Source organism: Toxorhynchites rutilus, chromosome 2, assembly GCF_029784135.1.
Source record: "Toxorhynchites rutilus septentrionalis strain SRP chromosome 2, ASM2978413v1, whole genome shotgun sequence".
Classification (NCBI taxonomy): Eukaryota; Metazoa; Arthropoda; class Insecta; order Diptera; family Culicidae; genus Toxorhynchites; species Toxorhynchites rutilus.
The window spans coordinates 105949540-106093718 of NC_073745.1; the positions used below are offsets into that span (position 1 = coordinate 105949540).

Genomic DNA, 144179 nt, shown 5'->3' on the forward strand with positions numbered 1-144179 from the left:
TTTGTCTGATTTCGAAATTAGGCTGGACACCCAATTTACTCTTTTATATCTTTTATACATCAAGGTACAATAAAAAGAAACAAGTATGGATTGGAAATGTAATAAAAGGTTTCGCAAATACCTTGACAAACTGCGCTCGTATGACGATTTCTCTGACCTAACTACTGAGCTCGAGTGTTTCGTAGTTCATCTCAATACTGGATACAATAGTTTCCGCGCCCTTACGACGCGACGTTTAAAAGAGTTTATGGATTTTATCTTGAAAAAAAAACGTTGATATTTCACCGGAATACGTTTCAGAGATGAAAAAATCGGTTTGGAGTTAGGCCGGCAACTGTTGTCATTTTCCCCCGCTAAATATGATACCCACAACGGCGAATCGAAGCTACCCTACTCCACGCAATCACAGAGGACCTCGATACCTGTAACTAGGTGCCACTGATTTCAGCTAGAATGATTTTTTGAAAATACTTTGAAAATACTGAATACAGAATGTTTAAGTATTTGATGCCCAAAATCCGCTGAATTCGATCCGAAAATCACAATCCAAAAGGTGCGGTTTTTCTACACATTAACACGCAGAGTCACAGATCGTATGTAATTTTTAGTTAGAAATCGAGTTTGTTTCCTCAACCATCATCCCCTTAAAGCCTGATAAACGCTTACAATTTCCCCGCCAAACCTAGTAATCATGACTCGGAGTAATCTACTATGGGCCTATCGTAGTCATCGAAGAGGGACGTTACTAACAACAACTGAGCAGTTGTCCCACGCATTGATGCTCAAACGTTCACAGTATCCCAAAAGACCTGCAAAGGTGATCTTTCTGCACGACAACCTTCGGTTGCCAAAGCCGTCGGGGAAAATTTCATAGGTCTTCAAAGGGATGTGCTACTCTGCCATTCACAAGACAATGCTCCATCTGCCTATCTCATGTTCCGGTCAATGATCTTGGCTCAGCAGCATTTCCCTTCCTACGAAGACACCAAAAAATGGGTTGATAGCATTGGATCGACTTATAAAAACTTCTGCCTTAAACATGAAAGACGCAACATCTGAGTTTCATTCAATGCACAAAAAACCAACAAAACATCTTTGTACCCTCAAAATCAGAAAAAAAAACCTAAAACATGGAACCGAAACCATTCATGCAATGAATGTATATTTTTTTTTTTCGAGAATATCATGTTTTATATCCCCCTTCATCATTCCTAGGAAATAACATTATCATTAAACATAAAGGTTATTCTAGCATCATGCGCCATCGGGATAAGATAGGTCCAGCACACCCTTTACGAGTATCAAATGTCGAGGCTGACATTGAAAATAGAACAAACGCGGAGAAAACAACACCACGATGACAATTTCGTAGAGTAGTGACACCATACAAACAATGCTGGAAAGTTTTACTCCAGTGTCCTTCCAAATTCGGATGCTTATACGTGCCAGTTTCGAAAAGCTTACCAAAACAGAGTCTCCAGTATTATTATTGTTATTATTATTACTGTGTGAGGTGGGAGAGAGCGGACTGAGAGCACAAGGAAATGCGAGAGCCTTGGGGTAATGGACGAAAAGGAAAATCCTGGCATCGCATTGATTGAGAGAAGCGACAGAGGAAAATTTTCAGAACATTCTGCGAAACGAGTTGAATGGTTTTACATCGCTATCCAAAAGATATTGTGCTGAGCGAATGGACCATTAGTTTTATAATTGAATTTGCTTATTCGACGACTAGTGAAACAGAAACAAAAAAGTGCAGTTTTCCTTGTCACAATATTTGATAAGTTTTTATGGAATAGTTTGCGGGTTCATAAAATAGGCGGATGGAAAAGTGCGCATGGAATGCGATTACGTGAAGTGAAATAACTGGGACGTCTATCGTGGGAAAGGATATTTCGACCCACGAAAAAAGATAAATCTGAAGTGACTCGCAGTTCCCTATACACGGGAAAGCCGCATCCGTATCCAGAATATGGTGTTTTATGGCATGTTCCCGATTCGAGCTGATATAGTTCTATTATTTGTATAATAAAGAGTAGCTCTCTCAGCATCGCACCGAGCAGAACGTGTGTATTCATAAATAGGCTTGATTAAATCGATGTTTGGGCAATTTATGAATATTAATTGGTCTCCCAATCAAAGAAGTGGTGTCGCTACACCTCTCACCCCAGAATTAGTCTACCGAAGTCTGTGTGAAGTAATATTTGTCATCGTAATAGCAGTAGTGAAAAACAGCATCCCTTTGATGTTGATTATCCAACAAAAACCGGTTTTGATAACAAAGCAGGCATAGATTGTGTGAAAACATGAAAAGTTTCGTGAAAATTGGATAGTTGGCAATTTTTCAACCTAAAAATGACAGTGAAAAAAGAATGAGAAGTGAGACCGTCTAATCCATAACCATTGGGTCTGCTTCCGCTCCCGGCTGTGCTTCCATCCAAAATAAATGCGATATCGCGTTGGATTGTTGCCAAATACGGAAAATATCGACGCGCAAACAAAGTGCTGCAGAGAAGCAGGAAATTGATGAACCATAAGTGCAAGCGGAAGCTTACGAAAAACAACGGAACTGCAGAGAAAATTTAATAGGTAATAATTCAGATGATAAGAAAAATGAATACAAGCACAATTAGCACAATTTTGCGACCTACACTGAGTGTTTTGGCATTATGTGTCTTATTGAGAATTCATTTATGGATTGAGATGCATCTTCATTATTGCTTGATTTTTGGAAGATCTGACAGGAGAATAGATCGCTGGATCGCATCTTCCTGTTTTAAACAATGAACCGTTTGCGGTCGTTTGTCTGCTCTCAGCCACCACAGCAAGGAAGTATTCTTATCTTTTATTAATGCAACAATATATCATTTAATACTTTTTATAAACGAATTTTGATGACTAGTGAACCTGTTCGCGAACCTAAGCCGGGCTGCTATGAATAATACATATCGGTACTCAGCATAAACAAAAGTTGTCACTCATGCTTTAAGGAAAACTCTATGTATTGCGACAAAGAGCATTTTTTTTATCCCATTTATTTATTTATTAGGCTCATTAGCAATTTAACTGTAACAGAGCCGAGTTTTTATCGTGTACATGTACATATGTTAATGTTTCTATAGATTGTGAATTACACAGTAGTAGTAGTAGTAGCCATTTAGGCGTTAGGTTTTCTGTTCCATTACATTATGGTAAATTACACTGCCATTTAGGCGTAAGGGTATTCTATCTGTTCTTCCATTGTTCCGGACAGCGGAGACAGTTGATATTGATCATTTTTGGGTTATTTATAGAACAGCAGCCCGATGTTTCTTGCAGAGCAGAGCAGTTGTATGGATGAATCGACCTTATTTCGACCGTGGATCGATCTCCATCGCTGATGATGTTTGCGTGGACGTAGTTATTCTATAACAACACAAAGATGGTCAATTGAGGGCCCTGAGTTTGAACTCACGATCGATCGCTTAGTAAGCGAACGCGTAACCAAGTGGCTACGAAGACCCCCTAGACAAAGAGCATTGTTCTGTATGTTTAACACTTTGACGGCCATTACTGCACTCAAAAATTATTCCGCTGAGGCCATGAGTACAGCACTGCACACGCGAAATCTTCCAAAGTTTCAAACGTGTGCACTACAGCACACGTTATACGTTAAAACTAATGTGTTTTCCGTTTTCTACTCGCCTCAATACATAGTAGGCAACTTCGAGCTCATAGTATGACATTACTGTTTGTATTATTCTATCAATTACAGTTTATCACTGCCCGAAATGCTCCGAAAAGTTTTTATGTCTGGATTGTTTTAATAGAAGACATTTTACGAGTTTGAAATAATGTTATAAAAAATGTAGTTTCGAAAAAATAAACTGTTTTATAATGATTTTTATCGATACTTTACTCGTTTACCTTGAGTTGGAGCCGCGTGTGCAGTACTATACACGGGTAGTTTTAACCATTATATGGCAGATGGGGATGAAATTTTATGCTAGATGACTTCCTGGCACCATTTAGTATAAGAATCAACCATTGGACCCTCCAGGTTTTTACGAACTTTTTGGCCAAAACACCATTTGACGGCCATAGTATATTGGCCAAAAAGTGTCAAAGAGAAAGATAAAAGGTGGCTGCTTTTCTAAGTAAAAATAATTCCGACCAGTAAGACACCCATGTCCAAATTCAATACGACCGCAAAGGGTTAAAGCATGTTCAATTTTTTTTCGTTATACTAGTTCGTTCAATTAGTCGCTCAATAATATCGTTTGATAAGAAAAACAACAACTTTTGGTTTGGAATATATTTTACTGTACATTACAAACTGCCTGAAGCTTCTGTATAATATTTTTTCCATTGAACTTTTCATTTTGGGAATTCTCGGTAATGCAAAGATCCGGATATTATCGCTTCCAACGACTGCTATCACCATCAATAGAAATCGTTTCCCACGCATGATTTTTTAGAACAGTCATAGGGCCTGATTACGAACGTCACTTCACGGTGAAAACGATATGAAGTGCATACAAATTGCATACAATTCATTCCGTTTTCACCGTGAAGTGACGTTCGTGATCAGGCCCATAGGCTTTTCGGGGCGAACAGCTTGGAAATTGTACGAATTCTAAAATTAATTCTTCACATTATATCACATGATATAATAATCTCATACAAAAATTTCATCTGAAGATAATTTGATATTATAATGATAAGTTTAGTGGGAAACTAATCTCGTATCCAGATATCGACACCGTGCCGTTGTCATCGCGGATACGTTTCATTCCGTTTCCACCGTGAAGTGTAGTCGAAATGTATTCGAGAATAAGGCCCGCTATCATGAGCATAGCCTACAAGCCTTTCCTATTGCCCGTCTGAAACGTTATGACATTACAGCGTGTTTGTTCAAACAAAAAAATGAAATCCGGTCGGATTCGCTCCCGCATGTTTCTGAATGGATTCGAAAAAAAATTCGATAGAATCGTGAATTTTAAACTAATCGGATTTCGGAATATGAATGACTATTCGATACTGTCACTACAAGATTAATTTATGACCCATGTGGTGATCTGAAATTTTAATCACGTTGCATACCAGTTGAAATATGCACAAATCGTTTCCAATAGATTTCACCAACGATACGATCACAAGCGTGGGCTGATATTCAATATATCAACAACAAAAAATTGAGAATGGTGCACAATCATACACAAAAATCAACAACGCAGACATTGACATTGAACATCGTTGGGTAATACCATATTCGCCTCAGCTAAGCAAAACATTCAATGCTCATATGTTATATGTTGAGTACTGCATATCGGTGAAGAGCAATTAATACATTTGCAAGTCCGTGAGTAAGGGAAACAACATGGCTGTGTTTTAAACATAGAGCACCGATGTAAATACTCCTGGGATGGATGACAACGACGAAATAATGTGGATCCAAAAAGGCCGGTACATCAGATGCATTGAAGTAGTCTGGCGTATAGTTGATTTCCCACTTCAAGAACGGGACCCAACAGTTAGAAATTTAGCCGCCCATCTTGGAAATGGCAAGCGCGATTTTTTCCACCAACGAGATAGAAATAAACGAAATGAAGATTGTTTTTTTTTATTTCATTTCTCTGTTTTACGACAAAAATGTATCACTTTTTTTATTACTTTTACATTCAACTTTTAAGAGTTATTTTTTTTAATAGACCGTTTTATTTTATAGACCGTTAAAACATTCAAACACGCTGATTTTACATTAGTGTTTTATACAACATCCAAAATATTTACTAGAAATAATTTATATGGTAGAGCAACAAGTATAAAAATAAATATAGGATGTATAGAAAAACATTTATATTTCGGATGATTCTACGAATCTTCTAATGATGTGGGATTATATTAGAATGTTTTTTAATTTCAGTTCCAACAAATACATCTTAAATTAAAAAATAAAATATTGCTAAGTCATAGCTCGTGCTCATTTAATCATTCATCCGCAAGTGAAATGCAGGCGCCTTCGGCTAGGCCAACATGCTTTCTTCCGTTGTTATCTCATTTAGATGTGGAGGGTCATCCATTTGGAGTTTTGTGTCTTCATGTGAACGAACCCTTAAAACATGTTGATAATCTGATGTGAATTCATCCAAAATGACTGAAATCAGTCAATTGCATGGCGGAAGAATTGGGTCTTCCCCAAAACTCAATGTGGCGTATTTTGCGAAAAAATCTTGGGCTACATCCTGACAAAGTCAAATTGACTGAAGAACTAAACCCACTTGACCATATGAAGCGCCGAAACTTCTCCGATTGGGCTCTGGCGAATCTTGATGAAAATGATGATTTTCATCACTGCTACTGTTGACGGCGCCAGTGGTTGTGTGGTTAGCGTAACAGCCTCACAATCCGATCGGCCTGGGTCCAATCCCAGCTGGCGTCGTTGGAATTTTCTGAGGCGAAAAATCTCTGGTTACGTCTTCCTTCGGAGGGGAAGTAAAAGAAGTTGGCCCGGCTCATGAGTTGTTGAGTCTGATAGGTAGGAACAGGTGGAGTCGCCTCCCTGATGTCGGTGATTGGCACTGAAGTGGCGGAAATAGGCCGACGAAAAAATAAGCGAAGATAAAAAAAAAATCACTGCTACTGTTGTTTTCAGCGATGACGCTCATAGATTTGTCAACAATTATACGTTACTGGTAAGATGCAAACCCAATTGTGCTTCAAGAAACAACATTGGATCCGCAAAAAATACTGTTTGGTGTGTTTTTCATGTCGGATGAGTGATTGGGCAGTATTTCTCGCTCGAAGAGAACGACAGTCATACTACCGTCAATGGAGAGCGCTATCACAACATGTTGGAAGACTATTTTTGGCCAGAATCGGATGTTTTCATATCAATGATATGTGTTTTCAACAAGACGGTGCCACTTGCCACACAATGCAAGTTACAATGGATTTATTGAAAAGTAGGTTTGGTGAACGTTTCGAGAAATGGGCTTGTCAATTGACCGCCTCGTTCATGCGATTTGACGTCATTGGATTCTATGGGGTTATGTCAAGTCACTGGTCTATGCCAACCAGCCAACAACTTTAGAAGAACTCAAAGACAAAATTCAACGCGAAATTCGCAACAAATTGGGTCCAATCGATCGATCGCTGTAAATGAGCTCATGGGGGTCATATGACCGAAATCGAATTTCACTCTTAAAATGTAAGACAACTAGAATAAAATTTTACTCAATATCTCAAAAGACTTGTGTTTGATAAAAAAAAATTGAAAGGTTTTCAATGAAATGAACCCGTTGTTCTGGTTATTCTTCTATTTCTATTCTGGTTTCTAGCATTTTCATAGCCTTAGCTGATTTTGATTCAGCACTACGAAGGGTTTTCTCTAAGGATACGCAATAGGCAAAAATCGAAGATGAACCAAAACACGTGTAAGAAAAGCAGTTGTCAAAAATTAACTGAACATTCAAAATAGCCGTGCTTGTCAGTATAAGTGAGAGACATAAGTACCGACATAATGCTAAAAAAAATCTGGAACCGTACGTAACTCGCGTAAATTTGAAAGTCGCGATACTTTTTGGACAGACCTCGTACATAATCCTTATGCCCCAATAAAATAATGATCGCCAAATCTGATTACAATGTTACAGTTTCGCAACAATGTCCATCGAATGTATGCATAATGAAGCTCAGTCCCCATCATATCAGCGTAAAGTTGTGATGCAGAATGGAATGGAAACTCGGCCATAATACGTAAACGTGTGGAGCATACGCCTCGCGACAATTCTGTCGATGAATGATACACCACATTGTTATTATTATAACAAAAAAACGCTGCAAATGGTCACCGTTCGTCGTGACCTTTGACATTATCCTTTGTGCAAGCACTTCGTTTTTCGCTGTTTATTAAACGGTATTGACTTTGTCACTATTTGTCCAGAAATAGCATCAAATCGATGCTCAGCGAACGGTTTGAGACGTGATGTTTCGATGATATATGTTTCCTCGCAAGATTGATAGCGTGTATGGTAAACCTATTGTGGAAATAGATAATTCCAACGAAGGAATGCATAAAGGTATTCTTCGTTTTAAAAATAATCCGGAAGACACATTTCTACATTGTAATTTATCATTGTTTTTTCTCCATCCTTTATAGTAATCGTTCGTTGCGCCAAATGACGTCACCGAAGAATTACACAACCATCGTTACTAGCTCGTCCGGTGGATGCACCAACCAGATCCCGTCCGCCCTCACGGTTTCGAACCGCATTCTACGGTCACCTTCGCACGAAAGTTTCTCCACGGATTTGTCCTTGATTTCAATTTCCGTCTCATCGATGGCATCGGAAGCGACCAGTGTGCTAAACCGATCCAGCTGCAGTCTCCTCACGAAAACTATGGAGGACAAACTGGGAAACCTGTTGCTGAAGGACTCTAAGAGAAATCGGTATGTGCAGTGCTGAAGCCTATTAACGAATTATTATCTAATTTTCAAAACAAAGCATCAAATTTTTTTTAATTTCCGGGATTCTAAAAATTAGTAACAAATCAACTCGAAAACATCTATTTTGGAATATGAATATATAATATCTGGCCATCTGGTATGTATCAGGGCTAAGGATAGAAATGTCTTAGTTTTAAAGACTTAACTTAAAACTGCATTTAATTGCAGTCTACCATATGTATGAATCTATGTTTCGTTAGATTATTTATTTGATTTAGGATATGTATCGGGTTGAAAGTGGGTTCTAAGTTTGAATATGTGTCTTAATTAAAGATTATGCAATATTATCAGGTCCAGTGACAGATCGACAGAGGAAGCGCTTCTGTAGACACTTTGTTGAAAGTCTCGGAACGGCGCATTCCGTTTGCCGCAAACATTGGATGTTTCTGCTTCCTTACTTCCTCCGGACTATGCCCTTTAACTATGAGAAAAACATAATAATTCCCCATACATTCGTGCAGACATCAAGATGTTCTTTTATCACGGGCTTTAAAAACAGACACCATTACGAACCGTCACTTACGATGCAACGCTGTACTCGAACGTGAGAATATACTTTCGCATACATTTGTGGTCTGAAGTGTCCATCTGCTACTGCGCGAGAAGTACAATTTGATGGATAAACCTTTCAATATTTTACTGTGTGGTCTCCTTAACATGGATGGCGAGATCAGCTTTCCCCACGCAGCTGAGTAGCTTTATGGGTCTATAGCCACTGACACAAGATGTTTTCTCTTTGGATTTAGGTAAAGGTATAACGATCCCAGTCTTCCACACACTAGGGATGGTGCCACTCATTCATCTGTCAATAAATACTTGCAACAGCAAGCATTCCGCCACGTTTGGGAGGTGCTTTGGCATGGGGTAGCTTATTTCGTCTTTCACTCTGCTGAGTGCCCAATCAAGTTCAGATAGGTTATAGACCTCGTTATACTTCGTTAAACCTCAAAGGAAGCCTTTCACTTTTTTCCTTTAGCTCTTTGAATTGCGTAGAATAAACATTTGAAGCAAAAATTTCACTAGTGCAGGCAGGTGCACTAGTCCTACCACTAAGAAAAATGATTTTATACCACAGCTTTTTAGCTGGTAGTTCTCAAATTATTTCGCTTATGAACTTCACTCAGCTATCCTTCTCATATTTAAATACACACTTTCTAGCAACTCACTGAGTTGTAAGGAAGGAGGTTAATCTATCGGATCATGATTTTGTCATGGATGCTAAACATAGACTTATTCCATCTATTATCGCAGGATTTAAAATAAAGCTAGGGCACTGGAGCTTGGGTGCTGAAACACTTCAATACAGTGGTCCAACGTACATTGCAGTTCGTTCAGGAAGGCATTGTTCTTCGAACGCATTTTCTCATGGACCCGAACGAAAAATGCACTGAAAAGTATTCGCTCCGTAAGCCACGTCCACTTTAGTTTTGTCGCGATGCACTTGCCCAAATGAGGGTATATAAGGCGATGCACTAACCGCGAACTTCATTCAGTTTTATCTCGACCGTGTGACAAGCAACAAGGAAAAGTGAACACCATCAACAGTAGCGGAATAAATAGCAGCAGCATTATGATGTCAGCAGCAGTGGCAGAGCAAGAAGAATAAGAAGCAGCATTGCGTCAGCAGCTATATTGTGTCGCAACAGCATTACATCAGATCCAGTGTTACGTCTGCAGCAGTGGCAGAAGAAGAAAAATACGAAGAAGCAGCATTGCATCAGCGGCTGTACTGCGTCAGCAGCAGCGAGTGAATTTTAACGTATTTAAACAATTCAGTGAGAATAATTACAATGAAAGCAGTGTAAATAAAGCATAACCCATGTCTCCATCTCGCACTACTCAAACCCAAAATCCATAAAGTAAAGAAGAGTTTTTCAAGCATTTCCGAAAGAGTAAAAATGCTCTTTTCAGAGCATGTAGAGAGTTTTCCATGCCAGGAGCGGAGCCATTGGGGCTCCCACCCGGCGATTAAGGCGTGAGGAACACGAGGGTTCCTTCCACGCACCCGTTGTGTCCAAGAGTGGATCAACGCATCCTACATACAGTCCACCCCTAGTTCCCAGCAGACGGAATACCTCTTTCCCGGAAAATAGCAGGTTCAATACTTCCTCATAATCGTGACGGATTCCACTTGGATGGAAACTATAAACAATGGAAACATTTTAAGTATGCAGGGGAATCGTTAGCTGAAATGTGGAACAATCTAACGATTCCGTCAAAACATAATACACTGCGAAAAATCATGGCATGGTTTAATGAATAGGGGCATCAGATTCTGGACTGGTCAGCTTGTTTAGCAGATCAAAACCCTACCAAGAACTTATGAGGAGTGAAAGTAAGAATAGTAGATGCAGCTTACAAGCAGTATGATTGATCTGAAGAGCTTAAACGAGCAGTATCTTCTGCGTAGAACGAGATACATACTACAACATGGCGTAGCTTGATCGAAACCACCCGAATGGGTTATTTGAACTGATTGAGAACTAAAGATGATCTTCGAATTAGAAACTTATTGTAATTCATGTGAAATTGACATTAATTTTGTGAAAGAGTGAGAGTTTTTACTTCTGGTTTTATAGTTATGAAACACTGGAATTTTAGTTTTTTGAATGTTTCGCGCCTGAATTCAACAATGATGTTCAAATGACCTGTTCTATAAATGAAGATAGTTATTATATCCTACACTATACACTTCAATTCAACTGACTTCTTACATATCTCTGGAAACACAGACAAGATGGGTGGATCTATAGTTATGAAACGCAATGTTGAGTCCGCAAACTCCCAAAATCAATGAAGCGAAATTAGTAGGATATTCAGCCGAGTGGTTTGCTCGTTACATAAGAACAGCCCAGTATCTTTTGCAGGTAGTGAAATGTAACTATAGGAACTACTGCATTGAACCAGAAGTAGTTACTTTTGTATAAATCAACATCAATTTAAACCAGCTCATGTTCCTCTCAGCTAAATTGGTTTGAAAACACCATGTGGGCATTAATTTTCCATATCTGTTTGTTCGAAATTCTATGAACTTGTCGAAAGTTCTTCCGAAATCACTTCCGTATGAACATTTGATTCCGACTTGGGCAAATGTCTGATTTTTACGTTGATGTTTTCATTACTTAATAGAAGCTAAAATATTATGAAATTCTTTCAAACGACTTTGTCTTTTTGCGTAAATTATGTTAGCGTTACGTAACTTAAGGGGAATTGAGGGTTTTAGTTTCTTATTGTTACATAGGGGGGGGGGAGGATAGTTGTTCCAAAAACCGCATTTTGGCGTTACGTAATTTGTGCACCACGCATTACTGGAAAAAATATCTGTATTAGAACTGTAGTTAACTGATTTTATATATCATCAACAACCATTTTTTCCCGTTCCCCTCAGGTCTTCCACATTGACCGAGAAATGGAGCGAAAGCAACGATCTCATCCGAAACTGTGCCACCCTTTCGGCCGCACTGGGCATTCACAAGAGCTTCAGTACGACCGACATTTATCAGTTGCCGTCCGATCAGCACAATCTAGGCGGAAGACTTTCAACATCCGAGCTGTCACTGACACCATTCCAGAAAGCTGGTTACCTGTTTGATCATCCCCGCTTGGATCACACGTCTCGCTCGTACTCAACCTGGGTAGCGGTCGGTGAGCTAGCGTCCACATCCCAGCTGCCTTCACCCCATGGGGGACAATCCTCCAACCAAGTTCCAACTATTTGCAACGTTACCCCAACGCCAAGCTTCACTGTATCCGATTTGATCAGTTCGGTGAATAAGAAAATTCGTCAGAATTACATCCGCCGGCGATTGTACACTACGTATCGTGCAATTGAGAGGCTCTCTCAGAGTGAGTTCAACCTGGATCGGCTAGAGGCGGCTGCTTTTGCTGCCAATAATTTCAACAACCCAGGGCCGACCGAGCTTGTGGTCCCGACAACCCACGCTTCCGCGTCGCCTATCGGGGGAAAATCTGCGAACAACGATTCCAGTCCCGTTGCAACAGGCTCGGTTAGCCCATCGGTCCCGGTCGCTACGGTTCACAGTAAGAAATCCATCAGTAAGTCAAACGCCAAAAAGAATCTAACGTTCCTGGATATTGAAAGTGAGCGAGGAAAACCCTTGTCCAAGTACGAACGGCATATGCTAATCTTCAACTGGCTACACACCATCGACGACTCGCCGATGCAAATCGACAATTGATTAGGCCAGAATGAGGATGGAGACAGTGAAGTCTGCGATGGTGCCACCAAGCATGCTGGGTATGTTCCGAAAGTAACACGAAATGTGAGCGGAATCTGTGAGATCGTACACTACGAGGCAGACGAGTTGATACATGAATGAGGATCTGGTGTTGAAGGGACGAAACTAAACTACTGAATGGTTATAAATTCTCAATGTTTACTCTCTGCTGTTACTGTGCTATTGAAACGAATAACCTATCCGGAACGCATTAAATAGGATTAAAGATCAGATGTAACAAGAGTAGATAACAAATAAACATAAACGTGAGTAAATTGAAAGCTTCCGACCTTTCGCAGCTTATTGAATCAACCGGAATGCAGACAATTTTTACTGATTTCGTAGGCTAGATATGAAACATAAAATATTAGAATAAAAATATGGTAATATGCCATTGTAGACCATACCCTGTGGATGTCCCAATCGATTTGTACATCAATACAGAATGTTTTTTGTTGTTTGTTTGTCCTTATCCAGATCCAAGACAAAACAGTTACCATTTATCTGGTGAAATTATAGTTCACTTGCGGATATTCTATCGTGTGATGTACAGAGTACATTTTAGTAGAATATGTTAATTCATGTTCTATGTTAACATATCCACCAATAAGTGTCCATGTTTCGAAAAATGTGGGATGTATCTTCAACGGCAATATCCTTCAATTTGTTACTAGAATTGAAATGGTGTCTTAGTACCCTCACGAATACCTCGCTTTGGATTCGATATTCGTACAAATTGATTCTTCATGTCAAACCGAAAGTCCATTCAGTTGTTCGGCACTGTGATGCGGTCCATGCTTCATTTGTTCATTTTTTTCCGTTTGTTGATTCATTGATCGGTCTATAAATTTGTTATATTTCCGCTTTATGTTTAACATATGTGTTTTGATTGCTCTAGTTTAGCTATACTCATGAAGAAAAGTTGAAAAATGAGTCCAAGAAGGTAAAACTATTTTTGACAAACTTTATGGAACATCGAATTTTTATAATTTTTATAAATCCTGATGTGATTTAAAACAAAAAAAAGGATTATTATCAATTGCCTTCCAATTGCCAGGCATTCTCGAGATATTAAAAAAATATTTAGGATTTATTGTCATTTTTATTGTAAATAGGCTCTTTTAATATGTTTGTCGTGTTATAACATCATTCTGTTTGCGATCATTTAATGATGTTTGTGAGGAGTTCGATTTTTCTTTGTCCAAAAATATGTTTAGTGTTAAAATAAGGAGTTTAAATTAATTTATTCTTAAGTAAACAATCTGTACGACGTTGTCGAAGATGGTGAACAAATAAGTAAATAAATAAATAAATAAATAAATGTTCATGAAATTCTATGGATTTGCTTATAATTTTCAACAACTTTTACAAATACATCATTATGGTACAAATATATGTTAAGGAGTTACATTGAAAAACATTTGAAGACATGTGGGTTAAAACTCCTAAACATAACTTGGAGTTTTAAAATTCAAAAATAGTTTTACCATCTTGGGCTAATTTTTCAAATTTTCTTCATGACTTCTATTTTATTTGAAAAAATTTAAAAATAATTAAAAAATATATATTTTAGATATTACAAATTAAAGATTTTTTTGTAAATAAAAAAAAAGTACTAATTTATTTTCCAGTGTATATTTTTTTCACGTTTTAACATCAATACATCATCAATATACTTTCGGTATGACTCATAGTTTTTGAGATATAAATTATCAAAGATTTCTCTTACTAAAATCGCCTAAAATACGCCCTTTCCAAAAATTACGCATGAGTCAAGAAATTCTCATTTGCTGTGGAAAACTCATGTTCCTCCAACCCAAACAGAATACATTTGAATAAAAATACATGTTTTTAAAATCTGGATGTTTTGTGCGATTTCATTTGGAATTACTCGTAAATGGTTTAAATTACAGAAAATTGGAAGTATTCCTATTTTCCTATACATTTATTCTGCGTATTTGTTTGCTTACCTATCCGTACTGTCGGTAACGAGCAGCCAAGGTATCAGCAAGGTACTTTATTTATATACGACTGCGAATCCGGCGTGCCGGAATCGCTCGCTCGGAATGAAAATGCAGCGTTCGTTCTACGGACGATGTGGATAGAAGAAGTATTGCAATTAAAGCTCCGCTCGTTTTTCATTCATTAAGTATAAACACTCAATTCGCGAATTCAGATAGCCTTTCCAAATGGTCATTCTGAAGACCGGAAGTTTAGGTTAGTTTTTTTAAGTTGACATTTAGGCTAGATGCGTTTGGACTGGGAAATTTTGAAACCTCCATAATTCAAAATATCATCATCATTCATGTCACACTCTCGCTCCAGCTAGTAGACTTCAGCCTTTTTCAATGCTGATGTCACACACAGCGGTTTTGGCTCGATGCAAAGGAGGAATGATTTAATGAAAGATAGATGTCAGATACAGTGGTAGAAATTTTGTTCGGTGTGGACACCGCATCGATTTTTATGCCGTCTAGCGGAAAGTGCCTTTGTTTTTTTTGCATCAAATCATTTTTGCATCTGTACTGAAGTGTAAGCTTTGAGGGACAAGGTTTGAGCGTTAATACCCCTTTATCTTCCGCCTCTAGGCTTGAAAAACACCAATTCGAAAAACTGAAGTTATAACTCGTCTTTGTGGACGGCCATTTGAAAAGCCTGGTTGCCACTGCTTGGATGACTGAAAACGTGAATCGTGAATGACTCGTTGGAGACTTTTATCCGATCGACAATTGAATTCGTGTATTCAACCAATGTTTCCAGATTAAAAGTAGCGTCATATTGTATTTCAAGCCGGATGTAAGGAAGGTGTTTTTCAGTGCTGAGGACTGTGTTCTTCGGTAGAAAACAAAAGGTGAAAATTTATTCTGTAGCGGTTTCTGTCGCCACTACCACCACAACACAACCAATTCGGTTCGGATTTTTTGTTACCGTTCAGCGCGTTTTTCGCGCTGTTTTTGTAAGCATTGAAGATGTAATTTTGCTAAGAGATACTGAGAAACTACTCGGATATTCAATAAGTTCAGTGTTTCAATGTCGCTCTAGACAGCGAGCAGTCAGCAGTACATGGTAATGCTGAGAGTATGAGAGTAGTATTATCTGCTTAAATTTGCGTTTTATTTCATCCGACTCTCCCTCAGTGAAAGCATTTTCATTCATCGGTCCTTGCCAATGCTACCAAATGTTAGTAATAAAGAATTTCAATCCAAAATAACTATAATCTCGGCGGCAATAAAATAGTAGTCTTACGTGAACAATACCATTTATTTTCTTATTGTTTTACGACTTCCGACACCATGATTAACGTGTGTATGTGACCCATATAAAAAAAAGGTTGAGTATCACTGCTCTAGATAATTTGTTTCATTGTGTAGTTCCTCAGTCTCCAGATATTCCAGACATTCCAATAATAGTTAAGTTCACTGTACTGTAGAAGAGACAGTCAATTATATTTGAGGGGCTTAGAATGAAAGGGGTGTAAGTGATTTGATCGATTTCTCTACATCGCCTCTCTCTTTTGGTCATAACTTAGCTACAAACTCATTCCCAGCTGTATTTGATAATGTGGAAGGTAGGTCAGAACCTCATCTATCAGATTCTATAGCAAACTCAAATTGGAACGTTTTTGCAGTTGAGTTATTAATCAAAGAAAAAGTTGACGAAGAGAAATCGATCAAGTCACTTACACCCCTTGCATTCTGAGCCCCTCATTTATATACCGCTAGTCTGAAATTACAAAAGTCCAGAATCGTTTCTCGCTGCCGAATTTATAAACGGAGTCCTAAGGGGCCCTAAAAAACCTGCAGGTTGATTACTAGTGTCTGTGAGACTTTAACTCTTTTGGTCGGCGAGTCGGTTCCAATTTCCGATTTCCCTTAGTTGACTTCCAAAATCCCCATCCATAAAATAAGTGAATTCGTCTACAGTTGTTTCTTTTTTATGTACACTCGCAAATATGAAAATTCCCCAGAAACGTGACCTTACATTTATCTTTTTCTCAATCAGAGGCGTTGAAGTAACCTCAACATCGCAACGGATCGCAATTTATAAGTATACAATAAAAAAAACATCGAATGCAAAAGAAAAATCATTCAATGTTTTGATATCTGAACTTTGCCTCATACAATGGTCAAAAAAAGACATATTTTTCACTTAAAACTGAAATCCGAGCACAAACAAGAAAAAAGGTTGCTCTATTAATTTTAAGCAAAGATGATGATAATTATGATTTATTGAATACTAGCACAAATGTGAAAGATGAAAAGTGCAGAATGATTGATTGAGTTACGGTTATGTCGTAATCGAAAGCGTGATATAATGGTATAATGAGAATCTTGACAATGTAAGGCAGTATTATAAGGTATTTGAAACCAAAGGACTCGAGTCGCTTCCTGGATCTGTTCAACTAAGCTGTTCAAACATTGTACCGTAGAGATTCTAGAACGAATACTATCTATCTCAGCTTTGAACTTCATAAATTTCGATTGTATGGTCAAATGGTAAAATGGTCTAATAAAATCTACGAAAACAATATAACATATAGCGTTTGAATTCATTATATTTTCAAAATTTTCTCTTTTAATTCTCCTCAGGGTTTCCTTCCCGTCTTTATGCGTAACTTGAAACAGGAACTAGTGGAATTATATTTGGTTGAAGTATACCATACAACAATTGAACTTGTGAAAGAGAAACAGTTCTCTTCAATCATTTTTTTTAACCCCTTCACGTATAACGTCGAACCATACTCGTGGCGATTAGACTGTGCCAGAACGTACAACATCGAACCTCACTCGTCGTATATCGATGTGAAATCGATACATGCTTCAGGCGTGTGATGATGTGGGACTGCTACGATCGTAGGTAAGATACACACACTCAGCAGAATATCGAAACGATTCACTGTGCTCGTGTTTGGGCCCTGTTGGTTAAATCGTACGGCAAGGGGTTAATGGAGATACACCAAATATCACACACAGATAATAGGTAACCGCCAACAAAATTAGCAAATTCCAGCAAAAGATCGAAAGTAGAACGAAGCCGAAATAGCAACAGGTCAAAAGTAAAAGAATGCGTATTATTATTAATTGGAATTTTAGAATAGCCGTGGGAAATTTTCCAACTGATTTTTCTTTCATACTTCATGTATCTGTCATCCCGAGTAACATTGGGAAATATCCAAACGTTTAGTCGTCGGCAATTAATACATTGATGAGTATATAACACAGCTATTATAATTTTATTTCCACTTTAATAATACATTATCCTATCTCATGAGTGTTACAATTAGCGTAATATTCCATATATGTAAAATATCGTTCTTATATAATACCGTAAAGTAAGTAGGAGTTAACTAATCTAAACATTTGTAAACATAACTATTTGTTAAAAGATAATTTATCTTCGCTGCCTTTCGTTACTGTGGTGGAAAAATGTAACCCATTTTTTTCTCCATCGCCCGTTAAATATTAGCTCGGTATGTCAGTCCATATCGTTACCATTCGAGTGTGTTCTCGGAGGGGATGTAAAACATTGTTAAAAAATGCAATCGATCGTCGTTGTATGTTCGCCGCGGAAGTCATTAAAGCGATTGGAAGTGAGTATATAGTACAGCTTTCTAAGGTTAACTAAGTATACTACAAGACAAAAACATTGAAACAAGTAGATGGCAAATAGGGGGTTTTTAGATTCTGACTACACGATACAGTGATATATTTTTTATCAAAATCTTCATTACTCACAGTCATTGACAACGTTGATACAGAGAAAATACTGCTGGAATGTTTCGTTTGATGTACGAGGAATGAGATTCCTCACCGGGTGCTACTATCCGTGAGTTACACATTTTAAAGCTATTTTTTGTCTAGTAAATACAACTGACATATCAACTAAAAATGCTTGGAAGTACTAAAATCGATTATGTTAACATGTTTCTTCACTATATATTGTATACACGGTTTATCTTAAATTAAGGTTGCTTTTAACAACAGATCACGTATAAAACAATTCGTTAACTTAATTTTCGTATCCTGATGCTGCTAAAATATGGATGCCTATAGATGCAACCATCCAAAAATGAAGGCGTGTCGAAATAGATGAGGTAAAGCCGCGAGATTATTTCGAGCACATGCTATGATATTTCCGTTACTAAAAGTATGTGTATATTATATACAAAACCTAAGGTCACTTAATTCCCCTTATGTAAAATACGTAGCTTCGAGCCGTTTTTTAAAAAAACTTTGTTTCATAATACGTACCGATATTCATCTATAAAAATAGTACAACAATTAACAATTACTATGTCTGGCCCCGCGCATCAGCGGCACAAGAAGAGAGGGTGGTCCTGCTTGTCGGAGGAACGGATGGGCCAATAATTCTGCTGCCGTAGCGCGTTGTACCGGGTCCCTCACAAGCATTCGATCGAGGAAGTTCTGTAACCGGCTGGACACTTTGTGAGAATTTTTCAATTTTGGCGGAGGCATGTCGCGAATTCTTCGCATTGCCTGCAGCGGGGGCTCGTTGAAGAAAGGTGGTTCACCGTCAATCATCTCGATGACCATTATACCCAACGACCAGATGTCAACTTCCGGCCCGTACGGCAGTCGAGAAATTACCTCCGGCGACATCCAGTAGGGTGTTCCCACTAATGATTTCCGCTTGGGAAGTTCCTGTGAAACCTGGGCACAAAATCCGAAATCGGATAGTTTCACGCGACCATCCGATGCCAACAGAATCGAGTCCGACTTGATGTCACGATGAATGACGCCCTTTGGAAAAAAAACATTTTAATGTGAGAAAAATATAAACGCCAATCACATTCTGGCGAACACATACCTGTGAGTGTAGATAGGACAGCGCCTTCAGACACTGCTTGCAAACCGTTGCAATCTGCTCTTCATCCATGCGCGAATGGGTAACGATGTCTGTCAGGGCACCACCCTCGAGATACTCCATGACAACCCACAGTTCATCGTTTACCAGAAAACTGCTGTATGTTTCCACGATGTTCGGATGATGGTAGTCTCTCATGATAACCACCTCATTGAATAGCAGCTCGCGCCGCTGCTGTTTTCGCAAATCCATTTTTTTGACAGCCACCTGGCGTCCTGCAGGAAGAAATGCGTGTACTTGAACCTTTTGTTTAACTTCATAATAATACATTAATGTTGATTCCAGTAAAGCGGTATGTTAGCGAATGCGTATAGACTTGCAAAATGTAACACTGTGATGATCGATGATGTAATTTCTCGAAACACAGCCGGTTGAGCCGACGGAGAACGTTGTAAATCAGAACATTAACGTTATCAACCGGAAAACTCAAAGGAGAACGAACATTTGAAAGTAGATACAAAAAAGGATGAGTTAAGGTGGAGGTGGAAGGAAGCAACAAATGGCTGCCACAATGGCGCTCATTTCGTCCATCTCCCTCCCTCACCCCTCGACCGAAATTCAATAGTTTTGCGAAACAGTGTGAAGAAAATAATCGTTTTCACACACTTCCCATGAAGTAATATCAACTAAAATCTAATCGATTATTCACAAGATATTCAATTTTCATCTGCCGTCGCAATGTCAGGGTGGCCACTCAATCTCAATTTTTGAATTCCCGCATTTTTCCCGACTTTTTCCTGCATGATTTCAGGAAATTCCCGACTCTCAAAAATTAAAATAATACTGTGTGATTAGTTGAAAATCTCGAATTACGAAAATATTTTTACTTTATTGTTTCCAAGTCCCGCATGTGACAAAAAATTGAACGGTGTGTTCTCAGCAACAGATTTTGGGTTGGATGTAGGGTTCAGGAGATACGGACGGGATTGTTTCAGGAATACTGTTTCTGAGACCATTTATTAGAATAACTGACTGGGGGGCTGCAAATCAACCCTTCCGTCCCGGGTACGAAAGCTTCACTCTACGCTCTTTCTTAATTGATTTATTTTAATGACTTGTTAAGACCCCTATTCTGGATCTACATCTCAACTATAAACTAATATTTTTTCAAAGATACGAATGATTCTATTGGATGCCATAAGAACACCATAACAGAAAAGAATGTGAATTATTCGTATTATATTTATTAAGCGTTATTGCAAATTCAGTTCAACTTTCAACACTTTTTGAGCATTTTCTCGTCCATCAAGGCTACATCTTCATTTTTTAGCCTCAAGTTCCTTCGCTTCTTTTTCTGCTTCCCGCTTTCGTTTTTATCGACGAATACTTCCAAGCATAATTCCATCTGTTTCTTCGCTACATCCGGACAGTTGGAAATCACATCCGGTTTCATACACGCTAGGTTATAAGTGATGGGATACGACAATTTGTTCAAAAAATTGCAGTAGAACTCACGACATGTGGTACTAAGTATGAGGATCTTTATTGTAAATTTTGGCGTAATCCTTTGCTGTTTCGTTGCAAATTCAATTTCAATACTTCCAGGAAGCAGTAGATTGGTTTTTATGAGTTAAAGTTATGATTGGGCGATCTTGGATCGATATTTAATAAATCCGTTTCGTTTTCCGATTGTTTGGATTGATTCTTTGTATTCGATATTTTTCTTCCGATATTTTTATCTTAGAAAATTTGTTTGTAGATTTGTTTTCCAGAGCACATCCATTTTAATTTCACCAAAGACCTAATGAATTCTATAAACATAATGTCCAAGTCAGTCTGATTCTACTAATATTGACTTCCGTACAAGTGATAGCGGCAGCACGTATGAGTTCTAAACAAATACCAGTTGTTTAATTTCTAATAATAATATTTATATTCCGTTCCGTATTCCATAACGCTACAAGACGAATGCTCTGGAAAATGCATTTTTTCTGGGTTTAAAAGTTTTTTTGTGGCCTTCATATTGAAAATCCAAATGAAATGCCTTTGATGTTTGAATAGAAATATGAAATTTGTATTGCCTGTTTAAAGAAAAGACGGTCCTCATATAAGATAAACAAATAAATTGTAAGAAAGACATTTGATTTTTCAAAGATCGATTCTTTGGTACGGATTTAATCAGTGGAACGATCCCTACGCCGTTTAGAAAATCGATTCGTCAAGATCGATCTTTTTTTCAAAGAGCGCCCAATCCTAGATCTCACTTTCAGGCGTTCGGACTTCATAAATTTCTCCATTACAGCTCTTTCAAGTCCCGCTAGGTCTTCGAAAAGGAAAAAAAAAACCATCGGTGCTTCCGTCTGATATTCATGCAAACACGATTTAATTGTCGATGTTACCGTAACATAAAAAGTCAATTTCTGTCCAAGCAACATTGGCGACAATCTCAAATACCTTTGACCGGAAAACTAATCCAAAACTCCGTTTAAAGTTTAAATGGCTTCCTTTAAGCTTATTCTCCTCTTGTTCCTAGGTGTGGTAGCATTTGAACCGCACGTCCCGCAACACGTTCGTTCTCCAACCAGCGAAGATTACAAAACTTCAACAGAAATACAGTTGAACCCGTTACTGCCGTGTAATCTGCCCTTCTCAGAGAAAGTCACCCAAATTCCATTCGGTTTTTCTCAGCCCCTCCTTGGAAGAATTATGAACCGTATTGAGTTTCCAATATTGAGAATTTCGTACGACCGGTTTGATGTAAGTTCTTGAACCGCTTGTAAAATCTTTAAACATTTTCCAGTTTATTGCTAGGCCATCCATGAAACATTAAATTACTTTCTTCAATAGAGGAGTTTTTGAAAAACACAGATTCACGCTGCTTAGAACGTCGTAGCGCGCTAAAACATATAGGGGAACTGGGGAGAATGTGGTCACCCTAAGGAACATGTCCATTTCCTGTGACCACATACTACTAAAATTCCCGTTCTTCGAAGAATATTGTAGCTCAACTTATTGTAGTTCAACTTTGCCCCCCAAACAACGAAATGCGAAATATGCGAAATAATCGCTGAAATTGAACAAAATATCTGTTCACCTCTTCTAGAATATGTGAACAGTCGTCCAAACTGTTGATTATTCGCAAATATCAGGTCAAATAAACTAAATTTCTAAATTTTAAAAGTCATGAAATTCTTCAAACAAGAGATGATTATCAATAGTGTCAATAGTCAATAGTTATACTACCAAACAAGCAGGTGACCACTTTACCCCACATTACCCCCACTGTGGGTGACCACTTTACCCCACAATCGATAACACAAAATTCTTGTTTTTGACGCCTTCGGCAATGAAATATATAGTATAACTCTTGCTATGCTTTATGAATCTACTCTCGATTGGCCGGAAATGTCATACACCACCAATTGGATGGGTAATGGGAGACAATAACAGAAGAGCAGAAAACGAACATAATAATAACATAATATCGACGGCGGTACATAAGCCAGAAGATGCCTTTTGCGACTACTCGATTGTTGTTCTGCATGATCCTGGCAACCGCTTTGCATGTACGCATCACCAGCACTTCCGTTTTGAGATGAGATATTTACATTTCAGTTTCCAATTACGTCGATTGCCTCAGGCGCACACATCTTACATCGAGCGTTTCCCCTACTAAAGACTAATGAAACTATTCAGTAATAAAACAAAGGTTTTTTTATCACATCGCTCCTAGTGGACGGTTTTTGAAGTTTTTTAGATCCTATGTGTTTTGAAAACAATTATCATGCAAGGGAAATGGAGAGAAAAAAATGTGCCTAGTCGCTTAGAAAATTTGTTGTGGTCCGTTGTGGTAGAAGGGCATTTGCTAATGTGTTAAATTTACCTTCTTTCTTTCTTTCTTTGTTTTTAAGAGGCTTTAAACTTTGCAGTTCATTCGCCTCTATTAAATTTACCTTGAAATACAATGCGGTACATACATGAAAAATTTAAAAACCATTGACGATGATTCGGTAGTCCCAAACCAAACATCCTAGAGGAACTGTCGATCAAAAACTGGGTAGAAATACCGTAAAGGCTATCATGAGCAAGGCAAACGTTTTGGTTCGCGATTTGGTGAAAAAATTAGATACAGTCCGCAGTACAGTGCAAAGAATTCATTTCCGGGGTTTCAATTCTTATCGAGCCAGTAAAACCCAAACCGATCACTTAAACAGAATACTTTGACCTGACTTCGTGCCTTGTACGTACAACTGATAACCAAACTTGGAGGTCATTTGCTCATAGATAATGAAATCCACGTGAAGGCCAACTTCGTTTAGATCTCAGGACATAAATTTTCTATGGCTAGAGAAGATGTTCCTGCAAAATACAAGTTTTTTTTTGCTGATTAATTGGAACGAAAATGCATGGTCCCAGCTGCTCCCAGAAAACTAGAACTTTCTTCACAGATAAGGCAATGAATTCGACAGTATACAAGAAAGAGTGTCTCCAGAAACGAATTTTGTCGTTCATCCGATTTCCCGTGATGTTTAAGCCAGATCTTGCGAGCTGTCATTACAGTAAGTAACGAGTGTTAAATAAAAAATGAGAATTTTTTCAATACCTTTCAGTAACTCAAAAAAAGAGCGTAAAATTTTCTTTCTTCAAGAAAATTGCTCTTTGGGCTCCCTAGAAACAGTAGGCGTGTTTGGTTTTGCTAATTTGAATTTAGTCAAAGCAAAGATGGCGTCGAAACAGCACGTGCTCCGCGAACGCATTGTACGGTTCTACGAAACGCATTTCCAGCAAGGAAAAAAGTTCACGGTGGCACATTTTAAGGAAGAAAATGTACCTGTTAGTACGGTATATCGTATCCTGGGTTCCCTGAACGTAGAGCGGAAGGTCGGAAGTGGTCGTCCGGTGACGATAATGACGAAGCAGAGGAAGACATCGTTAAAGAAGCTGTTTGACAACAAGGACGCAACCAGCCTGCGTGACGCCGGTCGGAAATATGGCTGCTCCCACGTATTGATCCATCGGACCTTCAAGATGGAAGGAATCGTCTGCAGGAAGAAGACGAGGTCGCCGGAGTACACGGAGGAGCAGATTGAGACGGTTAAATCACAGTGTCGGTGGATGACCAAAAAATACCGCGGGACGTCTTTCGTTCTGGACGACGAAAGCTATTTTCCACTGTCCAAAACGCATATTCTTCTTCTTCTTCTTGAATGGCGTTAACGTTCCCTGTGGAACTTTTGCCGTCTCAACGTATTCATTAACTAGCGTCGTTCATTAATACTTGGTTGAGATTTCTATGCCGAATAACACGCCTTGAATGTACTCTAAAGTGGCAAGCTCTAGAATACGCGTGACCACAGTGCAAGCCGGAAGAATTTTCTTTGACGAAAAATCCCCCAACCAGAACGGGAATCGAACCCGAACACCCGGCATGATAGTGTGGGACGCTAACCACTCGGCCACGGGTGCACATAAACGCATATGATAATTACTACTCCAGCGACAAGTCATCCACACCGCCTGAAGTGAAATACAAGTTCAAGCACAAGTTTGAAAAAAGGTTACGTTGTACATCGCCATTTCTGACCGGGGCATTTCAAAGCCTTGGTTTAAGCCGAGCGGTCTGGCAATCAACAAACAAATCTATCGAGAAGAGTGCCTCGATAAAATCCTGCTGCCGTTCCTGAACGAGCATAACGCGGATGGGAAGTACGTCTTCTGGTCGGACAAGGCGTCTTCCCATTACGCCAAGAAGACGCTGGCGTATCTTGAGGAGAAAAAGATACCGTTCGTGCCGAAAGATCGTAACCCAACAAACTTGCCCCAGTGCCGCCCAATAGAGGATTTCTTTGGCTCACTCAGTGCCCTAGTGTATAAAAACAATTGGAGGGCCAAGGACACGAAGCAACTGACTACAAGAATCCGGAATTGTATCCGGAAAATGGACGTAAGTGCCGTACAACATTCTTGTGAGAGCATCGCGACAAAGTTTCGTCGAACAGCAGACCACGGCCCTTACTCAAACATTCACTGACATTTTTTTGAAGAAAATACATTATATTATTAATAAAAAATACTGAAACCGATTAAAAAAAAAATTTTTTTTATATGTGATTGAAAAAATTCTCATTTTTTATTTAACACCCGTTATGTACTACAATGGTACGAGGTGAATGGGGTTCAATTTGTTCCGCTAATCCTCAACCCTCAGTTGCCTCAGTTCAGAAACTCAGTGAAAACTGAAGGTAAAGAATAACATGACCAAAAACGTCATTCAAATGAAGATTTGGTGAAATAAGATAGCCAAAACAATGGACGATTGAAGGGTGAAGTTTTTCCTGCGAAGCGGAACGTCACGGTCGTCCTGGACGACGAAACGTGTTTAACGCTGGATGGCAACGACTGGCAGGGAACCAGTTACTTTACATCCCTCACTAAGGAGATAAGTTCCGACGTGCAGTACATCTGCCACAAGTTCCCAAAGAAGGGCTAGCCATCAGCGAAAAGGGGGTGTCAAAGCCGCTCTTCCTCCGTTCGGAACTTTCGGTGAACGGGAAATTTACAGAACAAAGTGCTTGCCAGAAATTGCCTCCTTCATCCGGACGGGGGGGTGTTGTTTTGACCGGACTTGGCCTCCACCCATTACGCGAAGAAGTCGCTGGAGGAGATGAACCGCTTGAAGGTAAATATTATTCCGAAGTCCGCCAACCCTCCGAACGTCTGCCTGCTGCGTCTCATCGCATATTCTGGGCAAAACATGAAGCGGTGGATCTACTTCAATAATTTCGGGGTGAAAACTGAGGAGGAACTAATAATTAAATTCATATCATTCGTTCGACAACTCGCAAGTAGATCGGACAAGATTTCGAAACGATCCAACAAAGGTGTTTTTTTCCACATCGAATCAGACTGTGTATTTTTTCATCGGTTGCGCTTGCGAGTAGAGCGAAGCTCAAAGTGGTGCGCGACCGAAACGCAGAGGATACGCTTCAAGAACTCCACACTAAAAACTGTGAAGATTCTTGCATGCGATCGACTGAAATCTGTGTCACAAAAAAATGACAAAAGAGTTCTCAATCGGACAAACTCTTTTCGTGTGACTTTTGAGGGTTCCGCCCTTCTAAACTACGTTGCAATAGGGGCACTTCGTCTACCTGTGCGGTTGTTTGTACCCCGGGTAATGATATGCAACAAATGCAACTCGGTCATACGGCCGCCTATTGTTGCAATAAAAAACGTTGCGCAGATTGTGAAGGAAGCCATGATGAGAATCCTTGCGCGGAAGAGCACAAGTGTCTTCATTGCGGCGGGACTCCTCATGATATTATTCAATGCCCGGTGTACAAACAACGAGGGGAAAAAATCAAGCGTTCCTTAAAGGAACGTTCCAAGCGGACTTATGCAGAAATGTTTAAGAGTTCCGTTCCAACGACTCAGGACAATCCCTATTCCATTCTGCAGAACGACGAGCCTGTTGCTGACGCTCCCAATGCGGGAAGTTCCGGTACATCGCAGGGTGCCATCAGGAAAAGAAAAATTACTTCTTTTCCATCACTCCCCAGAAAGATGACCGAAATTTCCCAAGTTGGAATGAAACCTCAAATCGAACGTGCTGAGAATAAACCGAAGCAAGTACCACCTGGTTTACGTGGTTCTTCTACGCACCAGGGGACCTCAGCACTTCCCAGAGCAGCACCCAGCTCGTCTGTTTCATTTTCGCGGTCGAGGCAACAGCCACAATCTGGTTTGCTTGCGCTTTCTGACCTGGTGGACAACATTTTAAACGCTTTAAATATAAATGACCCTATTAAAAGCATAGTATTATGTTTGCTCCCGATTGTGAGAACATTTTTGAAAGAAAAATGTGGTTTTTTAGCAGCGTTCATTTCCCTCGATGCCTGATCCAGTGCAAGAGGTCAAGGATTTGACCACTGTAATACAGTGGAATTGCAGAAGCATCATCCCTAAACTAGATCCATTTAAATTTTTAGTTTATAGTTCTAACTGTGATGTATTTTCCCTCTGTGAAACATGGCTTTCTTCAGCCGACGAGCTGAATTTCCACGATTTTAACATTATTCGCCTCGATCGAAATGACTCGTTTGGTGGCGTACTATTGGGGGTCAAAAAATGTCACCCCTTCTATAGAGTCACTCTCCCATCGATGACAGGCATTGAAGTTGTCGCTTGACAGACACAAATCAATGGCAAAGACCTCTGCATTGCCTCGATATATATTCCTCCAAGAACCATGGTCGGCCGCCATCAGTTTTTTGATATCATCGAGGCATTCCCGGAGCCGCGGCAAATCTTAGGTGACCTCAACTCCCATGGAACAGCATGGGGGTCACACTACGATGACAGTTGTGCCACGCTGATTTATGATCTGTGTGACAACTTCAACATGACAGTTTTAAATACAGGGGAAGCAACTAGGATAGCCAACCCTCCTGCACGGGCAGGTATGCTAGACATATCACTTTGCTCTTCTTCGTTATCCCTGGATTGCACGTGGAAGGTAATCCAAGATCCCTACGATAGTGATCACCTGCCAATAATTGTATCGATCGCCAATGAATCAGGTTCTCGTGAGTCAGTCGATATTGCGTATGACCTCACGAAAAATATTGACTAGATATATTTGCAGAAATAATATCTGGAGCACTTGTTTCAATGCATGAACTTCCGAACTTCCGTTCCTGCACAAAGCGTCGTACGCGACATTCCGCTCCAAGGCGATTATGAGAATTTTTCGATGGTAGAATTTTCAATTGCCCTCCTCTCATGTAACAATTCAGCTCCGGGGTCGGACAAGATTCAATTCAACTTGTTGAACAATCTTCCCGAGTTGGCGAAACAGCGTTTGCTGAACTTGTTCAACAAATTTCTGGAGCTGAATACAGTCCCGCATGACTGGAGACAAGTGAGAGTGATAGCCATACGAAAACCCAACAAGCCGGCTTGCGATCACAATTCGTATAGGCCGTTGCAATGTTATCCTGTATTCGTAAATTGTTAGAGAAAATGATTCTACTGCGTTTGGACAAGTGGGTTGAAACGAACAATTTGCGGTCAAATACTCAGTTTGGCTTCCGCCGAGGTAAAGGGATGAACGATTGTCTCGCGCTGCTATCTTCTGAAATCCAAATCGCATTTGCTCGCAAAGAACAAATGGCTTCCGTTTTCCTCGATATCGAAAGGGCATTTGATTCAGTTTCCATGGAAATTCTCTCAGAGAAACTTCATAATCGTGGACTTTCGCCAATTCTGAATCATTTCCTGTACAATTTACTGTCAGAAAAGCACATGTTTTTCAATCATGGCAGCTTGAAATCTTCTCGATACAGTTTTATGGGCCTACCACAAGGTTCCTGCCTAAGCCCCCCCTTGTATAGTTTTTACGTCAATGATATGGATGATTGTCTAACTAGAAACTGCACGCTGAGACAACTTGCAGACGATGGAGTTATTTCCATCACGGGTACTAATCCCGCCGTTCTGCAAAAATCCATGCAAGATACCCTGAACAACCTGTTCACGTGGGCTCTCAAGCTGGGTATCGAATTCTCTACGGGGAAAACCGTAATGGTAGTTTTTTCAAGGAAGCACGAACCCGCCCAATTCCAGATTCACCTATCCGGCAAACCGATCAGGCACTCGATGTTTTTCAAATACCTTGGAGTATATTTTGATTCTAAATGTACCTGGGGAACACACATTGTGTATTTGAAACAGAAATGCCAGCAAAGACCCAATTTTCTCCAAACAATAACCGGTACATGGTGGGGCGCCCATCCAGGAGACCTCATTCCAGCTGTCAGGATTCATATTCTCAAGCTGGAGAGAATACAATATCGTTGCTTGCGTATAGCCATGGGGTGTTTGCATTCGACACATACGATGAGTCTCGAAGTCTTGGCAGGAGTAACCCCGATTACTCTTCGGTTCACAGAATTATCCTACAGATTTCTCATCCGTTGCAAGATCATAAATCCATTGATGATTGATAACTTCGAAAATCTACTCCAACTGACTCCTCAGTCAAGTTTTATGTCTTTACACCATGAATACCTTATCCATGAAATGCACCCTTAACCAGGCATCTCCAACCAAGTTTGCTTCCCATACTTTTTTGATCATTTTTGATCTGTCCATGCAACAAAAAATTCATGGAACCCCAGATCATCTACGCTCCAATGTTATTCCGTCGATATTTTCGGAAAAATATGGAAAAGTTAGATCTGATAAAATGTTCTTTACTGACGGTTCATTCATAAACGGGTCCACTGGCTTCGGCATCTTCAGTGAAAATTCCAGTGCCTCTTTCAAACTCAAAGATCCTTGTTCCGTGTATGTCGCTGAACTGGGCACTAGGGATCATTGAAACATTGCCCATCGACCATTATTTTATTTTTTCAGACAGTTTCAGCTCAATAGAGGCAATCCGCTCAATGAAAGTTGATAAACGCTCATCTTATTTTTTAACAAGAATAAGACATCTGTTGAGTGTTTGGGTCGAAAATTTATTCAAGATTACCTTAGCATGGGTTCCCTTTCATTGCTCGATTCCGGGGAATGAGAAAGCGGACTCGCTAGATAAGGTGGGCGCTTCAGAAGGCACGCTTTTTGAAAGGCAAATTGCTTATAACGATTTTTTTTACATTCCTCGTCAGCACACACTCGTTAGTTGGCAGCGCATGTGGAGTGAAGATGAGTTCGGTCGCTAGTTACACACGATTATCCCTAAGGTCTCGACGAGTGCTTGGTTTAAGAGATTGAATGTAGGTCGTGATTTCATTCGCTTGATGGCTTATGTCCAATCACTACAACCTAAACGCGCATCTCTATCGCATTGGGCTCGCAGCAAACAATCTTTGTGATTGTGGCGATGGCTACCACGACATCGAGCATATTGTCTGGTCGTGTATCCGGTTCCGTGCTGCTCGCTCTCAGCTCTCTAGAGCACTGAGAGCAATAGGCAGACAATCGGATATCCCCGTCCGGGATATCTGCTTCATCTATACCTGTTCCTCAGAAACGCCGATGTCAACGTTTAATGATGTTTCCTTCGTTGTGTCCCTGTTTCATATCCCTCCTATCCGATCTATAAATCTTTACTTAGTCGCGACAATACATACACACACTCTTTACAGATACACGGGCCAAAGGTTGTGCAGTCCACTGATCATTCAACAAGAGGCAAAGGTTGTACCGCTCATGACAACTCTACACGAGCTGATGTTTGTGCCGGCTAGTGACCATTCTATCCTGGATTCCTCGAGTCAAGAAGACGCACCACGCTAGATATGAGGTACAGACTAGGGGGGCGTTGCTGATTAATGGTCAACTGCATCCCAATAGGAAGTATCCCGTGTCGGGCACACGTACAGCGCATTGGAGATAGCAACATCACAATTACGAAAACACTTGTAATACTAACCTCGAGCCAACCGCGAGTAATTGGGTTACATATTACTGACATAGTTGTAAGACAAACATTGTCGAAATATTGAACTCCCGGCCCCGTCAGGCTGACGCCATATGAGCCTTAATAAAAATATATATTTCGGATAAAAAATAAAGCTAAAACAGAAATGAAAAACATGCCAACAAGAAAGTTTTCGGCAACACTAGTGAAAGTTCCGGCCAACTGACCGTCCGACAGAGCGTCAAAATATGTTTGTGACATGTAACATATTTAGGCTCATTAGCAATTTAGTAACAGACGATTCCCGTTTTTGTTGTAGAGGTGTTTCTCGGAGACCTATAATTTCTCATGGATCGTTCGTCGTTGTGTATAAAAATATTCCGAAAACTAGAAGGTAGCGACGTGAGTGTTCACGAAATATACTGTAAGTTAGCTTTATAGGTAGTGGTTTTCACGGTGATCTTCTCAAGTTTCTTAGGGTAGGTTTAGACTAGGGATATATTCATGTGAAGAAATATGATGAGATTTATAGAAATCGCATCAACCGTTTACACTAGCGTGAACTTCTATAATGAATATATTCATATCTTCGGCGAATTTATTCACCTGAAGTAGAACTGCATCCAACTTTAGTGATTTCTCACCAGTGAGAAATTCACAAGCGTTTACATATGCTGAATTTATTCAAGTTATATATACCTCGAATAAGTGTATCATATTTATTCTCACCCGTTTACACCTATTTTCACGTGAATAAATCCATCTATAGCTATAGATCTCCCTAATGTAAACCCGCCATTATGGATCCTTTGTCTTTGGAATAAAAATATTTCAAAACTCAGAAAGCATATGAATATTTAAAGTTTGATTAATGGTAGAGGTGTTCCCCGGTGACCTTCTTACGTTTCTCAAGGATAACCTCTGTCGTCGGGATGAATTGGAAATTTCGACACACAATGAATTGAAAAATATCGTCAGTCCGGTCGTTTCATCGAGAGGTTGAAACTCCGCGTTTACAGTGTTCTCATCGCTTACAGCAGTGAGTCCTGATTCTTAACCCTACCCACTAACAAATATCCCTTCCATGATAAACGCTAGGGAACCACGCGTATAGAGGCGACCCTTCTGGCCTTCGAGCGGCTTTTCATACTAACATTCCTTCCCTTCTCCTGGTGACTGTCTGGACGTGGCCGGCGTCGTTATTGACCATTTAAAGCGAAGAGCGAATCACCGAAAGTTGCACAACGAAAATGATTTGCTAGTCCCAAGCGTCATTCTGTGTGTTCATTGTGCAATTTGGTTGGTTCAGATCAATCACGGAGAGCAACTACGAATTGTACAGTCTACCCAAGCTCAAGCTCATTAGCGTTTTAGCTGTAACAGAGCCGGATTTTTAATCATGAATCGTGAATCACACTACAACTATGTAATCAATAAGGCAAACAGTGTGTTAGTTTTTGCCAATTGCTTCTCACATAACATCCAGGACCCATACACAAAAGCTTTTATATATCACAAATGTAAAGCCTATTCCGAATTATTGTAACATCGTTTGGAACCCGTATATGGTCGTACATGAAGAACGCTTTGCGTCAGTCCAGGAACAGTTTCTCTTTTTTGCACTCCATAAACTGAATTGGACCTCATTTCCACTTCCTTCATATGAAGCACGCTGCATGCTCATAAACATTCAAGCACTAGAAGAACGCCGGAAATTTGCAATGCTTTCCTTTGTCATAACCTAACGTCGCAACAAGTACAATCAGTTGAATGACTAGAAGAACTAAATTTCTACGTACCTAGATGTCAACTAAGAACACAATTTGTTTCTAATCAAAACATCAAGAACAAATTATGTAAATAACACCCCTATCAACCGCATGATGCGTATATACAATCAGCACTGCAAAATAATTGACACAACAATGAATAAAAAAGAGCTAAAAACAAACATGTGCCGTAGGAACATTAACATATAAGTATGTGGTCTACATTTGTTTGACGAAAATGAATAAATAAATCCTCTCGTAAATAAATAAAGGTAAATGAACTAGCAGATGAACTTGCAAGGCGCGACTCAAGGTTGTCCTTCACTTCGTTATTGACCATTTAAAGCGAAGAGCGAATCACCGAAAGTTGCACAACGAAAATGATTTGCTAGTCCCAAGCGTCATTCTGTGTGTTCATTGTGCAATTTGGTTGGTTCAGATCAATCACGGAGAGCAACTACGAATTGTACAGTCTACCCAAGCTCAAGCTCATTAGCGTTTTAGCTGTAACAGAGCCGGATTTTTAATCATGAATCGTGAATCACACTACAACTATGTAATCAATAAGGCAAACAGTGTGTTAGTTTTTGCCAATTGCTTCTCACATAACATCCAGGACCCATACACAAAAGCTTTTATATATCACAAATGTAAAGCCTATTCCGAATTATTGTAACATCGTTTGGAACCCGTATATGGTCGTACATGAAGAACGCTTTGCGTCAGTCCAGGAACAGTTTCTCTTTTTTGCACTCCATAAACTGAATTGGACCTCATTTCCACTTCCTTCATATGAAGCACGCTGCATGCTCATAAACATTCAAGCACTAGAAGAACGCCGGAAATTTGCAATGCTTTCCTTTGTCATAACCTAACGTCGCAACAAGTACAATCAGTTGAATGACTAGAAGAACTAAATGTCTACGTACCTAGATGTCAACTAAGAACACAATTTGTTTCTAATCAAAACATCAAGAACAAATTATGTAAATAACACCCCTATCAACCGCATGATGCGTATATACAATCAGCACTGCAAAATAATTGACACAACAATGAATAAAAAAGAGCTAAAAACAAACATGTGCCGTAGGAACATTAACATATAAGTATGTGGTCTACATTTGTTTGACGAAAATGAATAAATAAATCCTCTCGTAAATAAATAAAGGTAAATGAACTAGCAGATGAACTTGCAAGGCGCGACTCAAGGTTGTCCTTCACTTCGTTATTGACCATTTAAAGCGAAGAGCGAATCACCGAAAGTTGCACAACGAAAATGATTTGCTAGTCCCAAGCGTCATTCTGTGTGTTCATTGTGCAATTTGGTTGGTTCAGATCAATCACGGAGAGCAACTACGAATTGTACAGTCTACCCAAGCTCAAGCTCATTAGCGTTTTAGCTGTAACAGAGCCGGATTTTTAATCATGAATCGTGAATCACACTACAACTATGTAATCAATAAGGCAAACAGTGTGTTAGTTTTTGCCAATTGCTTCTCACATAACATCCAGGACCCATACACAAAAGCTTTTATATATCACAAATGTAAAGCCTATTCCGAATTATTGTAACATCGTTTGGAACCCGTATATGGTCGTACATGAAGAACGCTTTGCGTCAGTCCAGGAACAGTTTCTCTTTTTTGCACTCCATAAACTGAATTGGACCTCATTTCCACTTCCTTCATATGAAGCACGCTGCATGCTCATAAACATTCAAGCACTAGAAGAACGCCGGAAATTTGCAATGCTTTCCTTTGTCATAACCTAACGTCGCAACAAGTACAATCAGTTGAATGACTAGAAGAACTAAATGTCTACGTACCTAGATGTCAACTAAGAACACAATTTGTTTCTAATCAAAACATCAAGAACAAATTATGTAAATAACACCCCTATCAACCGCATGATGCGTATATACAATCAGCACTGCAAAATAATTGACACAACAATGAATAAAAAAGAGCTAAAAACAAACATGTGCCGTAGGAACATTAACATATAAGTATGTGGTCTACATTTGTTTGACGAAAATGAATAAATAAATCCTCTCGTAAATAAATAAAGGTAAATGAACTAGCAGATGAACTTGCAAGGCGCGACTCAAGGTTGTCCTTCACTAGCCCAAAAACAATCTGTGGAATTTCTTATTGTATTCAAAAGCTAAAGAAATGGGAAGTGAAGGCTGATCGGATGAATGTATAACTTAACCACTCAAAAAGATTTATCACGTCGAAGATAAAAGTTAGTTAACAAGTTATTAACAAATTTCTACTGATTCTCCAGTAGAAAGACTTACTGGTCTATAAGACACTGCCTGAGAAAATACCATCTCCGAAACATAAGTTTCATATAGGACGATGTTAGTCGCTTTTGTAATACCGAGAGAAAATCCTCGGAACATTTGCTTTGCAATTGTGGAGTTCTAACAAGACGCAGACTTCAACATCTTTTTTTTCTATATTATAGTGACTTTCAACACTTTTGGCTGGTTCGTCACTTCCAATTTTAGAAGAATGTTGGGAGTGAGAGTTGACTCGTGACCTTTAGCGTGAAAGGTATGAATGTTACCACTACGTTAGATCGCCTCCTCTCAAACCTCAACATTTTAATAAGGCCACTCTAGAGTCCAAGGAGGTTGGGTTTGCATCGCCGATCAGGACTATAAATTTCATTAGCCAAGTTATCCCTGATTGGCTCCTATCTCGTTATAGCTATCAACATACTGCTTCCTTAATAGCCTACCACAATAGCTCAAAACGATGGACGCAGTGGTTCATACTCAACAGGAAAATTTCAAGTACAGAGAGAATGCATTCTATTCTAGTGAAATGAAGCTGGTTAAACCGAAAGTATAAATGTTATGAACAATGATAGAAGCTAACGAAACTTATCACATCGGTTAAATATTGTTTCAACATTCCAACTTACCCGTCGATTTATCAGTCGCAATACAGACAGTTCCCGTGGAGCCTTCACCAATTTTTGTAAAATTTTCCAAATTCTCCCGTGGATCACCAGCCGAAACGACCATTTGCAATGCAGCACGAAACTACAATAAGCGATCGGAAATGTTAGAACTCCCTGATAGATGTCTATAATCGATCTTACCTGTTCATGTGTCAATCGCTGTTCTGCCTTCGTCGACCCGGAACCGCTTTGCTGACTAACGCCACCCGTCTGGACGGATGATGTTGTACTGTGTGCCACAGAAATGTTTCCTCCGCTCGAGCTGGAAGCACGCGAGTTGGCTTTTGTACTGGGATGGATATTGTTTAAACTATTTACATTCTGCTCGGTATTAGACCCAGCGATGGAAGTAGGTGATGGCATCTTGTGGTGCATGTTAGGCTGATGATGGTTCGGAAATTGTCCGGGTCCATTGATGGGACCAGTTCCTGTCTGTTGCTGCTGCTGATGAGAAGGAAGCTGTTGTGGCTGAAGTTGCAGACCAATCGTCGCAGTTTGCCCGCTTCCAAGATGGTTCGGATGATGATGCTGGTGATGAGCGGCCAGGTTCCCAAGTGATCCGTCGTACTGCTGCTGCTGCTGTGTTGCCGACAATCCTGCTTGAGGTGGCATCTGCGTATGCATGGTCTGATGAAGATGATTTGGATGCGGCGGCGTTACAGCTGATTGGCCTTGACCGAGAGGGGAATTGTTGAAGTTGGGTTTACTGTGTAACGGTGGCGCACCACTTCCATGTTGTTGATATCCTTGAATTGATCCTGGATACTGCCCGGGGTACGTTTGATGCGGGTAACGGTGGATACCATCCGAACCGGTAGGGGAAGACTTTTGTGATCTGGAAAGAGAAATAGAAAAAAACAGTTCATGATTTCACGCGTTTAATGCTAGGTTGAGATAAGCTACTGCAAAATAAGCGTGGCACACAAAGTTGTTTTCTCCAACGAATCCAATCCAACACTTCCTATGTTTTATAACGAAAAGTGGAATCAAATCACGTACACCCCGTATTCAATCCGAACATATTGATATTCATTGGACGGAAAAGTTTTTTTGTTTTCGTCCGATCACACCTATTGCATACTCAACCAAGCCAATGTTTGTCGTTTCAGTGTCATGCCATACCGAAGTTACGACTACCTCAACCATATCAAGTGGCCCCGATTCCCAAACGGCTCGGAGATTACGAGTCGCACGAAGAAACGTTTGCGTCTTTTGCCTTTCCTAGCCTAGTCAAGTCAAGTGATTTTCATACCTTCTCTGCCACCCTGAGCCAGCCATCATTATCGATAGTTGTCTTGTCGAGTCAGTAAAGAAGTCAAGCAAAATGAAACGGAAAAGGTTCAATTGTTTTTATTTTTCCACCGGTCAGCTCACATTCCAACACTTTCTCTGCTGTTGGGAGGGGTTGCCCACTTTTCTGCTGCTGCGTTAATGTTGGAACCATTCAACCGTATCCCGACCGAAAACAGCCGGTAGGTTTGGAGTGGGAGCGGAAAATGAATAACGCGGAAAAGAGACGACATAATGCGACTCGAGGCAAATATTCATCAACTCTATTTGACTGGCATGTCAGGTGTGCATTTGAGCAAAACTGAAAATTGGGAATAATGGGTAAACGGCAATTATTGGGCATTGTTGCGCGCTATCGAATTTGAATAGAACCCACAGCAACTGTGTGTTTTGGGTTTTATGAACGGACAGATTCGAGAACATTGACTGTCAACTCCGATTAGTTATTTGAGGAAGAAAGCATGAGATTGGTACTAATCGAATACCTCCACGTTTGGCACGGACAGGCTAGCAGAACAGAACTTAAAGAATTATCCATTGATTAGGTTTTCCCTTAATAAGGAAGCATAAGAATGTTCAATAATGCATTAGGTCAATTATAAATTCAATTCACAGTATACAAAATGACGCATTATACCAGGAATACATCAATTTACATGTATTCCAAAATAGTTCTTCGTGTTTTTGGGGCAGCCTTCATGGATAGATCGAGGACCTTCTTTTTGAAGAATGGTGAATAGAGGCCAATGGATGTATGTGACCCTCGAATTTTCAAAGCGAACCAGAGGCGACGCGTGACCAACTGAGCTATCTGTTCAATTTCATTTTCAACATTAAAACAACAGTATTGCGACAGATTTTAACATTTTTATTTCTCAACATTTATCTATACAGTAAAAACCAGTTTTTGTGCGGTTTTTTATGCGAATTTTTTGTGCGATTTTTTTGGTGCGACTTTTTTTGTGCGTTATTTGGAAGAAAATGAAGTAATCGGTCATTTTTTTTCTATCTTTGACTGTTTCAGTTAATTCCCATTCATGTTTTGTTTTGTTTGTTTTAAGATGTTAGTAGGAACTTATTGAAAGGAGCAAAGAGTTGATTTTATTATCTGCGCAAGTGAGTAGGCCGCTTATGGAAGTGAAAAAAGGAAATCGAATATTGATCACGAATGGAATCATTAGGATTTGGGTTATTTTCTTAAGGAATTTTTTTATGCGGTCCCTATCCACCACATAACAAAAAGTTTTTTTTTCAAATTGTTTAGCGAACACGATTTTTTGTGCGGTCGCCATCACCCGCACAAAACAGTTTTGCCTGTATAATAAAAGAATCCTACGGTCAACTATGAGAGCAAACTTATCAATGAATTCCTCATAAAATAAAGACATCTGCCTTATGTCATAAAGATAATCTTTTTCCACAGTCATCATCATAATTCCGAATAACCGTTTGTGGTCAGATATCGACCGCAAATAATTCTTGATCCGTCGAACAACAAAAAAATTTCTTTCAACGGATGCCGTTGTATTAGGCAATGTCAGTATCATTCTGGCCAATCGTTTCGGAGAAGGTTTGATGCAGGTTTTGTCCAACGATAATTGGAACAATGACTATAACTTAAAAAGAACCGTCAGCTTATTACAAAGCTTCATTACATCGCTTCATCGAATTTCGAGTAGTATGAAATAAGCATTTACAAATTCCCAGTAGGTAATGCGACATCGAAGTTTGTGAATTTTTCATGATTCAACAAAGCGACGAATTTGTATTCATCTAGTTCTTTAAACCGCTCCGTCATTTCGTCAATAATTTTGTCTATAATCGATTCATATAAACGATGACACTTGATGACGTTAGTGTCATGCATAGTTTCGCCAGATACATCAATTGCATCTTTGAGCGCACTATCGGAATGATGATCTGCTTTGAGCTCCTCTATAGAAGCAAGGCAAGCCTTGACGATACGCACTAATTCATTTTCTTTGCAAAATTTGATAAAGAACGTCCGTATGTGCAAAAATATTCGCAAAAAGTTTTAACAAGAATACACTGTTGAACTCAAGCATGAATGCGTGAGGACCTCTGGATGTAGTAAAAGTTTCAGCATCAAAGACACTGTCGTCAAGGTAAATCTCAATCTCTCAATCACATTCATTGATAGGTGCATAATTCAAATCATCTATTTTTGCAAACATTTAGTGTTTTGGTCTTCATAAATTGCTTCAATTCCGATGACGACTGCGAGAAAAATGCCGCAAGAGATGAGATCTTATTGAAAAACCTTGATGTTTCCTTGTTGTTTGTGCATAAGTGAAGCAAAACCAGGTTCAACACGTGTGCGCGACAATGAATATATCCAGTGAATAACCGTTGTTTCACCAATGTTTGCACACCAGATTTATCTCCGGACATTACAGTAGCACCATCATAGCTCTGGGCCACAATTTTGTCAGCATTAAGACCGAAGTACGCAGCTATTTCATCCACATGTCCGGCAATGCAGCGGAGGTTTTGAAACGTAAGCAGACATACGTGTACTATATGTACCGGGTTCAAGTTGTCGAATGAACAAACTCGATAAAAACGCTCGAATTAAAACCACACATCAACGAAGAATACCACCACATTCATAGGATCCTGAATGAATTAGTTCTTTTTTTGCATCATGCTCGTTTGGGGTGTTTGGTGCTGTGTAGTCTCGCGGTCTCGTGCCCTCTCTCAAATTTTAATGACGTCAGGAGTAGAAAGAGAAACAGAAAAGGAAACGATGACAACTACGAACAAACACTGAAGAATGATGGTGTATATTTTCCATCGTTTGCATCGGTTTTGTTCAGCAGAAATATTGAACGTCATTTTTACACAAGGCGGCGCATTAGTAGTAGTGATCGTTTCATACGTAATTGACTCTGTTTGCACTGTGTTTGGATGACGGCCGGTTCAGATGAATGGTTTGAACCCGGTAGTCATTATTGCTTATTTCGTAGCGTTAAGGCTGTGCTGCGCGCGGATTGGGGTGTATTCAAATGTAATTATCAGTTTATATTCTTCACGGTGGGTTTGAGTTCCACCAAAATATAAAATATAATAAGAATGTTCGGGATAACATGCAAACCACAAAAAAAAAAAAATCACTCGAAGGGGGAGTGAAGGAAATCTGGGTTCTGCGAAATGTTGATTTGCACGATAATATACCCTATGCAAAAAAATTAGCTCATTCGGACTTCATTTACTAGTTTTGCAGGCGTTAAAATTTGAGTTTTTTGAAAACCAAAAATTCGCCGAAAGTCGGAGTTTCCAAATTTTTTTCTGATGCCGAATGTCTTAAAATTGCATGACACGTCGAGATTTACAGTTATCTTAAAACTTTTTTTTTGTCAAAAATCGACTTTTCAGGCGGAAAAAAGAAGCAAGCGCAAAAAAACATTTTTAACAATTTTTGTTCGTGATAACAGTAAATCTCGACAAGTCATGCAATTTTAAGGGGTTTCCAAAAAATTTTTCTATGCCAAATGTCTTGAAATTGCATGACACGTCGAGATTTACAGTTATCTTAAAAAAAATCTTGTCAAAAATCGACTTTCCAGGCGGAAAAACGAGCAAGCGCAAAAAAAATTATTTTTTCGTGATAACATTAAATCTCGACAAGTCATGCAATTTAAAGACTTTTGGCATCAAACTTTTTTTTTTTAAACACCGATTTTCGGTGATTTTTCGGTTTCTAAAAAAACTTAAATTTTAACGTCTGCAAATAGTAAATGCACTAGTAAATGAAGTCCGAATGAGCTAATATTTTGCATAGGGTATAATATCGTACAAAAGAATATTTTGCAGCAAGCTCCGATTAAAAAAAAGACGGGTGGGTAATGTCGGGGACATAACCAGAGTGTCGTAGGACTATACAATGTGTTGTAATTTGAAGCCACTTTTAATTCGGAAACCATGCATGGGTTTGTAAAAACTGAATGATCAATTTAAAAGACCATAACCACCAATAAGTTCAAAAACAAGCATAAACAAAATAAATCAGTTTATATTGTATGTCATATTATGTCACTTTAGAATGAATTGGTATTGTGAAAAACTTTTCATAAATCTTCTTTGAAAGGTTCAATGGCTCTGAAAAGCGCCGTGTTTTACGGTGGCTGGTTTTGCCACCAAAGCAGTCTGTATAAACAAACTTTTTCCTTCTTCTACCTGCTGCTGTTTTGCGATTGCGACAAATTCACATACTCATCATATCCTGGTAAACAAATTATGAAAAAATCAATTTGTGTTTTATTATTATTTTGGATATTGTTTTAGAAAGCATTGAACTGTATTTCCTAAACTCTTTTTTGGAAGGTTTAATGGCCCTGAAAAGCGCCTTGTTTTATGGAATGGTTCCAATTTAGAAAACTTAGTACTCGTGGTTTTGAAAAAAAAAACATTTCGAACGCCCTCGATGCTGCCTTGTTCTGGATTTGCCACCAAAGCAGTTTGTATAAAGAACAAACTTTTTTCTTCTGCTACCTGATGCCGTTTTGCGATTGCGTTTGCCACTCGCTGCAACTGCCTGTTGTCTTGATGTCCACCGAACCGAATGTGTTCTGTTCCGAATGCGGGTTTTCTTATCGTCGCGAGCAGCTTTGCCAGCTAACTCGATCACTTCGGCGGCCGAAACTATATAACGCCGTCTAGGTGGACTGGTGCACTGGTACTAACGCGCTCGGCCTAGCTCCTATTGGGGAACTCCAGATTCGAGTTCGCGCGGGATTTTGCCTTTCCCTTCACTTTTCCTCCTTTACCATGTCCAGACATGGCTGCTTGGGTTGGTTTGTTGATGTGTTGTGATGCGAATCGATGTGGTGTACGGTTTGGATGAGAATGATCGTTACGGTAAGGTAAGGTATTGTATTATAGAGACTTTAAACTTTTGCAGTTCATTCGTCTCTAGCCTTGAGAAAGGCCCTTTGAAAACTCTACTCTACTCCAGCGCTACCACCTCCACCCTCTTGCCTTGAGAAAGGCACTCGATCCCTCGCCGTCCAGCTCGTCCAGCAACGATGTTGTCCAGTCGGTGTACACACAAAGAATGATCGTTACGGCAGCGGAGCGGGGATTTTTAAGCTGACTGGCTGGCTCGAGAATTACGCATGTGTGAGACTGCGACCAATGTTTCGTTCATTTTTTTTCTTTTTCCTTTCCAATCGTGCTTCATTCTATTTCGCTGCTGCTCTGGTTGCCCGTTTTGGTCGGTACGATTTGAGGAGCACAAAATGGACCAATCAAAAATGGGCACATAGTGCATTTGGATAATGCTTGATATTTCCCAATTATTCAATTATTTATCTCAAGAAAAATGAAATGTTATTCGTTATGATAGATGCGTAGATATATTTCCTATCAATTGATGCAAAAACCTTTGCGATCTATTGAGAAATGCTCGAGTTATAAGCGTTCCAAATCTTGCATTTTTTCCTACTTGTTCAGTGCCTAGATTTCCATTTCACCCCCTATATCTTCCGGTTAGACGTAGTCCTACGTCAAAATCAAGATAACTATTTTTATTGGCATCCAAAACCATACTATTCGTCTCGCATTCCGAAAAAAAACAGAGTCTCAGAGTGTCGATTTTTGACGAAAAATCAATCGGATATGATTTAAGGGTGCCTCAAAGCGCTCAAAGTTTTGATTTTTGGTTCCTCGAAAATCTTCCAAGGGGGCCCAAATTTTTTTTTCGGGATAACACCAGATCTCGACGTTTTATGCATTTTTAAGTCGTTTGGCATCGAAAAAAAATCGATTTGGGTCAATTAAAAAAATGTACATGGTCGGTTCTTTTAATTCGATGATTATTTATTTCATACCTTCATTGTCTCTCAAAGTCCCAAAAGGTCGATTTTCGGCCAAAATTTTTTTTTCGGGATGACATCAAACCTCGACGTTTCATGCATTTTTAAGTCATTTGACATCGAAAATTTTTTTTTCGATTTTCCTAATTTCCTTTACTCCCCCCTTGGATGATTTTCGAGGATAAAAAAAATAAAAACTTTGAGCGCTTTGAGGCACCTCTAAATTGTGTCCGATTGAACTGAATCTTTGCATAGGTAATTTTTTTGAACCAATAAACAAAATGTACATGGTTGGTTTTTGAAATTTGGCATGACCATTTTCGCTGCCACCCTAATGACCATTTTCATTGGCAACCTAATGTACACCGTACCATGATCAGCAAACTCATTCGATACAGACTCAAATTAATGTAATAATTTGCTTCATGTCAACATAACAAATATCATCAAATTACGCAAAAGGTAATTTAACATGTTTAAAACTATTTTATATGCGAAGTGTTTATGTGACTGAGTCATTTTTGAGCCGACCAACCTACTCTCAATCAATTACTTATGTAATTGCATAACGCAAACCATCGCTGTGTAATATTTGCATAGCTCCCATGTCGCCACCATATGTTGAGAGCGTCTATGGTTGCAGTGAACATTTTCCTATTACTGTTATTGTGCATCTCCATAACCAGATAGTTCTCTTTCATAACGCCGATAGGTTCATAAGTCCCCTATCCATAGCACCAGCATAGCCAAAAATCCCACACAGAACCGGCATCTCAAACGGTGTTGCTATGGGAGTGGTTGACATAGCAAAGAAAAAATCTGTACAAATCTTGTTCACACCAAGCCATACTACAATATTAGATCTACACCAGCTTTAAACAGTTCAAGGTGTAGTGAAAGTGCACTAACTGTCTAACTGAACCGAGTCGGACCGATTCGACCGAGGCGGCAAATCACCATGGCAGTGTATTATATGGGGTAGTGGTAACCGTCTGTGGGAAATAAGCCTCAAATGGAATTAAATGCGTAATGAAAAAAAAATCAATCAACCGGCTTTTCCAGCGTGACGTCGTCGTACGTTAAGTTCGTGTCGAAGTTCTATTTGTTCGTGCGGCACTGAAAATTTTCAACAAAGAGAAACCTATCGAAAGGAAATAAGGTAAACGCAAATAAACCACAGAAACAAATAATGTGTCGTCAATGGGGGGAGAAGGGTATCCGGCGCGAAGTGATTGCGTGTCGCGGTGCATTCTGGTTGACGGTTTATTTATTTATCGTCGCACATTTGTTTGAACATAGTCACGTTTAGGGGGAAAGTGGCCTTTTGTGAAGTGTGAAAAACGCCGATAGAAATTCAGTAGATTAAGAGTTCAATTCAATATGTCAATGTAAGTTTTATATTTTAAACGAAAGGTATAAGTCACCCTCGGTATTCAAGTTATTGTGAGATAAAACAAAGCAAAAATAAACTAGTTAAAATTACGTTGTTTATGAGAGGACCCCGAAAATTCCCTGGAAAATCTAGAAATTTGAATTTTTAATTTTTACATTTTCGGGGAGCTTACACAGTGACGTCTCGATTATATCACTGGGCGTTTATATCACGACTCGTTTATATCCCTCTCGAATTTATCACTGATTATATGACGTATTCCAAAATGTAAGAACTAATGGGGAATGTTCAATTATTCGTTAAATTATTTAACACTGGGTAATTTATAGCGTATACCACCTATTTCTTTTTAAAGCCTCTCATAAACTTTCATAAGTTCAAAATCAAGAAATATGGGCTATTTTGAGCGAGTTTCTCTTTGATTGTGTGAAATGAGATGCATCGCCTGGGCTGTTTCCCAAGTTGACTCTTGTAAAATGCAGTAGTGGAATATTTGACTTCGTCAATCTTTAAAGTTCCATTTCAAGATGATACATTTTTTTTGTGATCGCTTTTGCAAATTGAAGTATGTATTATTTATTCCTGTGTTAGAAGTTAGGGAAAGTCAAGCTAACTTTTAAGAAAAATGCTACAAAGTGTGTATCGAATTGTTGTGGATTCAAAATAATCGATAGTAAAAAAGTTCTATATTCTATTTCAAAGAAAATACATTAGATGTATACATGTGATTGCTCAAACATCGAGAACTGTACAAAATCATTTCTTCTAAAGAAATTCAAATTTAAGCCAAAAATGTTGCACCTAATTTTTGATTAACTGCGTCGTTTAGGTTCAGTGGTGCCATAATTTTGAAAAGAGCTTCGGTATTTTTAAAAATTAAAATATTGTGTGTGGTGAAAAATTTTCGGCTGATTCTCGGGCAATGGATACTTTCATGAACTGAAATTGAATGTTGATCTGGTTTATTTTTCAAAACATTAAAACGTTACATTAAATCATTTGCATGGAAAAATAGTTGCAGAAATCAAAACTGTCAAAACTGGGTAACTTTCATGTCATGTTCCTAAGTTTTGATAGTCAAGTCTGTCATTGATGATAGTGGGATCGAAAACTCGATGTTCCCAAGATAACTAGGATCTCGTGGTGCCTTGATGAAAACTATGTCGTAAATGGTTCCAAAATTATTCTAACCGAGAAAATTTGTTTTCTTGAACTGAATAATTACTCTGCACCACACCTATTTGCTTACAAGATTTGATGATTGTGGTCAACAAATTGTGCTGCCAGGACTCAAACAGCAAATACTATATATTTCAATGTTTTTTCTTCAGTGTCTTGTTTAGTGTTTCTGAGCATGATGATCATATCTAGTTTTTCTCGGTAGAACTGTTTTATATTTTCCCTGGTTTATAGGTAAAACAATAGATGTTCTATTCGGCAGTAGATTAAAGATTTTATCAATCTATTATCAGAGAAAAATTAATCTCCACAATTATATTAAGTTTTATTTTGGGCTATAAACTGACGCACTTCCGCGTCAACAAAAACATTGAATGATATAGTATTTGCTGTTTGAGTCCTGGCAGCACAATTTGTTGACCACAATCATCAAATCTTGTAAGCAAATAGGTGTGGTGCAGAGTAATTATTCAGTTCAAGAAAACAAATTTTCTCGGTTAATTTAGTTTATAGCTCCTGCTCTCTAAACTCAAATAGTGGTACCGAAGCTCGTTTTTTGTTTTTTTTTTTTGGAAAAATATGAGAAACTGAAAAATGCCACAATAGTTTTGTTATATATTTTTTAAATTGTGTTGTTTTACGTGTCCATGTGATAAATAATGTAATAAATGTTTTCCTATAAATTTTGCATGTTGCACAAAAATAATATTGAAATCATTGGAGGGAAAAAAGATATATATTTTTGAAAAAAAAACTCGGTTTCGAAAATATCACGTTTCCATTCTATCACGCGAAATTCTTATTCGAGCGCGATATAATCGAGACTCTACTGTACATCAAAAGTGTTTACGACCCCAAAACATAAAGTAACTTATTTACAAAGAAAAATTTTATTTTCCAGGGCATTTATTTTGTACCATTCTAGAATCATTCAATTAAATAAATTAATTGAAAACTATTATCAGTAATTCAACAACTGATAATCGTCCAGTACTCCGCTGACAAAAATCACATGAAATTCAACTGTTCCATACGTCTGACATTTCGTCAAAACCTTGGTTGTAACCCCAATTCTAACAAAAAAAAATTTGGGCTGGACCTGATGTCACCATCCAATTTCGTAACAATTTTCGCTGTCAATCTAGTGAATGTAATGGTGTAAATATAGCTTATGACCTATTTTGTAACGACCAAACTTACAAAACTGCTTTGATTTTCGTGATTTTTTGGAGCACAAAGAATCGATTCAAAAAATCGAAAATCGAAGACGAAAAGATAAATCTTCTAAATATTGGTCCAAGATCGTCCAATCCTAGACTAGTCTCAGTCATCAAATGTACCCAAACTGTCCAGTTTAATCTAGTGAACATATTTGAAACTCACCCACTACCACGACAGTTCTAATATCTCAAAATGGACAAAGGTCAAAAAGTGTCTAAAGCAGCCCCACCCGACGGTATCTATTATTCGAACAAGTTTTTCGTTCTAGGAACCAAAACAAAGTAAACCAAAGGTATGTTTCGATATTATTCTCGCTTTTGCATAAAAAGAAACCAAGCATACGGAGAATTTAGATAACAATTTGTCCGTCTAATGTCCGTATCTCCGTATTTTATCGAACGCGACAACCTCGCAGGAATGGAGGAAACAGAAAGCTGGTACTTAAATTGTGCTGTTTTTCTATTTTCTGTGTCACTCTCGCTTTGCCTCACCCATCTTGAAGCAGACGGTGTGTCTTGATATTTTTTACAGCTAAGTGGCATTTTTTCTTCGCTTTACTTTGCTTCAATTTCTATTGCCATTCACATCCCCCCAGTGTGATGCACTTTTACTGTATTTCCCTGTGTGCGCGCGCGTTTTACCTGTTCAGACATAAGTAGGCCGAAACGGAAGGCATTTTCTCATCCGTCACCTGTACACAACTGTGATACCTCCATGCACTTGCTGAACAAATAGATTGCGTCGCGAACCGTGAAAAATGTGTCCTCTGATAAGAGCGGATTTATGTAGCAAAAATGACCTCGTCGAATTGTTATCAAGCAAACAGTTCAGAGTTATTTAAATGCAGTGCGATTGCTCCATTCCGTCTTTGCATATTACTGTCTAATTTCTCGGTAGATAAGATATCGCTAGCGCTTGTTTCATATTCAAAAACCTGTTTTCTCGCTTATACCACATACAAACCGCGAATGGTTAAGGATTCGAGGAGAACCATTATTTGCCAAAAACGCTGCGACGCATTTTGTACCGTTGCTACAAATGTTTTGATAAAATCACACGACCTTGAGAGGGTGGAAATATAAACACCAGCAAAATCATGATCATCATCATCGGCATCACCTTCTCGATGACTAGTCAAACATGTTGGGGGTTAGCAAACGACTAGCTAGCTAGCTGACCGATGATAACAAAACCGAATCCGATTGGCTTCGATGCGGTGGTTTGAGTTGCCTTTGAGTTCGCTAGATGTGAGTTTATCCTTCGATCGGGGGGTTTGTTTCTCACGCCGCAAACAGTTACGTCAATTTATAAACAGAAAGTGTGAGTCCATCTTGACAAGGTGTGAACAACGGATTGGACAAAAAACATTCAACCATGATTTTTGTTATGGTTTATTGATAAGGTCGCTTGGGTAAATCAAAACGAAGTCACTTAGAGGGAAGTTTTGAGAAAGTTATTGCAATAGATTAGGTTCATATCATCGTAGACAGCACTTTTGACTGATTTCGTATGCGTGATAATGTTTGTACCATTGGGCAATCAATGAGCAATGGAAAATCGAAAGGAATATGTTTCTGAGAGTCTCAAACTATGTTAATCATCGATCGAGTTTCCACTTACAGCAATTACGGCCCCACACGCTTTTGAAACGCACGGCAGTTCCTAATAATGTATCCTGGAGCAATTTCTCTCCAAATATGGGTCAATGTTTGTCTGAGGTTTGCTGTACCCGGGTGGCGTTTAGAACAGGCCTTGGCCTTAATGATGCGTCATACTGAGTAATCCAGCAAATTAAGATCGAGACTAGCTGGCTGCCACATATCCTTCGCACAGGATGCAACCATTTCTGAGTGCAAAAAGTCGCTGATCCTATGTTTCCTTCGCCATTTTCCTCATTGAACGCATTGGATTCGCCCGAATCTTCCTTCTGGTGGCAGCGAAAACTCTCGGAATCCGAGCTGATCTCGGACGACCTGTGCTACCTTCGTGGATAGTTGTCCTTTTTTTCTCGGTTTAAGAACCATGGTCATGGTCCACCGGGACACTCTCACGGCGATTGAAATGCCATTTTGCGGTATTTGCACGTGGGACAAATCACCAATACGCTGCCACTTCGAAGACCAAAGCGTTGTATGCACAGGTGAAACGGGAACCTTATTCGTACGATGGTGCAAACATTATCACGCATACTGATAATGAGGATAATGGGGTAACGAACACTTATCAATCAATATTTTAATCAAGAGTGGCCCGCAACCCACTGAACCATCTCGAGTTACATTTGACCTCACAAGGAACATCGACTGCCATATATATACAATGGCGGTGACAATCGGTGTCGAATCAACAAATATACTTCCACCGATGGAAGAATATCGATTATTCGTCGATTTGATATACGAACGCTCACTGGAAGAACAAAAAAGATAAGCTCCAAGAGCTCCGCTTAAAAGAAATCCACCTATTCCTGGCTGAGACGATCTATACACAATACACAACTATGGGTAGGTTTTATCTATGATATAACCGCAAGGTGTACGTAGGACTACTGTGTACTTGGTTTGAGGTTGCATCTAAATTATTTGAATAAATGGATGAATCGATATTTTCTTTTTTCACATAAAGTTGGTTCGATGTTATTGTTTTCGCAATGGTATGGATATATTCAAATGATACTTTTTTTTTCGTTTGAGCAAAAACTAAATATAAATTAGGAAATTTATCAACTTCATTTACACTTGAGAAGTCTAGTGATTATTTCTCTTCTCATTGAGCAATGCTTTGTGCAAAACGGAGCAAAATAGAAACTGATGCATGATCCGTTTTTGTACTAAAAAGTCTTTAAGCTTTTTCTGTTCATTCGCCTTTAGCTCGGAAAAGAAGTCTTATGGAAAACATAACAAATCCATGAGCTCGAGCGCATTCACAAGCGAACAATTTTCTACGACCACTCCGCGCGGTGGCAAAATAGAAACTGATGCTTATGTAGAGACGTCGGTAAATCGTTCGATTAATTCAAATAATCGAATATCTGAAATTATAATCGAGTGAATTTGTCACTGTAATCGCGATTAATGAAAGAAGAAATCTTTTTCAAGATTCATGCATTTTCAGGTTAAGAATTAGGTTATATAATTTTTTTATCCAACATTTTTTTATCCAACCATCTAACATCGACAACCCGATAGACCACGCGACCAGAATGACAACGTGATACGTGATTATTACAAGAAATAAATATTCGCTCAATTAATCGAATATTGAAAGACAATTATTTGAATGAATCGAATATTGAAAAATGCCCCAACGATTAATCGATAATCGAATAAATGAAAAATTTAGACATCACTATGTTTATGGATCCGATTGCATCACTGGAACACCTAGTCCACTTCGCAAATGTATCGGAAAACAGATTCATTCGCTCGGGCCCAAGCTCGCAAGCGAACAATTTTCTATGACTACTCCTCCGATGCATCATGCATCATGCCTCAACTACAGGAGGAGTGCAGTGCTCTGGCTGACAGCGAGAATATGCTCCATCGAAAGCGCAATCATGACTAAGTGGATTTTCGAGCGGGCACGAGCTTATATACCTATTTTCATGATTTCAATAGCCTGTTTTCAGAGCAATTTTTAAGCTATTGAAACAAGTTTTTGGATCAATAAGTAACAATCATATAACTCTTGGATATTTTATTTTACAAATGAAGTGACTATCAGCTCCGGCTCCTCGCAATCGAGCTACTTCAGAACTTTTCTAGTTTCTAAACTGACGAGTAGCCCCGGCTAATAAAAATCAAACTTCGGACACTAAATCGAATTTCAGACAGATTGGATTCAAATTTCGGACACTTTATTTTGTAATTTTTTGAACGAAAATTACATTACACTTGATTATATTTTATAGCCAACTGCGAAACACTTACCAAGCAATCACAGCAAACTGTTAACGATGATGAGAACTGATGAAACACGGGAGAAATTTAAATAATTATGAACGGGTAAATTCTACGTGCTCACACTTAGCAAGTGAAATAGTGAAACCAAGGGATTATTCTAAAGAAGCAATTGTGATATTAATTTTATAGTTATATCATCAGTGCATTACGCTTTTCAAGATATTAGAACAGAGTGTCCGAAATATGATGTTGTCGCCACACGGACGGTTCCAAAGGGATGCAAGGAGTTGGTTTAGGGGTAAGCGGTCATAATAACTCTCTTATTTCATGCAAGAAGCTCGTCGACATTTGCCAGGTGTTTTCGGCCGAAGCTGCCGGAATCTTTGAAGCTGCCACTATGCCGTCAAGCAAACCGATCCTGATAGTTACCGACTCGGCTAGCGTCATCAATGCTGTTGGCGCGGCTATCACTAGGCACCCATGGATACAAGCTATCAGGAGGTATCTGCTGCCGGATACAGTCCTCATGAGGGTCCCCGAACATAGTGGCATAGCCTGCAATGAAGCGGCCGACCGTTTTGCCGGAATCGGTCACCTTGGACGACTTTTAACGCGCAAAGTACCGCTAGACGACATCAGACTATGGATCACTAACTAACACCTTCAAAAGTTTTTGGGCGGAAAAATGGTCCGTTGAAGCAACGCTGTTCCTTCGGAGAATCAAAGGATCCATCACCAGATTCGAAGACGTCAAAAAGATGAGAGAGCAACGATTCTTATCCAGGTTAAGAACGGGCCACTGCAACGTGTCTCATAACTTCAACAGAGGACCATTTCATCCCCTTTGTGACTTGTGCGAGGTTCGCAATTCAGTCGAACACATCGTCTGCATTTGCCCAAAGTACGAGAACCTTCGGAACTTACACGAGATCAGCGGGAGCATTCGTGATGTGCTTGGCGACGACCGTTCACGAACTGCTGCACTACTCTGTTTATTGAAAGATGCCAATCTGTTTTTTAAAATTTAAACAAAAAACTTGTGATCAAATCGAAGATCCTTGTTCCTTTCCCTTCGCGATAAGGGGAACAAGAACAGTCGGCATCTTCGAGTGGCGCGGATTCCCCACCTGTGGCCTGGGGCCATGGTAAACGGACATCCTCGTCAAACGACGAGGGAAAAAAAAGCTCAAATGCGTGGAACTTCTCGTGACGAAATCAGTTTTTTGTTTATTGTTTTATTTTTAATTGCCTTCGTTTGTGCATGTAAAAGGAAATAAAGTAAGCGCACATCGCGGCATGGTTTCGGCCGTTTTTGCTAAGATGAACCAGCCCAGGAGGCTGAAAGTCTCAAAAATAAAGAATAAAAAGTCACAGGAGGGTTGTGTCCGAGACACGACCGCATAGTTGACGTAGGATTCCGTTAGGCTATCTGTTGATTTTAGATATGTTTGAAGAATTACATCGTTAAACTCTTTGATAATGATTTGATAGCCCTGGACAGGGCCGTTTTGTTTGGTTTTTGGGTATTGTTTGTTCACTCCACCAGTGTTTACCGAGTGACGATGACAAAAGGATGGTGAACAGTCGTTGGATGGTGCGTATCAGATAATAGATACCGAAGTGGAACGAGATATGATGAAAATCGCGCTCTGTGATTCAGACGAGATGCATCCTGTGTCGTGTATGGATGAAATAAAGAAAAAAAAACTCACCAATGTAATATAAGATAGTTAACAATACCGAGCACAATTATCAGTTTTTCTCATCAGTAGAAACATGTTACTTTAATATAGAGAAAACATGTTTGAAATGGAAAAGGTAATTTTCTTTTATAATTTTTTTTTTACTTTCTGAGTGTTTATTCAATCCAATGCGAATTTTAATTGGATTAACAACACCTTATACTATATGTAGATCATATAGGAAATCACTTTTTCTAATATTTCTTCACTTTTCCAATTTTTCTCGCCGTATAAACTTTCCTTGGATGAAAATGAACACAACAAAACAGACAGCTTAAAACAAGCGACCCGTTCTCGAGCGGGAACACACCTTGATTTTCATTTATGAAAATTGAAATAAATCGTTTCATATATTAAGTCATTTTCAACACAACTGCTACCATATACAATTTTACACTTACACTTGTGCCAAATTTTTCACAAAACACGATCGGTAATTGATATGAAATTTCACGAAGCAACCAACATTAAAGTTCCAAATTTATATTTTATTTGCTAGAATTAATCGTATCACTCACCTTACTTGCAATATAAAAAAGCCCCGACTTACATATATTTGTCGATTTCCCCCGGGCAGCTTGGTTTTAATGTCTCTGTTAGGGAACACATTTCGATGGGAACAAAAGCTCCCCCTACTTTCATGTATTTGCAGTGCCTAATTCCCCAAGGCAGCTTGGTTTTGATGTCTCTGTTAGGGAACACATTTCGGTGAGAGCGAAAGTTCCCCCTACTTTCATGTATTTGCAATGCCGATTTCCCCAAGGCAGATTGGCTCTGATGTTTCTGTAAGGGAACACATTTCGGTGAGAGCAAAAGCTCCCCTACTTTTATGTATTTGCAATGTTGATTTCCACCAGGCAGCTTGGTTTTGAAATCTCTGTTAGGGACCCGCCGTATGTGTCGTCAATTTTGACCAATCAGAAGAGTGTATTTCCGTTAAGATAGGGGTTGAGATTTTTCAATTGTTCGGTAGTTAGTTTCATGACATATATTATTTTCTTCAACATAAAAAATTGTTATGGAGTGCCGAAATCGATTGACGCAAAAAATTCATAAATCCATCATGAAATGACTGAGCAATAAACGTTTGAAATTGGACAATTTTCACGATGTGCTCGATTTTCGATTTTCAATTTGTACCCCAATATGTTCCCGAAAGACGTAATCCTACATCAAAAAAAAAGATGTTGTCCGAAATATGATTCAGAACGGTAGATGGGAATACACTTTTCTGTCCAAATTTTGAAAACATCAGTTTCCACAGATACGAGCGAAGTTTTTCTGTTGCTGAATATTGTCCTGCACGACTAGAGACAAGGGTAAGTGTCATATGAAACCCCAAAAAACAGACTTACGATCATAATTCATATAGGCCGATTACAATGCTATTAGAGGGAATGATTCTACATCGTTCAAACAAGCAGAAAGGAACAACTTGCTGTTACATACGTAGTTTGGTAGAGAGAAAGAAAGAACATGTAGTGGGTTATATGTGTGATATAAACGCAAGATGGACGTAGGATTACCGCTAGAATCGTAATCATTTGTTTGATGTTCCGTCTGAATCAATTCTCAATGATGCTTTGTTCCTGTTTTGAAGGGACTTTAACCCGAATGCCATTCGTTCCTTGATTCCCAAAGAGTGAATATTTTGAAAACACGCTGAAAATTTTTCTTGTTAGTGTGTGAGTGGTTGAGTATAAATATGTTTTTTTTTATACAGGGATAAAAAATAACTGATGGTAAATGACGCAAATAATACTACTTTGAGACGGCGCCATCTGTCATCGAGCAACGCCAATAAATTCGTTGTGGTTCAAAAACAAACGACGGTTAAATTATTTGGGTATTGTTCAAATTAAAATACTAAAACCACGATTAAAAATAGGGGATGTGAGTAAAAAATTGAGGAACTTTTTTAAGCCAAATTTATGAAAAAAAAAATTATTTAAAAAGTTGTTTCAGATTTTTTTTTCAGCATCGGACCACCCTAATCTGTATTAAACATACGTTAATTGGTATCTAGCGGTATAATATATAGTTTACGAGCTATTCTCATGTCTACAAAGTTTTTTTGTGTATAACTTCATAAAAATCGGTTGAGCCGTTTCGGAGGAGTTAGACCACGAACATCGTGACACGAGATTTTTATATATGTAGATTTTTAAAGATTCAAATGTTTTAAAACTTCACAAAGTCCACCAGATATTTATTTTGTACGTTTTCAGACCTTTTCTGGATTATAACACTTGCAAATATGGTAACATAATGCTTGCACACCACTTGTATCAGATATATATCTCAATCATGTAATTAATCCATCTCGATGACTTCAATTCTGATCATGGTTTGTTCGATGCACTGATGTTGGTTTGTCAACATGATTACTATTGGCGCGCTGCAGTTTTTTATGGTGTCCTTCGCGCGTAGCAGAAGTAAAATTTCTCTGTGTTGAGTGCTGCTCGCCTTTGAAATGCTTAATAAAAGGCAATATTATGAAGAAAGCTTAAATTATGAATGGATCAACATGATGACAGTAAACTCAAACAATGAGAAATGCAACTTTTACTTGAAAATTCGAATTTCCTCATTCAAAAATAGTGATTTCTAGAACTGGACAAACCATGATAGTAATGTCTCTTTAAAGAAAATCGTTAACAAATATAAAAATTTGGATAATTTGAACACCTTATGTTATTATTAGCAATTAGAGACTTGGAGCTTTTCAACAAACCCAAATTCGTCTTGATTATGAAGAGAGCGATGATTAACTCCTGCTGTATACGCATTACATCCGAGCACTCCTTCTCTAGTGAGTAATCGTTGATTCAATTGACATACCCCTAGGCAAATAGCGTGTGTTCTCATTCGATAAACCACATATAGCAAGTACAGTTCGTTTTCCGTTTAACCTTAAATACAAGTTATCAAGTGTAAACTCGCGTGTTTATTTCACCGTGTTCAATCCGAAACTGGTTCCCTGGTCCGCTGCGTTACTCTGCCTAGCCGTATCGTCGTCAGATTATACATATGTGATTTTCATGAAGAAAAATTGATTTGCATTTATTAGTTGCGCGAAAACACCCTAAGGCGGACAAACCAACATCATTTACCCTATATAAATAAAAATGGATCGCCGAATGTGTTGATAAGCGCAAAACTAGTAGAGCGAATTTGGATTATTTTTTTTTGTTTAGTAATTGTGATCCGTAGAAACAATGATTAAGCAAATAATTTTGTTTTTTTTTTGAGTTTGCAAAATAATTACTCTTCTTCGGAGACTATTTGATTTACACTTTAAGGAAGCTTATTTGTGATGAAACGGAGCATACGCAGGCTTCTGATATATCTTATATGGTATGGCATATGATACATTCTATCAGGAATTCACCAAAAGGAATCTCTGAAAATGCATTTTTTTTTTCTAAAAAAATTATCCCCAGATTTTAATGAAGGTTAATATCGAATAGAACCCTGCGAAGGTAGGAGCACCGAAGCCGCATTGAAAAAAAATAACCGAAACGTTTTGAAACTTCCTATTCGATCAAATGAAGAGTCTAATGAATCTCAGCTTGTGGAAATCAATTCGTGTCAGTTTGATTAATAAAATAGCCAAATGAAAGCACCTACCTATTAGGATACAGCGTGCCGGCGTCCGTCACCACGTTGACTGGATTAGAGAGATGATTCCCATTGGTACCATTATTGTTGTTTGCGACATTCTGCTGCTGTTGCTGTCCTACGAGATTTCCATTCAGATGATGATGATGGGTCGCCGTTTGTGGCGGAGGCTGGTGTTGATGACTATAAGGCATCTGATGAGGATGCTGATGAGCTTGGGGATTGAACTGCGGGTCAAAGTTGTTATTTGCATTGTGTAAATTCGATTGATTTTCCGAGAAGGAAGGAGATTGCTGGTGTTGGTGCTGTTGATGCTGCTGTTGCTGGTGAGGATGAAGTGGGTTTCCTGGATAGTTCTGCTTGGCAGGAACCGGAGGAAAATTGCTTGCGGTGGGAAACGGTGACTGATTACCAACCAGCTGATGGGGCTCTTCCGGGACGGAAGGAGGAACGTTCGTGTTTGCACGCAGTTCTCCACGTCTCACACGCGGTGGGCTGGAGCTTCGGAGTGAGTTCGAACGTGCCACACTGGACGTTTTCGGTAGAATCAATTTACCCGGCTCTCCACCGGTGCTAGCCGAGGACACAATACTGGTGTTCGCAGTTTGATGAGGACGTACAATAGTTTTCAAATCAAGTATCTCTGTAGGCGTGATCTCCGATGGATCAATAAGCGGTAGTGGACGGTTGGTGGATTTCAGAATTTGATTGTTCCCAACGATGGATGCCCATTGAAGTGGAAGGCCAACATATCTCCCCTCTCGCTTGTCAAATCCGGTGTGAACGCGATGCTCAAAATTGCTGGGGGACGAAATTTGCGGCTTTTTCTTCTTCTTGGAAAACATTGTGATAATATGCTTTCTTCACAAATAATATGAACTATAGACTTCAAATACACGAGATTCAGTTGCTTCTGCACTGTTTTCTGGTTACGCATCCGTAAATTGCATATTCTTCACTCTACAACTGTGATTCTTGAGATATACTTTCGAGATTAAACTTAGCAATCGTTTCACACCACCAAACTTCACCAAATAGGCTCAGATCAAATCGATATTTCTTCCAAATACAGGAACTTCACTTGTAGGTACGAATCCGGCGAGGTATCCACAAGCGATGACAACAATCTCGAATCACTCTTTGTTATTTTTCTTCTTTCACATTCATTTTTCCGTTTGCTTGCCCGAAATTACACAACTACACTTTTGCATAGCTCCAGAAGTTGTCAAACACTTGTCAACACACGTATGCACACATTCATTGGACATAATGCAGAAAAAAGGGAGGAAAATCTTCACCTGAGGCAAGCAACTACTGGTTCGCTGTGAACATGAAAATCATAATAAAGCACCATAACTTTAGTTTTCACATTGAAAATCACCACATTCTAGCGTAGATATTCTTGATCTATGCTGCAAACGTTATTTAAACCGATTTCCGATATGCGATCCAGAGGAATTTTTACAAAACACGCAACGATCGCTCAGAAACAACCTTTCGCGACTGTGGCAGTTTTAGGTTTTTGCGATCTTCTTCTTTGCGTCGTTAGATTACCCAGTGTGGCCAGATGCTGTGCGGCCGATAAAATTAAATTCAAACAACACAGTATTTGTAACTGGTGTAATGACAGTATATTATTTAAAATTTCGGTGTAACACGAAATGATATACATAACGTTTAGTTATATGCCACAACTTATCGGTAGTTCCTCCAAAAGTTGTTTTCTCTTTGCGCTCAATTTTATGTTTTAAATGTGCGAGATGGCATCCCAGAAGTGAATACACTAGCTCTACTCGGCAAACGAGTGGCAGGTTCATGAACCAACAATGGCATTTGCAATCTATTTCACATATTTAAATCAAGATCTAGAAACAAAGGTATGCAGATATTTTTCAGCACGAGCATGAATTAGCAACGAGCTAGCTGCAGTATAGCATTTTCCTGTTTTTTTTTGTATGTCGGATAGTGATTAGGGAAAACCATTATAAATGTGTTTGAACGTAAAGAAACTAGTTTTTATTCGCTTTGCTTTTTTTTATCCCATCCGTGTATTTTATATTGGGCTTATACAACAATTCAGCTGTAACAGAGCCGAATTTATCGTGTACTTTTTTTTCTAATGTTGTATATTACACACTAGCCATTTAGGCGTGAGAGTATTCCTATCTTATCGATACACATTTTTATCTATTGCACGTTAGCCATTTAGGCGTAAGAGTATTTCTAATCTATTGATACACAACACATGTCGCCTTTTTCGGCGTAAGAATATTCCTATTTCCTATATTCCTTGAATTTTCACAGCTGGACTATATACACAGCGCGACTGTTGATATGAGGCTTCCATTGTTGTGTTATAAATAGCACAAACTACCGATGCAGTAGATCGTATGTGGAGTGAGAGGCTGGAATCACCAACAAATGATGATTGTTGCATGGACGTAGTAGCTAGAATAACACACAAATATGATCAGTTGAAGGCCCTAAGTTATGAGCTCATGATTGTTCGCTTGATAGCGGACACGCAACCAATTAGACTACGAAGACCCCCGTTTTGCTTTTTCACATACTGCATACTTTTGGAAGGGAAACCTAATAAATAGAAGAGAAGATCCATCAGCATGAAACTTTTCGGTACACTGAAATTGACAGGTTATTCGTAATTTACACTATGTAGAAAAGATGTACAAGGATAGGGTTTTGATTTGTTTATGCGTTTGCTAACGTTGATATGGTTGTGTTTGAATTCGTCGAAGAAGGAATTTGAATCTGAACAATAAATAAACAATTGACATTGTTACAAATCGTAACCCACAGCAAGAATATTGTATAATTTCTTCCTGTTTTAGGTACTAAATTTTGCTCTAACGAACCGGGTTAGATGAATCTATTGTGTTGCATGAACAGATATATGTATCTGCTCCAACCAGCAGGCTCGGCTAATGATATGATATGATATCATATTTTGCCGGTGCATGCTTTGTTCGTGGTCCCTTGTTGCTATGTTTTCTACCGGTTCTCAACAGGAATCAATCATGCCGTCGATACTGCAGTCCATGTTTAATATTACTGTGCTGCTCAGATACGATCAATGTTTATAAATAAATTTGATCCTACGCGAGTAACGGCTTCGTTCTCCGAGTTTGGGAAGCAACAATGACAATAATGGATTTTCAGGTGGAATGAACAAACTTTCAAAATAAGGAGTTCGAATGAAAATTAACTTTTCCCAATCAAATTAGTATCCTATCTAAATAAAACTTTCTTCTGCAAGTGGTGAAAAAATCTTATACGAAAATCTTTCTTGGGGATGTTTTTATATTGTAATTATAAATTTTAGTGGGAATAACAGAAAATTCAAAGAAAATAGATTAGGTTCAGGACTACGTGCTTCAAGTAATTAAATAACGCCAATAAGATATTTTCATTCAAATTAAAACAATTTAAAACTGTCTTCATGTTCCGTATCACAATATACTCGTTGTTCTAATAACCTGCATCCAGCTTATTCAACTTATTCATGATTCTTCATAACTTGATGAAAATTTCACAATTCGATCAACTTTTTCATTTACCATTTGCTTTTCATTCCCTTGATTGTGTTTTTATAAACTCTCGGTTGTATTTATTAACCTTCCGGATGTAGATTTCCTTCCATTGTCTCGTTACTTTTACTCACTTCCTTCTAGTATAACCCCCTGGTTGAATTCACTTCAACTTCCCAGTTTGATTGATTTCAATCTCACTCCAACCTCCAACCTTCTGGTTCAATTTAATCCAATCTGCCAGGTGAATTTATCTCAACCTCCCTGTTGGATTCACTTCTGCTCCCTTGTTGGATTCACTCCAGTCTCTCGATTGGAATCATTTAAACCTACAGAGTGGATTCATTTCATCTTTCCTGTTGGAATAGCTTCAATCTTTCAACGTCATTCACATCTACGATTAAGACCATCATGATGAATCACGATATGAAACGCAAGAGCTTCTTCTGCAACCCAAATTTTCTGAGCGGCTGGGTTCGTTTTTTGCACCATTGATTTTGGACGTGGATGCCAATTGAATACTCTTGCAATGCCCCAAATGGATCTCAAAATGAGGACATGTCCTGCTAAATAAGGTTGGATGGTATCTCTATTCCAACCTCTTGGTTGAATTCCTTTCAAACATCCAGTTTAATTCCCATTAACCTCCCGGTTGAATTCCTTGCAATCTCTCGGTTGAATTTCTCTCAACCTTCCAATTGGATTCCCGGTTGAATCTCCTCCAATCTCCCGGTTGAATTCATGCTTGTATTGACTGCAACATCACAATCATCCTACTCTCCAACATCTCAACTGTACTACAGAGAACACTTTTTTACCTCCATTCCTAATTCCTAATTCCAAGTTTCAACAAAAAAAAGGAAAAAACACGTCGTAGCACCGCAACGGAATTTGTTCTTTCATGCTCTATTTATATGTTTGGAATAATGGTGCCTATTCTGTATTCCGACGGATTTCTATTTCGTTCGAAAGTGATATTTCGATCGTTTTCGAATTTACCATTCCCTATTCCAATCGTTTTGCTCGTTTCGAACGAAAGTGTTAGAAAATTTCGAATATGCATCGATCTGTCAAAAACCGATAAACAAAAAGAAACACCGTATTCGCGTTGACAGTGCGACGGTAGTGCCTCCTGGTGTTGGCAGGGGTTGGCTTCTCATTAGGGGGCAAAACATAAACAAACCGCCATCGAAAATATACAAATTTGATACAGTGATTACTCATTGTAATTCTTTGATTGTGTTGTCTGCTGGTTTTAGGAATCTTTAAACAGCTTTCAAACAGCATATTACGGTGAATAACGAATATTCTGGCCTCATTCAGCGTTTGTAGGAGGCAGAAAAAATAGGCGCATCTGGAGGACTGAGATTTTAGGGTAATTTCTTTAATAAAATTATGAATGAAACTTGAAAAGAAATGAAGTGCTGTTATATTAAACAGTTCTGTCAATTCATTGTCTTTAATAATAAAGCGAAAAACATTACGATACAATTCATTTGCAGTGCAGTGCTTCGTGGAGAAAATGGCCGAGTGGAAGCAAAGTGAACCTTGCAACGAGCCTTGTGATGAAAATATCGGGATTCAATCTATAACACCGCATTCTAGTAAAGTGGTTTGTATAGTTCCTGGATGTCGTACACGGAATGGCCAAGGATATTCATTCTGCTACTCTACATTTTGTTATGAACATAGTTAGTTGCAACTGTGCGTAATATTGATGATTTTTTTTCAAAACATTTAATCTTGTAAAATAGGGAAGAAAATCAATTAAATCACTCAATGATTTTTCCCCTTCTTTTGGACACTTAATTTCTATTATTCTCCCTTCGTTTATAACAATTCCGTCAGGAGAACATCCTAGCCATGAAATATGTGGGGGTATTACGAAACCACAACTCCAAACGTTTTTTCTGTAGTCTCGCTCATATGCTGCTATGGCTTTTGATTCGCATCGGATCCCATGTACGATTGCTGGTGTTGAAAGATGTTTCGGTGTCACCATACTCAGGATTTTACTTTTCCAATTTTTGTTCTTGTCGGGTTGATTTGTGTAGTATGTATACACAGAGTATGCACTGGATGAAGTGATGCGCCGGCTTCGTTCTTTTTTCCATTGCGATGATACTCTTTGTTCTATAGTTCTTGTACATATTTTCAAAGACTCGTATTCCGATACTTTCACATTAATTTCGAAATGAAGTTGCAGATCCTTTTCTAACGGACCTATAAATTCCATTATTTCACGATCGATCATCGTGAAGTTATCAGGATGAAATGATCTTCTCAGGAAGGATTTAAGTAGACTGCAAGTCATATTTTCTTCAATAGAAATTAACGAATCAATGGATTCTGTAGAATGACTTTGCACATCTATATCGAGAAGTGTATTCAGAACATCAGATTCATCATTTTTGTCAATATTTTTCATTTCTCGTCCTTTCTTTTCGTATGCCAGACCGCTTTCAGGGAATCCTAATAATTAATAATTAAAATTTTATTTTAAAAAATCGATCAATAAATTGGAAGCAAACCTTTCACGAAAAGCTGAAGAATGTTGGTACCCTCATCGTGAGTCAAACCCGCCGGCGAGGCAGCTTCAGTCGTATCTTTTGTATTCGTCATTTTTTTGCAGAATGCGGTCAATGGTGTTGTCTTGTACATATCGTCAGCAACTTTTTCTGCAATTTTACCCCACTTTTGTTGCAAATCTGTTACTGTAAGCAATGGAACTGAAGGGAACCTAAAAATAGAAAAATTGATTTTTGCCATTTGTATTCAAGAAAATCACAAAAAACCCATTAGAAGATGTTTTAAAACGGCCATTATGTGTTTGCATTTTCCCATTCCAGCTTTGCACGAACACTGAAAAGACCACTTTTCAAAGGAAGGTCTGGTGCGGATGGAAATTTTGTGTGGATCAGCTCTAGGTGATGATGACTTCAAACAAGTCGCAAATATGGTAAAGCCGTCCTCGTGCACGGTTTGAACTCCGACAAGAAGCAAGTGGTTAGCTTGAAACACCCGTTCACCTTCGACTATCAACCTGCTTCCTCCTCCGACGTATTGAAAAAAATCGGCAAGCTGCAAATTTACCGTCATCATCGAAGAGTTTATCGCATTGGATGCCTGTTTAAGAAAGAAATATTAAAGGTTTTCATTAGCTTTTCATTGCATTAGAAATATTCCGGAACTATTTTTTGTTCAAATCGCACTAAAGTAACTAAAGATTTTTACCACAGATTCAGGAAGAAACCTCGAAACATCGATTTTCATTCATAATTTGAATTCGAAACGAGAGATGAAATTCTAATTCGCAAATCATACTAGTTTTTGAATATTAATTATGGACGAACAATACAAGTACGATTTGCACGAATGGTGAAAAAAGATTATGCATATGGTATATGATATTTTCTTACTCACCATTTTTGCAGAAAGCTATAGAATCTCAAGATAACTTTGAACAAAAATTATAGTTTTTCTCACTGCGTTTGTTTACGTTTCACCCCCTAATTTGAAATGTCAAACTCAATTCCGTCAACGCGGATTAAATAGCGGCGAGTGCGAGTTGAATTTCAGTTAATTTTTGATCCTAAGAGAAATTTGTGAGAAAATTTTCTCGTTCAATGGATTCCGTTTTGTTACCGATTTTGGCGGAGCAAGAAGAAATTGGAATGCCTTGCTACCATCGGCGAAACCACCGAAAATCAACCGACTTCATAAAACTTTCTGATGAAGCGTAAGTATCCGTCTCAAAAATCCCATGTTTGTTTCTCTTATTGATTAATTTTGCCCTTATTCAGATTCATCAAAAGTTTTCGTCTAAGTAAGGAAGCTTTTCGGTACGTTTTAGAGGAAATTGAGAACTGCCTTACCACAAGGAAAGGTGGTCTATCCACGGAGGTGAAACTCGCAGCATGTTTGCGATTCTTTGCTGAAGGAAATTATCAACATGGAGCAGGGCAAGATTATCACATTGCCATAGCACAGCCCACATTTTCCAAGGTGCTGACTGAAATGCTTAACATTCTGGAGCGGACACTGTGTAAGAAATGGATTTCCCTAAATATGACGGAAGACGAACAGCGGCGTGCTAAACTACACTTCTATCAGAAAACATCAATTCCGGGTGTTATTATGTGTTTGGATGGAACCCACGTAAAAATTATTCCACCTAAGCTGAATCGAAATTTGTTTTTTAATCGGAAGGGATTTTATAGTCTCAACGTTCTGATTGTAAGTATTATTAGTATTTGAATTAACAAATCAATGAACAAATACTCTTTTTTATCAACATAGGTTTGTGACGATCAGCAAAGGATTCGTTTCGTTGATCCTACCTTCCAGGGATCTAATCATGACTCTCATATATGGCGTGTAAGCCCTGCAAGAACTCACTTTGAGCAGCTTCACCAAAATGGTGAAGTTAATACTAAGATTCTAGGTAATGTTCAACTACAATATTTTAGTATACTTGTATGTACTGTGTGATAAAATATTTTCAGGTGATGCTGGTTATCCATCGGAACCTTGGTTAGTAACGCCATTCAGAGCAGCGGAGGAAGGGAGTTTGGAGAGCGATTTTAATCGCAGGCATGCCTTGGGTCGTGCTATCGTCGAGCGGACAATCGGTTTACTAAAAAATCGGTTTAGATGCATCCTTGGCGCGAGACAACTTCACTACAATCCTACTAAATGCGCTCAAATTATAAATGTATGCTGTGCACTTCACAATATATGCTTAGAATTTGGTCGTTCTCAGTAGTTATAATATGTTATGCAGCTGTTTACATAATAAACTTTTGTTTAAATTAATATTTATGACTGTTAAATTTCATCTAACTTGTTTGCAAATGCTCAAATAAATAACAACCACCGGAAAAGGAAGTGTCTTCCTTACTTAACTATGGTTTCGGCAGAATTATTTACTCTTATTCCTGCCAACACTTTGAGAACATGTCATTATCGATTTCTCGTAAGCAGGCCAAGTATTCAAATAACCATTGTTAATACTTTTTGCGTTGTTTTAACCCCTTGCTGTACGATTTAATTTCCAACAGCACGGCCCAAAACGAGCACTTCGAGTCGTTCCGCTACTCTGCTGAGTGTGGGTATCTAACATGGGTGCCCTATGATGAGCAAATACATGTTGTGTTTAAAATAAAAACGAAGGAGTTATTACTACGTACTAACTCGTTCGTTTTTATTTTAATTATAATATTCAAATTATATTTTATATTTTTAGCTCATTCAATTTTTTTTTTAAATAACGGAAATTTGATAATCTTCAGTTGTCGGTATCCTCATCATATGCCTGAAGCTATGTAATTATTTCACATCGAGAAACAACGAGTGAAGTTCAATGTTGTACGTGAAGGGGTTAAGGAAGTTCCATAAACTATAGGCGAAATTCGTGAATTTTAAAAAAGTTTATATAATTTTGATGCTATTCCAAACAAACTTCAAAGAAAAAATTAAGTAAGATTTTTCTTCCATGGAAAGATATAAAAATACGATTAGAACTTTTTTCATTTTTTTATACTTGAGTTACAATATAAAGATAAAAAATCAGATCACTGATATTTTGAAACATTATTCTAATGTTCTGAAATATACGCAATCTGCGTTTCAAGGATTTGTCGCTATTGATTTCTCCAGCGCGATCTTCTCCATCTCGTGGTTATGTCGTTTTTGTTCACTCAGATGTTCTTTGAGTGTGGCATCCACGGAAAGAATCGCTCGAGCTGATTGGCGCTGATAATGAACCAGATCACTCAAATTCTTGTTTGTGTTTTTTAACAGGGATTTCACATTGGTGTGAAATTTGTTTTGTTGCTCGACTTGCAGCTCTAATAGCCTCGTGGTAGAAGGTCTGGATTTTTTCGGCTGAGAGGGCTGGAAGTGAATGGTATTATTGATACCGTCACACTCGTCGGAAGTACCATAATATATAAAATTTTCCTGGTCTGCAGCTTGAGGTTCACCCGAAGGCGAACCCAACTGTGTTCCATGAGATGAGGTACCCGGGATTCCTTCCACGGTCGCAAGTAACCCAGTTAGTAGAACTGCCTGCTCCTCCAGCTCGGACAAATTGATAATTTTATTGGGTCCTCCACCTGTCGCCCTCTGCTCCCGTTTGTTGTGAGCGAGTTTTCGCTTTAATCCGGACTTATAGTCCGCCCAAACCTACACAGAAAACCAGGGCAAAAATAAGACTATAAACATATGTTTCGGATTCGTTTTAGTATATACCTTTTTCCATCCACTTCCATCGCGAATAGGCGGTCCCAAACTATTGACTTCTGCCGCCAGATCATCCCAGAAGGGTCCGGAATTTCCTCGGGAGAAACCCTTTGCTATGTCCGGCTCTTGCTCCAGAAGCAGCACAATCCGCTCGAACTGATTTTTAGTGGTTGTTTTGTTTTTGTTTTTTTCCCTGTTGAACGTTAAAATTAATTTAAAGAAAAAAATGATTAAAAATTAGCTTACATTTTTGCAGTTCACCGCTCATCCGCTGCGGAAATTATTCACTCCTTCATAAACAAAGTGGGTTTGACGTTTGGTTTGATTCGAATGAAAGATGTTCGAAAACAAAACAGTCCGAACGAAAGGTATTCGAATTTGAAAACACCTCGAACGAAACAGGGAATGGAATTTACCAAGTCGTTCGAAATATTTCGAATCGATTGAAATACAGAATAGACACCAATAAGTTAATCGTATTTTTCCTCTGAATTGAATTATTGAATCGAATTGAATTACCTTTGTTCATTTATCCTCGTCGCCAATTGTAGTAAAATAACCGCGAAGGGTGATCCAGCCAATATTGTTTTATTAAAATGTATCTTACACCAGTAGAGCCAACGTTTTCTATTGTATTCAAGTCTTTAGGGTGAGTTTAGACTAGTGATATATTCATGTAAAGAAATATGATGAGATTTATAGAAATCGCATCAACCGTTTACACTAGCGCGAGCTTATATAATGAGTATATTCATATTTTCGGTGAATTTATTCACCTGAAGTAGAATTGCATCCAACTTTAGTGATTTCTCGCCAGTAAGAAATTCACCAGCGTTTACATATGCCTGAATTTATTCCATATATTCTACACATATATACCTCGAAGAAGTGTATCATATATATTCTCACCCGTTTACATCTATTTTCGGCTGAATAAATCCATCTATAGCTATAGATCTCCCTAATGTAAACCCGCCATCAGATTGCTTTGTGCTGTTCGTCAGAAACGATTCTGCGGATGTGAGTCGTCTCAAATCACTACGAATAAAATTAATTGACAAATGGCTGAGAAGTGTTGCGTAGTTTTTTTTTCAATATAATTAAATATTGTTCTTATTGAATATTTCATCAAATAATTTTGCCATGTGAAAATAATGTCAATTTTTACGACATCTCAAATTACATTGGAATGCCCATCACAACATAAATTCAAATCCTCCTACGCTCGAAATGTCCGAAGTAACAAAACCATCAAGCAGCACGATTTTCGTAGTCGTATTTCGCTAGGTAGTGCGGACTGAATCAAAACGGCTGTCAAAAAAGATCCAATTGAAATGTCAAAAGAGATCCAACGATCAGGAGTGTTTTTTTTCTTATGACACTATAAAAAAGGTATTCTTATCAAAGGCAAAAATAATTAAACTTAAAAAAGAACGAACTTCATTTTTTCTTCAATTATTTAATTGGCCATTGCATCTATGAAAGAGAATCTCATATTGCAAGGTATCAGAACCTGACAACAAACTGATCAACAAACTACGAATAACTCTTAGTTCACTCCAAGATTTTAATGTGGGAGCGAAATTCGACATTAGCGAATTTTGATACGTACATACATAGCAAAAGTGAAATGTTTTGGGGACGTTTTTTCTAACGCTAGTGAAAATAGTTTTGCTGGCCGAATGAAATCCACGTAATTATGATCCGCTAGTGCTGGTTATGAATATAATGGTGAAGCAATCTGCGCTTCGAGTTGATGATGGACGTAATCTTCTGAGTCAACTACCGGCTTAATTGTGGAGAAGGCCTTACGGTTTCTCACGATGTTTCTTTTCCGGTTGAAATGTAACGATGTATTTCTATCAAAATTGTACAGTCCCAAGGGCACTTAAGAGAGAACAGATCCCTCGACGCCAGACCCTAAAGTGCAATCCACAGCTCTCCTGCAAAAAGGATCGAACATGCTCCGCCAACGGATTGGATGATAGTTTTTGCTGTATAAGGACAGCACCCCAGTTCGATTTAAGACAGCAGAGTGTACGTAACAGCAGCAAATTCGAAGCAGAATTTAAGTGTTTGTATAATTTATAACTCTGTATTATTTCATGTATATTTCTATAATATTAAGTAAAAACAATGTACGTAGTTATAGTTTAAACGTGTGTTGTGTTTCGTCTCCGATGAAACGAGTCCCTCAATCTGCCACAGTGATATGAAGTTCCATGCGAATGGAAAATCCCCGCAGCATCACTGCAATGAAGGTAGTCTGCATCGCGCCCACGGGAGGAATTTGATTTCTCACGCTGGGCAATCCGCATAAAGGCTGCTTTGGTATCGCGCAGCGGGATTAGGAAGCAGTCCACTGCATTAAGACGCTATAAAAATAATCCTGAAAATGTGTATGAAAGGTTTGCTACACTTTTGGTTTTCAATAATTCAAACATCGTACTTACTCCACAGATACGTGAATTCTTATTCGGAACTAGTTTACCGTCCCTGCAAAAATCGACCCAGCGCGTCTGTAAATACGTTTCCGAAGGAATACGATAAAAGCTAACGCGAATACTTTCACTCGTATTCGGGTAGCGTTTCACTGAGCAACGCATTTTTAATGTTCACTTTCCCTGATATAATATTTCTCCGAACGAAATAAAAACAAACGGAGTGACAGTCACGTAAATGTTTACTCCGGCGATTTCAAAACATTCGATGAAAAGTGGAACGAAGTGTTGCCAGATGATTTTGAAAAAAAGGTCTGTAAAAATATGTGAGTCTGTTAAAAATGTGGAAATGTCTGTAAAAGTGTGCGGATCTGTAGAAATATCTTTTAACGTTAATTTTTCCAGATTCATTGATACTTTGTACATCGCGATGCACGTGAGATTGTCTTTTGTATATTATTGTATATATTTTTATATGTACATCTTTTATATATACAGCCATTCCATGCCAAACCGATATAGTGGTTCTCAGATTTCGATGAAAAGTGGTAGTTTTGTTCTTTATCGCAAAACATTAGACCCTTTTTTTATTTTATCGTTAGGGTGACCATTTCCATTTAAGAGTGGTCCGAAAAATCATTTTTCCCCAGTTTTTCCCAAAACTGACTTTTTTCAAAAATTCATAACTTTTGACTCGCTGAACCGATTTAGATTATCGACATATCTAGTTGAAACCAATGATCTAGCTTTTCATTAATATATAATATATTGAAATTGCTAAGAAAAAAAGGATTTTGTTTTCGTAAATATCGATTGTAGTTTTTTTTTATTATTTACATGGCTTTGGACTAGAGGGCGCTATATATTTTTTATACTTTTCTTGGAAGCTGCGGATGTTATACATAACATATCTCGATTTCAGAGATGCTATTTTTTTGGTTTTTGAGATATGATTTTTTTAAGTTAACCGGTGGTCCGAAAAATCATTTTTCCCCTTGAGAACCACTTTATTGGCATGAAATGGCTGTATATACAGTAGTTTACAGTTGATGCGACATTTAGCAAATTGGACAGACCTGTAATTCGACACGTTTAATTGGACATTTTGACTTCTAATTGGACATTTTTGTAAACATCAAGTTCGGGGCCTAAATTATGGTCCCACATTGAAAGTCCCAACCAGGCGTCGACACTGTATCACTCTCATCGCCAATGTCTAATTACAAGTCAAAATCGCCTCCAATGCGACACTGAGTGGTGCTCGGCATGTCGCATTAAACGTGAATAACTGTGTAGCATGGTACACAAATTAAGATATGCCGGCCCCTTGATTCTGCAAAGCTTTGGAACTGCTTCTTTTGGGCAACTATCCACAAGAGGCATTTGTAGGGTTCCACTGAGTGCTCAGACGTCGATAGAACTGGGATGACAAAAATCATTCCATTCTAGCGACGCGGCACTCAGTATTTTCTTCTTTGTTTTGGAACATGTCTTTTGTGGGAACGTTGAGCTGCATCCTCACCCAAAGGGGGAGTGAAAGAGCTGTTCCTGTTTCGGGTTTGAAACTCTGCAAAAGAGCAGGTGCTTTGTGCCCAAATATGGGTTGGACGGAGGGTCCGACAAGATCAGGAACTTGGGATTAAAGGTGGATGGCCTTAATGATTGAGGCAATTGTTGCCCGCGATAATCGACTCTTAGAAATGTTATGTACTTGCGCACTTTTGTGGCAATTACATAGCGGAGACAAAACTTATTTCGCGCCTGGGTGATCTGAGGATTTTTGAAATTTTTCTCGGTCACTTTATCCTGGATCGTGGAAGAGGCTGGATCCGGCGGACATCGCCAAGAGCCTCGGTATAAAAGTTTAGGTTAGTTAAACGTGTTTTTTTTTTGTTACAAACCAGTTTTAGGATTTTTTTCCCGGGTAGATAGTTTTTTTATATAGTGGCTCAAAAACTAGAGACAGGAAGGAAATATCGTGCTTTGCGTGGTCAAATCGAAAGGTAAAACGTGCTTGATTGAATGCGTGATTAAACATGTCCTAATATTCCACGTGGGTGGAAATATATGCATTAATCCAACAGCAACAAATTCCCGAAACGCCGTTTTGAAGTTAGAGCCGCTCCAGACCCCACGGTGCAGCGAGAAGGAGCCAGCCAACCACAAGCTGAAGAGCGCGAAGCGCTGGCAGGGATTGAGCAGCTACGACGACCGGTTTAAGCGCTGGTCCCAGCAGCCTTAATATCAACGACCGACTCAAGCGGAGGAAGTCCCGCTGAACCAAGCATCAGGAGCATCGAAGATTGGCTTAAACGAGGGGAGACCCGCTAATCCAAGCGATCAAATAACCATCGACAAGCGGGAGGTGGCCCGCTGATCTAAGCAACATAAGCAGCATCGCAATCAAAATTAGGACATCGCACTCAAAAGGTCGTGAGTAACACAAAAACTATTATTCCATGCGCATGACGATATTTCAGCCGGTACGGTCGTGAAAGCATACAAGTAGCGATCGTAGCCGAGCGAGTTGGTCGACCGGTCCCCCATGTTAAGGGTACCCGGTTCGAATCCCAAGTTAACAACATATATGATCATATTCGAACAAACCAATTAAATTTCCACGTACGTAATGAATTTCACGAATCGAAACAAATATACAAAAATCCTAGGTCCCTGCGACGCTAATTTTTCCGCTGGTTGCGATTATTTGGTTTGAATGGCTAAATTAAGTTGAGCGAATAAGCACACCCCCACCGCTCCCTATGGGGGAACACATGAAGAAGTGACACGATGAATAAAATTTACTGTTGCCGAAAATAGGGATGGAAAGAGAGATGATAGGGGAAATAGATTCATTAAAACGTGTAAATAAAATGTAACGAAATTTATGGAACTGTAATGAAAATTGGAAATCAATAGAGACCTTTTCTTTGGAGTATTTGCAAATTTAGTTTATTTGTTTTGATGAGAATTCTAAAACTGGTTTTGTGAAGGGACCACGATTAGCAAGTCTTGCTCTCCTCGTTGATTTTTTCCGGTTGATGATTTTTGTTGGTTCTGGTTTCCCAAACGTGAAGGGAAAACGTGCATTGTTTGAGACTTTACCGGTGATGATAACACAGGCAAAAGTGGGATCTATTTTGTCGATCTGAGGTCGATTGTTGCTAGCAACAATTGCCACAGCAATCAGTTCGTTTCCCAAAGTGCTTGGGACGGTCGAACCTGAAACCTTTCTGTGTTTGGGGGTTCAAAGGAAAAAACCTGCCCTTTGGCAGAGTCTCAGCTGGGCACCGAAACAGTGGTGAACGGCCTCCTTCGGGAGTGGCGCTTAAGCCGTTCACTAGCAACTCCCCCATTCATTCATACCCGACCGTCACGGGTTACAACTGTATATACATATACTAGCTGACCCGGCGAACTTCGTCCCGGGTCAGCAAGTATATGTAGTATATGTCATATCATTATTGTTTTGATATGAATTCCATAGAACGAATTTCTAAACTTTTCTCATCATAACATTGTTCTGTGGGCAGAATACCACAAATACAATAAAATGAAGACAGATCAAAAGGGACCTTTCCTTCATCGGATTTTGGGATAAGCAACACATTTAGCCTTCCATGTTTATTTATATAGATAGATAAAAGATATAGGAATGCGTTGTTTAGCCTGAAAATCCATTTCCACTTTCGAACAAAGATCAACTTCGCTAGCGCAAATATTGAATGGACTAAAAACGCTTATCATGATGTAATTTTTGGTCATATGGGAAGTCATTTTTTCGTATTTTCCGACATTCCTTCTGAGTTTTCCGGAAACTTTCCGATTTGGAAAAGGGTTAAGGCTTTGAAAATCAACTCACTGTCGTTCGCTCAAAAGATACTCCTTTAGGAGAGTAATTTTTAAGGAAATTAGCAACGCACATGTTGCACCGTACGTTTGCTAAAAAATTATTCGCTTGGCGGCGGCAGCGCTAATTCGGTTTACTTGGTTTGTCGTCGGCTGTTCTTGATATTCTCGGGAAATTACAATCTGTTAAGTTTTACCAATCTCATCGATAGTTCTCATAAGTTCTCGACTCTGTTCCCTCGCTGTCATGAAATTTTGAAGTATAGTATAGATACATTTAATGCAATTTTTCATTCATCGTGAAGAATCGTATTGTCTGTTTCGTCTGCAATGATTTCAGGGCAAAAGTAATCATTAAAAACGTTGACGTATACAATTTATTGTTACCAAACAAAACGCCAACAGAATGCAAAAGATACTGAAGTACTGTCGTCGGTCACTGAGCGATACTATGCTCACGACATCACTGCAATGCGACCTATTTTGCGCACGTAATCACTGTGGTGACACCGGCAGTTAGGCGCTAGTTTGCGCACACAACCACTGTGGTTACACCGAACGACAAAGTGTTAATGAATTACTCAAAAAATTGGTCTAACGTCATGTGTATTGAAATAAACTAAATATAAAAACTTTTGAAGTATTAAAACTATGGAAAAATGTAATACGATGAGTCGAATATCTTTGATGTGATAAATAGAGCCTCTCATTTTTCAAAAACCTGTGGAATATTGTTGTATCCAAATAGTCTGCAACAAAAAAAAAAGTTTTTTACAGATATGTCTGTAAATTTGCAAACATATCTGTTAATCTGGCATCTCTGGTGGTCTGACAATTTATTGCAAGAAATCGCTTGAAAAAATCCATAAATTTACTTGAAAATGAAGTGGATTGAGTCCGCACCACTTAGGTATTTCGTATTCGTAAGTCGTTTGAGTTTTTGTTTCTTTCGGATATTGTTATTTTTTTTAGTGCAATTCAACGATAATAATCTGCCTAATCTGCTAAGCGCACACACTTAAATTACTGTTTAGTAGTTATTTTTAAATTATTATTGTGCAACGTAATTTGTCAAATGAACAAACACGGTCAGTCACAACATCCCACGTAACAGTTTTCGCTCCGAGTCTTCAATTTCAAACTAAAATCGTGGAACAACAGTTACGATTAGTATATCGGAGTTATTTGGTGAATGCTTGTGGTGAAAGTACTGATGAAGATTCTTCAATTTTTCTGGGAACCATTCGCGCCATAATGTTCCGAGCTTCGTTTTCCTCGGGTTAACGTAAATGTTACATTGGATCTTTCCAAAAGTTACGCGAGCATCCAATGTTCATTTGGCAATGCTTACCTGCTCGCTCATATACCTTGTGACAGAATCTTGTTTTGTTTATAATACGGCGCAGGTTCAATCTATTTGTTTTTAACTCTCCGGAAATGAGCTCCAGTTGTTCCGATAGCGATTCTGGTGGAAGGAAACGCCACAAGAAACATAAAAAGAAGGAGAAGAAAGGAAAGAAGCATAAAAAAGAAAAAAAGCGGAAAGAGAAAAAGTCGCACAAGAAGCGCATCCGCCACGCCAGTTCCAGCAGCAGTGGTAGCGGGAGTGATCGTGATGAATGGATAGAAAAGGGGAAACCGACAAAACCAGCTGCTGTGCCGGAGCGTGATGATTGGATGAACTCTCTGTTGATACCAACTTATAGGTGCCTATTCTGTATTCCGACGGATTTCTATTTCGTTCGAAAGTGATATTTCGATCGTTTTCGAATTTACCATTCCCTATTCCAATCGTTTTGCTCGTTTCGAACGAAAGTGTTAGAAAATTTCGAATATGCATCGATCTGTCAAAAACCGATAAACAAAAAGAAACACCGTATTAAATAGCGGCGAGTGCGAGTTGAATTTCAGTTAATTTTTGATCCTAAGAGAAATTTGTGAGAAAATTTTCTCGTTCAATGGATTCCGTTTTGTTACCGATTTTGGCGGAGCAAGAAGAAATTGGAATGCCTTGCTACCATCGGCGAAACCACCGAAAATCAACCGACTTCATAAAACTTTCTGATGAAGCGTAAGTATCCGTCTCAAAAATCCCATGTTTGTTTCTCTTATTGATTAATTTTGCCCTTATTCAGATTCATCAAAAGTTTTCGTCTAAGTAAGGAAGCTTTTCGGTACGTTTTAGAGGAAATTGAGAACTGCCTTACCACAAGGAAAGGTGGTCTATCCACGGAGGTGAAACTCGCAGCATGTTTGCGATTCTTTGCTGAAGGAAATTATCAACATGGAGCAGGGCAAGATTATCACATTGCCATAGCACAGCCCACATTTTCCAAGGTGCTGACTGAAATGCTTAACATTCTGGAGCGGACACTGTGTAAGAAATGGATTTCCCTAAATATGACGGAAGACGAACAGCGGCGTGCTAAACTACACTTCTATCAGAAAACATCAATTCCGGGTGTTATTATGTGTTTGGATGGAACCCACGTAAAAATTATTCCACCTAAGCTGAATCGAAATTTGTTTTTTAATCGGAAGGGATTTTATAGTCTCAACGTTCTGATTGTAAGTATTATTAGTATTTGAATTAACAAATCAATGAACAAATACTCTTTTTTATCAACATAGGTTTGTGACGATCAGCAAAGGATTCGTTTCGTTGATCCTACCTTCCAGGGATCTAATCATGACTCTCATATATGGCGTGTAAGCCCTGCAAGAACTCACTTTGAGCAGCTTCACCAAAATGGTGAAGTTAATACTAAGATTCTAGGTAATGTTCAACTACAATATTTTAGTATACTTGTATGTACTGTGTGATAAAATATTTTCAGGTGATGCTGGTTATCCATCGGAACCTTGGTTAGTAACGCCATTCAGAGCAGCGGAGGAAGGGAGTTTGGAGAGCGATTTTAATCGCAGGCATGCCTTGGGTCGTGCTATCGTCGAGCGGACAATCGGTTTACTAAAAAATCGGTTTAGATGCATCCTTGGCGCGAGACAACTTCACTACAATCCTACTAAATGCGCTCAAATTATAAATGTATGCTGTGCACTTCACAATATATGCTTAGAATTTGGTCGTTCTCAGTAGTTATAATATGTTATGCAGCTGTTTACATAATAAACTTTTGTTTAAATTAATATTTATGACTGTTAAATTTCATCTAACTTGTTTGCAAATGCTCAAATAAATAACAACCACCGGAAAAGGAAGTGTCTTCCTTACTTAACTATGGTTTCGGCAGAATTATTTACTCTTATTCCTGCCAACACTTTGAGAACATGTCATTATCGATTTCTCGTAAGCAGGCCAAGTATTCAAATAACCATTGTTAATACTTTTTGCGTTGTTTTAACCCCTTGCTGTACGATTTAATTTCCAACAGCACGGCCCAAAACGAGCACTTCGAGTCGTTCCGCTACTCTGCTGAGTGTGGGTATCTAACATGGGTGCCCTATGATGAGCAAATACATGTTGTGTTTAAAATAAAAACGAAGGAGTTATTACTACGTACTAACTCGTTCGTTTTTATTTTAATTATAATATTCAAATTATATTTTATATTTTTAGCTCATTCAATTTTTTTTTTAAATAACGGAAATTTGATAATCTTCAGTTGTCGGTATCCTCATCATATGCCTGAAGCTATGTAATTATTTCACATCGAGAAACAACGAGTGAAGTTCAATGTTGTACGTGAAGGGGTTAAGGAAGTTCCATAAACTATAGGCGAAATTCGTGAATTTAAAAAAAGTTTATATAATTTTGATGCTATTCCAAACAAACTTCAAAGAAAAAATTAAGTAAGATTTTTCTTCCATGGAAAGATATAAAAATACGATTAGAACTTTTTTCATTTTTTTATACTTGAGTTACAATATAAAGATAAAAAATCAGATCACTGATATTTTGAAACATTATTCTAATGTTCTGAAATATACGCAATCTGCGTTTCAAGGATTTGTCGCTATTGATTTCTCCAGCGCGATCTTCTCCATCTCGTGGTTATGTCGTTTTTGTTCACTCAGATGTTCTTTGAGTGTGGCATCCACGGAAAGAATCGCTCGAGCTGATTGGCGCTGATAATGAACCAGATCACTCAAATTCTTGTTTGTGTTTTTTAACAGGGATTTCACATTGGTGTGAAATTTGTTTTGTTGCTCGACTTGCAGCTCTAATAGCCTCGTGGTAGAAGGTCTGGATTTTTTCGGCTGAGAGGGCTGGAAGTGAATGGTATTATTGATACCGTCACACTCGTCGGAAGTACCATAATATATAAAATTTTCCTGGTCTGCAGCTTGAGGTTCACCCGAAGGCGAACCCAACTGTGTTCCATGAGATGAGGTACCCGGGATTCCTTCCACGGTCGCAAGTAACCCAGTTAGTAGAACTGCCTGCTCCTCCAGCTCGGACAAATTGATAATTTTATTGGGTCCTCCACCTGTCGCCCTCTGCTCCCGTTTGTTGTGAGCGAGTTTTCGCTTTAATCCGGACTTATAGTCCGCCCAAACCTACACAGAAAACCAGGGCAAAAATAAGACTATAAACATATGTTTCGGATTCGTTTTAGTATATACCTTTTTCCATCCACTTCCATCGCGAATAGGCGGTCCCAAACTATTGACTTCTGCCGCCAGATCATCCCAGAAGGGTCCGGAATTTCCTCGGGAGAAACCCTTTGCTATGTCCGGCTCTTGCTCCAGAAGCAGCACAATCCGCTCGAACTGATTTTTAGTGGTTGTTTTGTTTTTGTTTTTTTCCCTATTGAACGTTAAAATTAATTTAAAGAAAAAAATGATTAAAAATTAGCTTACATTTTTGCAGTTCACCGCTCATCCGCTGCGGAAATTATTCACTCCTTCATAAACAAAGTGGGTTTGACGTTTGGTTTGATTCGAATGAAAGATGTTCGAAAACAAAACAGTCCGAACGAAAGGTATTCGAATTTGAAAACACCTCGAACGAAACAGGGAATGGAATTTACCAAGTCGTTCGAAATATTTCGAATCGATTGAAATACAGAATAGACACCATAGTAAAGAAGTTAAGCGCGACGAAAAAAAACCTCCAGTCGAAAGGTACGATCCGAAAACAAGCGTACGAGAATTGAATCCTCACTGGAGAAACGGTGGTAGTGGATTGCCGAGTTTTAAAAGACCAGCAGATGATGAAGACGAGTACGGTTCGAATAGGAGGGAGAAGACAGAAATTCGAAAAGATCTGAGTCGGAGTGGTGGCTGGAGAAAACCTAGTGATAACAAAGACACGGCTCGGCAAGAAAATGTCATAAATAAGGATGTCAAAAAATTAGACCAGGAAAGCGAGGATGGTGTACTTCTGAACGATCAACAGTTGAACGATTTAGGGGCAAAGATTGTGAAGGCGGAAATCATGGGTAATATCGAGTTAGCAAAAAGTTTGAAAGATAAGCTGGAGAAGGCTAAAGAATATAGAAATCAAATACAAAATCAAAATTCGACACAGAAGAGACGGAACGAGACACAAGAAGAGGATGATGTTCAGTTTACAGTCTGTAAATCGACAACAGAAAGTATCCGACGGAACAAACAACAGCGACGTTCTCAGAATAATCTTCCTCCTAACGATTTGGCAGATAAATTCCGATCGGAGCGTTCGGAAAATGACAATATGGATGCCGAATTTTTCAAGGTTTCGACCAAGCTTGACCGTGAGGGAAGCAATCTGGAAAACATTTTCGACCATGGCCGTGCCAGTTCGTCTAGCTCGGGTCAGACGAACGAAGAGAAAGCTGTTCGCGATATGAATAGGTTATCCAAGGCTCAAGCTGACTGTGCACGATGCATCAATTCATCCACATTTTTACAAGACAACATCATATCGATGGGGAAAAATATATTCCTAGCTGTTCCAAGTTGGAAAGCTCTGCAACCCAAACACTGTCTCATTATGCCGGTTGCTCATTATCCCGCCTTAACTCACATGGATGAGGATGTTCATGAGGAGTTGATAACAACTTGCAAAGCACTCAAGCGCATGTTCGCTTCCCATAAACAGGAAGTTGTATTTTTCGAAACCGTCCGTTACATCAATCGTAATCCACACACCTACATACAATGCGTTCCTGCTGATAACTATGAGATGGCACCATTTTACTTCAAGAAAGCAATTCTCGAATCAGAAACCGAATGGGCCATGAACAAGAAGCTACATAACTTGCAAGGCTTGGAAATAAGGCGTGTTGTTCCTAAGGGATTGCCATACTTTTTGGTGAATTTCAACATGGAGAATGGATTCGCGCACGTTATTGAGGATCAGGAAAGTTTTCCTGTCACGTTTGCCTCTGTGAGTGAGAAATTTTGTTACAAAAGATATGATTTATTCTTAAATTCTATTATAGGAAACCATCGCTGGTATCTTAGGACTGGATACACGGGATTGGCGAAATCCTGGTAAAGAGCATAATCCCAAGCAACGCGTGCGGGAATTTCAGCTGTGGTGGAAAGAGTATGATAATTTGACGAAAATCTAATTCCTACATTAAATTGAAATAAAAAACTATTTGCAATGCAACAGTAGATTTCAGTAAAATTTGAATATTCATAGAAATGATATTAATAATTTACTTTGGTTTTTACAATGTACATTTGCGTGCTTCTATTGCCGATAATTACAGCTTATTCTGCCGCGGTACATTTATGTTCACATACATATGTGTGTCTCGTTTATGTGCACATGTGTAACAAAATGTTTATTATTTTCTCTTCATCATTCATATAAGACGTCTGTTACCGGTTCCATCGACTCTTGTGACATTTATTTGATTATAATGAGCATAATGTATAGTGCCTTTCAGAATTTAATTCATCAAACATTGCTTCCGGATTCCTTCTGCATCGGGTATGAATAGCTATTATAACCAAGCAATATTCGCATGACTAAACTATTGGTCATTGATTAATGAAACATAAAATGTGTCTTGCTTTTGACGTAGAATTACGTCTTTCGAGAACATATTGGGGGTACAAATTGAAAAACGAAAATCGATCGCACCGTGAAAAATGTACGATTTCAAACGCTTATTGCTCAGTCATTTCATGATGGATTGATGAGATTGCGTCAATCGATTTCGGCAACGATTTTTTTTTATTTGAACAAAATAATATATATCATGGAACTAACTGTCGACCAACTAAAAAATCTCAACCAAACGCAAATACATCGTTATCCAAAAGGAAATACCTCGTTCTGATTGGTCGACATTGAAAATACATTCTTATCTTGTACTCACAATCTCAGTCATTTTCTGACAGATTTACGAGTTTTGCAAATTGCAAATATGTGCAAGTCGTGGCCATTTTCATATAGCAAGTAAGGTGAGTAATACGGTTGATTCTAGCAAACAGAATTTTAATTTGGAACTTAAATGTTGGTTGCTTCGTGAAATTTCATAACAATGACCGATCATGCATTGTGGAACATGTAGCACAAGTATAAAGCCGGGTTCAGACGGTGCGAGTAAGCATACGAGTCGGTCTAGTCAGTTACTGCAGTGGAGCTACTCACACCGTGTGAACACATCATGCCAGTTAGTGTCATGTGTAATCCGGCGTGCGAGCTACTTCAAAGTGTTTTGAATTTACTTGCACTCGCATCCCTCAAAACGTCAAAAACAGAATTTAGCGTTCGAATCATGGATGCCAAATATAAAGAAATGTCTCTATTTTTAAGATATTTGAAAATATGCGAAGATATTTAAAGACTTGAGAATTATTGGAAAAACAAATAAAACCCTCATAGTTTCTAAATGAAATCGTTGTTATTTCGTTTTGCACGCTGGCGGGGCACGCTTTCTTTTTGAGATAGTTTTCTTGAGAATCTCTAATATAGAATCATTATCAGGCACAATTTTCATTCAAAATTCACTCATAACTTGCAAAAAAAAGTATTGTTCTAAGAAACAGAATACTTACTCGATTTAAAAAAGTACATTTTCATTCATTATTTTAATTTTTGATGAATATTTATTCCAACTGCAAATCTACTATCATTTTCATTTCACAAATTGGTATACGAAGCTGCTGGCAAGGCGAAATAAATAAAATTTAAAAAAATCTTTCAGACTGCCATTTATAGCATCACATACCTCCGGAATTATCTTAGCTATGGATGCTTTCGAGATTCTAAAAAAATATCAATAACAATCTGAACGATATTCCAGAAAAAAGGCACATCAATGTCATTTCTAATTTCACTCTTGCAGGTACAGCATCCCTCATGAGTGTATCTTGGCGTTGTATTTGTGGAGCAATTAAACCCAATAGTTTTTCCACCTGTTCAGGTGTTATTCTCAACACTGCTTTGTAATCTCGGGGATCCTCATCGCAGAGTTCCTTCAATATTGTATTTGTTGTTCCTTTTCTTTGCATCCAATTCCTGGCCCGAATCCCTTTTTTCTTTCTGTTTTTTCGGATAGTACCTTCAGTTCAAAGAAATTCAGCACAAAGTATGTATTTTTAATCACGATCAGCTTCTGTTTCGCTATAAAATTGTGTAATGATACATTCAACTGAAAACCTAAGAAGAAAACTGCCAATAGAGAAATAGATTTCGGATCAATCATCTGACAAATTCGGACCTGATTGCTGTTTCTGACTATTTGATGGACTTTTGAAAAATCGCCTGGCATCCCTGGTAAACCCGTGCCGTCATATCTAGTTTCTCGCCAACAGCTCACACTGTGTGAACGGACAAGGCCAAGCCCCGGGCAAGGGGATATGATCCGCGAGTCAAGATGTGCTACAAATTTAGCTGTCATTGCCAAACCTATCAAATTACTCGGCGAACTCAAGGCAAATCTATGGAACAAGGTGCGCCCATTCGCTAACTAAAAAAAGAATTGTTTTTTGAAAAAAAAAATTTTACATAGAAATTACATAGAATACATATTGAATACAGAAAAGTAAATTTTCATTCATTATTTTTTGTTCTAGAAGTGTGTTAATTTCGTCCTTAATTTCGTTTTCCAAATGGCGCAAATCATTATGGTGCCTTCAACGCAAAGACAATAAATGAAACGCTTGCAGCGTAAAACGTAATGAATATAATGAATATAGCAATGAGTATTTCATAAAGTATCAGTATATTCCACAAATTGTGCTCAATCGTCTTAATTTACTTTTGTGTATTTTTAAATGGCTGCAGAAAACCACTTCACGTTTTGACCCACCTGGTAGTATGTTAAGTGCCTTGTTTTACACCAGCTTGAGAGTTTGGCAGTTCTCGCGAGTGACAGTGGTCGCAAATTGCATTTGCGACCCGGACATGTTTGACGCTGTCAAATCCTATGTGCTAGTATACGGATGCCCTCAGGCTGGACAAGGCGAATAAACCAATTGTCAAGCGAGTTCACCGGGTCAGTAGCTGCTCATTGACAAGTCTGTTTTGACGTAGAACTACGTCTTTCATTAGGGGTGCCAATTCAGAAAACAGGTCACGTTTTTATAAAATAAAGTTAACATTAATAACTATTTTTGCCGCGAACGGATTTTGGCGATTTATATACCAAACGAATCGGAAATTCCGTAAGATTTGTTTGATATGCTATACATTACAATCCCATAGTCTGTATATGGTTTAAATTGATGAAAATTGGAAGCATTCCCATTTCCTCATACATTCGTTCGATCCATATGTGTGCTTTCCCGAACAGAGCTGTCAATAACGAGCAACTTATCGACGAGCAACGAAGGGTAAATCGTAAGATGTAAAGTGAACAAAGGAAAAGAAGAACAAAGGGGAATATTTGCCTAGAGTATAAACAGTGGATCTCGCTGAGGCAAACTTTTATTCTTCGTGAGGAAATCGACTGAACAACATCGTTGCTGGGCGAGCTGGACGGCGAGGAATTGAATGCCTTTCTCAAGGCAATGGGGGAAGAGGAGTAATATGATGGATAAAGTAAAGTTTTCCAAGGGCCTTTTTGAAAGTTAGAGACGAATGAACTGAAGAAGTTTAAAGTCTCAAGCAAGGAAGGAAGGCAAACTTTCAGTATTCAAAGCAATGACAATCACTTGTTCTTCCTTGTTCTGCGTCATCACATGTCTTCGTTTCGGACTGAGCTGTGGACGCGACCAAATTACTCACTCGCTGATGTCTCTAGCATTGCAACCATTGCATCAAACTGACGCAATTGCATTAAAGTTCTGAGCTACACAATTGTGTGGGGAATCATCAAGCTAGGCTATCGTCAGCTCACCAAGAAAATAAATGTTCTGGAATTTTGTCAGTGATTTGGTTTCGCATGACGGTAGGAAAACTCTTTCCACAAAGGATGATAGCTAAGCTAATGTAGACTGGCAATATTAACAGACAGGGCTTCTGTTGAGCAGAGCACAGAACGGAAATAAGTTTATGTATATTTAGTTGCTTCAACTCATCGATATATGGATATTTGTGTGCGTACGTGCGTGCTTCATAACCCGTACGTAAAAATAGTTAATCTTCGCTACGCTGAAACCCCATTTGTATCTGCTCCCGTGTGCATTGGCCGATGGACGATGCAACAATCGTCTATTTTTTATGCTATTATTGCCGATTGTTTTGTGTTGCAAATTATGCAGTCGTATATAAACAAGGAGGGAAGATAGCAGGAGGGAAATATTTACGCTAGGGTATTAGTAATGAATCTCTGCTGAGGCAAATATTCAGCCATTTTCCAAGCAGTTAATATTGTTTGTTTTCTGTCATCAATGCATTGAACTGACGCTATGGTGAAACAGGCGTTGAGGTTGTGCACCAAAATATTATTTGGGGAGTACCAAGTTATTCAATAAGTTTTATTAAGTTATTAATTTATTTGGGCTCGCGAGACAGTCGCAAAACTGCTTTCAACAAGGATTGCATTTGTGCTAATCTTGATCATAATGAAGCAGTGCTACTCTTTTCAAGGTTGTTGAGATTAACAGATAGAGTTTATTTCTTTAATTTAGTCACCAAGAAAGTAAATGTCGTTCTGGAATTTTGTATGTGATTTGGTTTCGCTTGCCAGTAGCAAAACTTTTTCCACTAAGGATGACAACTGCACTTCCTAGCAAACATTAAATCGCATAACAAACGTATATATAACATCATATGCCCTAAAATTTGGTTGGCATATAACGCGCCTAACTGGCATATGCATGCAAAAGTGGAGGCCATATACATACATGGCAAATGCTTACCGAATTTGTTTGGATAAATATGCAACTTTGACAGGCTATAATACCGATTATGTTGAAATTGAATTGCGATCTAATATGAATATATTCATGAATTGTCAAAGCACCAAATACGACTTTTGCTATACTCATATATGATTTATTACAGACATAGAAAAAAAATCGTTGGCTTAGAAATCATTTGTTTGTATTGATCATTATATTGATTGAATGAAAAATTTCCGAATTCTATTGAATTTAACATATTTGCTGTGTAAGTAAAGAATTTGAATAAAACGTCTTCTTCTTCTTTTCCTTTGTTTACGGAGACTTTCAATCTAACGATTCATTCGTCTCCGGAATAAAACGTCATGTAATGTAAGGCTACTTGGTTTTGATGGGTGTGTTAGGGAACACATTTCGGTGAGAACAAAAGTTCCCCTACTTTCATGTATTTGCAAAGCCTATTTCCCCAGATACCTTGGTTTTGATGGCTGTGTTGGGGAAACCGTAAATCGGGCCAATCAAAACTGGATAGTTAGGACCTGAGAGAGAGGAGCCAGCTCGCATTTGTTGTGATCACCCTTATGTCAGCGCGAACCAGTCACAGTGATCCAAGGGGAAGTATTGAAATATGTAGAAAATTTCAACTTGACATTTCTTCGCAAGACATTTTATGTGAAAATAATTTTGACGTCGGACTACATCTTTCATTTCTATACTGGGGTGTAAGTTCAAAGGTGTTTCACGAATAAATGAGACTCGCTAAACTATGGTTTATTTTCACATAACTTATATACATAACGTTTTGTTTTTTGTGTCCCGCGTTAGACCTTTGACCATCTCCATCACCAAAAATACCCACAAATTCACACAAGATCTCCACCGACAAGCAAATCATAAAAATCAGTTTGCTTATTATTTCGGATATTGTTTTAGAAATCATCGAAATAATTCTTTAGGGCAACTATATCGAAATTATCAAAAGTAAAAAAAAAAACTTGTTTGAATAAGCCGATGGAAGCTGCTGGAAGCCATGATGTGGGCTGACCTGGTACATCTTTTATTATTTCCTACATGATCAGAGTTCAAAGTTTTTTACCCCCCATATATTCCTGTTAGACGCAGTTCTAAGTCAAAAATCAAATCGGAGATAAAAACGCACAAATGTACTCACAAACAAAGGTTCACGTCAAGTTTGAACACTTTTCTCATAAATGAATGACAACAACTTGCTTGATTGAAATTGTCAGATTGGAACTTTCTTGATGAGAATGCGTAAAAAGAATAACAAGAAAACAAACTATCTGTCATTCAGCTGGCTCCTCTCTCTCAGGTTAGGACGATTAGATACTGTTTGACATTTTACAGTTATTCAATTGCTTATCTCAGGAAAAATAACATTTTAGGAGCCGTCCACATACTACGTGGACAGAAAAAGCACAATTTTGGACTCCTCCTCCCCCTCCGTGGACAATCGTGGACATTTTCATACCCCCACCCCTTTGTACACGTGTAAATTTTACTAGCTGTACGCTGCTGTACCTGCTTTGCTGTAGCCTATTGTTTCTGTATGATAGAGAAATGAGTAGCATAACAAAGCACGTGTTTTATTTTGTTTAATTTTGAAATACTTGTGAGTATACTATATTTTTTTGTTTTTCCATTAACAGTGAAGGTATAAAGACTATCTGGTTTGTCAAGGTAACACACAATGTACAGCTGACAGCAATGTGAAGTTGAATGTAAACTACACGATTTCAAAGATTGATCTTGAGCTTGACTAATTATGATTGCAAACGACAATCGAATAAGTGGATTTTAAATCATTTTCAAATACAATTTCAGTTCACGACACTTGCGAAAAATGTGTTTATATTACATAGAATTCATATTTGATACAAGAACGTTAATTAATGATTTGATTCATATGAAATTGTTGTTGAGTGCAGTTTTTTGTCCAATATTGAATGAGATCGATCACAGCAAATGCCGATTCATCTATGTGATTCACCTTTAGTCGGTAGCGCAATACGGAACCTTTTCCGCCATAGTTCGGAGGACTTTCAGAGAGTATTAAGAGCGTAATCAGGGAAGACCCCGGTCTGGAAGATCAAAAAAACTAATTTTTGTTTTTTGCATTTTTGGGAAGCGTATGCCCTCAAAAATGTTGCCTTCAAAGAATTTTTCGATAATTGATTTCGTTGGAAAGTTACAGCCAAAAGTATGAAGTCACCTCAAGAGATGTAGTACTGTTGTACGAATTTTTAAACGCGATTTTCTCGAAACCATTTTTTTTTCAACTGGTGTTATCGATATCTCAGGATCTACTCGACCGGTTTCGCTGATTCATTTATCAGCATGTAAAAATTAATTATCTAAATACATAGCCGTATTATGATATCTCATTTTTTCGATTTTTTATGAACTTCTAAACAGAAATTTTTCATGAAAAAACTAATTTCTAACAAAAATTTGGCAATAAATTGAATTTTCAAAAACCTCTATGTAACTCTTTAGATATTGCCCTAAAGTTTAAAAATATTCATTGGAATTCGTTCTGCGACACTCAGTTGCATCAAAACCGATACCACCAGCAAGGTACCGATTTTCAGACATCATCTACGCATCCAGCTGTCAACAGCCTTATAAAATTATATTTCACTCAGAAAATGGAAAACACATTTTAAAATATACGTTGAACAATAACCAAAATACCCATGACCTTTATTCCTAACATCCGAAAAAAAAATCACGAAAATTAATTATTTTTAGATCTTTCCGACAGGGGTCCTCCTTCATATATTTTATTATTTTTCAGATCCTTATCGACCATTCTACATTGAGTGTTTAAATGACTTTCAAAATGCTCGTGACAAAATCAAGCTCAAACCTCAACTATGAAAGAATTATTGAACATTTCTTGAGAGCTTTGATTTTGTTGAAATTGTATCTTAAGCATATCATGTATTTTTGGGACAAAATTTAAAAAAAAACCCTTAAAATACGAAAAATTTTAACTTCTAAAAGGTTCTTCGATCCATCAAATTTAATGTTATACAACTGCGAAATATTCGTGAAAAAAAAAATTAGGATAATGGGTAAATTGATTAAAGTGGTGCGTGGATCATTCTACGCAAATGTAAATATTAATTCTTAGAAATTGACGAAATTCCAATACTTTGAAAAAATGTAACTTTTCGAGAAATGTAATATAAAAAAGGATTTTATACGTAATTCTGCATGAGAAACTGTACAGACATTACTATTCTAAGACTAACTGTTCTCGAGTTAGAACAAAATCTATAGAAAATTATATTTGATGAAAAAACCATATGCGTAATATCATGAAAACTAAACCATTATAGAATCGTTTAATTTTTATAGTTTTGGGCTATGAATGCCTATACATAGCCCCTAACTATAAAAGTCATAAGATTATAGGAAATAGCTCGGTCGTTCAAAGTTTACGTGAGATATTTTCATAATATGGTTTTCAGTGAAGAAGTTCAATGATATTAGTAAAAATATATGAAGCACTCTCAGGCAGAAAAAAATCTTGAATACGGAACAGTTTCTATTGAATTCAGAATGTATTGGTGATAATATTTGAAACAATATTTCTTCTTCCTTAGAAAACAGTTCAGTCCATCATCAGTGCACATAACCAATTTGCTATTCGGAAGTGAGTACTCACGGCCGAGAAATTATTTTCATATTTCTCGGGGGAGAAATATCGGTTTCAATCGATGCGGGTATAATTAATCTATCAACCTTTTTTCTTTTTCAACTAGCATTGAAAGTTATATGCAGTTCAACATAAACAAGTCAGAGGTAAGTATTCGTTTTTATTACATCATCACATCAGTCTCCTCAGTCGAGAAGAGAAACATCAGTTTGATTCTATACATAACAACACAATTGAGCTTTTTTCTTGTCTTTTACAGCTGGCTTCGTCCCAGATTCTTCCCATTGGACCGTTAGTTGTAGTCCTTGCTTATCAAAAATCATCAAAGCTGAGTGATTGAAGGTTTTTTTTTATCTGTATTTCAGTGACTTTCAACACTTTTGGTTGGTTCGTCACATTTTACTTCCATTTTTGGAAGAATGTCAGGAGTGAGAATTGAACTCGTGATCTTCAGCGTGAGAGGTATGGATGTTACCACTACGCCAGATCGCTTCCTGTGATTGAAGGTAATATTTATGACAGACATACAGCTGTACTTGCGTTGTACTTCGAAAATTGTATGTCTGTCACCATGTACAGCGCTAGAACCATGCAAGCAACTCGGTACAATCGCTGTACCTGTACCGACCTGTTTTACCGCTGTACATGGCTACAGTTGTACTGTGCGCAGCGCCATAGACGGTTAGTGGTGGGTAGCATGAACAAGCAAAATCACTTGATAAACGTTCTTTTCATTGACTTTCTTTTAAGTTAATAACTCAGATTGGAAACTTTTTTGTTGTGTTTGATAGTTTAGACACTAAATAAAAACCTTTTTCATTGAAATATGTGGTGGAAATTGGAAAAATATCTGATTGTCAGTTTGACATACGGTACAATGTACAACCAAAGTATGTCTGTCATGGTACGATGGTACCTGTACAACGCTGTACACGTACAACGCAAGTACAGCTGTATGTCTGTCCCTGGTATAACAGTAGGTTTGTCACTAAAAATTGAATTTTTCTCCAACACTTCATCGTCCTTGATCTGCATGTTTTGAAATTCTATCGTACATCAATTGGCGATCTAACGCAAAACGTAAACGATCGGTGAGACATCTGGATTTTGTTTTTGAACTAAGAAAATGATGATAAGGTAACCTAAAACTCAAAACAAATCACGTATATTTTACTTCCGGTATATCCAAGGTAGTTCTCACATGCAGGAATCGTACATTTTTCTACTTGTGTTTGATTGTGCTCTCGAATTTCCTTCTTTAATTCAACCATTGTCAACATTTTTATAGTTTTCACTACTGAAATAGGTAAATAAATAACATGTTATATATAAAATTACGCACAATTAAATTTCTTACAAACTCATCGCAATCAAATAATCTTTTATGATTATTGTAATTCATGGAAAGAACTACAAACCTTCCATAAGCTCACATGGCAAAATTTAAAACCATCATCACTTTCACCGCAGCGCCGCCTAGGTGTAGATTTTTACGTTAGATCGCCAATTTATTTAGTTTTTTCCGTAGCGCTGTGGGTTGTTGAATAATAAGTGACATTTGTGATCTACGTTATCCTAAAAACTAAGATAATATTTAAATATTTGTCACTGATCATTAACATTTTTTTTATTTCTCTTGTTCAACTTCAGACTAACTGGACGGAGCGAGCTGCTGAATTTACAATCCAAAAAAATCTCAGGTAAATATACCTTTTTTGCATATTTTCTATCGTATTTCTCTTCTTCACACTTCTTCACAGCACAAAATACGAGCGAAACGTGCTAGTGCTACAGACACTCTGCTCATCAGGAAAGTTTTCCTGCTAATCAGCTACCCCGTCTTTTTGAAAAGCGTATAGTAAAGGCTGCGTTCATAACTTTCCCCTTGTACACTGCTTATTAAATACGAGAATTATTGATGTTATGTTTTATGTTATTATCATTCATAATGATTAATATAGAAGATTGATATTGTATATAGGATAAGTTATATGTTATTATTATAATCACCCTCATTCCGGTTCACGATCGGCGATTGGATTGATAGGATTTCACAATCTGATCCGAATTGTTCTCATATTGATCATTTTATACACAGATGAAACAGAGCGCACAAAATATAAACAGTGCCCTTTAAAAACTTACAAGAGTAAATGTCATCACTTCCAGAGATGCCAGATGATTTTTTAAAAAGTTTTCGACGAAAATTTGAAATGTTGATGTGCATAAATATCTGCCTGCTACCTTTGTATCCGCGAGAATCGCAAAGTAGTGTCTGAGGTTGTCAACGGAAGAAGCCGAACCAAGCCATAAAGAAAAGTAATCTCACATCCCTGCAGTCTGCAATTGAAATATAAGGGTGATAGAGTGATAGGATAGAGTTTGCAAAAAAAATCAGTAAAATTGCGAACATGTCTGAAAATTTGGCATCCTTGCGCTGCTGGAAAACAAATTTCGAAATAATTCGAAGTCGAACGGATTGCTTAATCGAAGTCGAACAGGTAACAAAAAGCATCATTTTGCTAATTTCAAACCCGATCGTCAACTGGAATAGAGGTAAATGTATTATGTATATGTAGAATTACATGTAATCAAATACAACTTTTGAATCAAAGATCAATTATTTAAAATATTGTCTTATCCCTGACAACAAATCGTAGTTTGTTTGACATTTGTCCCTACCATTCTTTTTGTAGCATGTACAAATGATTAGTAGAGTAGAAAATGACTAAAGAATATTGGTAACATATACCAAAAAATTTGTCGTATTTACTAATTATTTCTCTCAGTGTAGTTGACGTTAATGTTACATAAGACCTTTTCAAAAGTTACGCGAGAAATGCTCAAATGACAGATTGCTTGCTTTCGTTTCCGAAACGTCAACCAATGTTTTGTGACCTTCGTGATACGTGTGAGTGGTGATTCGCAAGAAGCGTTTTGCTCTCTGCATTGCCTAGCCAATTGAATCCATTCTTGTCGCGTCAATCATTGCGTTACTGTCATCGAAATCAACTCTAGCTTGTGCTCATTCTGTTCGGCCAGTGCTTCACATATTCCACGACGATTTCACATTAGCTACATAGCTGGAAAAGTTTACGCTTTACGCGCCGCCCTGTGTTTTACGCATTCTCCCCACAAACTACGCAATGAAACGGTGCTAAAAATATAGTGCAACTAGCGAGCATCGATCTTCTGTCTGACGCCAGCTGGAAGTGGTTCTAGGGGCTAGCAAGCTTACGCGTCTGCCAGATTGTGATATATTGATCAGTATAGTTATATAAACAGCACTAGTTTAGTAAGCACCTGAGCAACAATGTCAGGAAAAAGTATTATGAACAAATTTGTGATACGAAACATTGTCCGAATGATGGTCAATTGCTCGTATTTCTGTGTGTTTTATCTGATGATTCTGAGTGCACTGGACACGGCGGGGGTTGGAGCAAACAAGCTACCAGAAGAGGACATTTCAATGGTGACCGAAGTGAACGTAAGTGTTGATTATTTCAAACTTTGTAGTTTTCTGTATATTGTGGGGATATATATAACTTGATGGACAGTATCATCCGGGAAAATATTTATTGCCGGTGTCTGTCTCGGAAGTGTGCACTGCCCTTGTGAATACTACCTGAGCTTCTTACTGCCGTGTTTGTTGCCGACAAGTGATAATGATAAAAGCTTTGCGTAAATAGAAACGTCTTATAAGTGATGCCCATAATGTGTTGTAAGAAGGGTAACTCGTTGCCTCTCTGACGGAAAAGGATGAATTGCTAAGCCTCAATACGAATCACGATAACGGTTGCAGCAGGTCGTGCTGTTATCTAGCAAATTTGTGATATGTGCACATAGTGAGAAATAATGGTTCTGAAATCATTAAATCTACACTGTATTATGTTTCGATAAAAATAACTAACAGCGACTCCAAATAATCACTCACGAGAAATTTTCTAGGAAACGATTTGTAATGAACAAAATTGAAACACAAGACCTTGATGGGCAGCACTTATTGATGTTGCGCTTTCTCGTTTAAATTGAAGGATATCAATCTGTTCCGCACAGACAACAGACTAAAATCTGAGTTCTCTGAACATATACAAAAATGTATTTTGAAATGTATCGTTGAAATTTGTGAATAAAAACAATTTCACATGCCCTCGTTTACTAGCGGCCTACCAAAAATCAGGCCTGTTTGTTGAATCCACATGCAAAGGTAACGGGCAAATCCTATAAAAAAATTCTAAAACGCTTATCTCGAACAGAAATAGCCATGAATGACAACAGATTAAATGCAATGTAATACATATTACCACGAAGCTTCACATTAAACAAAACGGTAAAAGTTTTACCGTAGAATGTGTACAAACGCAGCGCATCTTCTGAAAGATTTTGAGCACTAGATTCGTGATTCATGGGATTTATTGATCGTCATTCCCAAATTAATTTTAACGAAATTGTTTACAATGTTGATTCTACAAACTTTCAACGCCAACATTCACAGTGCATTCGTCAGTGGAGTTCCGATATTCGAACGCTACGAAAAAAGCTACGCATTTTACGTTTAAAAGACGGCCATGTGAGAGGGTTATTCGGATTAGTCATTACTGGACCGTGGAATAAAATCGAATATTGATACGTTGAAACATTGGTAACAGCCAACTGAATTATTTGTCGATAGATTGAAACGGCCAATTAGATTGCTTTTATTGTCGTGTTCACTTTGTCATTCGCTTCTGCTACACGAATGTTATCCCTTGTGGTAGTTAGCAACGGATAAATGCGGCTTGAGAAATTTTTTTTTGAATAGTGGCGAAATCGATTGAATTATTCTGCTTCGCGAACGGCACATGTAAGAGATTTTTAGAGGCGAATGAACTGAAAAGTTTAAAACCTCTATAATTCATCACGTTCGTTCGTTCGTAAGAGATATATTTTTGTTTCTTCAACCCAATGAACATTTTTGCCTAATTCAGTGGCTCCTCATCATGTTATTCTATAGAGGCTTGAAAAATTCTCATCCAAATACAATCAATCGAAAAGTCGCTTTTATCCGGTTATAGTTAATTACGTCGGAAGACGATAGGTGATAGTTTCTCGTCATCAACGTTGTTGAAGCATCGTTGGCCCCGGACAGCGAACACATTGCCATAATTTTAAGGAACGAGCATTTACCTGAAATATTGAGACCTATTGAGACTAATTCTAGATCAACATGTCAAAAGGGTCTATCTTCTTTGATCGATTCTCTTCATCTACATTCCCTTTCATTAATAACTCAGCAGTAACAGGATTTCCTGATGTGTTCGACGACAAGGAGTGGGGACCTCGTTTATCAAACTACATGGCAAAACTGGAGCAAAATCTGTTTGAAAGGCCGTGGTTATCGAAGGAGAAAGACGGTGAAGAGAATCGATCAAAGAAGATAGATCCTTTTGACATGTTGATCTAGAATTATCCCGAGATCAGAAGTGAGAAATCTGAGAGTGAAAAAGAAGACTCAAGAGCTGAACATTTTCAAGTGAGAAAAAAAATTGAGTGAACTATATAGATTTGAGTGGATTCAGATTTAGATAGAGTAGATGTTAAACTGAATTATGTAAATGAGTAAGGGCGCGTTCCCATTAGGGATATATATAGCTATAGACCAGGGATGGCCAAACTGTAGTCCACGGTCTATCGGTCGCCCGCGGAGGTATTCCTAGGCGCCCGCCAACTAGTCCAGGATAGTGTCACCTACAAACGCAATGGATTAAATATCCCTCCACCTTTTACTGTAACCATATTATAACTTATAATGCAAATCCAGGAATGGAGCGGATGAAATCCCTAGCGAGGAGTTTCGTGTACTGGCCCAACATCGATGATGTTGTCGAAGACTACGTCCGCTGCTGTAGATCCTGTGCTGAAGCTGCTAAGTCACCACGCAAGACGGACCTGGAGTCGTGGCCCATTCCATCGAAGCCGTGGGAACGAGTCCATATTGATTATGCTGGCCCAATCAATGGATACTACTACTTTCTGGTAATCGACGCATATTCAAAATGGCCAGAAATCTATCGCACTCGAAGCACAAGTACAACAAAAACACTGGAGATGCTAGACGAGATATTTGCAAGATACGGCAATCCCAAAACTCTCGTCTCGGATAATGGATCGCAATTTGTTAGCGCCAGATTCAAGCAATTCTGTGAAGAAGCTGGAATCACCCACTTAACGATTGCGCCCTACCATCCACAGTCTAATGGACAGGCTGAGCGCTTTGTAGACACACTCAAGAGAGGACTCAAGAAGTTACGAGAGGGAGGAAATCCAGCAACTTTCCGACATCTTCGAACTTTCCTTTCCGTTTATCGATCCACGCCCAATCGAAGTGCTCCTGATCATAAGTCTCCTGCAGAGCTTTTCCTTGGTAGACCCATCACTACTACTCTGGATCTGCTCAAACCCCGGAAGACACCGACACCAGCTGTAAACAGTAAGCAAAATAACCAGTTCAATCGACACCATGGCACCGTCAAGAGAGAGTTCTGCACTAATGATTTGGTGTATGCAGAGGTTCATCATCGCAATCAAGTCTCCTGGGTTCCTGGCAAGGTGATCGAGAAGAAAGGTTCCGTCATGTATGCTGTCCTCCTAGAATCCGGTCGTCTTATCCGTTCTCATACGAATCAGCAACGACAGCGTCATCTGGAATCCTCTAGTGATGCTACTGAGACAAGTTTGTCATGGACTATGCTGCTTGAGGAATTTGGTATGCAAGATTTGTGTACCCCATGCCCCAATGAAACTGCCGATCCTGATTTGGAAAAAGCCCAACAACCACCTGAAGTATTGCCCGAGATGCCACCCTCAGATCAACAACCACCTGAAGTACCACCTCCTACCGACCCACATTGGATCAAGAAGAAGTTCCAGTCTCTGAAGCCGTTGTTGAAGTCATTGAACCACAGTGCTCCAATCAACCCGTTCGTAACCGAAGGCTTCCAGCATGGCTTGCACCGTACGATCTCTTTTAAGGGGGAGATGTTCCATAGAAACCACATTAGACGATCATCCTAGAAGCCCATGAATAATCAAGCTGGTTGACAGCATAATTTTCACTATTAAGTTCCAACCTCCGAAGAATATAGACATACTAACAAACAAGTCTTTCCATTTGCTGGAGTCTGTAACAACGTGTCGCCGTCCTGCTGAAACCACGTGTCATCCGTATCCATATCTTCAATTTGTGGCAAAAAAAATCGGTTAATATGCGGCCATAGCGCTTACCATTCACAGTTACCGTCTCGCCGTCCTCATTTTCAAAGAAATACGGCCCGATGGCTCCACCAGACCATAATGCGCACCAAACAGTGACTTTTGGCGGATGCAATGGCCTCTCAACAATCACGTGTGGATTTTCTAAGCCCCATATACGGAAATTTTGGGTGTTCACATAGCCACCGAGCTCGAAATGTGCCTCATCGCTGAAGAAAATTTGATGCGAAAATTCAGCATTTTGCTGCTGTTGTTCGTTCACCTAATCGACGTATACCCGACGCATTCCATGGTCACCACGCTCTAATTTTTGTACCAGTTGGACTTTATGTGGATGTAGGTGCAAGTCCAAATGCAAAATTCGCCACAATGATGTGTTTGACAAGCCCAATTGCTGAGCACGCCGTGGAATCGAAACATTCGGGTCATCCTCCACACTGGCAGCAACAGCAGCAATATTTTCGGCCGAACGCACATTACGATGATGCACAGGTTTCACAATATCCGCTACGGATCCAGTTTGTTCGAATTTACGCACTACATTAGCGATTGTGTGCTCTGTAGGCCGTCCATGAGGACCAAAATCGGAATCGTTATTTTATTTATTTATTTATTCAGTCTTCGCCAAGAAATTGTCGGACAGACTAAAATTCAATTATTGAATCCTTATAACAAACACATTTCTGGACATATCGAATTCAAACAAATGATACACTTCATTGAACCATTGGCAACAAACATCCAAGGGATTATTCTGTCCGTATAGAGTACGATGTGCTGCTTGCCGGAAGAAAACAAATTGTTTGGTTGTTCTACCTGGAGCGTTGATTCGAAGCTTGCCCAAAACTTCAGCACAGTCAAGATTGTTGTTAAGAAGGTCGAAAATCAGCAGTCTCTGGAGAAATTCTCGTCGTTTCTGCAGTGTCGGTAAATGAATCAGTGCGCAGCGTTCTTCATATGTGGTCAGATGTTGGTCGTTGCGCCAGGGGAGATGACGAAGAGCATATCGGATAAAACTTTTCTGCACACGTTCCAGACGAGCGATGTGAACAGCGTGGTATGGGGCCCAAACAGTAACACCGTATTCCAATATACTGCGTACGAGCGACACATACAATGCTTTGAGGCAATATACATCTATAAATGCCTGAGTGTGGCGTCTAATGAACCCAAGAACGGTGAAAGCCTTAGCGGTGACCGTTGCAATATGCTGCGTAAATTTTAGCTTGTTGTCGAGCACGATACCCAGGTCTTTGACGGCTGCAACTCTTTCCACTTCGGTCGACCCCATCGTATATTCAAATGTGATTGGTGAGCAAAGTCGCGAAAATGTTATCGCATGACATTTCCTAATATTCACCTCCATGCCATTTATTGAGCACCATCCCAGCAGAGTATCTACATCCATTTGAAGAGCACAGCAGTCCATACTTGATGTTACTACACGAAACAATTTCAGATCGTCTGCATACATCAACTTAGGCGATTTGAGAACAGCGCAAATATCGTGAATAAAGAGTACGAAGAGCAGAGGACCCAAGTGACTGCCCTGCGGCACGCCAGAGGTGACAGAAAAGGGCGATGAAACTGACGAGCCAATCCGTACGTGTGCACTACGATCAGTCAGATACGAATTAATCCAATTGGTTAGCCAAAGTGGAAACCCGTATCGCTTCAGTTTTTCCACAGCAAGGGCGTGAGGAACGCGGTCGAACGCTTTCGAAAAGTCCACGTAAATGGCGTCAACCTGCTGCCTTTTCTCAATTTTGTCAATCAGCAGAGAAACGTAGCTCATGAGATTTGATGTAGTAGACCGTTTTTTGACAAACCCATGTTGTTCGTTTGCGATGATGTGGCGGACAGATGGGTATATGAGATCCAGCAGCATACTTTCAAAAACTTTCGGCATGCAGCTCAGAATCGATATTCCTCTGTAATTTTGCACATCGTGGACGTCACCTGATTTATGAATAGGGATTATTGATGCAGTTTTCCATAATGCGGGAAACTGCCCTTCTCTCAGCGAACGGTTGAAAAGCAAAGTAGACGGCAAAGCCAACGAGGAGCTGCATGCCTTGATGAAAGAAGGTTGCATCTTATCCGGTCCGGCTCCCTTCGAGGCTTCGAGACGGCTCAGCTTCTTGTAGACGTCCTCTTCGGTGAATGAAATAAGCCGCAAGTTCAGGTCATATGACTGCAGATTACTCAAGTACCGTTCAGACAAAGGTGGTGAGTTATTACTTAACACACTTCGAAAGAAGGACGAGAATAAGTTAGCTGAGTCAACTGATGATGACGATGTACTGCCTTTGTAGAAAACATTCTAAGGAATTCCATTGGACGATAAATGTAGTTTGATGTGTCTCCAAAGCTGTTGTGGTTTGGTCCTGACGTCACTCTGCACACGGCTTATGTAAGATCTAAAGCATGCTTGGTTCAAAGAGTTGAATTGGCGCTCTAATTCCCGCACAACAGTCTTTTGATCATCGCCTCTCAGTTGGAAATACCGCTTTCGTGCCTTCCTAAGTCGATTTCGAAGATTCCCCAAATCTCTGTTCCATCACGGTTGTTTACCCTTCGGTTGAACAAACCTTTTGCGCAAAGGTACGTTCCCATGAATGATTCCATCCAGCTTTCGATGAAACCGGCTAACAGCTTCATCTATTGTGCCCACTGTGAGAATCTCGCTCCAATCAATCGACGAAATTTTAGCGTTCAAATCAACGAAGTTACATTGCCTGAAGTCGTAATATTGCTCCTCATAACTATCCACACGTGTCATATTCAAAACGGTTAGCTTGACAATAAAAGGCTTATGGTGGCGAAAATCCGTCCGTAATGCTCGAAAAACATTTGCCGGTTTTTCATCATTTTTATAGTATAATTTAACAAAATTAACACGTTGTGCGATGCTAAAACGATCCATATTGTAAAACATATTGTAAGACATTCAACTAACGATATGACGCTTTGGTTGACAGCTATGTCAAACGGTTGTCAGCGCAGGGCTGTATACTTTCGGAAGCCCGAAATGGAAAACCCTGTATCAAGATAAAAAAAGATTTTTTTAGTTTCGCTACGTTTTGTATTAACCCACATGTCCTCGAATGTTTCGTAACGTAACTCCTAACCATATGTCTTTTCCATAACGATGTATTTGGGAAAGTTGTTGAAAATAATAAGCGAATTCATAAAATCTCATGAACATGATGGTATAATACGACAAACATTTAAAGGGCCTATTTATTATTAAAAAGACAATAAATTACAAATATATTTTTTAAATATCTCGAGAATGGCTACATTTAGAAGGAGATTGATAATGACCTTTTTTGTTTTAAATCACATCAGGATTCATAATTTGTGGCTAAAAATGATTGCTAACGTAATAAAATTCGAAGTTTCGAAAATTCCTAAAAATTCGATGTTCCACAAATTTCGTCAAAAATAGTTTTACCATCTTGGGCCCATTTTTTAATTTTCTACATGACTTCTATTATATATGAAAAAATTCAAAAAAATTCAAAAATATGTATTTTGGATATTGCAAATTGAATTTTTATTTTGTAAATAAAAAAAAGAGTTCTAATTTTTTTCTCAGTGTACATTTTTTTCATATTCAACCATCAATACTCTATAACTATTTCTAAGACATTATTTCGGTACGATTCATAGTTTTTGAGATATAAATTATCAAAGATTTCTCTTATTCAAATCGATATGCCCTTTTCAAATTTTACGCTAGAGTCAAAAAATCCCCAATTACTGTGGAAAATCATATTTCCTCCAACCCAAACGGAATACACACTTTCATTGGAATCAAAAATACAAGTTTTGAAAATCTGCATTTTTAGGACGATTTCATTTGGGATTGCTGACATGTTAACACATTTTATTGCAAGTGTTGAAAAAATCCTGTATTTGAAAATGATTTTAAATCCATTTATTTTTATTCGATTGGCGTTTGCAATCACAATTAGTAAAGCTCAAGATCAATCTTTGAAGTTGCGTAGTTTATATTCAGATACGGATTGTTCCTCACCTGGTCAACTGTACATTACAAGTTACCGTGATGGCAAACTAGATAGCCTGCATATCTTCGCTAATAATGGAAAAACAAGAAAAATGTTTACTCAGTATTTCAAAATTAAATGGAACATGTGCTTTGTTTTGCAACCCATTTTCTACCGTACAACAACAATGAGCCACAGCAAAGCTGGTACAGCAGGGTACATCTAGTAAAATTTGAAATAGAATAAACTTAAATGGAATTTAGGCGCAATTCAGTTATTTCCTTGATTAATTTAATTAAAAAAGGAAAAATGTTCACGTGGACAAAGGAGGGTAGGGGTATGAAAATGTTCATGCTTGTCCACGGAGCTGGAGAGGAAATCTAAAATCATGCTTTTTATGTCCACGTGGTGTGTGGACAGCCCTTCAGTTCTATTTAACTGTTATAGATACAGTCGGGTGAGAGCCGTCGGCATAATTTTGTGAGCTGTTTGGTTTGCTTGTTGCACCCTTGATGTACCTGGTGTACAAAATACGACAATTTGCTCGGTGTGATAGATAACTATCGAATCGACCGTTCAATTCAATTTACATAACAGGGACCAATATTTCCGATAGATAGTTCTTACACCTTCTTGTTCTTATAATTGAGGAATATTATATTTATCTTGGGTGTATTTTTATGGAAAATAAATGCTTTGTATGTTCATAAATGACATGTTATTCAAAAAGAACAACCATATTGATCAATGAGAAAATGAAGAACTACTTATCAATTATTGAGTAACTGATAATTATTTTAATTTTATAATAATTTATCATTGAATATTTATTAGTATAACCTATGTTCTTTTAATTAACCCTCCTCAGGGCTCGGCAAAGTCAGATTCAACTGAGAATAGCCAGGGGACTATGAGGCCATCGGCCTTCGCGTTCAACTGGAAATGAGTTTTTGCTTCTTCCAGAGTTTCTCTGTCAACATGAATCAACAGACATTCGGGCCCTCTCGATGCTAATTGTTCGACGACGACGCTCCGTGCTTATTTCATTCTTCACCGTCAAATGGACTTCGCTGCATATTGAAGTGACTCCTCCAGACTGAACGTGTCTCTCTCTCATGTATCATGTATGCATGAACCAACATAAATAGAACACCAGGTATATTGAACAGTGATACACACACACACACACACACTCTTCAATACAAAGAAGCTAGTTTTTAAAAACACTACAACTGTCTTGTTGAAATTATTTTTCACTGTTTTTCTTTGCCTATCGCTACATGAAAAAATAAAACATTTTCTTTTTCATTTAATTATATAATTTTAAATAAATACAAACAACGCCTAAAAATACACAATAGAAAAATTACAGAGACACGCACAGTCTGTGATACCGTGCGAGAGTAGACAATTCGGACAGCTTCATATTTCGGATACTTTGTAATAATAACTTGAAATGCCTAGGAAGCGCAGGAAGCACATTTAACACTTCTATACTCGCGCGAAAATTTGTGTATTTTGGACTATGCGCGTCTATGTGATTTTATTATTGTGTATTTTTAGGCGTTATTGGTATTTGTTCGAAGAAAAAGACATAATTGAGTGAAAAAACTCAAGAAAATAATTTTTCTTTAACTTCATTCAGTTTTAATAGTTATTTAATTCAGCCACCTCATTAATGCTCGGTCTGTCAGACCTATACGCGAGTATAGGGAGGTTAAGTGGAAATTATCATCTAGAGCTCGACAGTTATTCTTTAGACAAAATCTGTCTTCGACAAAGTTGTTATATATGATATAACGCCCATTTTCATGTTGTCAACCCTTTCTCTACGACAATGTGCTCCGTCGGAGTGTTACCGCTGAACGGAGCACTGCACCGAAAAGTATGCATATCGTGCTAGTGTGATCGATGTGCAGTATCACCCTGATGTCGTCTAAAGACGACGATCGTAGCGAAAGGGTTAAAAATATGGCGACCAAAATTTTGGACGAAATATAAAAATCAACTTACTTATCTTTATAGATAGAGGTAAATATATTTCGACAATGTTGTAACCACAGTTATTGTCAGCAACATTGTAGAATAAAGTTCTCTTACTATCTCTTAAAATGACCAACAAAGCGTTTTTTTTCTAAGTTGCATTAGGGTGTCACCATGAAAAAACTTTTTTTTTCTCTAACTTTTATATTTCAAACTTTACATGCAAACTGTCTCCAGAAGACTTTTAGAGTTTACTAAGAGGTAGAGGTAAACATATTTTGACGATGTTGTAGCCTTAATTAAGCAATTTAGCAATTTTGTAGGACAAAGACTTTTAAAGTTTACCAAGAGAAACATTTTGCGATGTATAATTTGTCAATATCTAAACTCTACTCAAAGTTATTGATATTGCTTCTCCAAAAATAAGCTCTCTTCAATCGTTTGTCGTTATTTCTGGGGTGAACATATATCATCTTTATTTGTGGTATTTGAGAAAAGCATATTCTACATAATGATAGCTTTCAAATTTATGTTATTTTATCGTATTTGAGTAAACTAAAATTGAAATCATGAGTTTTTGGATGAAAAATCATCAATAACTTGGAGTAGAATTAAGATATACAATTAAGATATTGACAAGTTCTACATAGCAAAAGATTGGTCTAGATAAGCTCTAAAAGTCATCCCAAGACAATTTTGATGTAGAATTTGAAATACTGAGGTTATAGCAAAAACCCCGTTCTTTCATGGTCACTCTAATGCCACTTAGAATAAAAAGTACGCGTACAAGTCCGCTACCGTCGAATGAATTCTTCTAGAAATTTGAAAAAAATCTTTTTTTTCCTTTCATAATTCTGTGGTTTAGGCATTCAAGAATATACTCTAGAAATGACTTATCGAAAATCCTGTTATTTACCGAGTTAGAGACATTTTAGTGATGCAGTATCTAACCTGGTACGGCCATAACAATGAACTTCAAATGCGTTTTTCTCGAAACTAGTTTTTTCAAGCTGTCAAGCTGGCGTACATGATGTTTCAATTTATATCGAATTTATATGGATACAATCTGCAGGCATCTCTCTATAGCATGAACCTATATAAAAGATATTTTTAAAGTTTTACTATTTTAAAAAAATCGGGAAACGCAAGAAAAACGTTTTGAACCGCATTTTGTTTTTCAAACGGCCGCCATTTTGTCAAAAAATATGTTTTTGACTCGTCCGAGGTTCATTTGATAGCGGCATCTTTACTGATTCAGAATCTGTTCGATTTTTTTGTTGCAGATAACCAGAAGGACTGGAATCGTGTACGTCACATCTTTTTTTTGAACCCCCTCTCTTCATCAGCTTTTAACTATTCTAGTTATAAATAATTTTTCTCTGTTCAATTTTTGTTTTATTGTTAAAAGATGGCTGAACAAATAATGATATGATGGATAGTATATATATTTTTTGTTTTATTTTTACGGAGCTTGAAAAAACGTTCGAAATTCGTGTCTCTACACTAGAATACCCCCTTAACTCGTCGTCGTTGTTCACTGCACCGGTGTAACCACCATCAACGCCGTCTTGATCTCCTGTCTGTGCGCTGTTCAGGTGTTCATCGTAGTGCTGCCGCCACCTTTCGATCACCTCGCGTTTGTTCGATGCCTCCTTCCTTGTTTCTGCAAATTTTGGCCTGCTGCACAAAGCCTTTGTGCGAAGCGTTTGGTTTCTTCAAGAACTCCCGCGATTCTCGAGAACGATAAAGCAGCTCCATCTCATCACACTCTTTATCTTCCAGGCTGCCCGTTTTTCCCGAAATAAATGTGTTTGCTGCCTTCCCTTCAGTCTGTATGGTTGCCTGCGCGTGCTGCATCCTTCTCGTTCAGACGCGCTCGGCACTCGTCGGCAAACCATTCGTTCCGTTTCCCTCGTTGTTCATATCCGATGACGAGTATTCAATTTGACTCTATCAAAGGATATTCATTTTGAGTGAAGAATTTACACTTGAATGGGGATTTGCGTTCTCTGAGTAGATGGTTGAAGTATAAGCAATTGAAATTGAACATAAATATATTGTAATCTCGCGAAGTCGAATAAATGAGAACGTCTCTATTGTGATGAGACCATTGATAGGGGATTCGGGAGATTAAATATCCTGACGTGATTATTGATGACAATCTTAAGTACAATTCTCACATTGACAATGTCGTCAAGATAAATGCCAAGAAGTATGGAATTTTGTGTCGACTGAGAAACGATTTAACTATTTGCACTGAAACTCAGCTATACAAATCAATCATCTCTAGATTTCTGCTCTCCCATTTTATCTTTAGCAAATGAAACACAAATATCGAGATTACAGCGCTTGCAAAATAACATAATGCGTTTGATTTTACAATGTAACAGGTTCACTTCCTCATATTTGATGCTGGACGCTCTGCGATGGCTCTGCTGTGATGCAAAGATTTTTTTTTCTAACTATGGTGTTCATTTTTAAAGAAGTTAACGGTTCACTGCCTCGATATTTGTGTGATCGAATTGAAAGAGGAAGTGACTTTCATAGATATAATGGGCCTGATCACGAACGTCACTTCACGGTGAAAACGAAGTGAATTGTATACAACGTTATTACGGCTGCCACCGTGTGTGTAGAATCCGGAAGAGTTCATCCGTCATGACAACTTTGATGAACTCGGTGTTATTATGAATACCACGATACTGTCACGTCACGGGGAAAAACAAGTATATTTGTCACTTGTGTTTTAGATGGTGAAAGCTAGTCACGCGGAATGGAGTAAGTTTAATTTCGGATCTATTTAGCTTTTTTGCTAACATTTTGAGTCTTGTCTTGCTTTTTATGAAAGAAAATATAATCAAACACTAATTTACCCGCTTGGTGGCATTTTTAGAACGAAATCCTGACGTATTCAGAGGACGTAAATTTGTTTATTTGGATTCGATAAATGCGCTTTGGGATGTAATTGAGGACTAATAAAATGTAGCTCCTGTAGACCGATTGAAACCTGGCGAAAAGTCTAATTTCGATTGTCCTAAATGACTAGAATTTTTTTGGCAATGGAGGCCACTGGCCCAAAACGATCATTATGATTGATTATGTATGATATTGATTTGTTGATATTTTGAATATAAAATAATAACTGTAATGTTTTTCCAACATTGCAGAGCTGGTTTTTGTAATTCAAACATTCGCAATTGGTGGACAAGACCCGAATCAGGACTATAGTTGCATCGGAAAAAGCCATTGATATTTTGTTTTTATATACTTTGACATACTTTGAATGAAAGAACATTTAAGATTCAAATAAGGAAAAAATGAAATTAATAATTTTTAAATTATTATCTAGTTCTTTTTCCATAATTTTGATATCCGTCTAAAGAAAACCTGAATCATTTTCTGCTTTCGGCAAATTTCTTGAAACTCATCAAATGTTTCATATGAAAATTATGCTTCTGACCGACGCTACTGACCAGTTTCTGTTTGAATAATTATATCAAACTTCATGTCCCGTGTATAAAATTACACGAGAATGGGAAGGATAAGAAGATTAAACAAAAAATCCCATATGGGAGTAGTTCAGATTATACTGATGAGATGGATAAATTCGGGTTTATTCTGAGATATAGAAGATATTATTATTCATCAAAATTGTAGAAACGGTTCATAAAAAAATATTCTAACGTTGATCTATACTAAATACTTCTCACTATTCAAACGAGTAAGACAGAGCTGAGTATGTACAAGAGTATGCGAGATATCGATTATTAACACGTTAAGCCTCGCGTCGATCCCTGGGGACTGACACTGAATTTTCCGTCTTTTTTGCATCGATTTCACTGGACCGACAGTAGACTTTTCGTTCGGAAAGTGTCGGCATTGGGAACGACAACAACAAAGTTACAAAATGATATTTAGAAAAGTCCACTATCGATTCACTGGGACCGACACGAAAGAGCGAAAGAAGTAACGTTCATCCATTCAAAAGGGAATTATCGGAAGTTGGCCGAATTAGAGTCCGCGAAATGAAGGAGTTTGCAAATTAAGTATCTGGATATATAGGATCGGATCAAAGTAAACATCGCCAGTACCTGCTACCACTTTCCGACGTCGTCCTCCATCACTTTGATGGGACAAGGAGTCTACCTTGAAAAATCATCCGCTTTCAAAAAATTCCGGAAAACTGGACTAGTGGAATGGTTTCGAAAGTACCAAGCTCTAGAAGCCAAAAAGGTCTGATTAAAGCAAAAAAGTGTGGATATTGGCGAATCTTCGTCAATGGTTTGTCAAGGGAGACCGCTATGAGCACTCTTTTGAATACGGCTAGGAGAATGCGTGGCTGGAACCATACAAATGAAAGTGAGGAATACTCTGACCGTTGGATTTTCAAATTTGCAAGAAAGGTTTGTCCCGATTCCGTTCCTGCACAAAGCGTCGTACGCGACATTCCGCTCCAATGCGACTATGAGAATTTTTCGATGGTAGAATTCTCAATTGCCCTCCTCTCATGTAACAATTCAGCTCCGGGGTCGGACAAGTTTAAATTCAACTTGTTGAAGAATCTTCCCGACTTGGCGAAACAGCGTTTGCTGAACTTGTGCAACAAGTTTCTGGAGCTGAATATTGTCCCACATGACTGGAGGCAAGTGAGAGTGATAGCCATACGAAAACCCAACAAGCCGGCTTGCGATCACAACTCGTATAGGCCGATTGCAATGTTATCCTGTATTCGTAAATTGTTAGAGAAAATGATTCTACTTCGTTTGGACAAGTGGGTTGAAGCGAACAATTTGCCGTCAAATACGCAGTTTGGCTTCCGCCGAGGTAAAGGGACGAACGATTGTCTGGCGCTGCTATCTTCTGAAATCCAAATCGCATTTGCTCGTAAAGAACAAATGGCTTCCGTTTTCCTCGATATCAAAGGGGCATTTGATTCAGTTTCCATGGAAATTCTCTCAGAGAAACTTCATAATCGTGGACTTTCACCAATTCTGAATAATTTCCTGTACAATTTACTGTCAGAAAAGCACATGTTTTTCACTCATGGCAGCTTGAAATCTTCTCGATACAGTTTTATGGGCCTACCACAAGGCTCCTGCCTAAGCCCCCTCTTGTACAGTTTTTACGTCAATGATATAGATGATTGTCTAACTAGAGACTGCACGCTGAGACAACTTGCAGACGATGGAGTTATTTCCATCACGGGTACTAATCCCGTCGTTCTGCAAAAGTCGTTGCAAGATACCCTGAACAATCTGTTCACGTGGGCCCTCAAGCTGGGTATCGAATTCTCTACGGAGAAAACTGAAATGGTCGTTTTTTCTAGGAAGCACGAACCCGCCCAATTCCAGCTTCACATATCCGGCAAAACGATCAAGCACTCGATGTTTTTCAAATACCTTGGAGTATATTTTGACTCTAAATGTACCTGGGGAATACACATTGCGTATTTGAAACAGAAATGCCAGCAAAGAATCAATTTTCTCCAAACAATAACCGGAACATGGTGGGGTGCCCATCCAGGAGACCTCATTCAGTTATACAAAACAACGATATTATCAGTGTTAGAATATGGCAGTTTTTGCTTCCGATCAGCTGCCAGGATTCTTATTCTCAAGCTGGAGAGAATACAATATCGTTGCCTGCGTATAGCTATGGGGTGTTTGCATTCGACACATACGATGAGTCTCGAAGTTTTGGCAGGAGTACCCCCGCTTACTCTTCGGTTCACAGAATTATCCTACAGATTTCTCATCCGTTGCAAGATCATGAATCCATTGGTGATTGATAACTTCGAAAATCTACTCCAACTGATTCCTCAGTCAAGTTTTATGTCTTTATACCATGAGTACGTTACCCACGACGTGCACCCTTCACCAGGCATCTCCAACTAAGTTTGCTTCCCATACTTTTGCAATTCCTCTGTCATTTTTGATCTGTCCATGCGACAAAAAATCCATGGAATCCCAGATCATCTACGCTCCGATTATATTCCGCCGATATTTTGGGCAGAATATGGGAAAGTTAGATCTGATAAAATGTTCTTTACTGACGGTTCATTCATAAACGGGTCCACTGGCTTCGGCATCTTCAATGAAAATTCCAGTGCCTCTTTCAAACTCAAAGATCCTTGTTCCGTGTATGTCGGTGAACTGGGTGCGATATACTACGCACTGGGGATCATTGAAACATTGCCCATCGACCACTATTTTATTTTTTCAGACAGTCTCAGCTCAATAGAGGCAATCCGCTCAATGAAGGTTGATAAACGCTCATCTTATTTCCTAACTAGAATAAGACAACTATTGAGTGTTTTGGTCGAAAAATTATTCAAGATTACCTTAGCATGGGTTCTCTCTCATTGTTCGATTCCGGGGAATGAGAAAGCGGACTCGCTAGCTAAGGTGGGCGCTTCAGAAGGCACACTTTTTGAAAGGCAAATTGCTTATAATGAATTTTTCCACATTCCTCGTCAGTACACGCTCGTAAGTTGGCAGCGCATGTGGAGTGGTGATGAGTTCGGTCGTTGGTTACACACGATTATCCCTAAGGTCTCGACGAGTGCATGGTTCAAGGGATTGAATGTAGGTCGTGATTTCATTCGCGTGATATCTCGGCTTATGTCCAATCACTACAACCTAAACGCGCATCTCTATCGCATTGGGCTCGCAGCAAACAATCTTTGTGATTGTGGCGATGGCTACCACGACATCGAGCATGTTGTCTGGTCGTGTATCCGGTTCCATACTGCTCGCTCTCAGATCTCTAGAGCACTGAGAGCACAAGGCAGACAATCGGAGATCCCCGTCCGGGATATCTTAGGTAGCCGTGATCCTGATCTTCTGCTTCATCTATACCTGTTCCTCAGAAACGCCGATGTCAACGTTTAATGATGTTTCCTTCGTTGTGTCCCCGTTTTATATCCCTCCTATCCGATCAATAAACTTTTACTTAGTCGCGGCAATACATACACACACTCTTTATAGATACACGGGCCAAAGGTTGTGCAGTCCACTGATCATTCAACAAGAGCCAAAGGTTGTACCGCTCATGACAACTCTACATGAACTGATGATTGCGCCGGTTAGTGACCATTCTATCCTGGATTCCTCGAGTCGAGAAAGACGCACCACGCTAGATATGAGGTACAGACTAGGGGAGCGTTGCTGATTAAGGGTCAGCTGCATCCCAATAGGAAGTATCCCGTGTCGGGCACACGTACAGAGCATTGGAGACAGCAACATCCGAAATACGAAAACACTTGTAATACTAACCTCGAGCCAACCGCGAGTAATCGGTTACATATTACTAACATAGATAATAAGAAAAATTGTCAAAGTATTGAACTCCCGGCCCCGTGAGGCTAACGCCATATGAGCCTTGATAAAAATATATATTTTGGAAAAAAAAAATCGCCAGTACGTATATTTCCGAATAGGAGAGATTCTCGAGAAGACAAATGAACTCTTTGGGGTCTCAGCCACCATACCTTTTTCGCCGTTCTGGTCGTTTGTCTGGCCTCAGCCACCACAGCAAAGAACTATACTAATCTTATGCTTTACGCAACAATCAGTTCAAACTTTTTATACACGAATTTTAATGTCTAGTGAACTAGTTCACGAATTAAAACGGTACTTCTATGAATGATAAATAACAGTAATCAGTATAAACAAAAGTTGTTACCCATGCTTGAGGAAAGGCTGAAGTTGTTCTGTATGTTCAAACAGAAAGATTAAAGACGGATGACACCAAACTATTTTTTTTGGTGATATATGCGAAACCCAGGGCTGCATTTTAGGGACTGTTTCGAATGATATCAGACGAAAACAAATTTTTACACATATTCTATATATGAAAGTAACCCATTGAAACACATGTTTCGTACATACTTATGTGAAGTTTACAAAAAAAAATAATCATGTTCGTCTTTCATAATCTCACAAAGTTATATATCACTGCTTTTTCAAGTAAAAATAATTACGACCAGTAAGATACCCATGTTCACATTTAATACGACCGCAAAGGGTTAAAGAGAATGAATCTGGATTGCATCTGTTTCGAACGTTGCTTCTTTGCCTCCAAATTCTGTTTATGAATGTGAATTTGCTAATAATACACTTCACGAAGGTTACCCAATCGTCATGAAATGATTCGCAATAATGGTTTGTTCTTACGAAAATCTTTATTTATGATTGGGTACCTGAAGCGATGCTATCACCGAAATCACAATGTGTCACACCTTGCAGTATATTACTTTACATGTGTTTACATTTTTTAATATTATTAACGATACTTTTATCATTTCTTTTTCTTCAGAAACTAGAGGACGGGAGCAGCCCCGGTCCCAACGAGAACAAATCGGGAGGGGCTTTCTCCTCGGATGTGGGCTTCGTGCACGCATTCATCGCCTCCTTCTCGGTGATTATTGTCTCGGAGTTGGGCGATAAGACGTTCTTTATCGCCGCCATAATGGCCATGCGGCATCCCCGTCTCACCGTGTTTAGCGGTGCGATCGCTGCGTTGGCCCTGATGACGGTGTTGTCGGCCGTCTTCGGAATGGCTGCCACCATTATCCCACGTGTCTACACGTACTATATCTCAACAGCACTGTTCGCTCTGTTCGGTTTGAAGATGCTCAAGGATGGGTACTACATGTCCGCAACGGAGGCCGCCGAGGAATTGGAGGAGGTGCAATCTGATCTCAGGAAACGGGAGGATGAGGTAGGTTCATTTGACCACATCACACTAAAACTGCTCACCATCATTGAGGTTACCCTACTATCGAGGACAGTCGGAGGATTTTGCCCCTTTCTTCTATCTATTGTCACTAACATTTTTTTCCTAATTTGCGAAGTTTTTTTCGGTTTGTAATTTACGTATTAACGGCAGGTTATTCGTTTGGTATAAGTTATCTTTTCGTCGTGTTTTGTTTCCCCATTGGGAACAAGTGCTTTTATCTTCCTTGTCGCAACCACAGCAAAGCTTATCTTATCAAATGATATTTATTGAGCAGCGCGGTAATACGAGTACGATTATCACAATTTTCGATCGTTTTTGATTATCATTCCACGTAAGGTTGTAACGTGCAAGGCGGTGCGCTGTCGCTATCCGTTGGCAACAACCACTTTAGTAGCGACTTGAGAATGAAAATGAGAATATCCCGAGATACAGCGGTGGTTTTTTTTAGGAAGTAGATAATAACTCGGTGTGATTTTGGTTGGGAAATATGACTCATGGAAAGAAAATTGCCGACAAAAACGAACGGATCCGGGCGATTCTGTTGTCATACATGTTATGAATAACGGTGTTGTTCATTATTCATTTGAAAAACTGGAGTTGGATATATCGTATATTAATCGGACATTTATCAAAAACATATATGAAGTCTAAAAGGTGTTCATGACGTATTCTCAAAAATTGAGCAATATCATAATTATACCATTATATTGTTCATCGCTATAGCAAGGGAAATATCTGAAAATCTGAAAACCTCATTTTTAGTACTTCATTGTGTAATCTGCGGTGATCATTTACTTATCGCATGTGGGAGGTGGATAAAGTTCAAATTTACGGGATTCTCTCCATTCAATGAACTTTAAATAATATTACGAGGTTCGCATTTTGAGAGTAGAGGCAATAGAGCAAAAATCACTGGAGGCACGGATAGCTGTACTAACCAAAGCCCAGAAAATCACCGATTAGTGTAGTGTCAAGCACTGACTCAGATTGATTGCAGCCGACGGAGACTTCTTTTAGAAAGATAATAGACATTAGACATATGCCTTGCTTTTTCATGGATATGTTACGTTTACTTTAGCGCAATTTAGTTGATCGCTTCCGAATAATAGGATTTTCCCAAATACAACATCTATCCGTTACTGCAACCACTTGTTTGCATAAAAAAATTTCCGCCAGCTATCTCTTCTAATTGGGAAACAAATAGTAGTCCGAGGGTGCCATGTCTAGAGAAAAAGGGGGATGTGAAATGAGTTGGAAACCTATTTCCGTTAACCCTTTGCGGTCGTATTAAATTTGGGCATGGGTATCATACTGGTCGGAATTTTTTTTCCTTGAAAAAGCAGTAATACATGCAAGATTATGAAAAATAAACATTTGTTTATTTATTTTATGAACTATATGTATGTATTTACTCAACAATGTATTTCAATGTGATGTTTTTGTATAAAAAATATATTATTTAATTCGTCTTCGTGCGAAATCTTTCGAAATAGTCTCCAAGAGTAAATCATATGAAGTATAATCAATACATAATTTTATTTTTATTATCCGTTGAACATGAGACACTTTTGCCATTAATGCAATAAATGTATAATTAATGCCAGTAATGTGTATCCGGAAAATATCAGCACTTTTCAATTTTAACAAAAAAAAAATTTACTGATTATTCAGATGACATAAGACACTTATGCAAACAATTATTCTCACTTTAAAAACAACTACTTCAACATAATTCAAACTCAAATATTGATTTCAACGTATCCGAAACGATCAGAACTTTTCACTTTAGATGAACAAAGATTTTGTCGCTTGAGATATTTATACGATTATTCAAACAACATGAGACATTTATGCAAACAGTAGTTCTGATATTTATGAACAATCTTTTCCATCACACCAAAGTGTTACAATGGCTAAATTCTGCTGTTATAATTTTTTGTCCCACATTCTTATGCATTCAACGCACTGTGCGTTATCTTGTGTGGTCGACAACTTTGTTTGATACTGAGTACCGTTATCTATTACTCTTAGGAACACCGTAATGATTCGTGAACAGGTTCATTAGACATCAAGCTTCGTTTAGGAAAAGCATTAACTGATACTTGGTTGGGTAAAATATATGATTAGCATGGTTTCTTGCTGTGGTGGCTGAGAGCAGACAAACGACCAGAACGGTAAAAAAGGTATGGTGGCTGAGAGCAGACAAACGACCACAAAGAGTTAATTTTGCGACCACAACTGCTGAAGCGTGAGCTGGTGCTTTGTCGTACTGAAGAAAATAACTTGACTTCCTCGTTTCAAAATAATGCCAAATACAAAAAAAAAGAACGCTGAAATTTGATGTATGTTTTCCCAAGAGATAGTGCTAATTAAGCATAACCTCGATTCATCTTTTCTAAAAAATAAATCAACGATGCTGAAATGACAAAATGATCCACTAAAACTACCTACTTTTACGTAGCTTTGACTGGAATACCGAATAGTTTGAAAAAGCTTTTAATATTGGAACACTTTGATTTCGAGTGGGAGTGGATTTGTTTGCGCCCATCTCTGTATATTCGTTTTTTGAGGTTATAGGAACTTTTTTATTTCTTTCAGACGCGAAACGGTAAAAAAACAAAAATGACAGCGTTTCATAAGTATGAAACCAGATGGGAAACTACAGGGTCTTTCAGATTAAACGCTCACGCAACAAATTTTAGTAACTTCTACAAAAGTGAACCGATTTTTATTTTTAAAAACGAAAATTTTAGGACATTTTATTTATTTTTTTAGGACGTTTTAAACACGTGATCAAAATTATTCATGCCCAACTCTAACATTACAACTTCGATGTTGTTTAAAATTTGAGTTATTTCGTCTTTAAGTTCCTACAAATTTTGTGGCTTATTAACATAGCAACGGTCCTTCACGTACCCCCATAGGAAGCAATAGACGACGAGAAATGTTACAATCGACGGAGCTAAAAAAAATTTATAAGGAACTATCCGATTTTTTTGCGTGAGCGTTTAATCTAAAAGACCCTGTATTACTCGTTTGGAAAAATAAAACAAAATGAAGTAATCAATTCCGCATGATCTACAACAAGTTCACAATTCGTAGATCATCCTTAGTTCTCAATCAGTTCAAAAAATCTATCCGGCGTGCGTTCGTCCAAGCTACGGCATGTTGAAGTTTGTATTTTGTTCCATGCGAAGAAAACTCTCCAAAACTATCATAATGCTTGTTAGCTGCATCTCAGATAGTCGTTCAAGATAGCTTGATAAAAAAGCCGATAGCTTTTAAATGAATACGAATGAACGGTCAGGAATACAACGAAGTACTGTATTTACTGCTATTTTGATAATTAATGATAATTGGGTAACCCGACATGATCGCTTGAATCGTCGGCTGCAGGCCACGACGGCATGCGTGGTGTGATGACGAAGATAAAGAGGAACGGAGGGGGCGTAAACATGTAACTAACTCCTGGACTGGTTAGTCTCGCCAAAAATGGCCTAAGCAGTGCCGCAAGGTGTGATCTCAATGAACTTATTACTAATATTAATTGATTTTACATGCAGATGCGGATAAAAATTTAACAATAATACAGTAAACAATGACCCCAAGCTGCTGGTGGGGAGTCCGCTCCGTTCGATGTCGACTACTCTTGTTTCCTTGTAGCGAAAGGGAGGAAACAAGGTTCATTGATTTGGATCACAATTTTTTGTCTAAATTTTCAAATACGAATCAGTCCGTCTTTTTTTAAAGAGCAGTGTAACGATTCTTGAAAGATCATTGCCAAGGGCGTCACGAATGCTCCAGCTGATTCCGTAAAAGTTTTGGTGGTTCTCATATTTCGGGCAAACCATAATGATGAGTTCGATCGAATTGCGGACCCCGTACAGATCGCAAAGGGGGTGAAAGGATCCCCAATTGAAGTAGTGTGATATGTTGCGGTGGCAATCCAAAGCTGTTTAGCTGCCAGTGAGAGGTTGGAGTGTGACACCTGTTGCAAGATTTCGTTTGTTAAGACAGTCAGGTGTGTCTCCTCATCTCCCCTTGTTTTTTGACGAGGAAGCTCACAGTTTTGGAGACTATCGCCATGTCCACGAAGGGCTCAAACGGGTGTTGTACCGATGTTGCTGGTGTTGATGGTAGCAGGCCAGAAATAGTCCGCAGTGCATTGTTGTAAATCAGTGATAGAGTTCTACCTGGATTCTGAACATTCTACGACAGGGAATACGGTCGTTGTAAATTTTGATTCCCGAATTGCAACCTTGGCGTTGACAACTGCAGACCACCATGTGACCACCCTTCGGTAGTATCCGAAACAGACTGTTTAACCTTGCTGTCTATTCTCTATTCTCCCAGTGTCTTTAGAATTTGTGGAATCCAGGTTCGGTTGTATGCCTTCTCCAGAGCCAAGACTTCCATCTCCATGAGTTGTGGAATCTTTAGGGTTTCAGTAAGGGGTTGTATCTAGGACACGGCAAATATTTGTTTTTTCCCTTCCTCTCTTCTATTCTTCCTCTCTTCCTCTCTTTCTCTCTTTTTTACTTCCTCTCTTCCTCTCTTTCTCTCTTTCGCCGTTTTGCTCTTCCGCTTTCTCACTTTCTGTAAAAAAAACTGTTGACTTGCGACTTCTTTCGAAATACGTGTTTGTGGCCATTCACGGTCGGCAGGTAAATTGCCGTCAATCCAACTTCCTGTTTTCGGTCAAGTAGGTGATGAGCCGTCGGTTCGCCATCCTCTCCAGGGTATTGGATGTACAGGAGATCAAGGATATTAGACGAAACTCTTTTACGAAATAGCTGTTCTAGCCGACTTTAGGGGTGGGTATCACAATATTGTGTTTCCTTTTCGCTGCGAAATCGTGCTTCACCCAGAGGTTGTCCATTTCTTAATCTTCTTGTCCTCAGACCAACAGTGCAGCGCTCTCTTCCCAGCGTTGGGCTTCCGGTCTAGGATCTCCAGCTCTCCAAGGTTACACAGTCCATTAACATTGTACTGTTGTGTACTGGTATGTTGATCTGTTTTCTTTTGGGCCTCGCTGACTGTTGATGTCGTGGGGGTTGTTTGGAGAAATCAGACTATTGGCTGTGACGAGACCCGATGGAACACCCATGAAGCACCTGGAAGGGTCTGGTGCCCAGCAGAAATGAAGGTGATGTAGTTGACAGGGGACCGGAGAACCCGGCTATAGCTGGTAGTGAGTCTCAGGCTTTGTCTTCATGCGTCGTAAATGACAGCATTGGACCGTGCTTCGACTGGCATGGACAGAACACCCGCACTATCAGTTGCTGAACGCAAGTGAAAAGAAAGGTGGACAAAGATCAAGTAGCTCACCAAGTGCTCATCCCTCCGACCGGAAATAAAACATGAGAGATTTGTTTTGTACTCGCAGTGCAAGTGCAGTGCAAGTTTGTTTTGTACTCGCAGTGCAAGCAGTTGGCTGTTCAGGCTTCCCTCGACGTTACTAACTTTGACGAATTTAAAGCGATAACTGTCCCTCTTCTCGTATGGTTTACATTGACAGAATCGACGTATCCAAGCAAGGAGAGCTGTTCATTTTCTATTCCTGCAAACACGAGATATGGAAGGGTATACATGCAGACCAAATCCCGATCGGTATGTCTGCGGCTTCGTTGTATTCACACCACGATTCTTACGGATCTATCGGGTTTTTCATTAAGAGCGCTACAAAAGTTTTTTTTTAAATAAAATAAAAACGGTTTTGGATATCAATGAAATTCTTTATTAATGTGAAAGTACATTTGAGGCCATTATGTATGGAACTCGATTTCTTTTGCATGGCTACCACGGGCACGTTCGCAAAAGTCCAGAAGCTGAACCCAATTTTCGACGGTTTTCAAGCATAAATCAGCCGATACTGCTGCAATTTCACGTTCGATATTCGTACGAAGTTCATCAATCGTCGCTGGTTTGTTGGCATAGACCATAGGCGACCGAGGCGGCCAATTGACTGGACCATTTCGTGAGATAACACGCTCACCAAACATGGTTTTCAATAAATTGATTGTTAAATTCCCTATGTGGCTTGTGGCGCCGTCCTGTTGAAACTACATATTGTCCAAGTCCATATCATCCAATTCGGGCCAAAAATATTCGGTTATCATTGAGCGGTAGTGATTCCCATTTACAGTAACGTGCCAGTCTTGATCATCACCAGTGTTTGGATTTCGATCAAAATCGAATGATACACAATGTGTCATGCAAGTAACCTCTCACGAACATATAACCAAATATGAGAGGATCATTCAGATACATGTATGAATGATAGTAATCACTTGTGTTACACTAAATGATTAAACCAAGCGAGGAACGGAGACTGTTGTTTGCATATTCGAGCTGTATCAAACAACGCAAATCATTTTCGAAGCCTGCATACAAGTTTGAACCCCGATATATGGGGGCTCTACTAAAGCGAAACCCACTGCACAGACAAGTGCAAAGCAATAAATGATACAAAAAAATTACGTCATCATTCGGTCAACATTTGCGGAGAGCAACGAATGAGAAAAGAGAGCGGTGTTGCTAGTAAAACTATGCGGTCTATATGAATATACATATTTCAAGGGATAGCGGCGTTAAAAATGGACCCATTCCCTGTCTACCCATTCCCTTAGCCTCTATTGAGCTAAATAATCATATAGTTTGCACTCTCTGAGACTTAAAAATCAGGATCTGCTATATTAGATGAATATGAATCATTCGCTTTGCGTAGTCCGTACGATCCTGCTGTTTCATAATGCATGGAGAGGTCGATATGCATATGTTAGATGCAAAGAAGAAAATAAACCTTCTGCACCGAAAGCGTATATGATGGTTTTGCTTGCGTGTCGGTGTATCATGAAGTGCGATCCGATGCAGAATTGTCTCGTTCTCTTCTGTGTCGTGATTTGCAGCATGTAATAACAAAAGAATGTCGCTGGGGGAAATGATTTGTGTATGATCATATTTGAACGAACGAAAGCGATTTTTTAAGTGAATGGATCATTTGGCAAACACTGATCATCACGGAAGAAGTACGGGTCAATGACTCCGCCGGACCATAAACCGCATCAAACCGTAATTTTTTCGGGATGCAATGGTGACTCATGGAGTACGTGTGGATTGCTGCCTGACCAATAACGCATATTTTGCTTATTGACGAAGCCATTCAGTCAGAAATGAGCCTCATTGCTGAAGATGAGTTTTCGATGAAAATCTGGATCATTTTCAAGTTGTTGCTCAGCCCAATTCACGAACATACAACGCTTCTGGTGGTCAAGCGGCTTCAATGCTTGCGCCAATTTGATCTTGTGAGGATGTAGGCCAAGATCTTTTCGCGAAACTCGTCACTACGACGTCACAGTGATGTCCAACGCTTGAGAACGACGTGAGAGAGACTGATTTGGGTCTTCTTCAATTGATGCGCTAGCGGCAGCAATATTCTCGACACTCCGAGCACTTCTTTGTCTCACTGGCATGAGAACATTTTTGCCCAGCGTTGCCAATGTTCCAGTTTAAACTGGATTCTTCCAGTTTTTTTGCTCGATCCAGTCAAACAGTTAAACCTTTAAATCTTCCAGTTTTTTAAAATATTGTCCAGTTTTATACAGTTTGTTATATGTGTGCTTCAGTTTCACCAATTTTATGTGAAATAAATTCATAATGCATAAATATTATCCCTCCCTCACCTTTTCTATTCCTTGGCTAATTTTGTTTTTTGACATTTTTCGTTCGATCGATCCAAGATGTATTTACTTTGGATCCATCTTTCTTTTCTTAAACACTCTCGGTGTTATTTTTCTCCTGCCTGCACTTCCGAATTCAACACGGTTAGCGCGCGGTGCATGTGGTGACTTCCCAAGCAGCAACGTGCTACATTGTCTTTGAGTTTATTTAAATATTATATATTCTAGGTTCTCCAAAACATTCTGAAATCCAGACCAATTGATCTACCATTTCAACAACGACTGGTGTAATGTTCATAACAAGAAATCTTACCCTAATTGGTTCATAGAGCCTGCGTGCTATGCTGAGTTGAGTTTATACAAACATCAGGTGTTATAGGTACTCCAAATCATTCTAAAGTGCAGAAAATCATAGGAATAATGTTCTCCATTGACTTTAATCGATATGAATATGGAACCCAAACAGTTTTGCTTCCGTTTACATCCGTTTACATCAATCGACCATTTGACGAAATAAAAATCCGAAAGTCTCATGTGTCCCATTTTGCGGCAAAGATTATCTTCAGATAACTTGAAAAGGACAACCTGCACAGTTAATTGGACCGGCTAAATATTCTATTATTTATCGCATCTTTTTCAATAGAAAACCAATCGCGACGGTGAGTTGTTAACTGTTAAACACTTGAGAAGGTATCTGAGAGAATTCTAAAATAAATCGTTCCGGCGATATACAAAATGTCATTCATAGCGAATACACTCCATGAAACTCCATTCGCGACTGCGGAGAGTAATCATTGGAAAACCTGAGAAGATAACTGGAAGAACTCTAAAACCAATCGGACCGGGAATATATTTCGTTATTCATCTACAGGGTTTTCCATTTCGGGCTTCCGAAAGTATACAGCCCTGCGCTGACAACCGTTTGACATAGCTGTCAACCAAAGCGTCATATCGTTAGTTGAATGTCTGCCATTTTACAATATGGATCGTTTTAGCATCGCACAACGTGTTAATTTTGTTAAATTATACTATAAAAATGATGAAAAACCGGCAAATGTTTTTCGAGCATTACGGACGGATCGTCATGGAAGGACTACAGAGCACACAATCGCTAATGTAGTGCGTAAATTCGAACAAACTGGATCCGTAGCGGATATTGTGAAACCTGTGCATCATCGTAATGTGCGTTCGGTCGAAAATATTGTTGCTGTTGCTGCCAGTGTGGAGGATGACCCGAATGTTTCGATTCCATGGCGTGCTCAGCAATTGGGCTTGTCAAACACATCATTGTGGCGAATTTTGCATTTGGACTTGCACCTACATCCATATAAAGTCCAACTGGTACAAAAATTAGAGCGTGGTAACCATGGAATGCGTCGGGCACACGTTGATTGGGTGAACGAACAACAGCAGCAAAATGCTGAATTTCCGCATCAAATTTTCTTCAGCGATGAGGCACATTTCGAGCTCGGTGGCTATGTGAACACCCAAAATTTCCGTATATGGGGCTCAGAAAATCCACACGTGATTGTTGAGAGGCCATTGCATCCGCCAAAAGTCACTGTTTGGTGCGCATTATGGTCTGGTGGAGTCATCGGGCCGTTTTTTTTATTGAAAATGAGGACGGCGAGACGGTAACTGTGAATGATGAGCGCTATGGCCGCATGTTAACCGATTTTTTTTTGTCACAAATTGAAGATATGGATACGGATGACATGTGGTTTCAGCAGGACGGCGCCACGTGCCACACAACACGACCGAACATGGCCATATTGCGAACGAAATTTGAGGGACGCATAATTTCGCGTTTTGGTGATGCCTATTGGCCGTCCAGATGCGATTTGAACCCGCTAGACTTTTTTTTGTGGGGTTATGCGAAAGACCGTGTCCATGCCAACTCTCCACAAACTCTTGAACATTTGAAAGACAACATTCGTGAAGTTATTACCGAGATACCGCCCCATATGTGCCGAAAAGTCATCGAAAATTACCTGTTCCGGATCAAGGTGTGCGAGAAAGCCCTAGGTGGACATTTGAATGATGTTGTATTTCACACATAATGGCATGAACCAAACTTTAATTTGAAATAAAAGTTTCATCGAAATTCGAATTCTAATTGTGTTTTATTTCAATTTACTTACGGAATTTAAAGTTGGAAAACCCTGTATATCGAACTTCAATCTTAAAGGGGGAGAGTTATTTTTGGAAACTTGAGAAGCAGAGAGAACTCCTTTAGCAACAATCGTCCTGGAAAAATGTTCCATGTATGATGTATGATGTATCACGTTTACGCTTTATAGAAAATAATTAATCGTGACGGAGGAGAGTTTTATTTTTTTGGTAACATGAGAAGGTAAACGAGAGAACTCCTCTGAAACCAATATTCCCGGTAACATGTTCCGTTATCAATCGCGCGTACTCTGTATCGAACTTCAATCGCGACGGCGGAGAGTCATCTTTACGTAACAGCCATGAATAACAGCTATTACAACCGCCCTCCTTATGGGCTTTGGACCCTCTGCTCTAGTTCTCTATAGTTTTAAATTCTGTTCCTACCGTCATTTGCAGGTCGCCTTTTTTATACCGCATCCTTCGTGAGTGCGAAAAAGATAGCAACGAAGATGGTCAAAAAAAATCCTACAGAAATATCACAATTCGAGTTAGAAGGAAAAGAATAGAATATGAGGTTAGGTTCGATGTAGTGATCTTGAATCAGACACCGTGTCCCCAAGCCACTCAATTAATCACATTGTCGAGTAATTAATTTTTCAAGTTTTATCCAAATACAACCACTATTTCTAGAAGAAAAGATCCTCAAATATTGTTTTACAGCACTGTTCGTGTGGTGGGAAACGTTATTTTGATCTGCTCGAATGGTTTATAAATAATTTATTTTGTTATTTTATAAACTACCTTTAAATACTACAAGAAGTAAGTTCTATTTCTAAAGCACTGGAGTAGGTAAAAAAATTATTTCAGATAAATCAAAGCCGAACTTCCTAAAATAAAACAATTTTTTAAGATCCAGTTTTTTCCAGTTTTTTTAAGAGCCATCTTCCAGTTTTTTGAAAAATATTATTGGCAACCCTGACTGTGGCTATGGTTTCAATTTTTTTCACTAGACGCTCAATTGTTGATCTGACAGGACAATTATGACGGCCATAAATTGGACGTAGCGCTCCTCAAGTTGAGGCCATTCCGGTAGTAAACTTAAATAATCTCGACTCGTTGTTGGATCGTATATCTTTCCATTGTGAAATGGCAACTGGCAACTTACTGATGAGAAATGTCAAAAGAGTGGGAAAAAATATGGCGTCGTTCGCTGTTCCTATCGGTCTACTTTTGTAGCGTCCCTATTGAAATACCCGTTAGATTATATAACACATAAATCCGGATTGTACATGGCCAATAATCCAATTCAAGTAACAAGGTCCGTGATAAGAATTGTCCAATAAACCCATTTGAAAGTTTGTGTGCAAATAAATTTTATTTCATTGAATGAATACACAATCGACATGCATCATAACCCTTTTTGTAGTAGCTGCAAAAAATATTTTAAGTAGTGATCAACTGTAAAATCTGGCAATAGCTGATAAATCTGGCAAAAGCGCAGATAGTAAGTGCATTGGTTTTTCGAGCTGAAGGTTGGGGGATTCGAATCCCGCCACTGTCTAAAGTATTTTACGGGAAATTCGTTCGACATCCATTGAGCAACAAGTATATCGTTGTGCTTGTCACACACTGCATGATTGGATACTGGAAAGTCATAATTAGCTTCAACTAAGAACTTAGGAAGTGCCCCCTCTCTCTTCCCTTCTCTCCTTTAATGTAGAGCATAACCTATAAACAATCCCATTCTTACTTGGTATGAACATTATGAACATTGAAGGTGCATAAAATTGAATTGGATCACTTCAAACCGATACATACACCACTGATTTCTCGTTTGTATGAGAAACCCCCTAAGTCCACCAACTTTAAAATGTTATATACTAAGCTTAAACTTTCGAACTGTCATATAGATGGTTTTACATAATATGTTTCGGGTATGATAACCGAACCTGATAGTAACAGATAGACCAAGACAGTAACAGAAGACCAGGTTAAAATTTTAAGAAAAACTGTTTTTATGGACTTATGAGGTTTCTCAAACGAACGATTCAAATGTATTTTAATTCTTAACAGATTGATAGCTTTGTGGGTCTAATACATACACCTCGCACGAAACAACTAATTGGAATAACCCATTTCCCCTTTGATTCATAACGGTAATACAGTGCACCTAATAACACTTAGATCAGCATCTTTTTATTTCTCGAAATTCTTGTTGCCAATATGAACCTAATTTATGTGCCTTATATTATAGTTTGTGAAAAATGAAACCACACAAATGTTATGTTTTAACTCAAGCACTAGGCTCCTATATTTTCATATGCAGTACCGATGCAATCGAATAAAATGTAATCTTTCCTGTTCTTCATGACCCTCTTCCTCTTCTGTCCATGGCCGCTTCAGTTGATGCGCTCGTTGAACGGTAGCCGCAGAGAAACGGTCGAGCTGGTTCCCTTGAACGAAAATACCAGTAGCAAGGGCATGTCATCGCCGGATCGAAACGGAGGTAGCACCTTGAACGGATCGATTCACTCCCTTGTCTCGAACAACCACGATCTGCCACAACCACCACATTTGACAACGATTCGCATGTCGGCATCGGCATCCCAGCTGCAAACATCGAATCACCATCTCGCTAGTCATCATCTCAGTGATAGTAGTAACGGTATTAATAGGAATAAGCTCGCTTCATCCAAAAGTCTCGCCGTGACGATCGGCGAGCAGAACGAACAACGCCAACGGGCACGATCTGGCCTGCTGGCCAATGGGACCGCAGCTGCGGGTGCCATCGCCAATGGAACCGTAGCCGGGTTGACTGATGAGAACGATAATACGACACCGGGGTCGACCGGTTCCCACAGCCACAGTAAACGGGTTAGCAAAGACTACCACGAATCACTCATCATGTGTCTAACGAAGCATTGCATTTCAGTACCCACCACCCCCATACTGTTTTGTCCCGTTATGTTTTGCTCCACATTTGTTTCGTCCCCTATTCACTGCTCTTATCTGCACTCTGTTCCTTTTTTTGTACAAGTCACTAACATACAACCCTCATAGAACCGTGATAACAGCATGTGTCCAACGGATTCCGCTGATGAATATGTGCAATAAATATTCATTTTCCTGATTTATTTTTGGAGAAATTTCACCTGCAATATTTACCCATCTGCAATGATAAGTCTACTAACACACTCGGGTATTTTGAAACAGAAACAAAACGTGTGATAATCTTAAACCCTGCAAACGTTGCTCAAATTAAATCTGTTTACACTGACAATAATTACAACTATGGCTTCGAGATGAGTGCCTTTCCGAGATAATTCACCGGTCTATAAACAAAAAGTCTAGATTGACCACCTGATCTTCTATTTTATCACGTGTATATGCGTCCTTATGGTTATTGGTGGATAAACGTATTTCGCACATTCTTATCGTATAATGTAGGTCAAGAATACTGCTGAATAATTCTATTTGTGTCTATTTTATGTGACCGCCTCCAATCTTATGTTTACAGCAGACAAAATAAGCCACCAAATAAGTCCCAGGTATATCATCATCTATACTGAATGTATTTAAATGAATTCGGAAACCCGATACAGAGGATGCTCACAAAAAGGTTCCTTGCTCATGAAAACCGGGTTTGTCGTCTTCAAGAAAGACCTCTTTCGACAAGTGGATTTTTAAAATCATGAAAATGGACAAAACAAATGATGTATCATAATAGAGTCGTAGTTGGAAGTAAGAAGTGAGAAAATTCTGCGCATTTGGATTTGGGCTGTCGACAGTCTAGTAATATTCAGCATGCTGTGTAGGTTGTTTACTTGCATTGCGCCATTTAAATACTCCGAATCATCCAAAATACATGCGTTCTGAGCATCAGTGTACCTCAAGAGCAAGTCCCACTACATGGTTAGCTCTTGAATTCTAGAGATTTTTAGCGATCAAATGAAAAAAAAAACTTTTGCCAACATACAATAATTGTGCTCGTAACAATTGAACAGTAGCAATTAACAGCATCTTCGAGATAAAGTTCAATCGTGCTTTTTCTACGATCAATTACATAGCTATGTCATCTGAGAGGTTGGGATTCTCATATGAGTATCGCTAGTCCAACAATATTTTCGAACATTATGACTTCAGATATATTTTTATTGAGACTAGGAAAACTCTACCAGTCGTATCTAAGACGTCGTATAAGGCTCATCACCCACTAAAACCAAATCCTCTTCTAGTAGCATAAATCCCCCTGAGAACACATCCAGGCGACTCATGCACTCCACCTGTCTTACACGATAACTTGCGTTGTTTACACCCTTTTTCTCTACTTTTTCTATCTACGTATTTTTTTGCATATCGCATACATTCTTCGTTAAAGCACCCGTTTACCGGTAAAATGCCGATTAGGCAGTGCCCTCCAACTTGACGCGCATTCCATCACAGTTATTCTCGTTGGATATGCACCGGTTAGGAGGTGCCCTACGGAGCGAGTCAAACGACCACCCTCGCGGGAATTCTTACTATCGAGATGTGTACCGATTACAGGGCAGTGTTTCTTCCACATCTCCATCACATTCCTCTGGTTCCCTTCCTCCTATAGCATTCGCTGTCCTGTGCCAAGATGTTATCGATGGGGACCAACCTGACTATGACACAAACCGCTTCCGATGATATGGTTCTATACGCACTCGCAACTTGCATCACCATGAACCGGTACATGCTATTCAGCCTCCTTTTGTTCCGCTGAGTTTCTAACGCCGCGATCCAGGCTGGACCCTTGCTGGCTGGACCCAGGCTAGTGTCGGTGAGAAGACACTAGCCAAAAGGTGTCTGTTGCTGCTGCTTGGGCTAGAATTGTTGGGCATGATTCTCGCCGGTGCATTGATTGTCTTCTTTACCTTCTTACAAGCGTAGTCGACGTGACTGTTGAAGTTTAGTCGATCATCAGTTAGCATCCCAGATATTTTAAAACTCACTTCGAAGTTATCGAGTGCCTTCCATTGATGATTTCCGCCCGTTGCACCGCCCTGTGGTTACTGACAATCAGCATTTTCGACCTGTCTTTTCTAGTTTGGGCAATAGTATTAGTTTTTGGATCTTTCATCAATCTGCAGAGTAGCATTCGTTTGGACACTTCTGCATTGCTGTCCTAAACATATCATGAAATGCTAGGACTGCTTCTTTTAGAACTACATTAAGGATTCCATCTGCTCCAGGCGTTCCATAGCTGCTACTAGCACCACATTACACACCTGCCACCGACACCGCGGCATCGATTCCATCCTCTTTATATGGCGTGGATGGCCAGGTCGTCGAGTTGGGCTGCGGGAATAACCCTTTCACAATGATGTTTAGTTTATCACATTTCAGAGGTTCGGTCCCTGAGTTTCGTCTTCACCACTCGTTAGGCTTTGCCTCTTAGATTGACATCCACGTTCCAGCATAATTTTCTGAAGCAATTAGCAATTGCATTTGCTCCGCTTTGCCGCTCGTTCAAGGATGGACCTGTCCACTCTAAACTCCACTCTCCGCTCTTCTCTAGTGACGTTGCTTGCCCGTTGGAAACGTCTTCTGGCTCTCAGGCAGTTGGCCCGAAGCACGTCAAGTGCCTCACTCGACCAATAGATTGATGGTCGCTTATACCTACACTCTGTCCATCTTCTATAAGACCACCTTAAATATATTTCGTTGTAACACAAACAGTTGGAATTTCAACAAGATATTTTCATATATTGTTGAACACTTAGAATAAAGTATGTTTAACGTCAATTTCGTTGAAAAGAGTCGCGTGTATATTTATTGGGCCTAAATACGAGGGTCGTTCAAAAAATAAGTTTCAGTGCCTCAGAAATCACGGAAAAATAAAGTTAGGACAAAAAACAAGGTGATTTTCGTAATCTACGTTTTATTCTCCATTTTTCTAAATAATCGCCGTAACGTTCGAGGCCTTTTTCATAGCATGGCATGAGTTTTTCTATTCCTAGCGCGAAGTGCGTGGCGTCCAACTTTTTGAAGTACGATGTAACTGCGTCACGAATTTCTTCAGTGTTATAGAATCGTTGACCACCGAACGCCTGTTTCATCACCGTACTTCAAAAAGTTGGACGCTACGCTCTTCGCGTTCGGAATAGAAAAACTCGTGCCACGCTATGAAAAATGCCTCGAACGTTACGGCGATTATTTAGAAAAATGGAAAATAAAACGTAGATTACGAAGATCACCTTGTTTTTTGTCCTAACTTTTTTTCCCGCGATCTTTGAGGCACTGAAACTTATTTTTTGAACAACCCTCGTATGATTATTTCAGTTGTCCAATTTCTATAAGACCATTTCAAAATTAATAAGTATTATCAATGAAAAATTCAGAAAAATCGGAAGATTGACATGTCAATAATTGGTAATCTTGCCATTTCGGTTAATAACCTGGAAAATTCGTGTTGGAATACTATTTACCAAGTTCTGCAGAACAGATTTCTCGATAGTTGCTCATGTCTTCGAAATTGCAACCTTAAGTTCATCAACCTTGGTGTACTGCTTTTCCTCAGCGTAGATCCTGCATACTAGGGACCCCCAAATATTTTTAACTGGATTTAAGTCTGGAGAGCGAGTCGGCCAGTTCAATAAATCTTTGGACCTTAGGACCTTTGGACCAAGGTTTTACCGAGACGGGACAATCGCGCTATCAACCCTCACGCCATTTCAGGAAGATGTTACCTTTACTTACTCAGGGAGCCCTACAGGGATCAAGATCCGAAGTGCTATTCTAGTGACTTCAGATATTGATGCATACGCGTGCTTTACATACATCCTATTTTAGAAGCAGTTGACTCGACAATAAGTTATTGCTATGTACATGTTAATCAATTGCTCTATTATGATCGATACAAGAGACAAAAGTCTCTCTAACGGATAGAGGTATGTCCACTAAAGCTTTTACATTATGATATTGTGGAAGACTGCATACTACAGATACTAAAGTTACAAAAAACTTTGCGTACATATTGAATCCACTGGAACTGCTGCAGCTGGAGCAGCTCAAACAAACAAACAAACGAAAGAACATTCCATTAACATTTTTGTCGATCACTCGAAGTGTATGTAAACTTGAAAGCATACATTCTTTCAACACTACATCGATGCTGTGACACAAATTGGCAAATGAAAATATATCTATCTGCTGTATCTGCACCTATATGTCCACACGATCAGTACCAATATATACACTACATTATATCATACAATATTCTTCTCATTCGACATTGATAAGCTATCAATCGTATCACGGGAAAAAGTTCATTCTGATTTCGGAAATGATCGATGTCGGTGTTATTGGTAAAGCTTATCTCGCCATGTCTAATCCCTTGTTTGTTCGTCACATTGTAGCATTGCTAAAACAGGAATATCACGAACAATTGTTCTTCGTCAAAAAATTCCCCATTTGGAATCATAAAATAAAATTTCTAAGATCTAACAGTTTGGGATATAAATAAAAAAAAGAAGGCATTGGAAGCAAATAGGAAAACAAATCTGACTAACACACGCCGAGATGTTCTAATACCATCTTTTGAACACACGAATAAGAAACATCGTACTTTTATTATATAATCGTTTTGCTTCAGTTCATTGCTCTTTTTATGCTTTCTACAACGTCTGTCCCTTCAGTTCAACTGCTTTCGTATTCTCATTCCGTTAAAATCCCACATTCCACCGCAGCAGTGCCGGTTCTTCAAATGAATCATCCCCTATACATTTCTGATATTATATTAACTCACTTTTCTTGCCCACATCTACACACAACGATCCAGCTGGAAAAAGAAACCTCCGCTGCGCACATCCAGGACACCGAAACGGGTGTGATACGGAAGAACAAGCAGCGCAGTGCGCTCAATCTCTTGATGCGAATCTTCATGCAGGCATTTACGATGACCTTCCTGGCCGAGTGGGGAGATCGATCGCAGCTGACCACCATTATCCTTAGCGCTCGCGAGAATGTTTACGGCGTTATCACCGGTGGTGTGATTGGGCACGCGATCTGCACCGGTCTGGCTGTAATTGGGGGGCGAATGATCGCGCAGAAGATCTCTGTAAGGACTGGTAAGTCAAAAAAAATGTGTAATTTTGAATGTTTCGAAATCACACCTCCATTTTTTTCCAGTGACTCTCATCGGCGGTGTTGTTTTCTTGTTGTTCGCCGTGAGTGCACTATTTTTCAGCCCCGAGGAGGATCCAGTGGATGTGTCGCCTTAGGAATCCGGACTGTATAACAACACTGCGTCTAGCACTCTCTGAAAAAGGATGTCCTCATTTGTGTATATTTTTTGCATTAGCTACAGTAAAACGTTTCATCAAGCACAAGAGCCCACATTGAGTCTTGTGTTTCGCTGTGTTTTGTGAAATTTTCATCCATTTGAAGTTTTTTTTTTTTGAATTTTGTACATATTTCATCCACGAACCGTTTATAAGACTTCGGACTAAGGAAATGGTGTTTATCAATGACCGTCGTCAGAGACTTTTTGTAAGATTCAACCAGGAACTGTAACCTTCCTTTAAAGCTTATAAAATAGAGCAATCAAAAGATAGAAGAAGTGTCTATGGAGAGATTCTTATCTCAATTAGCAAAAGTTGTTTAGATGCTTCCATCCGAACGTTCCCTTTTAGCAAGTAAATGGGCGCTTCTCATACAAAGGTCTAGATAATGGAACATGTTCTGTTCTGTTCTTTGTTTTTAAGAGGCTTTAAACTTTGCAGTTCATTCGAATATGTGCTGAAGTGAATCTTTATTGCATTTTAAGATGATAATATCATACGGATTTTGGGTAGAGGTGAATGAACTGCAAAGTTTGAAGCCTCTCTAAAACAAAGATTTGAATTGAATACGGATTTTAAGGCTTTCTTCATTCCAGATAGATTGAAACATGTCCAGAGTCGTTGTATATACGCAGTAGATAAATGAGGTGAGTACGACTACATATCTGCCGATGTCTGAACTTGCATTTGGTAGATTATTAAGGAACTCTTAAGGGGTGATAGGGGTTATACTCGACGGAAAAATAATCGAATGGTTGTGTCTGGGACACGATAGCTTTGTTGACTTAGTACTGTAAAACCATTTGATGCAATTCACTCTTTTATAATTTCGAATATTATTTTAGGATACTCAGGTTTTTTACGCGGATTTTCCAATTAACGCGGTTTATACAATAAACGCGTTTTTTTCGCGGATTTTCAAGAGCAATATCACATCTCTCCCTCAAGCTCCCTCCGAGCATATGACAGTAATTAGTAGTGATGAAACGGATAGTAGTTTGGCCGGATACCGGATAGCAAGCTTCGGCAAGCTTCAAGGCTGGATAGCCGGAGATTCGACATTTTATTTGCGGATATGTAACTGGAAAAAACTGCATGTGTGCATGAACCAAAAACATTTTAGGGAGAAGGATCAACATGTTTTTGCATTAATACATATAGTGAATATAATGAACTAAGATAAAATTTTCCGTTTAGAATTAATATTCTTTAATAGAATATCAAGTTTTCTACAAGGAATCTTAAACAGATAATTTTTCTGAAGAGGATTTTCTATCACAATGCTGAGATTTTTGTGGGGTGTGTCTTCAAGGATGATAATCTAAGAGACTTCACTACAAAGCATGCTTTATGGCTTTATTGAGCAATGCGTTTAACCTCTGATATCGTTTGATGAAATAACGAGAATTATAAGTTCCAACTTCTGTATATTCGAGGTAATTTATCATTTTGCTGCATAAAAATCATTTGGACTAAGACGAGATTGGACATATAATCAGCGACGGGTTCAGGAAAAAAAAATTCAATGTCGACTGTTATGTGAAAACACCTCGAATCGGTCGCAATTACGATCCTTTTTTTTATCTTCGCTTATTTTTCGTCGGTCTTTTTCCGCCACTTCAGTGCCAATCACCGACTTCAGAGGGAGGTGACTCCACCTGTTCCTACCTATCATACTCAACAACTCAAGAGCCGGGCCAACACTTCTTTTACTTCCCCTCCGAAGGAAGACGTAACCAGAGATTTTTCGCCTCAGAGAATCCCAACGACGCCAGCTGGGATTGAACCCAGGCCGATCGGATTGTGAGGCTGTTACGCTAACCACACAACCACTGGCGCCGTCAATTATTACGATCCTTACATTGACCCATTCTAATGAGTATCGCCAATTAACAAGATTTGCTAGAATTAATATCAATTGAATTTTGGAAAAAAATCTGGCATTTCAGTAATCAAACATCATTTTCAATTATGTATGAAATGAATTCAATTATGTATGAATCATCTTTGGCAAACAGCTTCAGCAAGTAACATCGAAATCATCGAAAGAGTACAAAATAAACTGCTAAGACAAATTACTGGCGCTCCTTGGTACATCCGCAATAGTGTCGTGCATCGAAACTTAGGGATGGCGACGGTTTGAGAAGAACCACATAAAACGAGGAGGAAATATGCAGAAAAGAATCATCCAAATCCACTAGCAAGGCGACTCGGTCAACCTATGGTAACACGTCTGAAGAAAAAACATTAATTATTTGAACGTGGTCAAACGTGAGTGTTGTGGGTCAAACGTTGTACTTTATTTTATGTTAGAATTAAATGCATAATCAAATATTGTTATTTCCACATCATGGATGATTGTAATCCAGGAAAGGTCTGAATACGTGCCAAATATTCATCTGGTAGTAGATTGAAGTTTAGCTCAAATGAGGGGCGCATTGACACCAATAGAAGGTGAACTTTATAAACCTTTGAAACATGTGAATCCGTAAAGATATTTTATATATATATATATATATATATATATATATATATATATATATATATATATATATATATATATATATATATATATATATATATATATATATATATATATATATATATATATATATATATATATATATATATATATATAAATGGATTTCTGTCTGATTCTTATGGACCCGAAAACTACTGAACCGAGATTTCAGGGTGCAATAAATGTTTCTATGGTGATTAGACACTCCCCCCTCTCTAAGGGGGGGCTGCCATACAAATGAAACACAAATTTCTACATTACTCGAGAATTAATCAATCAAATGAAAGAAAATTTGGCATATGGAGGTTTTAGGATGCAATAAATGATTCTTTGGTGGTTGGATATTCCACTCCCCTCTCTAAGGGAGACTGCCATACAAATGAAACGCAAATTTATACATTAGTCGAGAATTAATCAAGTAAATGAAACGAAAATTGGCATGGGAAGGTTTTAGGGTGCAATAAATGATTATACGGTAGTGAGATACTCACTCCCCCCTCTCTTATGCAAGGCGCAAATTGAGAAGCGTATAGCGCTCGTAAACGAACACGAGACTACCAACACGACTCATACGTGCCACAAACGTACGGTGGTGGAGCGCATATTCAGTCACAGTTTGGTGTAAATAACGTGCCACTCGCATACAATGTCTGATTCACACAGATTTGCGCGATATATTTATTTACTAACACAATGATCCGACCGGAACGACCACACAGTGCCAAACTAACCGCACTATATGATTGTTTCCCAACACAACTACCACAACCGGTACGACCAGCACGAGAAACTGTGGTTCAGCCACAGCGTCACGCAAGTCGTGTATCACGAGCGCTCCACAATCTCGCGTCATCTGGCCAATTTGCGCCGTTCTATCTGTTTTCGTTAGCCACAAAAACAGGCGCTATATCGCGGCAAGTTACTCGCGCTATACGCGTCTCAATTTGCGCCTGGCCTTAGGGGGGGCTGCCATACTAATGAAACATAAGTTACTGCATCACTCGAGAATTAATCAAGCAAATGAAACCAAATTAGGAATATGGAGGTTTTAGGGTGCAATAAATGCTTCTATGGTGGTTAGACATTTCGCCCCTCTCTAATGGGGGGCTGCCATACAAATGAAACAAAAATTTTTACATTACTCGAGAATTAATGAAGCAAATGAAACCAAATTTGGCATGTGGGGGTTTCAGGGTGCAATAAATGTTTTCATGGTGGTTAGACACTCCACCCCCTCTCTAAGGGGGAGCTGCGATACAAATGAAAAACAATTTTCTGCAAACTCGAAAACTAATCAAGCAAATACAGGCAAATTCAGCATGCGAAGGTTTTAGGGGACACGAAACGTTTCTATGGTGAATAAACACTACTTGCCTCTCTCTGAGGAGGGGGGGGGATTTCCATACAAACGAAGCATACATTTCTGCATTAATCAAGAACTAATCAAACGAACGGAATCAAATTTGGCATGTGGAGGTTTTAGGGGGCAAAAAACATTTCTAAGGCGGTTCAACACTCCTCCCACCTTTCTGCCATAGAAATGAAACACAAATTTCTGCATAACTCGAAAACTAATCAAGCAAATGAAATCAAATTTGATATATGGAGGTTTTAGGGAGCAATAAATGTTTTTATGGTGGTTTGACACTCCTTTCCCCTCTCTAAAGAGGTAAGGAGGATGGGGGGGGGGAGAATGCTAGACAACTCGAGAACTAATCGAACAAATGGAATAAAACTTGAACATATAGAGGTTTTAGGGATCGATAAATCTATGGTAGTTCTATGGTAGTACGACACTCCTCCCCCTCTCTAAAGGTGGGCTCCCATACATATAAATTTTGGGCGAGACGAAGTTTGCCGGGTCAGATACTAGATCTTAAGGCGCGTCCACATTATGCCGAATGATGTCGATCGGTCTGTACCAGGCGGCATATTTGGTTCGTTATGTGATGTGGACGCACCATCGGGTGCACGAAGCCGAAGTCCCATCGGATGCACGAAGCCACCACGAACACACGAAGCACAATGTAGTCAACGTTAATTTACTTCGTTTTGTTTTGGTTCGACTTTCTCGAACCGGACCCACTTGTTTCGGGTTGGGTTCGGTTTGATTCGAGTCGGTTTTCCGCACGTCGGCAAGCCCGGGCGGTACGTCCACATTCAGTCGGCTTTACCGAGCGGCCAAGGCCGATTGGCGTAATGTGGACGCGTCTTTATGAAACTGTTGTAAATCACGAGAAAGATAATTTTATTTATATGTTTGGAAACCTTTGAATACCTAATATGACATAGGTGCTCTGAACTAGAGCATTTAAGAAAGTGGACAAACCAAGATCAGATTTTCGACTAGAAAAACCAACATCGAATATACTACCCTAAAAGTACCGTTCTGAATCATATTTCGGACACTTTGTTCTGAAATCTTGAACTGCTTAATGCATTGATGATATAACTATGAAATTAATATCACAATTGCTTCTTTAGAGTAATCTCTTGGTTTCACTATCATTTCATATGAGAACTACATTTGAATTATAACATAATCGGCAAAAATCCGACAACACTACTCATTATCGTTTGTGTTTGACGTTTGCTTAGCGTGAGCACGTAGAATTTACCCGTTCATAAATATTTAAATTTCTCCCGTGTTTCATCAGTTCTCAACATCGTTAACAGTTTACTGTGATTGTCAAGTGTAATGTAATTTTCGTCCAAAAAATTATAAAATAAAGTGTCCGAAATTTGAATTCAATCTGTCCGAAATTCGATTTAGTTTCCGAAGTTTGATTCTTATTCGCTTCATTTGAGAAGCATTTTATTCGATGATTTTTTTATATTTTCATTCAAATAGGTACCAAAGTAGGAAGATTAAAAGCATATTGAACTTATTTATTGAAAATATCAACAAAATAATACTTGTGCATAAAGATAAGATCTGTTTTCTGCATCAGATGCCTTGAGCGTCCGAAATATGATTCAGAACGGTACCCATTCAGAAAAAAACACATTTCTGAAAAATAAATCAATAATGCTGAAATGGCAAAATGGTCTACTAAATACCTACTTTTACGTAGTATTAAGAAGAATACCAGTGTTTGAAAAACTTTAAATATTGGAACACTTCGATTTGAAGTGGAGGTGTTTTTTTTTGCCCATCACGGATTTTCGGATTTTAAAAAAATATATCTAAACGACTAACCACGACGATGGTTACAACTGGAATGAATTTATTGTTTCCACCAGCACCTTCGGCCGCTTCTTCTAAGTGATTACCTGCAGTTCAGACACGGTCGGCCCTGACTGATAAAAATGTTCATTTTGGCCGTATACTTCTTCACCGTTTGACCAGCTCCTCCGACGTCTTGGCACAAGGTGCGGAACGATGAGGCCACCTTGCTCTCGGGTGACCGGAACTTTATTTCCGTTCGACGCTCTCGCCTCCAGAAGGAATAGGATGTTGTAAATCGGCTATATACGGCGGGCACGATGTGTGTCATGAGGTCCAAGAACACCATTTTCAAGAAGAGAAAAAAAAGTCATTAAGTAATTTCAATTCAGTGATATTAAAAGTAAAATATCGCCTTCAGTGTTGAGTCTCTTCACATTTTACATTACAATCATTTTATTGAAATTCGCTTCTTTTCTAGGACAGTCAGCTATATACCATCGATGGTCCAGGTCTAACAATCCTGGCACTCCCGAAACACTCATCTTTCTTGTAGAACACAGCATATTGTCCCGGCGTTATGGCACGCAATGACCTATCTAGCTTGACGAATAGTCGCTCGTGACCAGTTTCAACTACACTGCAATCCACTAAAGGTTTTGTGTGCTGAAACCTAAACTGGCACCGCCAAATGCCAGTCTTCAGTTCGGCAGGTCTATTTATCCAAATGGGACACTCAGCATACACCATGTCGGTTAGGAGAAGAGGGTGGTCGTGTCCCGATACGACGTAAATATTGTTACTCTCGATGTGCTTTTGGAATATGTAATACGGTTGCAAACAGCTCGCTATTTTCGCTCCCTGTCCAATAGTCCAATTGTGGAATCCATTGTGCCTACCCACCACTTTGCCAGTGTCAAAATCTACGAAGTCACCCGGTTTCGTATCAATGTAATCCACTATGAAATCTTGGAAGCTACGTTTCCCCACGAAACAAATACCCATGCTTTCTTTTTTCCTAGCGAAAAACTCCAAGCCGACCTCAATAGCTATTTGTTTTACTTTAGACTTATTCATTCCCCCGATCGGGAACATGGTACGACGTAAAGCTTCGGCACTTATTTGGGACAGAAAGAACGTTTGATCCTTTATATCATCGGTACCAACCAACAGGCGAACTTGCTGTGGGTCATTGTATTTTTCTAAAAACGGACCAAAATTTGTCCGAGCGTAGTGACCCGTCGCTATCGCATCTGCTCCCATTCGTTCGCGGGCATATTTGTAGAATAAATTAAACTTAATATGCCTGTTGCAGAGTATGTCGGGGTTTGGCGTAATACCAGCTTCGTAGTCCTTAAGAAAACTCCTACAATATAGATAGTTTGAACGTATCTTAACGATAGGTACGTGCTTACGTTGGACATACCCGAATACCTCCAGCCAATAGTCCTTCACGAAATTGACCTGTTCCAAGGGTATGCCAAGACGACGACACAGCTTTTGGGCGTCTAACCAGTCCTGCTCGCCTGTGCAGTAACCAGCTTCGTCTATCAGATCCCAGTTTTTCATGAACGCTCCCCGCACATCGTACCCTGGAACATAGAATGGATGGTATGGAATACATCGGCTTGTCGATGCAAGATGATTTGTGAGCAATTGAAAAGTTGGAACACTTTACTTAAGATTTATTATAGATCAATTCTATTTATTTACGTTTTATATAAGATTCTAAAACCATATGAGAATATTCAATATGTGTTCCATTAGGGCATTGCGATACTACATGTATCTTCGAAAACACAACATATTATTTGGAGTTTGGCTGGAAAGTGTTATCCCACCAGCTATACTAACCGAGCATTGCACCTTCAGATTATCACAGGTTCAGGTCTCTGTAAAATTCTTTTAAGGGAAAAATCTTGAAGCCTTATGGACAACCCAATTAGAACTATCCTGATTTCTCCTGATTTTTATTTTCATTCTTCATGATTTTTCAAAATTATAGTTGTCAACCCTGCCGGTATCTGTAGAGATAAGAAAGCTGATATCTCAATAGCTAGTTCACTTCAAAACTACAATAACCTAAATCCTATCAATCCTGAACTCACCCTCAGGCGTTCATTGGTCACAATGATACTGCTTTTCAAAAGTCACTTAAAATGCCGACGTCGCACTTTGCTAATCTAATTTTTATCGAATGTATTTTAATTACTTTTGTTTACTTAAAATTTATTTCATTTACTTTATTTACTTTATAGTCGGAAAAAGGGATGATAGAAATTTAGAAAAATATAAGAAAAAAAAAAGAAAAATATAGAAATGATTATTTCCATCTTTTCCTTTCTCTACAATTGTAATAATTAATTAGATGTTTTAAGACTTTTCAAACTATTGTCTAAAATTGCATTGAGACCATTTCGAATTCTGCATGAATCGTTTCACTGTTGCTCGAGCAAAGAAAATTCGTCCTTTATGGTCTGTGTTGCCCTTTCAAGCTCTTCTATCTTCCAACGTTTTCTGTCCATTCTATTTTGTAATTCCGTGGCTTCTGGAACCAATTAGGTCAAATAAAAGTTTCAAATCTGTATGACCAATTCACCCCACAGAAACATGACCCCCATCCCCCACTCAGCATGCAAAAATTAAAATGCAATTTATTTCATTCATTGCTATCAAACTTACAGTTTCGCTGCATCAAATGGTTCCTCTTCTGTAGGCGAACATAATTTTACTGCACAATACACGAAAAGTTTATTTGATCGCAGGGAAAAACCACGATCGATACACTAACATTTTTAAACGGTTTTATTCAGCTTCACCCGTAAGTTGTTTATAATCAAAGTGCTATCTTTGTTCATGCTACCGTTTCCATCAACCTGTCTAATTTTACCATCCGAATTAAATTAAAGCCAGTTAGCTAGTCATTTTTGGGAAAATATTACACTTCCAAAAGAAATTGGAATTTGTTTTCGTAATTATTGATTGTGTTTATTTTTTCTTGTTTACATAACGTTGGACTGGAGGGCGCTATATTTATTAAATATTTTTTCTTGAAAGCTGAGATATTTTTTATAAACATATCCAAGAATCAGAGATGTGACTTTATTTTTCGTTTTTATGTTATAATTTTTCAAAGTTGATGACTTTAAAAAAAAATAATAATTTTTGACCGATCTAGATGTTCGACATTTCAAATTAAGGACAAAGAGCTTTTTTGAAAAAAATATCACATTTGCGAATGGGATGACGGATCTTCATAGTAGCATGTCCGAAAAAGAAACTGAAACTATTGAGAACCAGACCAGAGGGTCCAAAGCCCCTAAGGAGGATGGTTGTAATAGTTGTTATTTATGGTTATTATGGAAAGAAAGAAATTGATAAACCACAATAATTCTTGATTTCCACCTCCCCCACTAACAAATATCCCTTCCTTGATAAACGCTATAGAAGCGACCCTTCTTACCTTCGGGTGGTGAATATCACACTAAATTCCTTCCCTTCCCTCTGGTGACTGATAGGATGTGGCCGGCGTCGTTATCAACTATTTAAAGTTCGAATCACCAAAACTTGTACAATGAAAATGGTTTGTTACTCCCAAGCGCCATTCGGTGTGTTCTTTGTGCAATTTCGCTGGTTCAGGTCAATCACGGAGAGCAACTACGAAGTGTACAGTCTAATCAAACTCAAGCTCAGAGGAACAGATGGAATCATTGGCTCTAAACACAACGTCAACATTCTGGGCATAATTGAACTATTCACTCAATTTGATCAGCTGTTGATGCTGTTTTTGTTCCTTGTGCAGCACATTCTTTGAACCTAATAGGTCATACGGCAGCTTTTTCGGCTTTGTTCAAAAACTTCTCCGTTCTGGCGATGGAATGTTCTGAGCAATCTCCTGCAACAAAGTATGAAACGTTCGCTTTAGCGGAAAAGATGGATTTAAACAGCTATGATGACGAAAATCTGGTGTCGGATACTCCTTCGGTTTATTGTGACGAGTAAAACTATGCAGGGCGTTGATGTGGATTCGAAGAAGGTTGTTGACCTATACAACCCATGGGATGTATTTTTGCAAGAAGAGCAAAGCCGTTTCGAAGAACTGGAGGAAGAAGTTGCTCTTAATTCAACTGGGGAATATCGACCCACCAAAGGCAGACCACGAAAGAACCAAGCTGAACCGGTTGACGTATATAAGAAAAACTTCAAGCGCTTAACCTTCGATGTCATATTGAATGAATTTTGCGAGCAATAGGAAGGATGCGAGCCGCTTATCAAGCAGTGTACGATAGATTCAAGGGTTTATTGAAATTAAGCTCTTTATCGGAAGCGGATTTGTGACTGGAACGAGGAAGCTAATTGGACTTTATCCTAATGATCTGATTCTCGCTGATGTGCTCGTACAATTTAAAGCATTTGCCAAAATACGAAGATCTTCGACCTCCCTCACAATAAGCTGCATTACTTCACGACGAGGACCTGGCAGATACGTTTCCGAACGTATATATAGGTCTGCGAATGTATTTGAGCTTGATGGATACCAATTGTTCTGGATAGAGATTATTCAGCAAGTTAGCTTAAATTGAAGGCAAATCGAGAAATGCATCGAAGGTCGAAAGATAAATCTCCCTATGTCTGGCGACAGTGCTACACGTAGTTTTTAAATTTAAGGACTTCCACTACTTTAGTGTATGACAAAAAACGCTATTAAAAACAATTACTTGCAATTTTTAGAGAGAGACTCAAATGTGGGCCTGGATTCACCGCTTGCCGACAATGCACTAGACAGACTCGCACTGATATGCGACACACATTCGTAGCTATGCCTAGCGCTCTGTTCCTATCGCGCTAGAAAAGCAGTAGCAATTCTCGAATCATCCACGTGGTGCATGCAGATAGGTAGGGGTAAAATATAAACAATTGTAGTGCATATCTGCCGTTTAAAAAATACCAAAGAGTGGTAGAGCTCCAGCCATGGAGGTCGCCTACTTGGAACACTTTCACAGAAAAGACGAAACTCACGTCATCCGGCTCGTTTCGAATCTTTTTCGATTACTTTTTGACCACTTCAAGGTCAAATCCCTCCGTTAATAACTTGCATAAATGCCGCGGGACCCTAGGGACCGACACGGAGCTCAACGTGTTAAATAAAGCTTATCAGTTGTACAAGTTGAAAATATCTGAGTTTTTCGATGAAGAAAGTACACTTATTACTGTATAATAGCGACTTTCAACACATTTGGCTGGTTCGTCACTTTTAACTTCCATTTTTGGAAGAATTTCGGGAGTGAGAATTGAACTCGTGACCTCGAACGTGAGAGGTACGGATGTTACGACTACGCCAGATCGCCTCCGCCAGAAAGTACATAATTTTCCGAAGATCCTTAATTTTTTTCCTTAGTAATCCCCTATTGATTCTAGACATTTTGCCCATCTCAGACAAATTGTGAATTCTTTTCCATTCCTTTTTCGACATTTTTATAATGCTGCTCAGTACATGGACCGTTGAAGCAAAATTGTGATGATTTGACCAATCCGGAGAATACGGCTTTTTTTAAGGATTAAGGATTGTTATTCCATCCTGCTCAAGTTTATTGGTGTGCTGTAATATCCCTTCACCGCAGGGCATCGTCTTTCGGCCGAAACGATTTAGCTTTGTAGAGGATGAGCCGGCTTCGGTAAGCGAAAGCCATGACTTTTTGCGTCTAGGGTTCTCGAAATAACATTATAACAAGCAAACGATGTGCTTCGATCACGTATTTCTTCAAGTTTATATAATAAATCAACGCCTTAAGAAGACTGATCTGCATTTTTAGCCGTTATAAAATACTGCGTTATGTAATGATATTATGTTAAAAATTAGCATCTACTTGGTTCGCTCCTGCATAGAGAACGAAGTTTTGCATGTCTAGCAGCTAAATAATTGTATTTTTTTTTTATTTTTCTCAATCCGAAATTGACGAAGATGTATGCAAAGCTGCGATTTTTCATGAGTATCAAATGCTAAATGGTGCTCACACAAAGATAATCACCAAATTTTGTACTTCGATTATTTTGGTGACCGTCCCAAAGCCAGTTGAATAGCGCGAGAAGAGTATAATCACAACTCTAAGGGTGGGTTTAGACTAGTGATATATTTATGTGAAGAAATATGATGAGATTTATAGAAATCGCATCAACCGTTTAAACTAGCGTGAACTTCTATAATGAATATATTCATATCTTAGGTGAATTTATTCACCTGAAGTAGAACTGCATCCAACTTTAGTGATTTCTCACCAGTGAGAAATTCACAAGCGTTTACATATGCTGAATTTATTCAAGTTATATATACCTCGAATAAGTGTATCATATTTATTCTCACCCGTTTACACCTATTTTCACGTGAATAAATCCATCTATAGCTATAGATCTCCCTAATGTAAACCCGCCATAACACACAGTGAGCTTCAGCTTGGCAGTAAAATCTGAGCTTATTAGTGAGTGCCATGTTGCTGAAATGTGAGAATATGACGAGACTTGGAAGCCTGGTTGAATGTTATAGTGTTTCGATATTCACAACATTCGCTTCTTTGTGTTCGTTCTTTGAGAACAGGGATGCCATTTTCATAATCATTGATTGTACCCGTTTTTTTATTGTAAGCCATGAAGCTTTGGACTAGAGCTGAGGATTTTCTACATAATATCAGAGATGCCATTTTTTCGTTTTTGAGATATGATTTTTCAAAGTTAACCGATGGTTCGAAAACACAAATTTTCCCCCTTTTTGCAACTACAAAAATTGATATTGCACTACTGGTCCGATTCAGATGATCGACATATCAAATTGAAGCTTATGGATTAGTTTTCTTTAAAAAATGTTACTTTTGCGAAAAATTAGTATTTTTGTTTTTGTTTTTATTGATTGAATAAGTTTTTCATAGTTTTCTCCGTTAAAGATAGAGGGCGCTATCTTTTTTATATTTCTTCTGGAAAGCTGAGGATTTTTTACACAACATCTCGACATCAAAATGCTATGCTTTTCGTGATTTTCCAGATATTCAAAATCTCAGTTCTTCGAAAGCCTCCTGTTTATAACACGTAAGCGATAAAATGAAAACAATTTGATCAGCCACGGTCTGTGGGAGCCCAAACTTCGAAATGAAATATCTTAAAATAGTGTTTTTGGCGATTGGTTCGTTGTGGCAGAACTCCGACCAAATGTCTAATTATTCGTGTCGCAATACAGGTCTGTCCTAGATGTTCAGTTAGAGGCCAATCCCTGTATTCCACATCGACATGTACTTTGTTGTCATATAGACAAACCCTCGCGCCTCGGAATTATTCGTGTCGCAATACAGGTCTGTCCTAGATGTCCAGTTAGAGGCCAATCCCAGTATTCCACATCGACATGTACTTTGTTGTCATATAGACAAACCCTCGCGCCTCGGAATTATTCGTGTCGCAATACAGGTCTGTCCTAGATGTCCAGTTAGAGGCCAATCCCTGTATTCAACATCGACATGTACTTTGTTGTCATATAGACAAACTACATTTCGATCGACTTGATAAAATTTCATTCTGTATTCCGTTCGAGTTGTTTTCACATTTCGTTCGATCCGTTCCTCTTCGAATATTAGTTGGCCAAAACGTTCGAAATAGGAAATTCGAAATTATAATTCGAATGAAATAACGGTTTCGAACGAAATGCAAATCCGGCAGAAAGCAGATTCGGGGTGGAAGTGAAACGAAAACTTAATTTCTGATGCAAAAAAGTAGTTACACCATTAATGGATAACTGCATTACTTACCTATCGTGAACTCATCTACAATTTGTAAATGAGAAACGAATTCAGTCTGAGGGGTCATTACAATATACCCGTGAAATTCATTTGACGGGGAAAAATTGAATGAAAACGGGCGAATTAAAAGCAGTGAAAGCGCCCGAATAATGTTCGTTTAATGTTGATGGGCAAACTGATGGTCTCTTGGCGAATATTAGTTGAATATGATTTTGCCGAGCTCCGATTCCAACGCAAACGGGCTTTTCTTGAAAAGAATACCAAAACTTCTGGAATGTAGTGTAAGCCGCAAACCGCAGCACTTAACTTACCTTTACTTTTTAGTAAATATGCGGTAACTGCACTGTCCACGCCACCAGATACTCCAACCACAACCCTTTTGAACATGGTTCTTCTTTGAGACGTTCGCCTTTCCGCTATACGAAGCTAATGTACAGGCTACAATTATTCCATTCTTTCTAATTTTGTTACATCACTTAACATGCGGCGCTCCGTTGAAGTCTCTCGCATATGGTAAATAAAAACATTCTATCAATTCGTCAGCTGATTATCGCCGCCTATTTGTTGTGTCGTTACAACTTATGCTGCGTAACGCATACAATAATAACCCAGATAACGCGCTTCGGATTGCCAATGAAGTTTATTTGTTTACATTTTTAGGCGCGCAAATCCTGTGTCGCAAATGTTTACGTTACTATTAGCTGCAGCTTGGACGATGCTGTATTGTGTTGTTTCGCATGAAACCAAGAAGCAACTATTAAATTTACTTACGGGATTCTGAGGGTCCAAGTAAATTAAGTTTTGTTTTCGGGTAAACGTGATCGTATCGTGATTGTGTTCAGTTTTTTTCTCCATCTATTTGTTTGTATGTGTGTGGAACAATTGTGTGGTGTCAATTTCCTGTGGTTGTAGCTGGGAGTCGACGACGTTGCTCAGCTGATCCGAGATGTTCGTGAAAGACTTAAAAACGGAGTTTTATCAGCTGTTGATTGGCAAACGTATCCTGGTGATCGTGAATTACGATATCGATGCAATTTGCGCCAGTAAAATTCTCCAATCGTTGTTCAAATATGATAACATGCTTTACTCGATCGTTCCTGTGATGGGCATCAGCGGGATGAAGCGAGCGTTCCATGAAAACAAGGAGGATCTGAAGTACGTTCTGCTGGTTAATTGTGGAGGCTGCATAGACATCCTTCAGTGCCTGGGTCCCGAGCCGGACGTGATAATTTTCATTTGCGATTCCCATCGACCGTATGATGTTTGCAATATTTATAATGAAGTGCAAGTGAGAGTATATTTTTGATGTTGTTTTCAATTTATTGTAATATCAGGCATTTAATAGGTACGAATTCTCGGTGAACCTGACAACCCGGAAGGAATTCCCAAATATGAAACGATTTTTGTTGATTCCGAAGACGAGGACGATGATGAGGACGAAGACGTGGATAGCAGTTATGAAGACAACGCGGCTGGAACTGAGAAACTTGATAGAGTGCAGTGCATTGAACAGCGTCTTGTGAAGCGTCGACAGAGACGAGAATGGGAACAGAATAGCAAAAAGATTATGTTCGAATACACTCAGTTCAGCTACTATGCGAGCAGTTCGGCTCTTACTATCTTTGAACTTGCTTGGCGACTCTCGAAGGACTCGGTGGATCTGCTCTGGTGGGCAATTGTTGGAGTAACCGAACAATTTTTGTTAGGGAAGATCGAAAGTTCTGCCTACACCTTGGTCACCGATATAATCCAATCGCATGTCTCACGATTAAACAATAAGGCCACCGATCAAGCAATTCAGACTTCGGTGAAGATAAATTTTGAAAATGATCTACATCTAGCGCTTTATCGCCACTGGAGTGTTTTAGATTCATTGAAATACTCGATCTATCCTGCCTGTAAACTGAAACTGTGGACTTATAAAGGAGAAAAGGTAATGCACGAGTTGCTGGTCGACATGGGGCTGCCTCTGGTGCAGGCGAAGCAAACTTTCAGCGCAATGGAATTGGTGCTTCGCAAGGAGTTTCACGACAAAATGGAATCCTTTGCCGAAAAATATCGCTTGACAGACGTTTCGTTTGTGTCGTTCGTACTGAAATATGGCTATAGGAACAATTACGCTGCCGCGGATTACGTCTATTCGATGCTAGCAATTCTGGAATCTGTTCAAGTGGATCGCACTCCGGAAACGTGCTTTCTCCAATCAATGGACGCACTCTCCCGCAGCAACAGAGAGATACTGGATGGAGGCATCGACATTTGTAAGAAACTTCTGTCCGCAATATTTAAGCAGGTTCAAAGCTCGCTGGAAATGCACGCCGTACATTCGGCCGGTTCCTTCCTATACTTCATCATGCAGGAAGAAATTTCATTCTTCACGTGCCCTTATGGACTGATCATGCTAGCCCGGTTCTTACTGCGGGGACATGTGGCAATTTCACGGAATCGGCGAGCACAAGAATTGCCACTGGTTGCTGTGGCTCCGATCGATCTGAGCCGTGGCTTCTCGCTGCTGGTTGGCATTCCACCCGTCTGCGAAGCTAGCAAAAACTTTTTCGGTGAAGCATTCGAACAGGCCGCACGTCATAGCGGATCAACAATCTCGAAGGATTGTTTCGAAACCTCCGTCATACAGATACGCCATTCGGACTGCACCAAATTTCTCGATGCGTTGACGGTTCTGTTAGCCTAGAATGCCGTAGTCGAAACTTAACTACTCAGAGTTGAGGGTGGTAACGTAAGTTTAGACAATGTAAGGTTAACTCTGTTAGAATAGTTTTATCAATCAGTCCATTTTTTATACCTGACTTACTATATTTATCTCTGACTGGAAATGCGATGAAAGTAAATACAAAGTTTAAGACGTCAAGAGGAAATATTATTAATTTTTTTCAATCGAATGGAAAAAGAAATTATTTTTGCATGAGCGTTTCGCCTCACATATCTGTAGCCTTAAACGCACTCCCTGAGGATTCCAACAGATCAACGCTTGCATCGTCAATCACAGTAACCCATGAGTTTTCAAACAAAATTTTGACAGCGTTATTAGTTGATCTGCGGAGGTTATGGCGAAAACAGTAAAGCCAAGTTTATACGGTGCGAGTTAGCATACGAGTAGGTCTAGTCAATTACTGCAGTGCAGCTACTCACACCGTGTGAACACATCATGCCAGTTAGTGTCAATTAAGGCTGATTTAGACGATGCCAGTCAGCGCTCTAGTTGAAGTATCCAGTGATCAGAGAACAGACACTCTGTTCAAGTTACTTGTACCAGTATCGAACAAGTAATTGGCCTCGAACTTGAACAGAGTGTCTGTTCTCTGTTCACTGGATACTTCAACTAGAGCGCTGACTGGCATCGTCTAAATCAGCCTTTAGAGATGTGCCATCCGTTCATGAGCTGTTCATCAAAGTGAGCGGATTCGGATCGGCTCGTAATAAAAAAAGACGGGTGGGTAATGTCGGGGACATAACCGGAGTGACGTAGGACTAGACAAAGGGGACAGCTTTTGTTAAATATATATTTTAAATATATTGTTTTATTTACTTCTCCTACGTGAATACCTACCTATCTACCTGAAAAATGGATTAGTTTACTGTTTACTCTTTATGAATATGTTGATGGTTCTGAAAAGAACCTTTGGTGTTGTGTTTTTGTTATCACTCAATATTCCCATCTTGTTCGGTTAAACCTTCCTGTTCCACTCGCCACAGCTTTCACAGTTGGAAAATTTCTTCCCATCCAGCTTGTGACATGTTGTTCAGTAAATTACATTTAATG

General features: G+C 38.8%; 10 protein-coding genes and 2 long non-coding RNA genes across 16 annotated transcripts; 6 read left to right on the forward strand and 6 right to left on the reverse strand.

Annotated features, from left to right (window-relative positions):
- Positions 1-1371: 1371 nt before the first annotated feature.
- Positions 1372-14047, forward strand: LOC129765109 (uncharacterized). Of its 2 annotated transcripts, none has more exons than XM_055764982.1 (3): positions 1372-2589; positions 8141-8431; positions 11877-14047. In XM_055764982.1, exons 2-3 carry the CDS (start codon positions 8160-8162, stop codon positions 12685-12687), a joined length of 1083 nt encoding a protein of 360 aa, XP_055620957.1. In that variant the 5' UTR covers positions 1372-2589; positions 8141-8159; the 3' UTR covers positions 12688-14047. The 2 variants fall into 2 exon arrangements, with proteins under 2 accessions (XP_055620957.1, XP_055620958.1); XM_055764983.1 differs by lacking the exon at positions 1372-2589 and adding an exon at positions 7919-8060.
- A 3889-nt stretch (positions 14048-17936) lies between these two features.
- On the reverse strand, positions 17937-57409 carry LOC129765108 (serine/threonine-protein kinase PAK mbt). Its single transcript, XM_055764981.1, has 5 exons — positions 55910-57409; positions 35860-36553; positions 35680-35800; positions 19555-19826; positions 17937-19487 (listed from the first exon to the last, which is right to left on the reverse strand). Exons 1-5 carry the CDS (start codon positions 56743-56745, stop codon positions 19008-19010), a joined length of 2403 nt encoding a protein of 800 aa, XP_055620956.1. The 5' UTR covers positions 56746-57409; the 3' UTR covers positions 17937-19007.
- A 4407-nt stretch (positions 57410-61816) lies between these two features.
- LOC129768973 (uncharacterized) lies at positions 61817-62942 on the reverse strand. The gene is made up of 4 exons (XR_008741773.1): positions 62869-62942; positions 62241-62571; positions 61977-62185; positions 61817-61917 (listed from the first exon to the last, which is right to left on the reverse strand). It is a non-coding gene; the product is annotated as an uncharacterized LOC129768973 (long non-coding RNA).
- A 63-nt stretch (positions 62943-63005) lies between these two features.
- On the forward strand, positions 63006-64223 carry LOC129768969 (putative nuclease HARBI1). Its single transcript, XM_055770925.1, has 4 exons — positions 63006-63184; positions 63249-63681; positions 63745-63889; positions 63951-64223. The coding sequence occupies exons 1-4, from the start codon at positions 63072-63074 to the stop codon at positions 64208-64210; spliced, it is 951 nt and encodes a 316-aa protein (XP_055626900.1). The 5' UTR covers positions 63006-63071; the 3' UTR covers positions 64211-64223.
- A 110-nt stretch (positions 64224-64333) lies between these two features.
- On the reverse strand, positions 64334-66089 carry LOC129768971 (uncharacterized). The gene is made up of 3 exons (XM_055770927.1): positions 65935-66089; positions 65698-65881; positions 64334-65631 (listed from the first exon to the last, which is right to left on the reverse strand). Coding segments are annotated over exons 1-3 (744 nt in total). The 5' UTR covers positions 65937-66089; the 3' UTR covers positions 64334-65073.
- A 1666-nt stretch (positions 66090-67755) lies between these two features.
- LOC129768972 (uncharacterized) lies at positions 67756-68367 on the reverse strand. Its single transcript, XR_008741772.1, has 2 exons — positions 68142-68367; positions 67756-68077 (listed from the first exon to the last, which is right to left on the reverse strand). It is a non-coding gene; the product is annotated as an uncharacterized LOC129768972 (long non-coding RNA).
- A 4983-nt stretch (positions 68368-73350) lies between these two features.
- On the forward strand, positions 73351-78542 carry LOC129768967 (CWF19-like protein 2). Its single transcript, XM_055770922.1, has 3 exons — positions 73351-73684; positions 77022-78309; positions 78365-78542. The coding sequence occupies exons 1-3, from the start codon at positions 73416-73418 to the stop codon at positions 78494-78496; spliced, it is 1689 nt and encodes a 562-aa protein (XP_055626897.1). The 5' UTR covers positions 73351-73415; the 3' UTR covers positions 78497-78542.
- LOC129768968 (putative nuclease HARBI1) lies at positions 73692-75088 on the forward strand. Its single transcript, XM_055770924.1, has 4 exons — positions 73692-74049; positions 74114-74546; positions 74610-74754; positions 74816-75088. The coding sequence occupies exons 1-4, from the start codon at positions 73937-73939 to the stop codon at positions 75073-75075; spliced, it is 951 nt and encodes a 316-aa protein (XP_055626899.1). The 5' UTR covers positions 73692-73936; the 3' UTR covers positions 75076-75088.
- LOC129768970 (uncharacterized) lies at positions 75841-76954 on the reverse strand. The gene is made up of 3 exons (XM_055770926.1): positions 76800-76954; positions 76563-76746; positions 75841-76496 (listed from the first exon to the last, which is right to left on the reverse strand). Coding segments are annotated over exons 1-3 (744 nt in total). The 5' UTR covers positions 76802-76954; the 3' UTR covers positions 75841-75938.
- Positions 78543-89729: 11187 nt separating the features above from the next.
- LOC129769061 (transmembrane protein 165) lies at positions 89730-127247 on the forward strand. The gene is made up of 5 exons (XM_055771072.1): positions 89730-90337; positions 108414-108818; positions 121031-121501; positions 126432-126720; positions 126782-127247. The coding sequence occupies exons 1-5, from the start codon at positions 90164-90166 to the stop codon at positions 126871-126873; spliced, it is 1431 nt and encodes a 476-aa protein (XP_055627047.1). The 5' UTR covers positions 89730-90163; the 3' UTR covers positions 126874-127247.
- Positions 127248-132930: 5683 nt separating this feature from the next.
- LOC129770946 (mitochondrial tRNA-specific 2-thiouridylase 1) lies at positions 132931-140952 on the reverse strand. 4 transcript variants are annotated; one of them, XM_055774157.1, is made up of 4 exons: positions 140710-140944; positions 136084-136515; positions 134047-134212; positions 132931-133986 (listed from the first exon to the last, which is right to left on the reverse strand). In XM_055774157.1, exons 3-4 carry the CDS (start codon positions 134187-134189, stop codon positions 133107-133109), a joined length of 1023 nt encoding a protein of 340 aa, XP_055630132.1. In that variant the 5' UTR covers positions 134190-134212; positions 136084-136515; positions 140710-140944; the 3' UTR covers positions 132931-133106. The 4 variants fall into 4 exon arrangements, with proteins under 4 accessions (XP_055630132.1, XP_055630131.1, XP_055630130.1 ...); XM_055774156.1 differs by lacking the exon at positions 136084-136515 and adding an exon at positions 140408-140664 and having other exon boundaries at positions 140710-140805; XM_055774155.1 differs by lacking the exon at positions 136084-136515 and having other exon boundaries at positions 140710-140952.
- A 116-nt stretch (positions 140953-141068) lies between these two features.
- Positions 141069-143274, forward strand: LOC129768560 (cell division control protein 45 homolog). The gene is made up of 2 exons (XM_055770291.1): positions 141069-141686; positions 141744-143274. Exons 1-2 carry the CDS (start codon positions 141345-141347, stop codon positions 143088-143090), a joined length of 1689 nt encoding a protein of 562 aa, XP_055626266.1. The 5' UTR covers positions 141069-141344; the 3' UTR covers positions 143091-143274.
- The last annotated feature ends 905 nt before the right edge of the window (positions 143275-144179 follow it).

Bases quoted from the DNA above. Each gene is read 5' to 3' on its own strand.
- LOC129765109 (XM_055764982.1), top strand. From the start codon at position 8,160: ATGACGTCACCGAAGAATTACACAACCATCGTTACTAGCTCGTCCGGT. The intron at 8,432-11,876 runs GTATGTGCAGTG...CGTTCCCCTCAG, and splicing joins AAGGACTCTAAGAGAAATCG to GTCTTCCACATTGACCGAGA.
- LOC129765108 (XM_055764981.1), bottom strand. From the start codon at position 56,745: ATGTTTTCCAAGAAGAAGAAAAAGCCGCAAATTTCGTCCCCCAGCAAT. The intron at 35,801-35,859 runs GTAAGATCGATT...CGCTTATTGTAG, and splicing joins AGCGATTGACACATGAACAG to TTTCGTGCTGCATTGCAAAT. The intron at 19,827-35,679 runs GTAAGTTGGAAT...TTCTTCCTGCAG, and splicing joins TGCGACTGATAAATCGACGG to GACGCCAGGTGGCTGTCAAA.
- LOC129768969 (XM_055770925.1), top strand. From the start codon at position 63,072: ATGGATTCCGTTTTGTTACCGATTTTGGCGGAGCAAGAAGAAATTGGA. The intron at 63,185-63,248 runs GTAAGTATCCGT...GCCCTTATTCAG, and splicing joins ATAAAACTTTCTGATGAAGC to ATTCATCAAAAGTTTTCGTC. The intron at 63,682-63,744 runs GTAAGTATTATT...TTATCAACATAG, and splicing joins ATAGTCTCAACGTTCTGATT to GTTTGTGACGATCAGCAAAG.
- LOC129768971 (XM_055770927.1), bottom strand. The intron at 65,632-65,697 runs GTATATACTAAA...TTTTCTGTGTAG, and splicing joins ATGGAAGTGGATGGAAAAAG to GTTTGGGCGGACTATAAGTC.
- LOC129768967 (XM_055770922.1), top strand. From the start codon at position 73,416: ATGAGCTCCAGTTGTTCCGATAGCGATTCTGGTGGAAGGAAACGCCAC. The intron at 73,685-77,021 runs GTGCCTATTCTG...TAGACACCATAG, and splicing joins CTGTTGATACCAACTTATAG to TAAAGAAGTTAAGCGCGACG. The intron at 78,310-78,364 runs GTGAGTGAGAAA...ATTCTATTATAG, and splicing joins TTCCTGTCACGTTTGCCTCT to GAAACCATCGCTGGTATCTT.
- LOC129768968 (XM_055770924.1), top strand. From the start codon at position 73,937: ATGGATTCCGTTTTGTTACCGATTTTGGCGGAGCAAGAAGAAATTGGA. The intron at 74,050-74,113 runs GTAAGTATCCGT...GCCCTTATTCAG, and splicing joins ATAAAACTTTCTGATGAAGC to ATTCATCAAAAGTTTTCGTC. The intron at 74,755-74,815 runs GTAATGTTCAAC...AAATATTTTCAG, and splicing joins AGTTAATACTAAGATTCTAG to GTGATGCTGGTTATCCATCG.
- LOC129768970 (XM_055770926.1), bottom strand. The intron at 76,497-76,562 runs GTATATACTAAA...TTTTCTGTGTAG, and splicing joins ATGGAAGTGGATGGAAAAAG to GTTTGGGCGGACTATAAGTC.
- LOC129769061 (XM_055771072.1), top strand. From the start codon at position 90,164: ATGTCAGGAAAAAGTATTATGAACAAATTTGTGATACGAAACATTGTC. The intron at 121,502-126,431 runs GTTAGCAAAGAC...ACAACGATCCAG, and splicing joins CCCACAGCCACAGTAAACGG to CTGGAAAAAGAAACCTCCGC. The intron at 126,721-126,781 runs GTAAGTCAAAAA...ATTTTTTTCCAG, and splicing joins GAAGATCTCTGTAAGGACTG to TGACTCTCATCGGCGGTGTT.
- LOC129770946 (XM_055774155.1), bottom strand. From the start codon at position 140,785: ATGTTCAAAAGGGTTGTGGTTGGAGTATCTGGTGGCGTGGACAGTGCA. The intron at 134,213-140,709 runs GTAAGTTAAGTG...TCTATGTTCCAG, and splicing joins ATATTTACTAAAAAGTAAAG to GGTACGATGTGCGGGGAGCG. The intron at 133,987-134,046 runs GTATGTCCAACG...TCTATATTGTAG, and splicing joins TATTGGCTGGAGGTATTCGG to GAGTTTTCTTAAGGACTACG.
- LOC129768560 (XM_055770291.1), top strand. From the start codon at position 141,345: ATGTTCGTGAAAGACTTAAAAACGGAGTTTTATCAGCTGTTGATTGGC. The intron at 141,687-141,743 runs GTGAGAGTATAT...GGCATTTAATAG, and splicing joins ATATTTATAATGAAGTGCAA to GTACGAATTCTCGGTGAACC.